The sequence below is a fragment of the Sorghum bicolor genome, chromosome 5 (genome assembly GCF_000003195.3).
Source record: "Sorghum bicolor cultivar BTx623 chromosome 5, Sorghum_bicolor_NCBIv3, whole genome shotgun sequence".
Lineage (NCBI taxonomy): Eukaryota > Viridiplantae > Streptophyta > Magnoliopsida > Poales > Poaceae > Sorghum > Sorghum bicolor.
Window position 1 is genome coordinate 62,541,252 of NC_012874.2, and position 143,787 is coordinate 62,685,038.

Below are 143,787 nucleotides of genomic sequence, written 5' to 3' on the forward strand. Positions count from 1 at the left end.
TTACCATGGCGAAAGCTATGTGTGCGACATGTCTCTTGGTTTGTGGTGTTCAGCTGTGGAGCTCGGAGGCGGTGGTCGACGGCAAGGTGAAGGTCAAGTAGAGACGTGCCGTGCCGATGGACCCGGAGCGGTGAAAGGCGGACGTGAGGCTTGGACCGACGGACCAGGAGGCCGGATGACCAGCTGCGGTGGCTGACATCTAGGACATCGACAAGTGCAAGCGTACATGGGAGTGACCGTGTTGACCAAGTCAAGACGGCGGACGCGAGTCGAGCGAGGCTCAGGAGGACTTGGCGGGCCGGTCGGTCGAAGACGGTGGTGACACGTATCGAGTGGCGGGAAAGCGTATGGAGTACGCTACTCGTGGCGGGTTTCACGGGCCTCAAAACCCGGGCGGAGGTTCCAAGGCGGAACGGACGACACGTGGCAGCATCGGTGAGATCGCTTCGAAGCGAGGCTACCGGTGAGGAGGCGCGGTGGCCGTCGGATTTAGGTCATGTCGAGTCGGACTAGAATGTCCCTGGGGCCTGCTAGTTCGCTCAAAAATATCTAGGGGCATCTGGGGAATATGTAATATGCCTGATAAATAAGCCGGGAGAGTGCCCCAACTCTTTCCAACCCTCTCCACCTACTGCTCTCTCTCTCCCGTAGTTTTCTCTCTAGGTTTAACTCTTTTCTTTTTTGAGTTCTAGAGATTCATGAACTGGTAAAATTTGTAGTATTTTTGTTGTGTTTTGGAATGGGAATGGAGGCCCAAATCCTCCTTTTGTCCTCTAGGATTCATAAATTAAGCCTGTGATTTTCGTTGTTGTCTGTGTCCTGTTTTTCGTCCTGAAGAAGCTTTTTCGTTCTTGGCTAAGATCTCGATTTTCCGGAGTTTGAGTTAATCTCAGGTAATGATTCTTTAGAGATGAGTTCGTGCCTAGGTAAATTTCATTTGTGCAAAGTTTAGGAGCGAGTCCTTTTGATTTGAGTTAGATTTTGTAACACCCCAGGTGTTTGTCACTTGCTAAGTACTAGATTTGAGCTCAAACATGACAAGTTCAATGGTAATAAAAAGGTCTAAGTCAATCTATGAAAGTAAACCCCAACTTGGACTTGGTGGATGCAACCTTGCTTGCATATATGCCTTTTTAAAAGGTATGCTTTGATGATGCTAATGGAACCTTTTTCATATGTCTTATATCCATCCCAATCTATGTTGGTCTCTGGAAAAGTTTGGTGAAGTTTGGAATCAAGAAGTCACATGAAATGATAAGTTATATCCTTGTTGGAATGACTCTATTAAGGAAATAGAATCATGGGTCACCAACCAAACCTTGCAAACTTGCTCATATGACTCTAGATGAATTATACAACAAAAGTTAAGAAGGATTCATGTTGAGCTTATGTCAAGAAAATGCTTCAATTGGCCTAAAACCCTATTTGGAGCTTTATGAGGTTACTGCTTTGACCCAAGTGAAAGATTGACTTCTGTTGTAGTTATGAGGTTTGACCCTAAATGAAAGTTGAACTTTTGCTTCTGTAGAAGAAACTTTATTCACGGGTCAAGAACAAAATCAGCCTGCAAATAGTTCAAACAGAGGCTCCAAGTTCGAATCAGCTGCTGCTTTTTAGCCCTGAGAAATAATTCTCCCTGGAAGTACAGCAGTGAGTTAGATCTTTCGTGACGTTTTATTATTCAAATTCATATGGTAACTCAATTAGGTTCCTTAATATGAGTTGGATTACTCTTCTTGATGAAAGCAATGGATCAAGTATCATTAAATTTGGAGTTCATTTGGATATCTAAAAGTAGCTCCCAAAATAGCAAAAAGTTATTTTTTCGCTAAATGGACATCGACCGGTTGACATGCCGCGTTCTCGTGTTTTTGTTAAGAAACTAAAGTTGGTCCAAGAATAAAAGTTGTGGATAATTGTTTGGAGAAGATCATTCAAAAAGTTGCATCAAGTTTGACATGGTTTGGACCATTAATTCTTGGTTTTGCTAATCACCGTCAATACGTTGACACTCGTGAATTGGCATCTAATTATCTTTTAATCTGTTGGTCTAATAACCTTGGTCTCTTAATCAAAGTTGTAGTACACGGCGGTATGAGCAAACCTTATTTTTGGCTCATCTTCAAATTCGGCCCGGAAAAAGCCCAAAATCGCCTCCCACCTTGGCTACTCCGACGCGCGCCACGTGCTCGGCGAAATGCGTCAAAGGGAAACGCGTGTCCTGGACGTGTCCACCATCCACAGCGCCCCCAGCTCCATTGATGAACCCCTGCTGCCCCTCTCGCGGTCTGTGAAGCCAGATAGCGCTCCCCACCCTTGGCGGGCCGGTCGGTCGAAGACGGTGGTGACACGTATCGAGTGGCGGGAAAGCGTATGGAGTACGCTACTCGTGGCGGGTTTCACGGGCCTCAAAACCCGGGCGGAGGTTCCAAGGCGGAACGGACGACACGTGGCAGCATCGGTGAGATCGCTTCGAAGCGAGGCTACCGGTGAGGAGGAGCGGTGGCCGTCGGATTTAGGTCATGTCGAGTTGGACTAGAATGTCCCTAGGGCTTGCTAGTTCGCTCAAAAATATCTAGGGGCATCTGGGGAATATGTAATATGCCTGATAAATAAGCCGGGAGAGTCCCCCAACTCTTTCTAACCCTCTCCACCTACTGCTCTCTCTCTCCCGTAGTTTTCTCTCTAGGTTTAACTCTTTTCTTTTTTGAGTTCTAGAGATTCATGAACTGGTAAAATTTGTAGTATTTTTGTTGTGTTTTGGAATGGGAATGGAGGCCCAAATCCTCCTTTTCTCCTCTGGGATTCATAAATTAAGCCTGTGATTTTCGTTGTTGTCTGTGTCCTGTTTTTCGTCCTGAAGAAGCTTTTTCGTTCTTAGCTAAGATCTCGATTTTCCGGAGTTTGAGTTAATCTCAGGTAATGATTCTTTAGAGATGAGTTCGTGCCTAGGTAAATTTCATTTGTGCAAAGTTTAGGAGCGAGTCCTTTTGATTTGAGTTGGATTTTGTAACACCCCAGGTGTTTGTCACTTGCTAAGTACTAGATTTGAGCTCAAACATGACAAGTTCAATGGTAATAAAAAGGTCTAAGTCAATCTATGAAAGTAAACCCCAACTTGGACTTGGTGGATGCAACCTTGCTTGCATATATGCCTTTTTAAAAGGTATGCTTTGATGATGCTAATGGAACCTTTTTCATATGTCTTATATCCATCCCAATCTATGTTGGTCTCTGGAAAAGTTTGGTGAAGTTTGGAATCAAGAAGTCACATGAAATGATAAGTTATATCCTTGTTGGAATGACTCTATTAAGGAAATAGAATCATGGGTCACCAACCAAACCTTGCAAACTTGCTCATATGACTCTAGATGAATTATACAACAAAAGTTAAGAAGGGTTCATGTTGAGCTTATGTCAAGAAAATGCTTCAATTGGCCTAAAACCCTATTTGGAGCTTTATGAGGTTACTGCTTTGACCCAAGTGAAAATTGACTTCTGTTATAGTTATGAGGTTTGACCCTAAATGAAAGTTGAACTTTTGCTTCTGTAGAAGAAACTTTATTCAAGGGTCAAGAACCAAATCAGCCTGCAAATAGTACAAACAGAGGCTCCAAGTTCGAATCAGCTGCTGCTTTTTAGCCCTGAGAAATAATTCTAAGTCCCTGGAAGTACAGCAGTGAGTTAGATCTTTCGTGACGTTTTATTATCCAAATTCATATGGTAACTCAATTAGGTTCCTTAATATGAGTTGGATTACTCTTCTTGATGAAAGCAATGGATCAAGTATTATTAAATTTGGAGTTCATTTGGATATCTAAAAGTAGCTCCCAAAATAGCAAAAAGTTATTTTATCGCTAAATGGACATCGACCGGTTGACATGCCGCGTTCTCGTGTTTTTGTTAAGAAACTAAAGTTGGTCCAAGAATAAAAGTTGTGGATAATTGTTTGGAGAAGATCATTCAAAAAGTTGCATCAAGTTTGACATGGTTTGGACCATTAATTCTTGGTTTTGCTAATCACCGTCAATACGTTGACACTCGTGAATTGGCATCTAATTATCTTTTAATCTGTTGGTCTAATAACCTTGGTCTCTTAATCAAAGTTGTAGTACACGGCGGTATGAGCAAACCTTATTTTTGGCCCATCTTCAAATTCGGCCCGGAAAAAGCCCAAAATCGCCTCCCACCTTGGCTACTCCGACGCGCGCCACATGCTCGGCGAAATGCGTCAAAGGGAAACGCGTGTCCTGGACGTGTCCACCATCCACAGCGCCCCCAGCTCCATTGATGAACCCCTGCTGCCCCTCTCGCGGTCTGTGAAGCCAGATAGCGCTCCCCACCCTTGGCGGGCCGGTCGGTCACCCTTCTGTTGTGGACGCCCAGCTCCCTCATCCGCTCCCTTGCGTCTCTCCTCGTTTAGTGCCGCTGTCCGCCATGGACAGGAAGCGTAGCTTCATGGCCAGGCCGTTCTGAGAGTGGTGTGGAGGATGCGGGCAAGCCTCCTGGTGCTTCCCCACCCCTCCATCGTCGCCGACGATGCCTCAGCCGGCCGGAGCAGAAACCTCCGGCGAGGGCGTGGTTGTCTGTTTTTTGGCGACTAGGGACCTCGGGTTAGAATAAGAAACAACTCAGGGTTCCAGATGCGAAGCCAAGACTCATATGAATAGCGTTACTGGTCTGTGGCGCGATTCTTGGAAAAGCTAGGGTTCCCGGTGCAAGATCTGTTTTCCTTTTCTTTTGTTTTTTTTTGCAGATTTTATAGATGAACTTTGGAAATGCATAGAAATTCGTAGAAAAGTCGTATAATAGCAATTGTGGACTTTTCGGAATCCATATGAAATTCTCTATGCAATAGATCTATAATCCAGCATGATTTAGTTTGAAGTTTTAGTCGTAAAAATAGATTTATGCAGTTCGGTTTTAATTGCTTGTTATATTTGTCTTTTTCATAACTGCTGTGTTATGGCTCAAAGAAATGTGGAAATATTGTGACATGCTTTCCATATGATAATTGATGTCTGGTAATTGTTTCATGAATTTAGGAATGTTATATTAAGAGTTATAAAAATAACAAATGCCATGTGTTCCTTTGCTCCTATTCTGAGTGGATCTTCATGTTTGTATTGTTTGGCTCAGTTAAGTTGCGAATCATGCCTTAATGAAAATATATAAGTTATATTACTTTTCATAAGCTTTCCAGAAAGGTAAATAGCACAATTTTTGGTTAAGCACATGTTTAGTTATAGTGGTTTAAATTACTGTTCCAGTTTCTGTCTAAACCCAGATAGGATTGCATTGTTTGTAATGTAAGACCTTGTTAGTGGTCGATTTAGCTCTAGATGTTTATAACAAAGTTGTTTACAATTTCGTAAGCTTTCTATAAAGTATACAATCATAAATTTTGGATATGTGAACCTCAAGTTATAGCTGTTTAATGTGGCACGACAGATTCTGTCCATGTTTTAGACAGAGATGTCTTTATGTGGTTAATTGACCTTGTTAACTGTGGATTCATATTTGTATGATAATAAGAAAGTTGTAGGTAACTTTATGAGATTTCCAAAGAGATAAGAATCATATTTGCTGGAGTTCTATAACTCCAGTTATGCTTCCTTGAATTGCCTATCAGTTTTAATTGTACTTCTACTGTTTGGCAGCATGAGCAGTTTTATTTATGCAATTAATTCTATGATATAAATTATGTTTGCTGTGAAACTTGTATATAGAAAAGATGTAGAAACTTCACTAGTTTATATTGTGGTAAAGTTTCATATCATTTGGCTAAGTGGTTTGTGAGTTACAGTAGTATGAATTTCATCCTTTAAAATGCTTGTTCTATGGAAATTCCTGGACCAGATTATATGGTCATGCATGTTTGACTTGGTTAACTTGTTAATCATGCTAATATGATTAAAGATGAATTGTAGATAATTTTATAATCTTTTCAGAATGTCCTATTTTATAGTTTTTGGAGTTGTGTAACTCCAGTTATGATTTATTTACTGAGTTGCTGCATATATGTCCAGAATTGCTGAAATACATGAATGTTTAATTGCTTTACTTGGTGTGTGCTAACTATGATACATGTCTTTAGCGGTGATTAAGTAATACACTTGTAAACTTGTGAAACTTGTGTCATGATTGATATGTTTGCTCTATATAATTGGTTGTGTGATGTTAGCTAAATAACTTTAGATGCCTGTGTCTTGCATACTTTTATGTGATGCATGTTGTGTTATTATTCTTTATATTCATGCATTTGCATCTTGCATCTCATCTAGGTGCGCTAGATGAATCACGTGAAGGTTTTGGTGTGGGACCAAACCCGAAGATGGTGTTGGGTGGACCCATCCCGAAGGTGGAAGGACTAAGCAAGTGTTGTGATCTTAGATGTCACCAAGACGGAGCAACTAACTGAACTGACTCAGTGATGATCCCAGGCAAGCCCCGGAGCATTATAAGTCTCCCACTACTTTTGAATGCAATTGAGAATATATGTTATATATGTATTGTTGCATTAAGTATAGGAGTTGGGTGAAACCCTTGCTGCATATAACACTCCTTGTCTAGCAAATATACCTATAACATTCAGGATCGAATCTAAATGCTTAGCTATGCTTAGACCGGTAGAAGCCAGGTGATGTCCCGTCACCTGAGCGAGATAGGTGGACACCTGAAAAGCTTGGCTATATATGCTATCATGGAAATAACCAAGTGATGAGGATGAATAATTGGAGACCGGCCGGGACGATGGTAGAGAAGTAACAAGACATGGAGGTCTTGGGTGCCTATCTATCCCCGCCTGTGTCGATTAAGGACCGATCGTTGACGGCACTCTTGTCATGTTGAACGCATGCCCCACACTTAGTTGTAAGGATAAGTCGTTTCGACCGCGAAGCCTAAGCACTATCCGGGCCGGGAATCGGCCCGATGTACGCGCTGTATTGGTGATGGTTGAGGAGAACGACGAGGGCGCGGCGCGCAACCTTGGTATACCTTGGATACCTCGGTCGCTGGAACGGTCCTCGGGTACGGGCGGTGCCTGTCGAACCCACGAATTGGTCCTGGATAGTGCAATACGGTGATCTGTAGCTCACTTGATCAGTGAGTGTGGTTTGTGTGGGGAATAAACTCGCCAGCTGGTCAGAAATCGATTCGAATCGCCATCGCTCCTGGATAGTGAGCACTTGACTTGAGCCCCGTCATCGTAGTAATATTTATGGAACACGTGGATGGTTATGGTATAATGATGATGTTGGAAATGCCACATCGAATATGGATACTACTATTGTATCTTAATCAAGTGATTGCTCTAGTACAGGTGCTAATATAGATGACAGGTAATGATTATTAACTTGAGCTAAATACCTGAAAAATTACTTACCTGTAACTTAAGCTTTTTATGCAAAGAGTATTGTCAAGCTAGCTCCACCAATAAAGCCTTGCATACTCCTTGGTGTCATATTATTTCTGGTTCATGACGGGTAAGTCTAGCTGAGTATCTTCTCGTACTCAGGGTTTATTCCCACTTGTTGCAGGTTGTGATGTATCATGCCTACTGCAAGAGTTGGATGACTCCTACCATAATAGAGGAGTAAGATCATGGGCATGATCCTTCTTAGTTACCTCTTCTATGTTGCTTTTGTTGGAATTGACCTGGATACTGGCATGTATTTGAAATGAGGGCAATATTAGTTTTAAATTACTTTGCTTCCGCAACTTTTCAACTCAACTTGTAATAACTATATTGAACTCCGATGTATGTCGAACTATTTGTGAAATGGATGTAACATGTGACTTGTTATGTTGAATCACTACGATCTTGGCTTGTAAGATGGTTGGTTTGAAATCCCTCGTGATTTCACGGACTACCGGGTTTATGAGAGTTCGATTATGTTAAAACAACTGCTTTGGCGGGAGTTTTTCATAGTTGATCTCTTGTAAATCGGGCGGTTCTGTTATAGATTTCATCGATTGTGTGGATGCTGCTGTTTTTGTTTATTCTTCTGTTTGTGCATCTGTTCTACTGCTCGTGATTTGGTAGACTCATGGGATCAGACAGCAACGCTACCAATGCCGAGCGCTCAACGCCGTGCGTGCTCGATTGAGCAGCGTTGCCTCAGTTCCAGGCAGTCCGTCTGCACGGGGAATAGGCCCGTCGGGGCCGGGGCTCGTCCGTGGCTCCAGGCTTGTGAGCACGAGCAGACCCGTGCTACTCCCAAGTTCTTGCAGGTGTTCTTGTTTTGATCAGGTTCGATCTCCTCTCTGCAGGCGTGAACAAACTTGTCCCAGCGCTTCTCTCTGTGTCTGCTTGATTCTTGTGCTCGAGTCTGTGACTCCGTCGATCTCCAGAAGCAGGCCAGGTGAGCGCTCATCTGTGCAGGGCATGATTTCAGCTTTGAGTTTAAGCGGTGAAGATCTCCAGTGCAAACCTTGGACTCTTTTTCCTATAGCTGTATGTCCTATCGGTGACTGCTTTTGAGTCTCCGTTTTTGATTGATCAAGGAATTTGCTCTTGCTTCCGTGAACTTCTTGTAGCTTCGTTAGTTTATTTTGGAGTATTAAATCTTACCCTTCTTGCTGAGAGTGGTTTTTACGATTGTGAATTTATTCTTATTTCTTTCTGTAAGTGGTATGAGCAGAGCACGTGAGCACCCAGTTGTGCAGATTCAAGAGCCTCAGGTTGACATGCTATCTCTCTGTATTCCTTGATGATCGTTTTTCAGGGGATTTTCTGGTTAACTTTTCAGGCTTTGATTTTCCGTTTTATGTGCAGCTTAGTCGTTTGAGCTCCGTTTTAAGTTCCGTCTGTAGCGTTAGCTTTCTATCGTTGTGAGGAATTTATCTAATTACTCATGTCACTAGTTGGCTTGAGTAATTTAATTTCGGGTACTTGTTTGTGTTTGGCGGTGATTTGGGACAGTGGGCAAAAATATTTCTGAAGAAAAATTGAGGCTCCCATTCATCCTCCCTCTGGTCGCCGCTTTCGGTCCTTCAATTGATATCAGAGCCGGTTAAGAATCATTCCACCTTAATCGGTCCGTGATCCACGAAGGCGACATGGAGCGTGGTTCCGGTAAACCACCGTTCTTCGATGGAACAAATTATACCTATTGGAAAATACGCATGTCTGCCCATCTCCAGGGGATTGATTGGCTACCATTAATGCTCTGATTGTGGGACCTAGAAGTCATCCTCTGCTAAGACAAAAATAGGTAGCTAGTTTTAGGTAATACTGCTGGAGTTGAGAGCAAAATCTAGGTAGTATTAAAATGGGTGACTACTCAAATAAACATTTAGGTAGTCTAATTTAGGTAGCACTGCTGAAGATGCTCTTAGAGCAAAAGTGCTATAGTAGCCAAACTAAAAAATTTTGGTAAACTAGGCCTTCCAGCCCCATAGTTGACAATCAGTCATCACTCTTCAGACCTCTTGTAGTTACGGCCCTGTTTAGTTCACCATCCAAAAAATTTTTATTCATCCCATCGAATCTTTAGATATATGCATGGAACATTAAACGTAAATAAAGAATAAACTAATTACACAGTTTGGTTGAAAATCGCGAGACGAATCTTTTAAGCCTAGTTAGTCCATGATTAGCCTTAAGTGCTACAGTAACTTACATGTGCTAATGACAGATTAATTATACTTAAATAGATTTGTCTGGTAGTTTCCACATGAGCTATGTAATTTGTTTTTATTAGTTTCTAAAAACCTCTCCCGACATTCTTCCGACATATTCGATGTGACATCCAAAAATTTTTCATCTTCAATCTAAACAAGGCCAAGCATTCAGAAGCATCGCTGGGACCCACAAGCAAAGCAATAAAAAAATAAATACACATGTTCTGGCATCCTACGCCTCCGAGAGACGGAAATAATCATTCATTTCTTTGAACACCGGCGCCTGTTCTTGCCTAGCTCTCTATTTTTTGATTGAAACTGGCATCGAACCTTCTCTCACCTATTTCGCATCACTCTTGGCTCACAGTGGAGGGCCTTATAATTTTGTCCATGTTCTAAAAAAACAAACTATGATATTGTCATTTGAAATTGCATCGAGAAATTCTTATTCCCTGAAATAAGTGACAGTCATTTACAAATCCATCGTCGATACAGTTTCGTAGATCTGTCTTTACAATTTTCAGTAGGAAAAGAAAAACACCTTTTCACTGATGTTGTGCACTAGAAAGAACTAGTACAATTTGAAGGGCCGATACACCAAAGCAAAAGGAAAAAAAATATTTGTTGTGGAATACAGGTAGGGGCCTAGGGCCATTCCGTATTTGAGTAGGACGGAACCAATGCAGACTCGGAGAGTAGCACCACCGGCGGCGACGACCCTGCGTTGTCGTCGACTCGTCGTCAACACCGAGCTGCACAACGGCTGCAATCATGGAACTGTGACAGGAATGCCGATCGAGTCGCTGACACGCAGACGCACATGTTGCATGTTGGGAGGCTGGACGGAGAGTAGTGAAGAATCATCGAATGTTTATGCTCACAAACTGGGCTGCATGTTAAATTAATTTAGTTGTGCTGGCAACCGGGGTCAACGTATTTCTTTTAGACCTTGTTTAGTTCTAATTTTTTTAAAAATAAATACTGTAGCGTTTTGTTTGTTTCTGACAAATATTATTTAATGATGGACTAACTAGCTAAGCTCAAAAGAAGAGAACTGCTCCGGTACTCCTCTATTAGAAAATTACACGTATCTTAAAGCAGCTACCGAATTAATTAATTATTATTTTCTCAATTCAGGGTATTATAACTTGGGTCCCATAAGGCCCAGCCCCCAAAACGAGCCCAGCCCAAAGCTGGCAAGGACGCAGCGCCGGCCTAGGCTGCTCCTGGTATCACCGGCCATCACCGCAGCCATCCATGGATGGCCCTCTTCACTGGTGCCGGGGGATGTGAAGGCAACCATACACTCAGATGTTGGGGGCCTCGCGTAGTGGATTCATGACGAAGAGGCAGCAGACTGCAGACCTCCTCATGCGAAATGAACGGCACTGAACAAATGGATTTAGAGGGGTGAGCATGTGCCGCTGCGGAAGTGCGATCGGCGAAGTCTGTTTCTTGCCGCTATGCGATGTCGATGGGTTTCAATTGGGTTTGGGCTGGGCGGAGGCAGGAACCAGGATCCAAAATAAATTAAGTAAGAAAATAATTAATCATTTAATTAGATGGGCTGCTTTAAGATGTGTGCAATTTTAGAAAATAGGAGTACCGGAGCATTTTTCTCAAAAGATTTGTCTCGCAAATTACAGGTAAACTGTATAATTAGTTATTAGTTTAATTTATATTTAATATTTCATACATGTACCGCGTAAGATTTGATGTGATAGAAAATCTTAAATTTTTTTGCAAAGTTTGTGGGAAGTAAACAAGGCCTTAGTCTTTTACTGAGGTCATGGCTGCTGAAAACAATAAAAGTACAAGGGACTCCTTTCCGAGTAAAGTCGTCAACCTCGACCAGACCACGTAGATTCTGTTAGATATTTAGGCAATTTCCATATCATTTTAATTCCATAAATCAATATTATGATGATGACATATGTAATATAATTAATCATAGAAATCATGATATTAAACATGTTTATAGGAATATAGAACATGTGATCCATGAACATGTAGAACATGTGATTATTAAAAATATAAAAGCATAATATATGAAATATAATAACAAGGCAAGACATATATCTTAAAATAGCAATAAACAAGAGATTGCATGTTAAACGATGAAATAGAACTACTGAAACATATGAGAAACAGTATATCAAACGACGTGACTCAACCAATAGTGAAACATAGATACAGCAGCATATGAAACGTTTTAACTTAACCAGCGAGACAAGGAGACATGAAATAGATCTTATACTAGAAACATATATAAGATAAAAACAGAAAAGACATGGTAGAACATATGAAACACAACCAGGATAGTATGCGCAACAAAATAAACACACTACTGCAACATGTATGAACAGAGAAGACGAAACACAACAGGAAGATGAACGGATCATACCCTCCCATGCGCTCCGATGATCCCGATCCTTGACCAACTTCCATGATGTAGAGGATGGAGACGATCTTTCCACCGGGAAGAAGAAATCCGCCCGAACCAGCTTGAGGAAAACGAACAGCGGCGGTGGATTGGGCAGTCGCGTAGACGCTTCCCAAAAACCTAATTGCCGTCCTCCCTGTGCAAGGATCACGAACGGCAAGGGCTTCGGAGGCACCTGCCCTCTCCCTTCTCCGTGCGCGCGGATCGAGGAGATGGAGAAGCCTACGTTGCTGCGGAATTGTGTCTCTGGATTGTAGTATGTGCTATATATAGGCAAAGCAAGAGGTGGGCAAGCCAAAAGGCAAGGAGCCTCATGGCTTGGAGGCCAAAAGCCTCACACGCATGCAAGATAGCCAAAAGCCCATGGTGCTCACGCCGCTCCCTTAGTGGAGATAATGACAATTCATTTTAATCAATCAGAATAATGGAAGTAACTCCCATATTCAATCACCATGATTAACAAAAATGAAAAGTCCCTCCATTCGCCACATTACGTCCACGGTGCGTGACACATACCTCAATCGTTCAGTCAAAAACTCGTACCGTATAAAACGGTTTACATACCATAGAGTTTATTGATTTATTGAATATATAAATGGGTCTAACCCATAATAAATCCAACAATCCCCACCAAACTCTAGGGTTTGTAACTATGTAGTTTCTGAATCACAATTCTTTGATATACCAGTGTTTCGATGGAGACTGTTAAGTTGAACATCCACCTAGAACAAGAGTTTCACCCAGTCACAACTGAGCAATGGACTAAGCCTTGAATTGACAGTTTTGTGCGAGATGAGATTCACTCAAGTCCTTTGCTGATACTAGGCTACATAAGGCATCCCCGCTGTTTGAAGCATATAAGTCACACTTCTGTGCCTTTCATGAGTATTTAGGGATTACCCAAGCCCCATAGACCGTGACTAGCAGTCTGACTCATATAGGTGTACTCCTCCATAGATGTTCTGTAGAACAACATCTCACCTTTGGAATACATTAAGGTAAAAACCAACCTACCTTACAGATAGGAAAGATGAGCATCAGAGATGAGTCAAGAAAGGGATCTTTCCTCTCAATCTACTCATAGCTTGTTTCACCACTCTACTTCACAGGATCTCCGATCACATAGAGCAGGTTACCACCATAGTAGATTTCACGTGGGTCTCATACCAATCTCTCTCGATGCACTTTCTATCACATTGCGTGATAGACCCTTGGTGAATTGATGTGCCAAATTATTCGACGTATGGACATAGTCCACCGTTATAACTCCGGAGGTTTTCAATTTTCTGATAGATTTTAATCTTCTCTTAACATGCCTTGTGGACTTCATGTTATTCCTTGAACTATTAACCTTTGTAATCACAGTCTGGTTATCACAGTTCATGGAGATAGCCGGTATCAGTTTTTCAACTACCGGTAAATCCAATAGGAAATCACGTAGCCACTCAGCCTCAGACCCAGCAGTGTCCAATGCAGTGAGTTCTGCTTCCATTGTTGACTTCGTTAAGATAGTCTGCTTGCAAGACTTCCTGGAAACAGCGCCACCTCCAAGCAGGAACACATATCCGCTCGTGGCATAAAGCTCATCAGCATCAGAGATCCAGTTGGCATCACAATAGCCTTCTAGCACTCTAGGTTGTCCGGTATAACGAATACCGTAGGTCATAGTACCTTTAAGATAACGCAATACTCTCTCAAGAGCACGCCAATGATCATCCCCTAGGTTTGATACAAACCGACTTAGCTTGCTCACAGCATAAGAGATGTCAGGCCTTGTTGCACTCGCAGGGTACATAAGTGAACCAATGATCTGGGTGTATGTCAATTGATCCCTTGCTATTCTCTTATTTTTCCTTAATAGCACACTAGGGTCATAAGGAGTAGGTGCAGGATCACGGTCACTAAACCCAAAGTGACTTAGAACCTTTTCCACATAGTGGGACTGTAACAAAGTTACCCCACCATCACCTTCCTTTATAAGCTTGATGTTAAGAATTACATCAGCTTCTCCCATATCTTTCATTTCAAAGTTGCTCGTCAACAATTTCTTTACTTCCTCAATCACATTGAGGTTTGATCCAAAGATCAAAATGTCATCAACATAAAGGCACAACATTACAGCCTCACCCCCACCATACCGATAATACACACAAGTATCAGCCTCATTTACAGCGACAGATGTCAAAGTATTGTCAAACTTTTCATGCCATTGCTTAGGTGCTTGTTTCAGGCCATATAATAATTTTAACAGCCTACACACCTTGTTCTCTTGACCATTTGCAATGAAGCCTTCTGGCTGATCCATATAGATCTTCTCTTCCAACTCTCCATTTAGGAAAGCTGTCTTTACATCCATGTGATGAATGATAAGACCGTAAGAGGCTGCCACTGCAATCATTGTGCGAATTGTAGTCAATCGAGCAACTGGTGAGTAGGTGTCAAAGAAATCTTCACCCTCTTTCTGGGTATATCCTTTGGCCACAAGCCTTGCCTTGTACCTCTCAATTGTACCATCAGGCCTATGCTTTTTCTTGAAGATCCATTTGCAACCTATAGGTTGACACCCATAAGGACGGTCAACGACCTCCCAAGTCCCATTAGACATAATAGAATCCATCTCATTCCTTACTGCTTCCTTCCACAAGTCAGCATCAGGAGAGGAATATGCCTCTTTAATGGTAGATGGTGTGTCTTCCACAAGGTACACTATAAAGTCATCACCAAAAGTTTTGGCAACTCTTTGCCTCTTACTCTTGCGTGTGACTATAGTGTCATCCTCCTTAGGGATGTGCACATGAGAATCCTCAGCATGATCTATAGGAATAGACAATTCATGCTCATGGGGAATTATAGTCTCATGACTTGTTTCACTAGGTGTATTCTTCATGGGAAACTCATTCTCAAAGAATGTTGCGTCTCTTGATTCCATGATAGTATCAACATACATATCAGGCACATCGGATTTTATAATTAAGAACTTATATCCAACACTATGGAAGGAATAGCCTAGGAAAATACAATCAACAGTTTTAGGCCCGAGTTTACGCTTCTTGTTGATTGGCACATTCACTTTAGCCAAGCAACCCCAAGAGCGCAAATAAGAGAGATTTAATCTCTTTTTCTCCCATTCCTCAAATGGAGTGATTTCTTTATCTTTCATAGGAACTTTGTTCAGGACATGACATGCAATCAGTAACGCCTCACCTATAGATGGCCATCGGGCCGTGCCGTGCCGTGCCTGCCCCAGGCCGCGTCGTGCCGTCGTGCCGGCCGGGCCGTGCCATCACCGTGCCTCGTGCCGAGGGTATGGCCCAAGGCACGGCCCGCGGGCCGTCGGGCCGACCCGAATGCACGGCGGGCCACCGGGCCAAGATCGTGTCAGGCCAGTAGTAGGCCCATATTTTCTTTTTTGTTTAGAATTAGTAGGCTACATTTCTTAACAGGCCAATCAGGATGGATGGATGGGCCAATAGACCTATATTTTCTCTTTTTAGAATTAAAAATCTATATTTTTTACTGGGCTATTAAACACCGGGTCGTCGGGCTGTGCCTGAGCCATGCCACGGGCCACGGTGGCGGCCCAGGCACGGCCCGGTGCCTCGGGCCGTGCCGTGCTCGGGCCGGGCCAAAATGTCGTGCCGCGGGCCGTGCCAACGGGCCACGGGCTGCATGGCCAACTATGGCCTCACCCCACCATTCGTTGGATAACCCCGCAGTGCTTAACATGGCATTCACCAACTCTGTTAAGGTACGGTTTTTCCATTCAGCAATCCCATTAGATTGTGGTGAGAAAGGTGGCGTCCTTTCATGAACAATACCATGTTCCACACAAAAATTATTGAAATCACTAGAGAAATATTCTCCACCTCGATCAGACCTTAAACGTTTAATTTTCCTTTCAAGTTGGTTCTCAACCTCAGCTTTGTAGGCCTTAAAATAATTAAACGCTTCATCTTTTGTTTTAAGAGATACACATAGCAAAAGCGCGTGGAGTCATCTATAAAAGTGAGAAGGTATCTTTTACCGCCTTTTGTCAAAATTCCATTCATCTCGCACAGATAAGAATAAACAAGTTCAAGAGGTGCCAAACTCCTCGCCTCAGCAGCCTTGTGAGGCTTGCGGGGTTGTTTTGATTCAACACATACATGGCACTTAGACTTTTTGACCAAGTTGAATTTAGAAATTAAATTCAGATTTGCTAAGCGCATAAGACAGCCATAACTTGCATGACAAAATCGTGAATGCCATAAATCCGACTCATCAGAAATATCAACAGAATTCACAAGTTTATTAGAAACATCATGCAATGATAAGCGGAACAAACCTCCGCAATCATATCCTTTACCCACAAACAAACCATGTCTCGACACAACACATTTATTTGATTCAAGAACAACTCTATAGCCATCTTGGCATAGCATAGATGCACTAACAAGATTTTTCTTGGTGGAGGGAACATGTTGTACGTTCTTCAATGGCACCGTCTTTCCCAAAGTAAACTTCAGAATGACTATACCAACACCAAGAACATGAGCACGCGACCCATTTCCCATCAACAAGGCGCCAGACCTCCCAACCTGGTAAGTGCCAAACAAAGAGACATCAACACATACATGGATATTTACACCACTGTCCATCCACCACTCAGGTGAATTACAAACTGAAAGAACAAATGGTAAAGAATTACCATACCCAGATGTTCCATCTCCAGTTTTAGTAGTAACCATGTTTACAACTTTCTTCTCCTGTTTGAACTTAAGATTAGGGCACTCACTTGCCCAATGATCCTCACTGCCACACACAAAGCAGCCACCTTTCTTGTTGTTGTTATTGTTGTTGTTGTTGTTGTTTTGTTTCTTGAACTGTGTGGTTGGAACGGGTTTAGGAGTGTTCTCCTTCTTTTTCTGGATCTTCTTCTTGTTCCACTTGTGAGATTTCTTCTGCACCACATTGGCAGATGAGGTCTCAACACCTTTTCCATTGTCCTTTGCTCTAGCCCTCTCCTCAACATCTAGAGTGCCAATGAGTTCCTCAACATTGAACTCTTGCCTCTTGTGTTTGAGAGAGGTGCCAAAGTCCTTCCAGGAAGGTGGCAACTTGGCGATAATACCGCCAGCCACAAACTTGTCGGGCAAAAGACAAGGAAATAGTTCAAGTTCCTTAGCTAGTGCGTGAATCTCATGAGCTTGTTCCACTACAGATCGGTTCTCAACCATCTTGTAGTCAAACAGCTGCTCCATGAGATATAGCTCGCTACCGGCATCAGTAACTCCAAACTTTCCCACAAATGCATCCCACAGCTCTTTCCCTGTAGGATGGATGATATAACTTTTCTGAAACTTAGGATCAAGTGCGCTAATCACTGCACCTCGAAAGAGGTTGTCATCAACCTTAAACTTTGCCTCATCCGTAGGAGGTAACTTAGCAGGTTTGCCCTCAGTGACATGATAACATGTCATTGCAGTTAGCCACAGTTCCATTTTAGCTTTCCAAAGCAAGAAGTTTTTCCTATCAAAAGGATCAGGCTTCAAAGCAGCAGCAAAACCTCTGACAGAAAAATACCTATTATATTTAGGTTTTTGGATTGTTAGATATTTAGGCAATTTCCATATCATTTTAATTCCATAAATCTACATTATGATGATGACATATGTAATATAATTAATCATAGAAATCATGATATTAAACATGTTCATAGGAATATAGAACATGTGATCCATAAACATGTAGAACATGTGATTATTAAAAATATAAAAGCATAATATATGAAATATAATAACAAGGCAAGACATATATCTTAAAATAGCAATAAACAAGAGACTGCATGTTAAACGATGAAATAGAACTATTGAAACATATGAGAAACAGTATATCAAACGACGTGACTCAACCAATAGTGAAACATAGAGACAGCAGCATATGAAACGTTTTAACTTAACCAGCGAGACAAGGAGACATGAAATAGATCTTATACTAGAAACATATATAAGATAAAAACAGAAAAGACATGGTAGAACATATGAAACACAACCAGGATAGTATGCGCAACAAAATAAATACACTACTGCAATATGTATGAACAGGAAGACGAAACACAGCAGGAAGATGAACGGATCATACCCTCCCATGCGCTCCGATGATCCCGATCCTTGACCAACTTCCATGATGTAGAGGATGAAGACGATCTTTCCACCGGGAAGAAGAAATCCGCCCGAACCAGCTTGAGGAAAACGAACAGCGGCGGTGGATTGGGCAGTCGCGTAGACGCTCCCCAAAAACCTAATTGTCGTCCTCCCTGTGCAAGGATCACGAACGGCAAGGGCTTCGGAGGCACCTGCCCTCTCCCTTCTCCGTGCGCGCGGATCGAGGAGATGGAGAAGCCTACGTTGCTGCGGAATTGTGTCTCTGGATTGTAGTATGTGCTATATATAGGCAAAGCAAGAGGTGGGCAAGCCAAAAGGCAAGGAGCCTCATGGCTTGGAGGCCAAAAGCCTCACACGCATGCAAGATAGCCAAAAGCCCATGGTGCTCACGCCACTCCCTTAGTGGAGATAATGACAATTCATTTTAATCAATTAGAATAATGGAAGTAACTCCTATATTCAATCACCATGATTAACAAAAATGAAAAATCCCTCCATTCGCCACATTACGTCCACGGTGCGTGACACATACCTCAATCGTTCAGTTAAAAACTCATACCGTATAAAACGGTTCACATACCATAGAGTTTATTGATTTATTGAATATATAAATGGGTCTAACCCATAATAAATCCAACAGAGTCATCCCTGGCCTGGAGTGCCGATTTGCAACAGGGACGATCGATTTGTTTTGAGAAGTTGAACCACATGCTTTTCCATCTCATCCTTTTGAAATGAAGTTTACCTATGAGGCTTTAACCTGAAACGTTGAGCACCAGTCAGGACTCAGGAGTGGAATGGAGTGAGTATGGGATTATTTGGTAGGGTGGTATCCCTGTTTGTTAAGTAAATAAATCAACAAACTGATCTACCAATAGTTGAATTTCCTTAGGTATATATGTTGGGTGCACTGAGGCAATGTACGTAGATCTGTAACATACTAGGTTTTTATGTAACATTCATGGAGAGATCAGGAATGCTACATACCTATTTATATTTTACCTTTACTGTAAAATATAAAACCTCTAATTTTTTTTATGATAACCATAACATCCATAGTAAAGTTAATGTTGTTGCTAATATGACATTGTCCTAATAAATCTATGTCAAACTAAAATATAACCTTAATAGATTTTTTTTCTCCGACAAAGCAAAAGAATATTTACTCATAAATATATCAAAACTTTTATATTCATACTATCTAATTATCTATGATGGTACAATTAAATATCAAGATTTGTGACTTCTTTTGATGAACTATAGACATCTATAATTCTAATATGTAATTAAAGTTAATAAGGACTTAGTTGTCAAACTTAAATAGGTGGCTATTGTCTACTTCAGTTGTGAGGTTAGAATATGAAGGACCGGAAACGGTGACCAAAGAGTGGTGAATAGGAGTCTCGAATTTCTTTCGAAATATTTGGCCACTATCCCAAAATTACCGCCAAGCACAGCTAAGTACCCAAACTAAATTACTCATATCAACTCATGACAAGAGTATCTAGATAAATTTCTCGGAAGGATAGAAACCCAAAGCAACAGACGGAAAATGAAACGGAGCTCAAACGCACAAACGATGGAAGTAAAATAAGCACGGAAAGTATAGCCAATCACAGGACGAAGAAGCTATTGGCTTCAGTTAGGCGTTGAATGGCATTGGGCTCTGCTCGTTGCCTGAAAGGAGACCTGGTGCACCAGAACGACACAGTTACAAGATAAGCAATCAGCCAGCCCCTCTAAAAACCAATGTAAAACAAACAAGTGCTAAAAGATCACTACGTACATGACCAGAATAAATTACAGAACCAAGCAAAGATTTGCTCCTGTAGATTGAGAGTGACTAATCACAAAATGATTACTCAGGTCATGCACTGATGCACGAGCTACTGAAATAGCAGCTTGCAGTGCACCAGGGTCAAAGAACCAAACAGGTTTATGCTAGATGAACAATCGGACAGCTATCTGCAGCAGCTGTAATCCATCCATCGCTTAGCAACAAAAACAAAGCAGACAGGAGGTGGAAGCTCAAGCTCTACAGGGCACCTGGTGTCTGAACGCCGCCCAACTGGTGGACGCAGGGATGCACTGAGCGCCAGCCACCAGACGGCCAAGGTCTGCACAGAACCGCTCTCAACACCACGGGTGCTCTCCTGTGGATCGACCAGTGCCTACAACACAGGACCTCAACACCCAAACAAAAAACAGACAGAGCCGCGAGCGCTCGAACAGAAAAGAGCGAACACGAAAATGATTGGATCTCTCTAGATTCAGAAGCTATTGAGCTCAAATTTTACATTGATGCAATTCAACATAGCACGAACCTATTCCCCAAAAAACATTGCCTGGGATGCTTCCAAACTTCGGGAAATCGAGATCGAACCCATGAATGAAAAAAAGGCAAAAACACAAGACGAGAGTGAAAGAAAAATCACAGGATTGAACGGTGAATCCCACACGACACCAGGAGGATTCGGGCCTCCATTCCCAACACAAAAAACAAAATTTGTGGACCTCTCAAGATGAGCTAAAGAGGAGGGGAAACCTACACAAAAAATAGAACGAGGGAAAGGTAGGAAATGACGGTGGAAGAGGTGAGGGAGATGGGAGATTGTAACATCTTGGGTTTTTACGTAAACCAAAAATATGAGATTTTTAAATTTTTTCATGTAATCATGTGAAAAGCATATAGTTTGTAGGTTAAACCTGAGTCTGACTGCTAACAAAACATGGCATTCATATAAAATTGTTTGTAGGAGTGTGCTAGAGTTCTTTAGCTGGTTTAGGGTTTTGTGTTGGAGTGCACAGATTCGTAGCAATCTTGTTCAACTCCCTCTTTAATTCATCTCAAATCTCCGTTGAGCCTATCTTAAAGGCGAAGCGGAATCCCTTCTCAACTTTCCTTTTGGAGTACTTCTCAAACCCCTTTGGATTCTTTCCGAACTCTTTTCGAACCTTTTCGATAGCATCTCAAATTCCATTCAAACTTCTCCCAAACTCCATTTGGAATTCTCGTTCGAGTCTTCCCTCTCCTTCTAAATCCATCCCAAGTCCCTTTTGAATCATTCTTGAGCTCCTTGAAATGGAATAGGAAGAACCCTAATTCTTCCACCTTTCATTCTCCTATATTTTCTCCACCAAATTTCTTTTGAATTCCTTTCTTCTTCTTGGCAAAATAGAAAATCTTCATCATTTTCTCCTCTTGGGCCCCAATCTCCTCCATTCTCTCCCCTTCCCATCGCCCTTTCTATCATGCTGGCCGCCGCAAGGCCTAGCTTGCCTTGTTGGCCAGGCCAGCTGGGAGCATTTGCAGCAGTACCACCCCACCGGTCTAGCATGGCCTGCTTGCCACCTGCGCGTAGGCACCCCAGCACGCCTTCCTCCGGCCCCACCTTTTGCGCACCAGGCCCAACTAGAGCCAGCGACCCACCTCCTCGCCACTCTTCATGCGGGCTAGTTCGCTCCCTTTAGCCTATCTCACGGCCCACCTGGGTGGCAGCATGTCGCGCCCCTGCCTGAGCCCTAGGGGAGCGCCCGCTTCCCAGGAGCCGTCGCCACCACTCGGTGGCAGACAACGAGCATCTGCGCCTCCATGCGATGCATGCCAAGCGTCCCCTCAGTACGGACGCCGAGGTTGGATGCCGTCCATCACATTGAGCACTAGGTGTCGCCCTTATAAAGGATGCAGAGTCACTACTCCTCTGCTCCATTCCCAACTGCCGCCGCTGCTATTCTCTCCCTTCCTCCCTTCTGCTTGCTCATGGAGATGGCCATGCCATAGGAGCCCCTCGCCAGCACTGTGGGGTGCACCAGCAGCCGCAGGGCACCTCCCTCTGCTCCACTCCGAGACGGCCGCATTGGAGCGCAGGCGCTCGAGTTGTCCTCACCGAGCTCTTCGCACCGACCACATTGAGCAGCTCCACGCCCGCGTCCCTGACCTCACCACCATGACCTCGGAGCCGCGTTTGCGTCCACCTCTCCTCGCCCCAGGCTCACCTCACAGGAGCGACCGCAGATACGCCTCCCTTCTATGTGACAACGCGGCCGCGCCACCACAACTGAGCCTTGCCGGTCACGCAAGGGGCCCAGCTGACCATGGTGGACTTCGACCACATCTGCTCCAAGCTCATTGACTCTGTCAGCGTGCCATGCCACGACAACCCCTCTGTTGACACCGTTTTTAGACACGTATCTTTGGAATATGCACCTGGAGTTAATAGGGTGGGGTGTAGATCGGCAGGAGGGGTAATGGTAATTAGTCTATAGGGGAGTTGCCGATGAAAGTTGGTGCCGATGGTAAAGTAACCGAATATGACCAAGTCCAGAAGAGGTGGTATGTTTGTGCCGATGACTACTTTTGCACCAACACCCTCGCACCACCAAGCCGTCGCCCATGAGACTGCAGCCAGGAGCGACGCACCCCCAACTCATGCAGCCCGACGCGCCCCAACTGCCAAGGTCAGGACGCCGAGCCGAGAAGCCCGCAAGCCGTCATCTTCCTCTTCGAGCGGTGCTGCACCCATACTCAACACCAGCAAGGTCGAACCTTTTGAATCCCTATTGATGTCATCGTGGCATCAACGGAAACCTTTACCATGCTATCATCTATCACTGCACATACTTGTTTACATGATCTCTCTACATGACCATCTATTTATTTATCATCGTTTACAATTGTCAATATATGATCTATTGATGTCCATCATTGCCTGTGTCGTGCCTTCGCATCGCTCTACCTATTTACTTCCTTGTGCTATGGATATGTGCTACCTCACCGGGCGTGTTGGAGTTGTGGTTGTCGTGTCGGTTTAACCCTTTAGCTCTTGTGTGTTGTTCGTTGTTGTTGTCTGTGGACTGTGCCTTCGAGCCGGTCGAGGGATCATAGCTTGTTCGACCATTTCGATCATGGGTTTATCCCGCCATGACCGTAGTGTCGAGTGTAGCTCGTCCCTTTGCGTTTAGTTGACTCTAGCGTACTACGATCATTAGCTCCTACCCTTGTCCCTAGGGTTTAGTCATTGCGGACTCAATATTCATAACGACGTGGTTCTTCCCTGCACCTTTTGAGTCCTCTGTGATCTAGCCTAGTGGGATGCAAATTAGGGGACAACCTTCATGGAATAGTCAGAAGCCAACTTGCTAGGGTGAAGCTTGTGGCCGTGAGTCAACTTGCCATGACCATCAGGCTTAACCCCTTTTTCTCACATGTTCGTCCAATCCATCTCGTATGATTATGCCACCAAGACCCGGGCATTTTCCTTAGTTCCCATGGTGACAACTGTATCGCGTGGAACCATATGAATGACCTTGTGTCGATTCAGAGGCACCTAGTCATGAAGCATTACGAGTGGTTCGGATCATGGGATCGTGCCCTTCTCCAACCTTCGTGCATTCCATGATGAGTCAGTCGGAAGAGTGCAGATTCCATTCTTCTTCTCTCTCATTCTCAATCCTCATCGATCTAGTAAGACGTTGGCCGATCTTCTTGTTCCCATTTTTTTTGTTCATGTCCATTGCCATGGCATGCGAATCGAAGTGCTGTGGGGCCAAAAATCCTAATTGTTGTTTGCATTCCTGTTTGTGTTGCTTGTTGTTCTCTTGAATCCTTCCTCATGATTCTTGTCGGCTACTGTGATGAATGGATCAAAGGGATGTGAATCACATGTCTTTTCCTGTCTTTTTGAGTTCTTCATGCTTAAGCCCTTGTATGCTTGTACCTATTTTGACCGTAGCATTTCTTTGGTTCTCATGGTGACAGATGCACCACTGAGAACCCTAGCGATGTCTTAGTGCATCTAGTGCACCTAGGTAGTGGTACCCTACAAGTGATTTAGGCACTCGTGTTGTGTGTCACTCCCTCTAATCCGTCTCTCACCATGGTGTGTGGATTGAAAAGAGTGGTCCAGTCCCCGTCTCTTTTCTCCCATTCCACCCCCTCTTAACTCTCGTCGATTATAATGGCGTATGGGTTGAGAGTGAGACCGGAACTTCTCGTGCTCGTCATCTTTTTTATTCCCGTTGATCTCCATCATGCTCGGATCGAAAGGTCTGGTGTTTGCTTAAGACGAGTTAGGGTCTATGCCATTTTTGTTAAAGCCATACAGGTCGACACGATGGCCCAAGAAGTACCGGCTAGGCTAAGTCTCCAGCTTGAACTTAGTAATTAACCACTCTTGTTTCTTTTAGCCCAAGGGTCGGACATCCACCGAGAGGGTTAAGTCGTTTTCCTTTCAGTCTTCTTTTAGTGTAGTTGTTCCTTAGTGTTTTGTCGCCTCTTTCTACAGTCTTTCTAGATCTAGTGGTTTGATTGTTTTCGCCTTGTTTGTTACTTATGAGGTAGTTGCTTCGGGGTTAGCATTGATCGGATCAGGACTCATTCAAGGAAGGACATGTGGATGAGAGGAGAACCTCAGTTAAGAATGACTACAAGTCCATTGAGGATCTCGGAAATGACATTCAATAGGTGCCACGTCCCACCCAACCTCATAGAATCCTATTAGACATGCTATAATGTAGATGCTAGTGCTTTACTTTTATGCAAATGAACTATGATAGGTTGCATGGTACATTTGTTTGTGAGCCATTACCTTGTTGCAACCTATATCCTTGCACACTCGCTGTTAGGTTAGATGCTTGCATACTACTTGCTACTGCTTCTACTACGCATTATATATGTGATGTGATGCATGGTGCAAGATTGGTTGTGAGTGGATATATCTTCCGCCCTCTCTCATGAACTAAAAAAATATAATTTAAAAAACAAAAAAGAAAAATTATCTTTCTCTCTCTTCCCAAGCATGGAAACACCATTCATGGAAACCACTACATATATATTTCTTGGATTCACTAGTTAGAGAAGAAAACATAGAAAAGGAGAGAGGAGAGACATCATCTAACCATCTTAAACAACCTCATTTGAGCAAATATAGTCCATACCTAGCTATTCTACTCTCTCTCTCTCATGGTGAAACCCTAGATCCAAAAAGTAGCTCAAATTGAGCAAGAGGCCACAAAAAGAGGCATTAGAGGCATCAACTAACCTTTCTTAGCCACCTCCTTCTAAAAAATGAAGATCAAAATCTCTTCCCTTTATTTTGGAAAAACTGGACCTCCAAGATGGGCTCCAATGGAAGGTGGCTGCGAGCTACAGTTCTATCCGAGGAGGAAGAAGGGGGTTGCGGGGGTATTTATAGAAAGAATAACATAGGCGGTTTGGTTAAGAAACCGCCTGTGTAAATCAATTAACACAGACAGTTCACATAACAAAACTACCTGTGTTAATGCTCCATTTACAGCCTGTGTAAATCACTTAACACAGGCGGTTCACATAACTGAACCGTCTGTGTAAATGGAGCATTAACACAGGCGGTTTTCTTACAACAACGACCGCATGTACAGATTAATTCTTGCCGTATAAATTTACAACATAGGCGCATTATAACTAAAACCGTCTGTACAAAGTTTTTACCTCCGCCGGCTTAGAGCATCTGTGTACTAGTGGTATACACATATACTCACAGGCCATGAGGCCGCAGCATATCCGATTGCGGAAACCTGCATATATATTATTGATCCTTCCTTGCATGTGATGGATGAATTATTGAGCCCATCAGTGGAGTGAGTAAGTCTTGACCAAAGAAGACTCGGCCAGGCCTTGCCTCACCTACCGTATGCCCTTATCTCCTTGCTTCCGTGGTTTCCCCTTTTCGGAGATCTCAGATCTGGGCTTGGCTGTCAATCGCTCGACGACCTCTGCTAAATGAGGTTTCGTGCTTGAATCTTGTATTGTTCTTGTGTATTTTGCCCAACAAATCCCCCCTACTGCTGTTTGATGGTGGTGCCTCAATTCTATTTCTATATGCAGGTCTCGCCGGCCGGCCGTATGAGGCAATCATGGAGGTAGTCACGGTGCCATGAGCCCATGATCACCATCCTCGCCATGGCCAAGCTGGGGAGTTTTAACCTGCCCAAGAGTGTGAGGGTTCAGTCGTCTTTCCTCACTCTCAATCCGTAGGTCTATGTCTATCCTCGCCGTCTCGTCATTACGACCCCTTTCGCTTTGCTGGACGAGTCCCGTGCGCGTGCAGGTAAAGGTTCTATCCTTCGATTTTCCAGGTCTTTTCGCAAATCTCACATTCTCACCGAGAGTGTGGCGGCTGCTGCCTCTCCGCCTGTAGCTTGCAACTTATTAGCAGGTGTTGCAACAGGAAGGTTCAATTTGAAACAACCGAGCTGGCGAGCGAGCATGGAAATCGCGACGGGAGCCATAAGCACACTCCTGCCCAAGCTGGGCGACCTCCTCAAAGAGGAGTACAAGCTCCAGAAGAGCGTCAGGGGTGAGATCATGTTTCTCGAAGCCGAGCTAGAGGCCATGCAGACTGTTCTTCTTAAGATCTCGTCGGCGCCCATGGACGAGCAGCCTGACGCGCAAGTCAACCTTTGGGTGAGGGAGGTCCGGGAGCTTTCCTACGACCTCGAAGACAACATCGACAGATTCCTTGTGCGCATCGACCATGCGCCAGAGCAGCTCCATGGCCTCAGGGGCTTCATCGACAGAAGCCTTAAGCTTCTGACCAAGGTCAATCTCCGCCGACAGATCGGAACCGATATCAGAGACATTAAAACGCGCATCAGGGAGGTGAGTGAGCGTCATGACAGATACAAGATTGATATCGTCACCGCAAAGGCTACTCGCCCAAGTGTTGACAGCCTTCGCCTATCAGCGCTGCACAAAAGGGCCTCAGAGCTCATTGGCACCGAAGAGAAGGTTATGGACGTAGTAAAAATGCTAAGGGAAGAAGATGACCTCTCAAATCAGCAACTGAAAATAGTTTCCATTGTTGGTTTGGGTGGATTAGGCAAAACAACTCTTGCGAACGAGGTGTATAAGAAGCTGAAAGCTCAGTTCGAGTGTGAAGCATTTGTTTCTGTATCTCTTGACCCGAGAATGGATCAGGTTTTCAAGAGCATGCTCCGTCAACTTGATAAGGACAAGTACAACAACATCAAGGGAGAAATGTGGGATGAAACTCAACTAATCAACGAGTTGAGATACCTCCTTAAAAATAAAAGGTATGATTGCTACTACACCTTTAGCTTTTTTTTTGAATGAGTACTACACCTTTAGCTTTGCTATTATTCTTTTATTGATTCCAGTTTGGTAGAAAGCCTACATGGTGTTTTTATTATCAGAAGAAAACATATAGTCCTAATTAGTCTCCAAGTATAGCTAAGGCCCCAGTAACTCACTGGACAAACTTTTGGTTCAATCACTCTGGACTACATTATTTATACCTCTTAAGAAGTTTTTACCTTTTATTTTGGGTTTATCTAGATAAACTGTTGACAGATTTATCCAGTCAAAATCTGTCAGATTTGGGCCAATCAAGACATGACAGCTCACCAAACAAAAACTGACAGACACTAAACAAAAAAAATCTGTCAAATCCAATATAACCAAAACAACAACCCATAACGGGTTTCCCAAACCCAAGATCCACTAACAGAATTAAGCAACCAAAACAGTGTTGCTTCACGACTCTGAACTCATAATACTGTTGCTTTCTGTCAGAAAACACATGTTTTACCCACCCCACAAAACATGACATAATTACAGATAAGTAGCTGACAAAATTCAGCATTACAGAACTCATATAGCTCATATAGCCCAAATCCAGCTAGCGACACCAGAGTTTACAACACGCAAATCAAACAAAGATCCAAAACCGGGTAATTTTCCTAAGGCCTTGAACCTGTAACATTTGCTGAGAATTAACAAACCAAGGCACGAGAATGATCACATAAAAACAACTGTACGACTTGTCATACGAAATGGACAGATCTACATGTGTATATGTGGGCAAGCCTTTGTCATACTGAGCATAATGGTTTCTTCCAAGTAGGAAGAACTACTACTAAACATATCGGTCCATACACACTTGAGAAACAACTACAGAACTACATGTGACAAGTTTAGAGGTGACTAAATAAAAGGGTTGCAGTCTGAAATTAAATGAGGGGAGTAAAGCTTGATCAAATAAAAATCTCTAGTAGCAAACAAGCTACTGAGAACTACTCTCTCCGTCTCTTTTTAATTGTCGTCGTTGATGTGCGTGCCAAAAGTTTGACTCGATTTATAAAAAATACGTGCAACATTTGTATCTCTAAATAATTTTGTTAAAAAACTAGATTCAAAGATCTTTCTAATGATACTAATTATGTATTATAAATATTAATATTTTTTAATATATAATTGTCGGCAGTTGTTTTTGGGAAGCGCAAGCGATAATTAAAAAGGGACGGAGGGAGTACAAATATAGCTCAAGCAACTAGTAGGATGGCAAAATATTAAACAAAGCCACTTAGTGTAGCATGAAAGATTGAAAGGGGCCACTAAACAAAATGAGATATCAGCGCAAATCACTGTTATTGCTGCTCACCCAACAAACTGAAACCGACTTGATCAGTACATGACGTTGAACAAGCAGAATAGGAGCAGCAGAAACACATCATGTGATTCTTGATATATACTCTAGAGAACACAAGGAAAAATTAAAACTTGAGTCCATTTCTATGGTACACTCTTTATTTAGTAGGAGGTAATATCTCAAATAAATCTAAGCCATAACATTTTTTAGATCTTTAATTAGTTAGTTGATTAATTAATCTAGAAATAGAAAGGAAAATATGTCAAATCCCCTCACGGGGACAGAAAAGCAAGCGGGCCACCCTTCCTTTCCTATAGGCACGCATCCTCCCTTTCCTAATTTTTCATGTCGTTAAAATTTTAATTGTAAAAACCTTTTTAAATAGTTTAACTATTGTTTTTTTAAAACATATCATATGCAACCCTGCTTCGTGTGCAACCTATGCAACCACCAATTAAGGCCACAGGATCTAGATAACGTCTGAGGTTTTGTTCACTTAAGGCCCTGTTTAGATTTGAAATTTTTTGACCAAAGTGCTAAAAATTTTTGTGGTCAGAATACGCGAAAAATTTTAGGTGTTTAGTTTGGCAAAAAAATTTCTAACACAATTTGGGTTGCATGCATTTGCAGTTGTCATTGGTGGGCTTCCATAGGAGTGCGTGCACAGTTGCAGCCTAAAATTTTTGCCCTAAAATTTTTTGGACCCGTTTAGTTCCCGGGCCCCAATTCTACAAATTTTTTTCTCTTTGAGCCAAAAAATTTCAAATCTAAACAGGCCCTAAACCCTCCTATTTGGATACACACGAGTTAGATTTAAACCCACAGGTGGAGGGGTTTAAGTGAAAAAAAACCTCAGATGTTGGATCTAGATCATGTGGCCTTAATTGGTGGTTGCATAAGTTGCACACGAAGCTGGGTTAGAGCATCTCTAACAACTTGGTATTTCAACATGCTATCCTACCAAATTTGCTAAAAGCATAAAAATCCTCCTCCAACAACTCCTTATCTCAACTTGCTAAATTTCCCAAGTTGCTATCCAGAGGTTTCTACTGCTGAGATTTGTCAAGTTGCTATCCCAAGTTGCTATCCCGAGCGCAACTTGTTGGAGACACATATTCTTTTACCAAGTGAGCGGGTCCCATCTGTCATCCTCTATTTTTACCAAGTGAGAATAGCAACTTATTGGAGACACATCCTTTTTTTCTTTTGCTAAACAAATTAGCAACTTGCTATAACTCAAGATTTGACAAATGAATTTTACCAAGTTGTTGGAGATGCTGTTACATATGATACGTTGCCTTGTTTTTTTTGCTTGCATCTAAATTTTTTTTCCCAAGTTTGGTTCTTTGAACATTTTCGAGCAACCAATGATTGCTTGGATTATATGTTAAATCATATATCCGAATGCAAATTTGATGTATTCATTTCTAACTAACGTACAATAACATCAACATCTATATTTACATTCAAATTGAAACTAAAATATGATATATCTACACGGGTTACTTATATAAAAGTAGTTTATACCAATTGGACACATTGGTAATTTATGTCAGATCTAAAGTTGCAAAGATTAAAAAGATGTATCATGTCCAATAGATCATGTATGCATTAATTAGATCAGGAAAGAATCTTTATTATATCTAAAAATTTTCTAATTTATCCTATTGTATAAAGAAAAATTATATAAGTATATATTCTAACATATTACCTCCTAGCCATTCGATTTAACTAAATGAATGGCTCACTATCATTTGGGTGTACCACAGCAAAACCCCTTTATTAATCTACAGAACTAATATAAGTTACGGTTCTACTTAGAAATATATATATTGTTCGACTGTGACTTGACAGGACTGAAGCAATTCTTTAATACTCCATTATGTATCCTCTAAGATAATAGTGCTGCCATCAGAGTAACTTATCTAGCTAACTAAATAAAATCTACTACAACTTTGTGAAAGTGATACTCTAACCGATTACTACAGCAGTGAAGTAATGTCAAAGGCAAGACGAACCAAATAACATTAACCAATGTCAATACTCATAAATATTAACTAGATCTGAAATTTTCCTTTCTGCTCAAGTCCCAAATCCCAGGTGGGTGACTTCATCTGGAGCAAGCAGCACTATGCACGAATGAGCACAGGTGAAAGGTCAAAAACAGAAACCAAAGCCGTGGATGGCCCGATAACACAGTTGGATCAAAAAAAAAATGTAACAGGGCCACTAGATCACCACAGGGCCACTGTTTGCGACCTTGGCCACGGCCTTGTGCTCCCTGCATCGTCAGTGCTCCTAGACAGCGACAACAACAACCGAACAAGATCTACAAAACGACAACTAATGCCTATCAAAACTCAACATAGAAAAATTAACATCAGGTGTGAAAAAATAAACTCAAATCAGCATAAACCGCTAACAAATTTGACAGCACAGCAGCCGCAGCTGCAGCCACAACAAATGCAACCGATCGATGCAGCAGCACACAACATAGAAACAGCCGATGCAACACCAGCAACCACAAATCGCAGCGCACCAGCAGCCACAGCCACAATCGAAGCAGCACAGCAGCTCCAAAAAGCAGGAAAAAAAAGGCAAGAGCAGCTCAAACAACAGAAATGCATATCTACTAAAACCAAAAAAAAAGGATAACATCAGCAAAAAGCCCACAAAAACAGATCACAGCCAGAAAATAGAATACCAAAAAAAAACCGACAAAAACACGCAGAAAGAGAGACACACACAAAGACACACCACTAGCGCTGCATTTGCTGCTACTGCTGATCAATCAACAGCAGCAACTAAAATACAACCCACCGAAAAAAAATAGCTTTGGGGCCCTCAAAAGAAAAGAAAAGTACCATACACACCAGTAACTGTCGACACTGCACCCACACCCACACACACACACACACACACAGAAAAACAAATACACACGCACACAGACCCAAAACACACACACACAATAAAAAAAACACGCAAACAGAGACACACTCAAACTCACCCAGAATGGCCTGCCACATTCAAAAAAAAAGAGAAACCTAAAGAAAGGCCCACAAATAGCCCAAAATAAATCCCAGAAAATAAAAACAATCACACCAAAGAAACAAACGCACGCCCACACACACACACACGAGAGAGAGAGAGAGAGAAATGTACATAAATGAGCGAACTGCTAAACTGAGAACTTGCTTACCGTACCAGGAAAGCCACAGCAATTTGCATTCCAGGGACAAACTCACACAGAGTGTCAAACAGTGTTCACGATTCATTGCCTGGGATGTGCATGCAACCATAGACTGAGTCAGATCCATGTGAAGACAGTGGAAAATAGTCACAATAAAAAATGCAAAAAGCTCCAGAATGTGGCTCATCTTGTCAGCTAGCCAACCCAGCCTTCTCAAAAAACAGCAACAGAATCACCACTGCCGAAGATGGTGCTGACACCCTTTGTGGTTGTAAGCTCAGCCAGCTTCATAGCGATCGCCTGAAGAAAACACCATTGTCTTGAAACAAATTACAGATAAAACATAAAGCAGGGATGACATTTAATTACCTTCTGCACGAGGAAGCCAGCAACAGCAGGCTTTAAATAATTGGTAACTCCTTCGGTTGAAGCATGAGCTCTGTGTGCCGTGCCGAAAGCATCATTGACGTAAAAGGTCAGCAACAAATACTAGCTTCTTAGCGAACTCCGGGTCGTTCTTCTCTTCCTCCTTGTATGATCTACATTCTTTAGGAGCATAACCCCGCTTCTGGCAAAGCAGTACACAAGCTATTTATACACATATTCTAGCCCTTAGAATAATTAAAAGAAAGCAGATACCAAAATAAGTTGATGTCAAATCTTAGCATACTTCAACTCCAAGGAGCTCAGACAAGCGTGGAACAAAAGAGGCTTCAAACTGTACTTTGGGATGACACCTTTTTGACAACCCCAGAAATGGCATCAAGAAATTACTACAGGTGATAGATCCAAACAGTATTATATTATCAAAATGCAGAACTTGCAAAAGCATAGAATAACTGCAAGAGACTAAGAGCAATAAATTAAAGATGGAATCAGGTGCCAAATCAAGAGGATCAGTCAATGTAGGGGAAGTTGTGTGTGCCAGAAAACAGGGAAAACAACCAATTCTATGTAAAGTCACACACTATTAATTAACATCATGCACCTTTCAGGCAAATGAGCCACACTCAAAAAAAATTGCACAGATCTTAACTAAATGCACATTCAGGCACTTAACATGCCTACTGAAAATGCATATATACAAAAACATTTGCAAGCCCATGCTGTAATGCTCTATAATTGTCACCCATAGATGGCTAAAAAAATTTGGATTACCTCTTAAACTACTACACTTGATAGCATAACTATGTGCAGAGTTGGTAACTGAATCAACCGAAATTGTCTTTTCTGCCAATTGAATCAGCTACATGGCATATATTGTTTGTTTGGTTATTTTCTCTAATACCTCCTAGTCCTTTTCTTTAAACTATATACTTGGCAACAAAATACACTTACAAAATCAGTATAATACCCAATTTTAAGGACAAAACCAGATATGCACCATATGTGAGTTTTAGAGATCAAATCTCACATATAGCTACAAATAAAGGGTATTATCAAAAGACAATGCATATATATATAACGTACTTAGCATAAAACAGATAACCTTTGATAGCAAACAGCGGATAGACAACTCCAAACTTAGGGTATTAACTTCACTCTACAGGATCCAACTGACTGGTTGATCACAAGCCTAAAACATCTCCTGAAGTGTGGGAAATAGAAAGAGTGAGCAAATATCGTACTCAACAAGTATAACCAGGGGTTCATGAGGCTCATTAGTTGACACTGGTTTGACTGCAATTAGCTTTTATATGTAGATAGCATATTTAATCATTGGATAGCAAATATCAAGGTAGCATAATTAATCCCATAGCCACATGATCAGTGTATACAAGAATTTAAGAATAACACATATAAACAACATAATAAACCATCATTTATCATCATTAATCATGTTCATCAGTGTCCATCTATTCTGTCAGTTTTCCGGGCTGCTCGTATCCGTGGGCACGGCTAGTATACCAGTTTTAAACACTCTGCAGAGGTTGTACATCTTTATCCATGAGTCATGATTTACCCTTTCGCCCGAGGCCCGTCGACCTCTTAACCCACTACCAAGGAAGGTCGGCAGGGATCACTATGAAGTCTTTCAAAGGTTCGTCTAACAAGTTAGGGCTGCTTGGTTTCATTAGTCAGTCCATGTGATTCACCCGCAGGAATCCACGGTCTGCTAACCGCTAACGAGCTAGAAAAATTACTCATACTTGACTAAAGCCAGAGCCATATAGCCCTCATGGTTGTAGAATTGTCCCAGCTTTTGCCAAGGGATAAGTCCTTATGGAGGGTCAAGATCAATCTAGCAAAAGCCAGAGTTCTTTCCACTCTTTATGTTCAAATTGCTAGAAAGCTTATTTTATTGTTTATTGTATATCCAAATATTCATGTTACAAGATCATGGATTAATAATCAAGCACTAGCAAAAACTACCCAAATGCATATCCCAATAGGTATCAAGGAATTCAGGATAACAATCATCTATGATTTTACTAAGGTCATCAAGGTGGACATATGCATATAATATATTGTATTAATTGTGTATAGGTAACAAGGATAGTCCCAAGTTATACTTGCCTTGATCCAATTGCTCTTGCTGATCTTGCTAACTCTGCTGGTCCTACTTGTTGCCAAAGCTCTGACCTTGATCACCAAAAAATGCTCTCCGTCTAAACTAGATCATCGAGCATCAATCATACAAATAATCGAAGACAACATACACCAAGCAAACAAGGCTACAATTAGAATAGTACACCAAACATATAAAAACAGCATCAAAAGTTTATAAAACAATTCGACGCGTCGCTACAATTTCACAGACGTAAAGATCATGAAAATCGGAGCTAAAACGGAGAAGATATGAATTTTCTAAGATTTTATATAGAAAAGTAATTAATTAATTAAGGTCACGAAACTAAAAAGTTTCAAATTGGTGAATTAAGTTTACTAGCATGTAGAACTCATTAATACGAATCCAATGCAATTTGAACGGGTCAAATCGGAGTTCAAAAGAATATTTTATGGCCTAAAGAAACTCAGTGGCAATTTAGTAAATACCAGAAAGCGTATTTTGAAGTAACCCGAGATAGATTACGTTTTCAAAACGACAAAATGTATTTCCTAACTACGTGAAGGACTACGGGTTTGATATATAAAAACGTCAGGGTCTCTTTAGCAAAATTCCAGGCCGAAAGGGTATCGGCCTCTATGGGCCATCAAATCTCGAATGGATGGTCAGGATTAAACAGAGGGGGCGAGAAGGGGACTGCCGGCGACGCACAGTAACACGGCGCGGCGGCGCCATTGACAGGAGCTCAGCTCCTCGCCGGCGTTCGGCGAGCAGGCGGTTTAGGGCATGATTTGAGGAACCAAAAGAGCTGGGAGCAAGAGGAGAGCACGGCGGACATAACCAAGGCATAAGCGGGATCGGGGAAGGCACAACGACGGCGGACAACCCGGAACGGCGGACGGAAGCACCCTTGCATGGTTCGGCGATTAGTAGGGCGACAAAGATGGGAAATAACCGAGGTTTGGAAGTGCAGGGAGGTTCACAACCTCCAACCGAAACGCGGCACACGATTTTCGGTGCCCGGGACGCAGCAGGGGGCAGAGGCCACAGCAGGGGCTCCTTTTTCTCCGACGAGATCCGAAACGAAGCAAGAACACGAACTTAGGGCTTCGCAAACATTGCGGATGGAAAAGGGAGTGCGCGGGGAGACCACAAAGCTTTATAGAGGCTTGATTTAGGAATCCCTGCACCAAATCCCGGAAGAATCGGACTCAAGCTCCGCTCGGTGATGGAGTCTGGGGCGAACACGCTGGAGAAGAAAGGAAAGGAGGGAGATAACACTGACGTGTGGGGCCAACCTGTCGGTGACTGGTGTCATGGGCCCGCTCGTCAGCCAGGGGAGAGAGGAACGTGCGCTGGGTCGAATGACCAAACCGGACCGAGCTGCTACTGGGCCGCGCGGGTGAGGGAGAAAAACCAGGGGCTGACTGGGCCGAGGCGAGGGGGGAGAGGGGGAGCCGGTTGGGCCACTGGGAAAGAAGAAAGGGGAAGGGTTTAGCTGGGCCTCACGGGCCTAAAGCAGAGGTGGGGAAAGTTTCTGTTTTCTTTCATTTTTCTTTTATTCCAAAAGCCATTTGAACTCATTTCAAAAATCCTTTTAAATTATTTTAAATTTTGAGTTCAAATACACTTAGCACAATAAATAAAATACAGGAGTATGAGTGCACAAAAATGTTGCTACACCCTATGATAAATTTTATTTTGATGAAGAATATTATTTTCTATGTTTCATGAGCACCAATGTTTTAAATAGCGGGCTATAGAAAATAGCATCTTCCTATCCTAGACGCTATTTGCGCTATAGCGAACGCTATAGCGGCGCTATAGCCCCGCTATAGCGGCTGCTGTACACAGCAGCGTGCTGTAGCTATCCACGCTGCGCGCTATTTATTTGGAAACAGGCAAATTATATAATAGACAACAACAAGTTCAAGCAACCATCATATTTCACAATCACAAATCACAAATCACTGGTGTTTCACAGTTTAAATGTTTAATACATAACTAACTCATAATCATAATGCATGACTGTATAGTGCATAACCACAAGTGCATAAGCACAGTACAACAAATAAGTGCATGACAACATGATCATAGATAAACAGCAATAGCGAGCAAATAGCGGTACTATGGCGCTATTTCAGTTTAGCGGCGCTATAGCGCGCTATAGCGCTGATAGCGTAAAAATGAGGTATAGCTTCGCGTCGACTTATTCTGGCCGCTATAGCGACACTATAGCGCAAAAATAGCGCGCTATTTAAAACATTGATGAGCACAAAAATTCATAATTAAATTATTTTAGCTCTATTTTCCAGAAAACAATTTTTAGAGTGTTACAATCAGCTAGATGCCAATTGAATCAGCTAGAACAAAATACACTTACAAAAACAACTATAGCAACGAACAAAAAAACAAATAAGCAACAAGGCACTTACAAATTGAATTGCTCCAGTCAGCGAAACAGCGCGTATGAGAAGGACGGGGTGCCTAATGACCTAAGTATAAGGGGGCCAGCGCATGAAAGCTCGCATGACCCGCAGCGCAGATGGTCCTTTGGCCGTCGCCACATGTGAAGTGGCGCCCATCGCCCGCGCGGCTGCCGCGGAGGAGATAAGGGGCGCCCACCGCCCACACGACCGCAGCAGATGAGGTTGGCGATGGCGGTAACAATGGCCTGTGAAAAGTCATGGCTGAAAGTATTGTTCACTAATTTCTTATGAGTACTGCTAAATGGCTGGTAGATTCGGCAGATAAGCTTAAGCGAATATGACCGTGCTCCACCCTCCACTGCCCCTTGTGAGCTGCGGTAGAGAAGATCCTCGGCGGCCCACCACCCGCACAACCACGGCGGAGGATGCCGTCTGCGGCCAGCAGTCCACCCCACCACCCCGCGGAGCCACGTCAGAGAGGGAGAGGCAATTTGGCAAAATGAAAGGAGGCGGCAAACGATAAGAAACAAATCGGTGAGCGCATTATCGGGTTTTGCTGCCAGTTTTAGAATCCGTTAGGGGAGTCTGCACCCAAAAACACCATAGCAATCCTGAAGCACATCTAACGGCCCATAATTTGACAGATTAAAAGACAAAAAAAACTGGTGACAGATAAATAGCAAAACTCTTTTTTTTTAGGTGCACGTCGAATTTTACATTAAATTCTGTTCCGTGAGAGCAATTTGACAATTTATGTTAGGAGATAACATTATGGTTTTTTATCTTAAGTTTGGTCGTATCTTCTGTCTCCAGGTTTCATTGAGTCATTAGATGTCTTGATCTCAATAAAAGTTATGGTGGAAAAAGTTATAAAGTTTAAGGCCAGTTTCATGACATAGTTATCAAGACTGTCATGTCAGTTTTTTGTTGCTCAATGCAACGAGTTTCATCTAGATGAAACTCAATAAAAATCTCTCTCCATAATTAACATGTCAAGTCATCAAATCTACTACATTGACTAGTTCATCATCAAACCTAACAAGTCATCAAATCAGCAACGAGTTTTTTATATTACTGATGTAAATAAAACACAATGAAACTCCCACTGAGATTAGTCTAAGGCTTCCTTTTAGTTGTACTATTTGCAACTATAGCGTGGAGCTATTTTGGCTCCTGAGGTGCCAAATGAACTACAAAAGGGTGAAGTAGGTGAAGCTACAATTTTTAGCTCCACTAGCTCCGGCTCTGCTGTGCTACAGTGATGCTACAGTTCAGCAGCGTGTGCCCTAAGTTCAGCTAGAGTTGGGAGCATCTGTACCAAAGGTGCCCTAAGTCAACTGAATGTTTCAAATCTCCTCTTAGATAATCATTAGTGTGTGCCCACGCTTCCAATAGATACCATTGTGCTCTTCTAGTCTATCCACCTTGTATCTCACTGTCTCTCAACCCACTGAGCTATCACTTATCGACTCATGCATCCACTTCTCTAATTCATTCTTTGCTTTTTGTAATCTCTTCTCCAAGTCACCCAACATGTTGGTGCTTGAATCCTTAAGACTTGCTTCCACCTCCTTCAGACCCTCTATGATTGGAGTGTTACAGGTACCCATTCTTCATATGTACCAAGGAAAACTGCATCCTCCACTCTAGGTTTGCCACCTCCCTATCCAATGCACCTTAGAGCTGATCCATGCATGTTCGAAGGCATGGCTTGCCTCCCTCCTTTTCATGATGGAATAGAATCTCGTTCAAGTGCCCTGCACATAGCCATGGCATGGGTTATGTGCTCTGGGAGTGGAGCATCTCCAACAGCTCCCAGGTCAAATATTTCATCTCTGATTGTGGCTCCCTATACACACCCATAAACCTCCATTTGCCTCTACCAGTCTCCAAGACCTCCATGTCAATAAGGTACTCTGATCTACTATGCAAAATCAAATTGACACCCCTTTGCCATAACACAGCATTTCCCCAGCCCCCTTCCTTCATTGTCCACCACACCTGCATTTGCCAAACCCATCTTCTTCTTCAGCACATCCAATCTTTTCTCATCAATTCTTGTTTCTGACATGAAAATAACATCCGTGACTTGGGACTATCACGACATTTCCCACCCACTAAAAGTTCAAAGTCAAGATCATCATTGATTCCTGCAGGACCAATCTATCGGCCCCACTAACTTGGTGATTTATTATATGCTCCCTCCTCTCTCCTTCCAACCTTCACCAACCTTTGGTCATCCACTACCATTCCCTCCATCTTTTCTTCTATCCTTTTCATCTTCCTAGGGAAATGGTACCCTCCTCCTTGCACATTCCCATCCTGTCACAATGTACCTACCTGAATGTAGACACTTGTCACTCTAAGAAAGATCCGCCACCAAGCCTATAATGAGAATGTGCTCATCATGTTCCACATGCATGACACTGTTCATGTGTAAGCTTGCCTCCTGTTGCAATGGCAAAGCCTTCACCATATCATTTGTAGCCTTTGCTACCTCCTGTTTGGAACCCAAGCCATCACCAGTGAATTCCCTGACATCTCTAGGCTTAGTGGGATACGAATAAAGCTTTCTTTCTAATCCCTGAGGTAGAGACAGATTTCACTATCTTCAGAGGCCTTGTGACCTCCTCATCTTAGCCATTATTCACTACCTTCTACCCCCATCTCATTCAACCTTCTACCAGCTATGACCATCACTACCTTTCCTCCTACCACTTCCCCAACTCCAAAGCTACTGCTACCCATCCCACTCGATTTATTCCTCCATGGAAGTTGCTACCTCTACCCCATTTGTCAGACTCTAAACTCCTCCCCAAACTTATTCTTCTCTGGTATGTACCATAAAGCTTTTGATAGAGTTAAGCTAGCACATGTATCTTACTTTTCTGCATTTATACTTTCTGCAGTAGGGGTTCCTTGGCCTTCAAGTTGATCATGAGAAGCCTTGGCAACCAAGTAGCCTAGAGCATCTTGCTTTATGCAAGAATAAAATAAGTAGTTGGTACAGGCCCTGGTCTATATAAGCAGCAACCACCCTATTGTAATGCTATGCTTTCCAACTTTTTGATTCAATCCAAGCGAACCATTGGTCAAGCTGACCTCTGGGATTTCTCTACCCTTTTTGCTTGTGATGTTTGGGCAACAATTGGTATCTAGAGCCTAGGGTTAGAAAAGCCCCTACCTATCCACTGCGTTCTCCATGGCTTCCAACTGTACTGAGAGAGTGTGTCTGGCTGCCGCAACCACTGAGAGCAAGAGCAACGGTTCACCGACAAGGTCGTCAATCTTGATAGCACTGAGGCTTGTCTCGCCTGTGCTGCTACAGCGGCAGCCGTGGCTCAGGCTACGATGGCTATGGTCGCCGCTCTATGTGCGGAGCTAAAGAAGGAGGCAGGATTGGCTGGACATTCACTCAGCCTAAAACACCACCATCACATGTCGCCATCCCTAGAGTGCTGTCATGAACGCCGCGGACACTCCCTGGTGGTGTAGGTCTACACGACAATAGCGACGCATGCCCATAGCTCACCCACTCCAACTACCACGAGTGGAGCCTGCTGATGAAGGTCAAGCTCTAGCACAAGGACTCTAGGAGGTGGTCCGCTACGGTGACATGCAGTATGAGGATGATTGGTGTACCTTGAAGGCTCTCTGTGCTGCCATCCCACCAGAGTTGGGCACTACCATTGCCAACAAGGCGACCTCCAAGCTGACCTAAGAGGCGATCACGACCAGGCACGTCAGCGGTGAGCGCGTTCAGCGTGCCACCCTGCAGTAGTTCCGAGGTGAGTGGGAAGCTCTTGCCTTTCACCCAGGGGAGCATGTGGAGGACTTTGCGCTATGCCTCACCAACCTTTTGGAGCAGATGGCATGCAACGATGACATTGATCTCGATGAGGAGTGCACCATGGAGAAGTTCCTCTAGTGCATGCCAAAGAAGTATGAGCAGATGGTGCTCTCCATTGAGACTTAGTTCTATTTCAGGCAGCTCTCGATCGAGGACATCACTGGGCATCTCTTGGCGGTCCAGGATAGCGAGCACGCATCAGAAGCAGAGTCGACTACTGGGAAGCTCCTCTACACCACCGAGCAATGGTGGGCCTTCAACAAGTAGAAGGAGGAGGAGGTGTCCAGGACGTCCAAGGAACAAGGTGATCAACGTCGATGTCCGCATGGCATCAATAAGAGCAAGGCCAAGGGCGACGATCATGGTTGTGTAGAAGATCATAGCGGTGGAGACAAGCCAAGGGCCACCGACGGCGATAGTTGGGCCAACTGCGATGACTACTGCCTCAATTGCAATCGCACTGGCCACTAGGCACATGATTGCCCCTATCCTCATCATGACCGGGAGCATGGTGGCACTGCGCACGTGGCAGAAGTAGAGGAGGACCATGCCTTGTTCCTCGTGCATGGGTTCTTGGACCTAGATCTAGAGGAGAGCCGTGGCAAGGTTCAAGCTTCCTCCTTTCATGCCAAGAACACCGAGTTCAATGTTGAGGAGCCACAGGCGCATGCCTTCCTCGACACTAACTCTGACGGCTGAAACAAGCTCGATGGTTGGTACCTAGACAGTGGCACCACCCATCACATGACTAGACATCGAAAGCTCTTCACCGACCTAGACACGACGGCTAGAGGCATGGTGAAGTTCGGTGATGAGTCAAAGGTGGAGATCTCAGGCATTGGCTCCATCATCTTTGAGGCAAAGAACAGCGAGCACCAGGTACTCCATGGTGTGTACTACAGCTTGGTGCTTCAAAACTTGATCATGAGTCTTGGACAACTCAACAAAGGAGGGTCTAAGGTGGAGATTGAAGATGATGTTCTTAGGATTTGGGACCAATGCAAGCGGCTTCTCATCAAGGTTCGTCATGGTGCCAATCACCTCTACACGTCCTCCACATCAACATGGCCAAGCTGCTCTGCCTCGCCGCTCGCAAAGAAGATGAAGCCTGGAGGTGGCACGAGTGGTACGACCACCTCCACTTTGATGATCTTCACCAACTATCCAAGGGTGGCATGGCACGCGGGCTGCCAGTGATCAACCATGTCAGCCAATTCTATGACACATGTGTCATCACCAAGCACCGCCGCACGCTGTTCCTGTCTGAGGCCAAGTATCATGCACAAGATCCACTGGAGCTCATCCATGGAGACCTATGTGGCCCCATCACATCAGCAACTCCCGGTGGCAGGTGCTACTTCCTACTGATGGTCGATGATGCCACATGGTACATGTGGGTGGTGTTGCTGACGACCAATGATGCCACTGCAGATGCCATCAAGCATCTCTAAGCTATGGTAGAGAAGAAGAGTGGGAAGAAGCTACAGACGTTGTGCACAAACAATGGGCTTGAGTTCACTGTCGCCAAGTTCACATCGAACAGCGTCGAGGAGGGCATCCAACACCATTAGAGCACTCCCTACTCGCCGCAACAAAATGGCATGTTGGAATGGAGAAACTAGATAGTCGTTGCCATGGAACAAGTGCTGCTGAAGCAAAGAAGACTCTTGGAACACTTCTGGGTGAAGGCTGTGGTGACTGCCATTCATCTCTTAAATAGGGCATCGACCAAGGCACTGTAGGGCATAACGCCATATGAATCTTGGCATGGCAAGACGCCGGAGGTAGGGCTCTTACACACATTCAGTTGTGTGGCCTTCACCAAGGATCTATCCTAGCTCAAGAAGCTCGACAACCATAGCTATCTCGATGTCTTCATCTGCTATGCTGACGATGCCAAGGCACACCGAGTCCTTGACCCGGTGACTCAGCGCATGTGCATTTTGTGTGATGTCATCTTTGAGGAGATCGTGGGTGGGATGGGGTCAAAGAAGGAGGGAGTTAATCTCTAGTGGATAAGGAGTTCATCGTCGAGCACTTCTAGGAAGATGGAGCAGAGGGGACATGCACTGCGATGTCCTCATCCTCTACGCCAAGCTCTCCTCCGACCATGCCACACTCGCTGACTCTAGCTCCAAGGGAGTAGCAGAGCACCAAGACAGAAGACAGTGTGGCTCTCGTGTCTCAGGTGACACCAATCCCAAGCACCGATGAGTCCACACCAGCAACTTTATCCTCCTCACCATCAGTCGAACATGCCACACCACTGGAGGGATGAGGATTGGCTTGACATGTTCTATGATGACGAGCCCCTCCACTACCGCATGGTGACGAGCATCATCGGTGACCAATCCCCTCTAGGCCTACCTCCACAACTCTACAACTAGCTCCACCTCATGCACACAGGCGAGCCAACCAGCTATGTGGAAGCCAATGGTGATCCAGCATGGGAGGCGGCCATAGATCAGGAGCTCCAGGAGGTGGAGAAGAATAGGACCTAGGAGCTTGTGCACCTACCCACTAGACACTGACCAATCTCGTTCAAATGGGTGTTCAAGCTCAAGAAGGACGAGAAGGGGTGGTAGACAAGCACAAGACAAGACTGGTGGCGAGAGGGTTCATCCAGCAAGAATGCATCAACTTCGAAGATGTCTTCGCACTAGTGGCAAGGATGGAATCCGTGCGTGTTCTCCTTGCACTAGCGGCGCAAGAAGGCTGGAAGGTGCACCACATAGACGTGAAGTCTACCTTCCTTAGTAGTGACCTCAAGGAGGAGGTTTACGTGTGCTAGCCACCAGGCTTTGCCATCGCTAGAGAAGAAAGGAAGGTGTACTGTTTGCACAAGGCCCTCTATGGGCTGAGACAAGCACCACATGCCTGGAAAGAAAAGCTGGACACCACGCTAAAGAAGATGGGCTTCTAGGAGGGTGTGCATGAGGCGGTGGTGTATCGACATGGCAATGGATGTTGTCTTGTTGCTCGGCGTCTACGTCGATGACCTTATCATCACCAGTGCAAAGTGGAAGGAGGTGGAAAGCTTCAAGGCCACCATGAAGGATCAGTTCGAGATGAGAGACCTTGGCCTTCTCTCCTTCTACCTTGGTGTCAAGGTGCATCAGGATGCCAAGGGCATCACCCTCCGGTAAGCTCACTATGCATAGCGCATCCTCAAGCTAGGGAAGATGGAGGACTGCAACCCAGTCGCCACACCCATTGAAGAGAAGCTGAAGCTCAGTCATGAGAGCATGGTAGAGGAGGTGGATCCTACACACTACTGGCAGCTCATTGGCAGCCTCTGGTACCTGGTGCACACTCGGCTGGACCTAGCATTCGTGGTCAGGTACTTGAGTTGATTTATGGAATGGCCCACTGAGGAGCATTAGCAAACCATCAAGCACAAGCTTCGCTATGTGGCCAGGACCCTAAACTACGGGCTCCACTGCAAAAAGGCTCCCGACATTGCATGCTTCATCGGCTACTGTGACAGCGACCTCACTGATGATGTCAACACAAGCAATAACATCGGTGGGAAAATGTTCTTCCTGCACAATTGCTTGGTTAGCTAGCAATCAATCAAGTAGAAGTGGTGGCCTTGTCAAGTTGTGAGGCAAAGTACATAGCCACCACAACTACTGCAGCCCAAGCTCTCTGGCTATCCAGGTTCCTCGAGGAGCTCCTAGGTAGGAAGGTGGAAGTGGTGGAACTAAGGGTGGATAACAAGTCTTCCCTCGCGCTGGCCAAGAACCCTGTCTTCCATGACAGAAGCAAGCACATCAGGACTAAGTTCCATTTCATTAGGGACTGTTTGGAAGAAGGGGGCATCTAGGCCAACTACATTCCCACCACAGATCATCTAGCCGACATCCTCACCAAGTCCCTAGGAAAGACCAAGTTCCAAGAGATGAGGGAGAGGATTGGCTTGAAGAAGGTCACCAAGTGCTAGGCTTAAGGGGGAGATTGATAGAGTTAAGCTAGCACATGTATCTTACTTTTATGCATTTCTACTTTCTGCATTAGGGGTTCCTTGGCCCTCAAGTTGATTATGTCCTTGGCAACTAAGTAGCCTAGAGCATCGTGCTTTATGCAAGAATATGCTAAGTAGTTGGTAGAGGCCCTACTCTATATAAGCAGCAGCCACCCTATTGTAATGCTATGCTTTGCAACTTTTTGATTCAATCCAAGCAACGCATTGGTCAAGCTGACCTCTGGGATTTCTCTACCCTTTTTTCTTGTGATGTTTGGGCAATAGCTTTACTAAATAGTATTGCACCCTTCTCTAGGATCACTTCACACATGTAGTATGTGTGGCCTATGAGACCATAGGTATAGCAAAAATTTGGGAGGTGCTCATATTATAAAGGGCACCACATCATATTCTCCCACTACTCATCACCATGGTCGATTGTAACCCCCTCATCAATGGCTTACGAATATCCAACTTTCACCTTAATTCACATGTACTAACCAATGGCCATATCATCAACATCTGCGTCCACCTCTAATAAATCCCATGTCATCTCCCTAATCACCACAAGCTGCTTTATTCATCAGCACTAGAGGCATCCTAGTGATCATTACCCATATCATCAATAGTTTTGGCACCATCAAACTCCACCATTATCACCAAAGGTGAATGTGAATTGATTCTCCATGGTCTGTCAAGAGCCCTTCTCTTCCCTAGACCCTATAGAAAGGTGAATGGGAATTGATTCTCTCCTAGATCTTTGTGCTCTACTCCCATAAGACACTAGATTTGCCAGAGCAAGAGTTCAAGAGCATGTGTCTAGACTATTTTTTTGCCAACACCTTCCCCACCACATATGGATCCCCCCATTTCCTAATCTCTTTTGCACTATTGATCGTAATACTCTTCTCCATCTCTAACTGGCTCATCTCCTACAATAGACCAATCACATTGTCTCCTATTGGATTGATGGCGCCTAGAGATGCAGCCGCCTCATCCTAGAACCCTAGTTTTTGTGGCGATGGACTACTAGCAGGCTAGAAAATCTTGGCTAGGCTCTTGATGGAGAAAACAATGTGGACACAAATGTGGGATGGGAACGGGAATCGAGATCAGACTCCAACAAAAAATCTTACTAGAAACAAGGTGGATGGAGAAAACCTAGTTCTCCCAAGAAACCCTTCTCAAGTCACGTTGTAGGCGCCAAGACTGCGTGGGTTTTGTAAGTTGTAACAAGTCTTTTTCTGCCATGTTGCTTTTGGATCTGAGTGAGAGAAGAGAAAGAAGACACAATCGGTCTGGGCAAGAAGTGGAGTAAAGAAAGGTAGAGGGGCCCATGTGCAGCGGCGGATCCAAAGGGGGACTAATAAGTAATTTAGCAGCATGTTAATTTGTTCCAGTGGGACCATTATTGTTGAGTAGCAGGAACACGACACAAAAATGATCTTTCATAGTCTAAACTCATTAAAAGCATTCCATTCATCACATGTTAGGCACGGTAACACATTACATTTTGTGATGCTATTTTCTGTCACTGGACTAGATATATATAGTGAATATTGACTATTGACCTAATACAATATGAATTAACAAAAATTATTTGTAGATATACATGCCTTATTTGATTCATCTTGAATAATGTTGTTGAAGAATAATCATATATAACTGGGCAGACTTTTTCTGTACTAAACTACTAATACATTGTTTTTTCTACGAAAGTACTGATACATTGTTGTCCCATGCTATTCTTGATAGGTACTTTATTGTTGTTGATGACATATGGAACAAATCTGTGTGGGCTAATATTTTGCGTGCTTTGAACAAATGTGGACGTGGGAGCAGAATAATCATAACCACTCGCATTCTTGATGTCGCCCAACAAGCAGACAGTGTTTATAAACTACAGGCTCTCTCAGCTGGTGACTCAAGAAAGTTATTCTTCCTCAGAATATTTGGTAATGAAAACAGATGTCTTCCAAAGGAATTGGATAAAGAATCTAAGAACATTTTAAGGAAATGTGGAGGTGTTCCTTTAGCTATAATCACGATCAGTAGTATGTTGGCCAGTAAGCAGGAAACAGAGAATACAAGTGAATATTGGGCCAAGGTGTGCGAATCTATGGGTTCTGGACTAGAAAATACAAGCTCAGATGTAATTGACATGAGAAGAATACTTTCGGTTAGTTATCATGACCTACCGCTACACCTTAGGACATGCTTGCTGTATCTAAGTTTGTATCCAGAGGATTATAAGATCATGACACATGATTTGGTATGGAAATGGATAGGTAAAGGTTTTGTTGTAATAAAACAAGGGATGAACATGTTTGAAGCAGGTGAGGATTATGTACATGAGTTAATTAACAGAAGTTTGATTCTGCCAACATTTGACAATAAAAGTAAGAAGGCAAGTAGTTTTCAAATACATGATATGGTACTTGATCTCATAACATTTTTGTCAAATGAGCAGCATTTCCTAACAAAATTAGGAGCTCAGGAGCCTGAGCATCTACCAAATAAGATCCGCCGACTATCTCTCCACACCAGCAGCCAAGATGATGGCAAAAGGTTGCGAAATAAGAACTGTTCTCATGTTAGGTCACTTAGTGTGTTTCGTGGAGCTTTCAATATACTTCAAGAGATTTCAAGATTTCCAGTCTTGCGTGAGTTGGACTTAATTGAGGCACAAGTGAGTAATCATCACTTTAAGGATATTTGCAACCTATTTCACCTTAGGTATTTGAGGCTACCATGTGAAGGTATTAATGAGATCCCAAAAGAGATCGGGAATCTAAAGTTCTTGCAGGTGCTAGACATTCATAAGACTAATATAATGGAGTTGCCGTCAACCTTTGCTCAGTTGCGGCAACTTGTCTACCTACGGTTTGGTGTGGTGATACCTGAAACAGATACGTTTGGATATATCAGTTTGAAGTCACCAATCATGCTGGATATACTGAGTGGACTGACTGAGTTGAGGCGTGTAAGTTTGGCTTTTACCCAGTGGGATGAAAGGTATGAGAAGCCCCTCCTTACTTGGTTGTCCAACATGGTTTCTCTAAAGTACCTACATATTGATGGAACAGTCAGTAGTATTGACATAGGTTCCCGATATGACGAGCTATCACCACCAGGGCCTCAACAGCTTCAGACAATAGACATACCTTGTGCCATATGCTCCATTCCAAGATGGATGTCCTCACTTTGTTCCCTCTCCGTCATGCGTATCTCCCTGCTAACACAGAGATTGGAGGACCTTCAGATCCTTGGGAACATACCACGACTTTCTCATCTTTCGATAACAGTGAAGGAAACTACAGAAAGCAGACAAAAAGCGTTATTAGTCATCAGCAATGTTTATCCATTCTTGTGCCTAACCAAGTTTGAAATCTACAATAACTACATGGTTGTGATGTTTGCGGAAGGAGCCATGCAACAGCTTCAAACCCTCAAGTTTTCTGTGCGGGAATCAATGGATCAGTTTGGCAACTCCGGCTTTGGCCTAGAGAATCTCTCTTCACTTGAGAATGTCGTTGTAGACATGGTTTTGTCACGTGCAAAGCCTGAGGAGGTGGAGGCTGCAAAGGCTGCAATTCAGAATGCAGTCGACAGAAATCCGAACAAGCCCGAACTGAAGTTCGAAAAGGTACTGTACAAACTTGGTCTAAAAGCTGTTGCCCAAATATGTTAATTACTTTTATTGTTTAATATCTTCCTAACCTAATGCCTCTATATAAATACTTCCTGTTCTTTATGTGGTTCTATCAGTTAATTGTCAATTATTCTATGTCCGTGTGTTTACCCCATTTCTAGTCATGATCCATTTCATCCAACATATTTACTTGGTTTCTGTGAGCTCGCGTTCCAGCCAACATTAGATGTTAAGTGTTTTAACTTTTGATGTTAATTTTACCAAAGTTGCTTTATACATTGCTTATTTAGATTCTCTCTTTTGATTTTATTAAGAATATGTAGTCTAGATCATATATAGCACTCTTAGTTGCTACAAAGGCATTAACATACATTCAGCTTGCACTACAGCACCTAACGTGTCAAATTTCCCTATAACATGTGTAGTTGAAAGGATCTGCTCTAGGGGGTGAATACCCTATACAAATTTCTCCTATAAACTACAACTCTTAGGTAAAGTGATTAGAATAAAAGAGACCCTGATAGCAACTAATTTGTCTAGCCTAATTCACCCCAATGCAAGTCTTACAAACAATTCTAGTAACAAGGTCACACCCCTACTAGAGCAATCGAACAATCAAGAAGCTAGCAACTAAATAAGTTGAGCTTAGCAAGAAAAAACAACTAATCTAGCTACACTACTCAACTAGAGAGCTACCACTACAACTAGAGCTACACAAGCAACAACTATACTAGCTTAAGTACAAGAATTTAAGGCACAAGTGTAGATGAGCAAACCAATAGGACAAGTGAGAAAAAGATTTATCCCCGAGGTTGATTGCTTGCCAGTAACCTACATCCTCATTGAGGCGAGTCTCTTTATGATTTCTTCACGTGATAAGCAAACTACTCTAGCTTGACCCTGAATGTGGGTGCCGTAAAAAGCTAGTCAACCAACACTCCATCTAGCCTTGAACATTAATTCCACTAAAGTTGCCCTTTGCGATCTCCCAAGGAGTGGGCACAAAACTCCTCACAATCAACTCCACTCGAGCCCCCGCACAATCCTCACATAGTGCTCAATGTCACCTCGCTGCTCCAAGCTGTCTAGGTGCAGCAATCATCAAGAATGACAAGAAATATGTAGCTCCAATGATGAACTAGTGCTATTAGATGCAAACTCTCTAAGAAATGCACTATATCTCTCCCAATCTCACTCTAAATTAAACTCTATGCAAAGAAGTGAGAGGGAAATGTTCTTGAACTCCTCTAGGGTATATGTGTATTTGTAAGAATGTTGAAGAGATGCCCAAAGGATGAGTGCACCCCATTTACAGGCCTCCAAAGAAAACTAGCCATTGGGGAGCTGCTGGTGCATGTTTTCAAGGTCATCGGAAACTCCGGTGACCACCAGAAATGCCACCACCAGTGACTTTTTGTGAAGATTAACGGTCCTCATTTGGTACATTTTGTGAAGATTAACGGTCCTCATTTGGTGGAGTAACTTGTAGAGATTTCTAGTGGCCTCCCTAAGGTAGGTTCCTCGACCCTTGGAATTTTCATCAGTCAATGTCATTTCTCTAGTGACTCTTCGGTAGTAAACACCATACTATTCTTGTGAGGTAAAAACCTCTCAGTTTTGACACCCGAGAGCACAGAGGCATCATAGAAAATACCGATGACCCCCTCCCCCCCCCCACCCCCCACACGCCCACACGTTCACCAACACCACTGGCGAAAATGCTCATATGTTTAAAACTCCCACACATAGGTCCTCAACCGCCTTTTATCTGGCACTGGCGTCAGCCTAGGTGGTGCAAATCCAAAGGAAGCCAACCAACAAACAATTTGTAACACTCAAGAAGAAAACCAGATAAACAACATTCTGGAGTATTGTGAGACTACACTCTAACAAGAATACATCAACAAAGAATACGGGAGCAACAAACTTCATCTAAGTTGAACAATTAAGTCTCCTACGATGACATAAGCAAGGCATCTTCAAACAAACCTTAGATGGTTATTACAACATACAAAATGACTCTACAACCAACTTGGATTACAACCATAAAAAGTTTATACCAAGATGAAAGTGTAAGAGAGGTGCTACGTGTATGCACGCCCATTCCATATGTGGAGCTAGGCCATATAAGCAGATTTTGGATGTGTGGTTTTACACAGTTAGCATTTGGCACCTTTTCTCTGGTGCTTCCCTAACAGAGGAACCAGATATTTCCCATGGGTGTAGAAAACATGCACCAATTCCTTCTCTAAAATGCTTTTCAAATAAACTAAATCTAAAAATGTGTTCTAACTTGAACATAACACCTTACAGAGTTAGGTTTTTAAAAATATTTTGAAAAGCATTTTCACTTGCTTCCTCACATTACTAGGTCCAATGCATATGCAAAGTTAGTTTAAACCTAATGGGACTATAGATAACCGTAGTCGCTTTAGAATTTCGCTCTTAATAGTATGGCTATCTATCATAAATCTAACCATGCGCTATTACATGCATCTTGGTCAGCGAAATAAAACCCTAAGCATATACCTTTATCTTCAGGCTTGATTTCATTTGCTCTTCTGTGTCGCTTCTCTTCATGTGTGAGCACTTGGTTTATGTATAGCGTATGCCTTTATGTGGTGAAACTCCATTTGTCATCAGGACCTGTTTCGTGTCTAATGAGTGATAATGATGTTGTGTCCACTGATTGCCTTGTTTATCTGTTTCTACAATATTCTCAGCGGGTTATAATGAGGATCAAGAGTGAACAAAAGACTAAAGCCTTTGGGGCCGTCGCGGGTATTTGTGGTAAGAAACACATCCTTTTTACGCGCGTTGCATTACAAAAATTTGCTAGTTTATTGCTTTTTTTTTACCCAATTTTGCCCTTCCATCCCTGTCTATGGCAAATATATACGCCAAAGAAAATTGAGATGTTATGTGTGCCACATTGATATATCCAGGTATTGATTCAATAAGCTTTGAGAGTCACCTGGGGATGCTCACGGTCGCCGGCATGGTGGAACCCACCACCATAATTAAGAAGCTGAAAAAATCTTCCATACAGGCGCAACCATGGGAAGTAAGGGCAGCGGCACCGATGGTCTCCATGGTTCATAGTAGTGTGGAGGAGGCGGCGGCGCCTAGCCAAAATAGCGCCTGGGGTCGAATCTGTTGCCTGCCTGCAGCTGCGTGTGCAAGATTTTCATCCAAACATGACCTGACTAATACGTCCAGGATAACAGAGACAGTGACAACCTCAGAGCCAGCGTCACAGTAAGGGCCCGTTCGGTTAAGCTGAAATCTGGCCAGGAATAATTCCAGTTGACAAAACCTATTCAAATTAGAATAAGAATTCCGCCTGAAATATTTTCAGGAAACCAATCCCCTTCAAACGAACGGGCCCTAAGTGCGCCCAAGTGGGTTGTTAAATTGGAGGCTGGGCCCAGTCCCAAATACGTGGGGGTCATTTCAAATCATATACCTCAGACCATATTGAACAACTTCATTATGTTGAGAAAATTTACAAATGGCACTATATTCATGTATTTTTTTTTCAAAGAAAGGACAGGGGACGACGAGCGCCGCCTATGGTTATCCCTGCGGCTGCCACTGCTAGCACAAGGCAGGTGTTGCCATGCATGCATGGCTGTCTCCTCTCGGCTCTCGCAGTTTGATGTTCTTAAATTGAACTACTGTATAAATTACTATGTGTGCGTGGTTATTTTGCTCTACTTAGCTTGTAATTTTGTTTGTGCTACACCAAAATTCTAGTTCCTTAATTTGTTGCCATTTCATGTAGAATTATGCGTTGCTTTGCTCGGTTCGCTATGACTAAGCGCTGTCCCTCTCATGCATGAGGCCGGCCCTACAGTGCTCGCGTAAGCATAATTAATTTCAGGGATCCTATGGATCACAGGATTTTTAAGGAATTTTGGAGGAATATTGTTGGTGATGGAAAGTTTCCTATCCTATGGTTTGGCTGGCATAAAGCACTACTACAATTTAATAGGATTTTCATAGAATTTCCTATCCTATGTGTTGATTTCCATAGGATTTGTAACATACACTCATGCCTCTCGGAGAAAATCCTATTCACAAAGTACGAGGAGTTGAATGCTGATGATAGTAACGAACTGTTCGTTAGAGCAATTCCAACAGTTTTGTAAATTTTATTTGGCAAATATTGTTATTTGCCAACTCCCAAAATGATATAGGGAGAGAACAAAAATGACATCTCCAAGTGTTTGACAATTTTGACTTGGCAAAAACAAAATTCTACTAGTTCTGAAGATCAACGAAGAAGCATCAGGTTGTCGGCTTGCTATAAAAGCACGCGCATGCAAAATACCAAGCCTATTCTAAATGCCAAGAAAGCAGGAGAATTTGCTAACTTGCTATAAATGTCAAACCCAATTGCTAAACTGTTGGATAGGAGATTTGGAGAGTTTTGGCAAAAAACAAGAATGTCAAACCTATTTGCAAAACTGTTGGAGTTGCTCTGAGCACTCACAATGCAAGACTCTATCACAGAGTCCAAGACAATTATTTACATATTATTTATGATATTTTGCTGATGTGGCAGCATATTTATTGAAAAAAAGAGGTAAAAAAAATAAGACTCCAAGTCTTATTTAGACTCTAAATCCACATTGTTCGAGGTAATAAATAACTTTAGACTCTATGATAGAGTCTGCATTGTGAATGCCTTATAGATCGTTCTACCCAACCTTAGAGAGAGAAAACACATGCAAAGCATGCATTAGGTGTATATATGTCCAACAGGCCGTGCCTGCCGCAGGTCGTCGCCGCTATGGGCCGTCGTGCCTAGCAGGCCGTGTCTATACGGGCTTTGTGCCTAGCCTTTAGCTCAAGGTACAGCCCGTGTGCCGGTTTTCGTGCCGTACCAGGCCGTCAAGCACGGCATTTTTCCCGTGTCATGCCGGCTCACGGCCCGTCAAACCGAAAACAGCTTATTTTTATCAACATTTTCACCAAATGCTAAAATATTTCATCATTTTCGCTAATTGCTCAACATTTTCACCGGTATAACAATTGACAATACATATATACTAGTCAGAACTACACAATAGGTCAGTTTCATTGGGCCGATACTGGGCCGACTGTTGGAATGGGCCATGCCCGAGCCACGTCGCGTGCCTGGGTGGCGGCCTAGGCACACCTTGGTCTGTCGGGCTGGTCCGAGTCATGCTCGGGCGGGGCCATGGGCTGTATGGCCATATATATTAGGTGTTATTTTTATTCAATCTTATATTCCTACAGAATGGATCTTTCATTTTCATGTGCTCCAACAAACAACCTTTCACTCAATATTTCAACGTTTTACAAGCATCTCCAACAGTTAGGCGTTTGTGTTTGGTATTCTTGTTTTTTGTCAAAAATCTTGAAAACACGTATCTAGTGCATCTTGGATTGGCATTTTGGGCAAATTACCATTTACCTAGTCAAGCCACGCATCTATGCGAGCTGGCGGAGCACTTGGCAAACGCGATCGCCGTGAATCCCGCGCTACTCCCTCGCTACTCCCGTGGCACCGTGACTCTTCGTGGCATAATGTTCCGCGAAATGGACTCTTCCAGCGCCATCTTTTATTTGTCCCGATCTGGAGTTCCCATGCCGCCGTTCTGTGTCTTGAGGACAAAAGTAGCTAAGGGGATCACCAAGGAGTCGAGGGGATCGCCAAAGATCGAGTCGGGGGGATTGCCGGTTTGTTCCATCTTCATCAAGGCAGCAGGTAGGGTTCAAGTACTTCATATGATCCACTCTGTTTTATAGGTTTCGATTGTGGCTGGCTAGGGTTCTATGGGTAGGGGATGTGTCCGTGCCTTTGTCATATATTTGATTAGTACTACGTATGTGTTCCTCCGCGCGCGAAGAAGAGGCGTGAAAGGAAGTTGCGACCGGACGGAGAAGCACGCGCTGAAAAAATTTCGCGACAAGTCAAGTTGGGTCCATAATTTGGTAAATACCAAGTCAATTTTGCAAAATTCTTGAAGCTGGCTTATTTTTCTCCTCCCCATTTCATTTTGGAAGTTGGCAAACTACAATAAATGGCAAAGAAAAAATGTCAAACTGTTGGAGATGCTCATATGCATCCCTATACTTTTCCTATGTTTTTTCTATTCCTATGCTTCTTAATTCCTGCATTCCAAAGGGCCCTCGCTCATTTTGCACTATTACGTTATATAAAATAAACAAAATGGAAACTGAGTGCAAAGGTTAATATTTTTTTTATACTAGGCCCACGTCTTATCTTATCTTATCTTATACTCTTAGGCCAGTCTTAATGGGGTTTCATTAGAGTTTCATGCACATACTGATGTGGCGCTATATTAATGAAGAGAGATGATAAGAGTTTCATGGGAGTAGAGAGAGTTTCATCCCCATGAAACTCCTATGCACTGTTTCCAAAATATTAATGTGTTGAAAACTGTGTCATGAAACTCTCATTGAGGATGGCCTTATAAAGCTAAACCCCACTAGAGAATTCTCTAACATGCAAGCTATCCACATCAACAATCCACTAGAACTTGCAATTATAGCCAACTAGCACACATAATTATGATAGTTATCTCTTCATCCACTAACATGCATTTAGTTGGCCAGCCAAACCATTCATCAAAATTAATTTAAGATAGTTTAATCTATTTAACTATAAGTATAAATAGTCTAATTTTTTTTAAATTATCTAGGATCCCCGCAGCAACGCGTGGGGTATTCTTTACTACTAAACATGAACTTTTAATACGTAAATCTTTTAAGATTTACCACGTGCAGGAGCACAATGCCACCAATTGATCCGTCAAATGTGACCCAGTTATCTGGTGCTGCATGTTTGGGCTCATTTAAGTTTAATCTCTTGCCCAACTAAACTTATTTGAGATTTGAGATCTACGATTAGTCGACTAAAACATACCCAAAGGGGCTACTTTGGCTAGCTTGAACTTGGTGAGACTATTGTTAAGGAGCTGACTAGAGGATATGAATAGTCATTTCTAAAACTTATAATCGCTATATCTAATAGAAACAAATGTGGAAATATTAAATTATTCGGTCTAACCTCCACTACACCCTTCTATGCTCACAAGCACCTTACAAAATGATCCTAATATATGTTTTACCTAAGGTGTAGAGCTAGTATGAGCATACCTAATAATTCTAGCTAGCGAGGTTACAAAAACCTATTCAACTAGACTACTAGGCACACTGAGAGCTCCTACACATACTAGTGATCACAAGCAAAAAGCAAGCTACACTAGTACTACAATAGCACTACTCAACTAGAGGGCTACACAAGCACAACTAGAGAGTTACAACAAAACTATGATACTGCCCCTTGGGCAAACAGTGCAAGCTATTGCTCCATTTCCTATCAAAGGGTAACCACCGGACTAATCCGGTGGCTAGTCCTAGCCTCTACTGAGTGATCTTGTGCACCTCTCAATGTACCGCATGGTCTGGTGCCCTCTGTAGGGTACCACTAGACTAATTTGGTGCCTATAGAGGCACCCCATTTAGCTTCATACTTTTTCAAATGCACTAAATCCCAAATGTTGTCCAACATTACAACAACTCATTTGGCCCTAAGTTAGCATTTTCAAATATGCTTTGGAGGATTTGCACTTGCATCTCATCATGTCACTAGGTCTAATGCATATATGCAAAGTCATTTCACAACTAGGGGCACTTAGACAATTGTTATGCACTAAAGATTCCCTATTTATTAGTATGGTTATCTATCCTAAACCTAACCACATACTCAATCGCATCTCAGTCAGAGAAAACAAAATCTAGCATATACATTTGCCTTTGGGTTTGTTCCCACCTCATCCCCATCTCCAAGTGTATGAGTATGCATCATTTTGAATGATCACCCTTCATAAATTGTTATGCATTAAATTTTCAAATAAAGACACAGTTTTGCATGACAAGATGAACTCAAATGAAAAAGTTGTCAACTACAAAGTTTCATAACTTTTCGATATCTACAAAGTTTATTTAGGGAGGTTTTTCCATCCGAGGTTGTTTAAAAAATCAAATTTTCAAATTTTCAAATAAATATGTAATTTTGCATTAGAAGATGAACTCAAATGAAAATATTGCCAACTACAAAATTTTATCACTTCTCAAGATCTACAAAGTTTATTTTGGTTATTTGGTCATTGTTTTATTCAACATGGTGATTCTAACATTTTTCACAAAACTTATATATCTCTCTTCTAGTTTCATAAACTATAAAAGAGAGATGTAAAATTTGTGAATAGATTTATTTTCACTTTGTCAAATGAAGAAATGAGAAAAAATAAAGGTTGTAGATCTTTAGAAGTTATACAACTTTGTAGTTGAAAACTTTTTAATTTGAATTCGTTTAGGGCTTCAAAATTCGATTTAAAATTTTCTTTGTCGAGTGTTTTTTTTTACACTCGGCAAAGAAGGTCTTTACTAAGTATAAAAAAACACTTGGCAAAGAGGCTTCTTTGTCGAGAGTTTTTTTTTTGTCGAGTGTTTTTTGGGCAAAGAGCCGAATTCTGGTAGTGATAGAAATGAAAATTACTACTATACAAAAATGATAGACCTTTGCCATGACACTGACGAGACGGCAGACCACTTGATATGACTTAGTGTCTCTATGCTAAACGAGTTCTAGAAAATATTATTACTCTTTGGGCCGCCTATCCACACCTTTTACCTCATCTTTGGACTAACAATAATGAGACATTTCACGAGCGGTGGACGACCCTCGGCTTGAATATTGGAGAGTGTAAAGGTGTGTTTGGTTCTAAAATGGTCTGATGGGCTTTCTAGCATTTGATGTAGGAGTACTTACTAAGGCGGCCTATCATAGCCTCTTTGGGCCCAGGAAGCAGCATCCCCTCCTCTACAGTCCTGACAAGTGCATTGGGCCAGCTGACCTCACGTACCTCCCTGCCTAGTTGTGGACTACAGCCTGGCAGGCTGGCACTGGCTTTGGCTGCTCCATATCGTGACAAGATGGTCAAAGAATATTCATGTAAATGATAGAGAAAACCGAACCGACTGCTCTTAATTCACAATTTCACACTTAGGAGTCTTGTTTAGTTCACCCCAAAAGTCAAAAAAAATTCAAGATTCTCCATCACATCGAAACTTGCAGCACATGCATGAAGCACTAAATATAAACAAAAATAAAAACTAATTGTACAGTTTACCTGTAAATCGTAAGATGAATCTTTTGAGTCTAGTTAATCTATGATTGAACAATAATTATCAAATAAAAATAAAAGTACTACAATACAAAAAACCAAAAAAAATTCAGAACTAAACAAGACCTCATCGAGAATCCCCAATTTCATGCTGCACGCACACAGATTTGATTTTAGCATTAGTGTATTGCAGGTAGCATAGCTTAGCTTGTTGAAAAGATTTGAATAATACTAGGCTAATGGAGACACCTCCAAGCTGAACATTTGTCATGAAAGGGACAGGAAGGGTGGCGGCGTTGACCCAGTCCACAGCACGCCTCCGTTGTGTGCTCTACCCAAATTGCGTACTATGTGCCACTCTACTCAAGAAAACAAAGTATAAATACTTTAAGGATTAAACCAGACATTTTTTCCCGAACCAAATTAAATCAAACTAGTTATACATTAGGAGCTAATTATTATTATTACACTCTAGACATTATGCTTTTTGACTCACACTTGTTATATATCTTAGACGCTAATTATAATATTACCCTATGTGTTTCACCCATATTTTTTGACCTACCTCACATGATGTGGTGTATAAAACATTATTCGTTCCAACAACAACAGTGCTAATGCTCGGATACACCCGCATCCGAGCACCCACGCTTGAACCCCTTTTCTGCACATGCACTCCACATACCACCCAACCCCACGTGGCGGCGTGCCACATCCGCGTCCGGACGCCCGCGCTTGTACCTCTTTCCTGCGCCTGTACTCCATGTACCGCCCAACCCTACGTGGTGCCTACCCCCCACCTGACCCCACGCGACATCTGCAGTAGTTTTTTAGGGAAGTTGTGGAAGAAAACACCATGGATGATGGACGGACGGCGACTGTCAACGGCGGAGCACAACAGAGTAGGGGAGGTTTCTCATCTCATTTCCTTATCCGGCCGTCGGCGCAGCGGAAGCGAGGGACGTGGGCACCATAATAAAAACCAGGACATGCTATTGGGCTGGTCAAGAGGCCCAGGAAGAGGCATTTAGACGAACATACGCTCTACACACGTCATTATCGTCATGACAAATAAACACATGAACATGTAAGGGGCTATTGTGATCTTACCCTTGTTTTGAAGTCCAATTATAATTTTACTCTCGTTTTTATCACCGTTGCGATTTTACCCTTACTTTGTAAAAACAAAGCTTTAGTTTACCCCTACTCTGTGAACAACGGGTAATGGTGTTAAATGGGTTTGGTAAGGACAAGTTTGCCCTTGCGAAAATGCTCCTACTTTTCTGAGTACATTGTGATTTTACCCCTACTTTTAACTCTATTAGTTTTTTGTGCAATAAAATAAATAAAAAACAAAAAATCTTCACAGGAAGACCAAAAGATAATAATAACCCTTCCCTATTCTCTCCTCTATTGATTCCTTTCTCCTGTTCTACGACCGAAACCCTTCATCCCTCGCGTACTCTTGTACTCCTATTCTACGACCAAAACCCTAGCATGTTGAGCCTAGTAGGCAACAAGAGCGGCTGGGCAGCTCCTAGCGCCGTGCGGCTAGGCCCCTCAAGAGGCCACCCCCTCAGTCCCTTGTGGTTAGGGACATGAGCGTCACGACGCCCCGTGCGGTGCGAGCGGCTATCGAAGGTTGTCGTCGTGGGTCCAGCGTGTGGCTCGCCTGATGGTGCGGCTGAGGGTGCGCGGGACGAATGCGTGGGACGACTAGCTGCGTGGGTAGGTAGGCGGGCGACCATGGAGTCAGAGGGTGGCAGGTCTAGAGCCAAGGAGTTGGTGTCCATGTACATTTTTTCAAGTTCCGAGTGTGTATTGGTCAATTGTGGAACAAATTAACCTTGGGATTTTAGGCAATTACGCTAATTTGGTTTCATTTGCTCTAATTTGTAGGCAAAATCATATGAATTGGAAACATGAAGAATCTGGTTGTTAGGGTTCTGTCATTTTTTTAGTTTACGTGATGGGGGACCAAAATCCTAGCAACAGGGTAGAACCTTGCCTACTCAAGTTGTTGACATGCATAGCTTCAACCTGCTACACTTTCTTTTGATGTGATATTATCTATCTATATTTGCATGCTGCGTGAAATAATATGTAACAAGTTGTCCAGTGTTGCTGCTGATTTTTTTCAAAAAAAACAGGGGTAAAATCACAATGTACTCAAAAAAGTAGGGGCATTTTCACAAGGACAAAGTTGTCCTTACTAAGCCCATTTAACATCGTTACTCGTTGTTTACGGAATAAGGGTAAACTGGAGCTTTGTTTTCATAAAGCAAGGGTAAAATCGCAACAGTGACAAAAACGAGAGTAAAATCACAATTAGATTTCAAAATGAGGATAAGAACGCAATAGCCCCAACATGTAAATATAACCATAGGTACATCTACAAGTGTGGTATATACATATGGAGCTATGCACTATAGTAGTAGTATAACAAGACACCTCAGTATGTGTATCACGCACGTTGCCAGTTTTTCCACTTTTGTACACATACACGGCCACAAAGACACCACTTTCTACGTGTAGCAGGCACAAATACATACTCATGTTGTGGTGTGCCTGTGCCCAAGAAAGAGGCTCCTCCCTTTTCCCTCTCCACCTCGCCATGCTCCTCGCCTCCTCTGCAGCTCTACAAATTCGGCGTCGCTACTCGCTTCTTCCCTCCCCTCCCCACCTCAAACATCCCGAGCCATGGCGCAGACACGCGTGCCAACGTCTATCCTCCTAGCGGCACTCTCCATGCCTGCATCCTCCACCTACCGCCGAGTCCCCTACGCCTCCCCACCTCAATGGTGATGGCCCAGAAGTCATCAAGTCCACCCACCCCAACACACAAAGCGGTCATCCCCAACATTCCCACAAGTGGAAACCAACATGCAGCAAGCGATGTTGATGATGATATAGAAAAGCGCTGCATTTGTGCATCACGTGAGCTAGGAAAGGGACGCACACTCCCATTGATAGCTTAGTCCTCCGACTGCCCTAGCTTCCCGTGCTCCGTGACATCCTGAACAAAAAGCAACAGCAAGGACTGCATTGGGATGGTGGTGGGAGGAGTTGGTCTTTGTGCTGTCAAGAGAGCGGCGACACGGGCCTACCTCGGCACCATTGGAGTGAAACGGGGAGTCGACGACGGTGTGTTGTTCCTTGCGTGCGCCAGCAGGCTCCATCTATGGCGGGCAGCCCTCCCTCTCTGTTGATTCCCTACAAAATTGGGATCTAGAGGCGGTGGTGGGGTTTTGGCTCGCAGTGCCACAGGCCACGTGTGAGGGCAGCGTGGGCACGACAGCGCACGGTGGTTAGGGTTTACGGGCATGTGATTGGTGGATGATCGGTGATTGGGGAAATGGGAATTCGGGTGGGGATTTCTGTGGGATTGGCATGTGGTTAGTGGAAGGAGGAGGAGGACGATGTTTTGAGCTTTTGTTTTCTTAGAAAAAAATGAAAAAAAAACAATGCGGGAGATGGAAATCAAACCGGGTAGAGGGTTCGAACTGTAGGGCGCGGGCGTGGGGGCTGGGTGCACACTTAGAGTTGGGAGGGATGGGAAGTACCATATACACAATCCTGTGTGTCAGATCTAAGTGAGTAAGGAGAGAGGACTCAAAATCAATCTGGATGGTTCATTTATATAGCGTTGTTTTTATGGGGTGAGTGGAGGGGATCATCTCAATGAGGGAGGTTTTTGTGTAGACTTAGCACATAAAAAATGGTGATTTTAGTAGGGTATATGAGTGGGTGATACAATAATCATGCACTAAGAGGGCAAGTTATTCCTTCTATTCACATCCTATTTTTGAAAAAACACCTTTTTCATACGAACTTAGATGGAAATGAAAATTACTACTATAGAAAATGGTAGACCTTTGCCAATTGCCATGACACTCACTACTACAGGATTTATTTTGGGCGACGTTTTCCTTTTCAGAATGGAGGCGGGCGCACTTTGTGCCTACCTCCATTGTTCCTGCCATGACCAGGCCACCTGTAGGCCTGCGTCGGTTAATTATTAATGGAGGCGGTCACCTTAACAGGACTGCCACTGTTAATGCATATTAATAGCTCTTATGTTGTCCACCTCGATTGAAACATTAATGGAGGCAGTCGCATTATAGTAAATACCTCCATTAATATGTGATTAGCAGAGGCGGTCAAGTTTGCATTGCTCGCCTCCATTGTTCCTGTGGCTATAAACGTACAGCCAGCGACCCTTTCTTTCTCTTGGCGACACATCTTCCAAATTTTGGGTTTTGAAATCCAATCCAAAACCCTAAAATTTGAGCAAAAACTAGGGGAGAAGTTTTGCTTTTGATTTGTTCAAGAAGGACACCACAAAAGGTTGACACACATTCTCCAAACTGTATTCCTCTATCTTCTTCATCATTTAGGCTCTCTAGATATAGATAGATCCATGGAGAGAGAAAATAGTGGTTTTTTATCTCTAGATCTATTATCTTGTTTGTAATACTTCTTTTTTGTTGGGCAATAAGGTTTGCAGGTATAGATAGGTCTGAATGGATGTACCAGATGAAGCGAATGAAATCACAGTACATGATTCATGTGAGGAAGTTTATTGCAACCACAAAAGCTCATTGTTAGAGTCTAGATCGGATGACAACCATATGTCCATGTTCTTGTTGTAAGAACATGAAGCCCACGCAGACAGTGAGGTGCAATTTTGCTTGATTAGGTATGGTTTTCTTAAGGATTACATGGTTTGGACTTATCATGGAGAAAAAGAAAAGGATGTGACTTTGGGTGATGCATCCGGAGGCAACTTGACAACATCAACCGCAGAGCATGTAAGATGACAACCTGCCTCCTCATCGACTACACCAGCAGCCAACGATGACAATGTTCGTGATTATATCACGATAGAAGACTTACTCCAAGATATGCCTGCTAACGATGATGGTGGTGGGGATGGTGATGAGGATGCTGCTATGAAGGACCCTGAGGGTGTAGAGCTTATGGCAGAAATAGCTAACTGCCTTAATGAAGATGACATTCTGTTTGGTAACTCGAGGTGGCTGGAGAATTTCAGAGAGATAAAGCAGGTTGCAATTGACCCTCTCTATAAGGGTTGTGCAAAGCATTGGACGGTGCTACGTTTTGACCTATAGATGCTGATATTGAAGGCTCGGCATGACTGGTCTGACACTAGCTTCAATGACCTCATGAGTGTCCTTGCTGACACATACCTAGATGAAAACAAGGTTCCTGCCAATACCTATCAGGTGAAGAAGCTAATCCAACCAGTGGAGATGAAAGTTAGGAAGTTTGACGTCTGCCCTAACCACTATATCTTTTAAAACATTAGTGGAGGTGGGTAGTTATAAAGGCCTGCATCTATTAATCATATTAATGGAGACGGTCACTATATAGTGCCTGCCTCTATTAACCATATTAATGGAGGCGGTCGCTATATAGTGCCCACCTCCATTAATACGATTAATAGAGGCGGGTAGAGTAACCGCCTCGGTTATCCATCAATTAACTAAGGCCTTTCATTGGAGTTGGTTGGTTGTGCACGTCTCCATTAACCAAATACAACCGCCTCCATTAAAGTTCCTGTACTAGTGACTGACGAGACCGCACACCACTTGATATGACTGAGTGTCCCTAAGCTAAACGAGTTTTAGAAAATATTACTGTTTGGGTCGCCTATTCCACAACTTATACCACATGAGTGGTGGACAACACTATGGTTAACTATGGGAGACTGTAACAAAAGCCCATGATCCTCATTCTACTATATGGCATCCTAACACAAGGTAACATCGGTGATGTCAATTAGCGTGGAGATAGAAGTGGGTGCAAAAATATGGGGCCTAGCCGGATGGAAACACATAGTGTCCTTATACAATAGAGAGTAGCGTTGTATTTACTTTTGAATTCTTTCTTTTTCTTAGCCCTTTTTAGGGTGCAGTTTTTGCTCTATTCACTATAAAGAGAAATTGGCACAACTAGTGTTGGTTTGTTTAAAAAAGATAGAGCTAGTAAGCCAGATGAGACATATAATGTTGTATAGCTCATCACTTTTCATTTGAAGTTATCTGAAGCCCAGATGAGACATAATGTACCCATGTTGTAATCATATATTATTTAGGCACAAAAATAACTAAAAAAGGTTGAACTATAAAATTACTTCATTATTCTAAACTCGTCGATGGGCTTTCGAGAACATGATGATGTGCTTGCTAAGGTAGCCTATCATAGCCTCTTTAGGCCCAGGAAGCAGCATTGCCTCCTGTACAATCTTGACAAATGCATTAAATCGGCCCAGCCGACCTGACATACCTCTCTGCCTAGTGGCAATGTGACAGTGGCTTTTGTTGCTCCATCTCATTACAAGATGGACAAAAGAATATTCATGCACATAAATGGATACCAAAACTATTTGGCAATGACTTTGTTACCAACGACCGAGTTATAACCCACCTCTCTCTCTCTCTCTCTCTCTGGCGATCGGCGGCCTCCTCCTCAGCACCCGGTGGGAACCTCCTCCCCGCCTCCAACCCACCTCCTCCCCATGCCTGCCTAGATCAGACGGTAATGCTAGTGAGGTAGGCCTCTTTCTCCTCCTCCTCCTAGATCTATAGATCTACTGCTTAGGGTTCCCCAACTCTGGTGGCTTACAAGCAAAGGTTTTGGGAGGTAGGTCGACCAAGCGGTGGGGATGTCATCGGTGGGCGGTTTAGGGGCCCTGGCGGCGGTAGAGGCGACCAGGCTAGGTTAGGGTGGGGACGGCACCATGGCCAAAGGTGGTGGTGGCGGCGGCCATGGCGGTGGTTGCGGAGAAGGGTGAGGGGAAGAAGGTGGTGTCGTAGGTGAGCTAGGGCTTCACAGAGGTCCATGGCCATGGCGATGGCTGCGGGGACAGGGGGGCGAAGATGGCGCCGTGAGCAACCTAGGCATTCGCTAGAGCTCTACGGCCATGGCAGTGGCAGCAGCCACAAAGCTCCACTGAAACCCTAGCTCGCCGCGGCGCGGCGATGGACAGGAGGGAGGGGGTCCATGAGGAAGAAGATGTTGTGATATTTTTTTGACTAAGAAGTTGTTGTGCTGTGCTGTGCATGCGTTTAAGAAGCTGTTGTGATGTGTTGTCCATGGACACTGTAGCACTTTCGTTTGTATTTGATAAATATTGTCCAATCATAGACTAACTAGGCTCAAAAGATTCGTCTCGCAAATTATAGGTAAATTGTGCAATTAGTTATTTATTTTATCTATATTTAATACTCTATGCATGTGCCGTAAGATTTGATGTGACGGGGAATATGAAAAATTTTACAAAATATTTTGGGAACTAAACAAGGCATCGATGTGACACCCAAAAACTTCTCACCCACAATCAATGCCTTGTTTAGATGCAAAATATTTTTAGATTTTGACAATGTAACACTTTCATTTGTATTTTACAAATATTGTTCAATCATGGACTAACTAAGCTTAAAAGATTCGTGTCATGATTTACAGATAAATTGTGTAATTGGTTATTTTTTAATCTATATTTAATGCTCTATATATATGCCACAAGATTGAGCATTAAATATAGATTAAAAAATAACCAATTTTTTAATATATGTTTAATGTCAATCTTGTGGCATATATATAGAGCATTAATATGCCACAAGATTTGATGTGACAGTCAGTTTTCTATGTGTCCGACTCGTTTAGTTGTGCATTAGGACTTTGTGTCTTGAACTTTCCTTGAACAAGCTGAAGACGGCCATGGCTGGACTCTCAAACATCTCCTTCGACCCCGGGCTCAAGTTTGGCAACCAGATCTTTCAGCGCTTTGGCTGCTCGGTGAGTCCAACCCCCTCCCAGTTGTCGTCTTCATTCAAGCTGGTTGCAAGTTTCGGCCGTTCTGCCATTCGCCTCAATGAAGATTTAGTTGGTCTCTTACTGCAATCCTGCCTAGGTGGACACAGTAATGATTTTCATGTCAAACATTTATCGGGTTGGATGTTTAGCTTTCAAGTTTCCTACAAAATTTGGTTTCTTGATCAAAAGCCTAGGTTCTTTTTCTTGCCAATTGTTTGCTATCCTCTTCTTCCTCTAGGGGAACGGTGGTCCAAATTGGCTTAGAGAATTTCACCTTTGGATTGATGAACAAAATGCCGAATGGACCACCGTCTCCCGCAAATCGAGCAATTCTCATATTGCTCCCAAAGGCCGGAAAAGCTATGCTGACAATGTCAAATCAACCCCGCCATCTAGAAGATCAGTATTCAAACGTCTTCAATACCCGGACAATTACGCTGACGCGTTCTTGGATAAGAATCATAGCAATCCTTTCTCTAATTCTAAAACGGTTCATTTTCGCCAGAGTTCAAATTCAAATCCAATCTCATCGGCTCAACCCCGCCATTCTCGCCCCCCTTCAGTTTGGAGGCCCAAATCTCACGCTGATTCTAAGGCGCCTCAAGCGCCTCTAGAAAAACAGACCCCGGCTCTTTCGGATCCCAACAAAATAGTCTATGGATCGCTGAACCGCTGCCCACGCTGCCTGGGCCTAGGCCATGACCGGTTTTTGTGCAAAGGAGATCTCCGTTGCGAGGTTTGCTTCGAGTATGGACACTCGCGTATATCTTGTTTCTCCAAATCCAAATCCCAAAAGTTTCGGCCTGTTACTGTTAAGGAAGTTGAAGGGGCGCGAGTAAAGGCTATATATATGCCCTCCTCGAGTCTCACGGGTGCCTCTACCCAGATCTTCGCCTCAACACCCCCCCTAACAACACAAGCTACTGTTCCCGAACTCACCTCGAGCTCTCCGATGGCGAACTTTGCCGCAGATCCCAGGCCCTTCATCCCTAAGGGCTTTGTGCTGGATGAGGTCCAGGCGTCCCCGCTCCTGCGCCATGAAGTCTACATCACTGGGTGCTACAACAAGTCTAACGAGGACCTGGCGATCGCGAAGCTCACCCCCCCCCCCCCCCGCCCCCCGTGCACAAGGCTGATTTTCGTCTGCTTGCCAGAGAGCTGAAGACCTTCTTCCACGACGTCCATCAGGTCTTCGGTACAAATATCTCTCCCTGCCCTATCGGTGACGCTTTTATCAAGTTCAGCAATCCTTTTGAGCGTGATAGGTTTCTGGGTCCAAACTTTGTGTTTGGTAACTACATTCTGCACTTCATCCGGCATGACGAGGCAGAGAACGCCAGGGCCTTTGCCATTGATCGTGAAGCCATGATCCTATTCCTGGCCTACCCAGAGGACCTGAGGCACACTCAGCATGTTGCAAAAGCAGTTTCGCAGTTTGACATCCTGATTGGTTGGGACGACACCCAGCCAGGATGTGTCACAGCCAAAGTCTATCTCAACGATGACGCCAAGATCCCTTCTTCCATCAAGTTGATCACTGGCCTCCACCCCAATGGGAAATCTTGGACTTCACCTTGCTATATCTTAAAGAGAAGCAATGTCACCCTACTGCCAGATGAGGAAGGTTTTGTGATGATTGGTCCTCTTCACCCCTTCCCTACCCCGGCTCCTCGCTAGGAAGGACCGGTCCCGCCTGCCTACCCAAGCGCCAGTCCTGTTCAGTCTGCGGCTGGCGGCTCAAACTCGCCCAATAACAAAGAAGCTACTAGACCGGGAATGATGCAGGGTCTTGAAGCCAAGGATGGAGATGCTAAAAACACTTCAAGTGCTTTTGTTTTTTAGGACAGGTACCAACCAATCCCTCCAGGGTTCACCAGAGACAGCCCTAAGGTTAAATCCATTGTGGTGGCAGCAAACAGAGATAACTCCCCTCGTGGTCCTACGGTAAAGCTGAATATGAATTTTGACATCAATAAGGTACTTGGCTTCATCTCCAAATCCCCTGCTCCTAGTGCTTTTATCTTCCTGAATCATTTGGATATTAACCCTGATCTTCCCATCCCGCCTTATTTTTGCGACTTCCTAACTCTGGCCTGGTTGGCCTTCCTCATCCCTGATCAGGACATGGACAAGGCCCCCTCTAGAGCTGAGCTAAAGGAGATCACTGAGGAGGAGGTGATGGAAATCTTTGGAAATCAGTTCGTCTAGAAAAAGAGAAAGCTCTCCAAGACCAAGCAGCAAGTACATGATCGCCACCTCAGCCGCAGCAGGCGGAGCGCCATCAAGCAAGACGGATTCAAGAAAGACGTGCTCCACCCACTGCCCCTGGCTATGATCCCGGCTTCGCCGAAAGCGCCAACTCCCGAACCTGCACCCTACCTGCCAATGGAAGTAGCACATGGGATTGCCACTGGCTTCCTTCAGATCCATCCTAGCGATGCGTCTGCGGCCATCCTTAAGAAGGACGTCGATGGAATTTGAAGACCCTGGTCCATGGTTGTTGCACTCTAGGCAAAGAGTGCTTATTTTGCTTAAGTTTAGTAGCTTGCTCTCTAGCATCAAACTCTTGTGTTTCTCCCAGCTTGCACGCTGGCTATCTCTAGTCGTTCACTTTGTTACTTGTTTGTCTCTGGGACACAGACTCTTTGTGTTGGTTGTCAACGTTTATGAGAAGTTTGGTTTGTGGTACCCCGTCAGAATTCTTAATCACTTCAAGCTATTTGAAAGGTTTTCAGAGACCATTACCCCCAATCCTTTTACTGTCTACATAATGGCTCTGTACGAGAATCTCTTTGGCTGCAAGCCCTCAGAGGTTTCCCTGACTCCCTTGGGGGGTCAGGCTGCTTCTTTATTTTTTCCACGGTCATCGATGAATAATTCTAGACAGTTTAACGTCCTGGTGTGGAACATAAGAGGACTAAACTCCCAGGCCAAATGGGATGCAATCAGAACCAAGATAGATGAAAGCTCCTGCCAAATCCTCTGCCTGCAAGAAACCAAAAGAGAATCCTTCAATAATCTCTATCTTAAGAAATTCTGTCCAAAACACTTGAACTGTTTTGCCTTCTCACCTTCAATTGGTGCACCAGGAGGAATCATCACCATCTGGAATGGTAAATTTTTTGATGGATCAGTAGTGCACTCGAATGGTTACTGTGTCACAATCAAATTCTTAAACAAAATGGACAACTCAGTCTTCCACCTCACAAATGTTTATGGACCCTCTCAGTCAGATGCAAAGATGGCCTTCATAACATGGCTACTAAATGTAGACACAGATCAGCTAGACGACTGGATCCTTGCAGGGGACTTCAACCTATACAGGTCAACAGATAACAGAAAGAAACCAGGTGGAGATACCAATGAAATGCAACTTTTTAATGACCTCATATCTGCTCTGGACCTGGTTGAACTTCCTTTCAATGGCAGAACTTTCACCTGGAGCAACATGCAGGCTGACCCTCTACTTATCAAACTAGATTGGGTCTTCTGCTCCCCCAGCTGGAGCTGGGCTCACCCCTCAACTAAGATACAGCCCCTGGATAGGCCCATCTCAGATCATATCCCCTTTGTCATCACCTTTGGCAGCACCATTCCCAAATCCAACATCTTCAGATTTGAAATTACTGGACTGAACATCCAGACTTTCTGAGATTAGTAGAGCTTCACTGGAATACAACCCCCTACTTTGCAAATGCTGCCAAAACCCTCAATGCTAAATTCAAACAAGTCAGGATTGGACTTAAGAAATGGAGGAAAAACATGCAAAATTTCAACAGATTATTGCACAACAGTGAATGGGTCTTACTATTACTCGATGGCCTTGAGGAGCAAAGACCTCTCTGTGATGTGGAAAATTCCCTGAGAAACCTCGTTAAAAGACACATTGCCAAGCTGCTAGAAACCAAAAGGACATACTGGAAACAAAGAAACAATATCAGATAGGTTAAGCTAGGAGATGAGAACAGCAAAGTCTTTCAAGCTATGGCCTCTATCTCCCACAGGAAGAACAGCATTGCTAGCCTGACAATTCCAAGGGGGACATCCAAGTGACCAATCATGAGCAAAAGGCAGGATTAATCTGGAATAACTTCAAGAACAGAATGGGTGTCTCTGAATTCTCCAACCTCACCTATGATTTAAACAACCTTTTGGACAGACATGATCTCAGCCAAATTGAAGGGAACTTTGAAGACTCTGAATTTGAGGCTGTCATCAAAAGCATCCTAGCTGATCATGCCCCAGGTCCTGATGGCTTCAATGGCAAATTCATAAGACACTGTTGGCCTATTATCAAAATGACTTTATGAATTTATTTAGGGACTTCCTCAACAACAACATTGATCTCACCAGTATCAATAGCTCTTACATTGCTCTTATTCCCAAGAAAGACCACCCAGAGTCAATGGATGATTATAGGCCTATCTCACTACTCAATTGCTCAGTGAAATGCATCACAAAGCTCCTATCCATCAGGTTGCAATCAGTAATCACAAAATTAATCCACCCCAACCAATATGGCTTCATCAAAGGTAGAAGCATTCAAGACTGCTTAGCCTGGGCCTTTCAATTCCTTCACCTTTGTCATCACTCTAAGAAAGAAGTGGTAATACTAAAGCTGGATTTTGAGAAAGCTTTTGACAAAATTGAACATCAGACTATCCTAGAAGTGATGAAACACAAAGGTTTCAATATCCCTTGGATGAACTGGATCAAGTCAATCCTAAACTCTGACAACTCATCAGTACTCTTGAATGGGATTCCTGGGAAACCTTTCCACTGCAAGAGAGGTGTAAGACAAGGAGACCCCCTCTCCCCTCTCCTCTTTGTGCTTGCAGCTGATCTGCTCCAGAGTATTATCAACAAAGCATGGCATGATGGCATTTTGAACCACCCTCTCTCAAATGAATTTGAAGAATTTGTTCCTATTGTGCAATATGCAGATGACACTCTTCTCATTCTACCAGCTGATGCCAAACAGCTTTTCATTCTAAAGGGACTGCTTAGAAGCTTCTCTGACTCAACAGGACTCAATGTGCATTTTAATAAAAGCTGCCTCCTACCCATTAACGTCTCGGAAGCCAAGTTGTCCCACTTAGCAGCTACCTTTGGTTGTAAGACTGAAAGCATGCCTTTTACTTATCTCGGACTACCTCTTGGAACCACAAGACCCACAATACAAGACTTCACACCACTTCTTTCTAGAATGGAAAGAAGACTCTCGGGCTTCAGCAGTTTCCTCTCATACCATGGGAAAGTACTCCTGGTCAACTCAGTCTTATCTGCCCTCCCCACCTATTTCATGTGCATCCTTTCCATTCCACTTCAAGTACTTGAACAGATTGATAGATTCAGAAAACACTACATCTGGAGCAAAGGAGATATCAATAGAAAGGGCACTTGCCTGGTGGCCTAGAAAGAGATGTGCAGAACCAAAGAGGAAGGTGGGCTAAACATCATCAACCTGGAAAATCAAAACAACGCCCTCCTCGTGAAATTTTTGGACAAATTTTACAACCATGCCTCAATCCCTTGGGTTCATCTGACCTGGTCAAAGCTTTATCACAATGAAAACATTCCACCACATTCAAAAAAACCCTGCGACTCCTTCTGGTGGAAAGATGTCCTTAAGCTCTTTCCAAAGTTCAGAGACTTTGCCAGATGTAATCCTGGTAAAGGAAACACCACAACTCTTTGGTCTGATAACTGGTCAGGGCAGCTGCTAGAAGAGGTGTTTCCACAATTACACTCCTTTTGCAGAAAGAAACATTGGTCACTCAAGCATTTTGTAGAAAAGGACCCAGAAGTCACTCTCTTTCTACCTCTTTCGGAGCAAGCTGTCGAACAGCTGTATGAACTAGATGTACTCCTAACATCGAGTTTGGAGAGCCAGGAAACTCCTGATTCCTGGGAATACACTTGGGGAAACATTTTCCTTCCAAAAAAGGCCTATAACCACCTCCAAGGACAGGTCAATGCCCCACCGATCTTCAAATGGATTTGGAAAGGAGGAAAGCTTGGAAAACACAAATTCTTTACTTGGTTGCTGGTTAGAGACCGCCTGTGCACCAGAAACCTCCTTAAAAGGAAAAGGATGCACCTGGACAGCTATGCTTGTGCTCTCTGCACTCACTCCCCAGAAGAGACATGCTTACATCTGTTCTTTACTTGTACCTTTAGCCAAACCTGCTGGAACCTCTTGCAAATAGACTGGGACCTTGATCTCCCTCCTCAAGAAATGCTGATAAAAGCCAGAGTGAATTTTGGAAGCCACATCTTTAGAGAAATTTTCATCACAACATCCTGGACGATTTGGAAAGTCAGAAATGGTGTCATTTTTGACAATAAAGCAGCCTCCCTTACTGAATGGAAAATCTTATTGAAGGAAGAACTAGGTTTGGTTTGTTTAAAAGCCAAACGGAGGACTGCTGACCCCCTAAAACTTTGGTGCGAGAATAGGCTTTAAGCCTTGTTTAGTTCCGAAAAGTGAAAAGATTTCGGTACTGTAGCACTTTCGTTTGTTTGTGACAAATATTATCCAATCATGGACTAACTAGGATCAAAAGATTTGTCTCGTGATTTACAACTAAATTGTGTAATTAGTTTTTGTTTTCGTCTATATTTAATGTTTTATGCATATACCACAAGATTCGATGTGACGAGAAATCTTGAAAATTTTTTGGTTTTCATGGTGAACTAAACGAGGCCTTAGCTTCTCTTGTTCCGTGATTTTTTGCTTTTGGCCTTGATGGCTTGTGTATTCTTATTCTTTGTCCATATATCAATAAAAGAAAAAAATAGGTAGGAGACTTCTCTGCCGATTGCGTCAAAAAGATTTGATGTGACGAAAATCTTGTAAACTTTTGCAAAACAAGCCGATATTTCGTTATCCGGCCGAAGCAACGGAAGGGACGGACGCGGGCACTGTAATAAAGAACGGGACACGCTACTGGGCTGGACGGCAGGCCGAGGAAGGTCCCGACACCCTGCACATGGCATTACTGTTCCGACAACAAATAAACACATGAAAATGTACAGTACATTTAACCATACGTACATCTTCATGTGTATATTTCCTAAAAAAAAAATCTACATGTGTTTATATACATACATATAAATACGGAGCTAGTTCTACTCAGTAGCACTATAGTATAATACTCCCTTCATCCCAAATTGTAAATCGTTTGACTTTTTTTACCCTAAGTTTGACCACTCGTCTTATTCAAAAAATTTATGCAAATATAGTCAAATTTAAGTCATTCTTGAAAAACTTTTATTAATAAACCAATACACAACAAAAAAAAGTGATATTTTGAATAAAACTTTGAATAAGATAAGTGGTCAAATTTGATATTAAAAAAGTCAAACGACTTACAATTTGGAATAGATTGAATAGTATACAAAGACACCTCAGTATGCATCACGCACGTTATTTTTTCCACTCTTGTACAAATGCACCACTTTCTACGTGTAGCAGCCTAGCGTAAATATGTTTTATAAATTTTAAGACAATTTAAAGAAAACACTAAAATAACACATATACTTGTAAATTATTTCAATTATAAAGTTTCTTCTTAAATTATAATTTTTTTAAAAAATCTTGCCAAATTAAAATGTACTTATTATATAAAATATATTATTCTTTAATATAAATTTTACAAGTCAGGATACTCGTGCTGAGGTGTGCGTGGGCCCAAGAAAGAGGCCCTTCTCCCTCTCCACCTCGCCGTGCTCCTCCTCCGCGGCTCCGCCCCTTCGTTCGCCGTCGCTACTCGCTTCTTCCCTCCCCTTCCCCACCTCAAACATCCCGAGCCGCGGCGCAGACACCCGCGCCGACGTCTATCCTCCCAGCAGCGGCACTCCCCATGCCCTGTATCCTCCTCCGCCTGCCGCCGAGTCCCCCACCCCCACGCCACCGCGGCCGCGCCGAGCCGTCCATGCCCGCCCGGGCTTCTTCTTGATTTTCGTCCCGTGCACGCGCGCGCGCGCGCCTCCGGCTCGCTCCTCCCGATTCCTTGCCATGCCGCCGATGCGCGGGCGCGGGGCCAAGCGGCGCCGGATGGCGGCGGCGGAGAAGAAGGCGGCCGCGGCCGCAATGGCAGCCGCCGCCGTGGGTGCCCCGCTCGGAGACTGGTGGGACGCCTTCTGCAGGCGGATGTCAGGTGCGTCTCTCCCTTCCCCGTCCGCCTCGGCTCTGGCTGTCTGCCGTTGGCGCTGGCCGGTGGCCGTGCGTCTGTCTCCCTTAGGATTTGTTGCGGATTGCGCGATTGGTAGACTGTGTCGCGTCAGGGAGGAATTACGCCGGTAATCGTGCGGGTTTGTCCATCGTGGTTGGGAGGAGTAGGCGTGATTAGTGTGGTGGTAATGCTGGAGTTGGAGCAATGCCACTGGCCGGATTGAGAAGTGAGACTGTCTGTCGTCGTGTTCGGTTTTAGGTGTGAACAGTGAACATTCCTGTTTTAGGTGTGATTCCATTCTCGAATTGAGGTTTGAAAGAACTGAGCACTGAGAATTCTTTGTCTCTGCTCTGATTATTCAGCTGGCAGGACCGAAAAAGTTCAGTTTTGATTTTGATGGTCTGAATTGCCAAGTGCAGCTGAATGTGGTCTTCGGTCCGGTTTGACTATGACATTGGTCTTCATTAGTCCATAGGACTGATAGCTATGGCCTACAGATTTGATAGCTATTTTATTGCTTTATAAGCACTACTGCCTTTTTGATTGAGTTTGCCATGTGATTCGTTAGTCCATAGGACTGATACCAACCATTCTATTTTTGCACATGCACGGTACATTGGACTTCATTTATTTCTGTTTCAATTAATTTCTCAGAAGTTGAAGTACTTCTCAAATCCTAATTTGCTGAAGCAGAAACATAGCATGATGGAAGTTGTACTTAAAGGGTACAGATGCTCTTTCTGAGAATCTTTGAGGAAGGGAGATGACCCCCCTAATTAAGCACGATCAACCCCAAACTTATTCTGAACTATTATTCATAAGCTAACCTTGTTTGTCCCGATTTCACCGAGCATAACTTCAAACAAGTACTTAAAAGAAACATCTTTTTGTTTTAATTTATAGATGTCACATATTACTGTTTCCTTTTGGTGCTTGACTACTCCACATCAAACTTACTTAGCAGTTACGACTTGTAGGGTTGGTTATGCCTAATTTGTTGATTATTATGACTTTCTTAATTGGTGCACTGTGGCATGTTCATAAAAGATCATAGGTTACCATACCATTCATGGAAATTATGTAGATTGAGTTTGATCTGTACCAGCCAAATACTTTGCTGTCAAGTTTTTTGTCTGTGATTACTGTGGTCTCTGTTTAACTCATTGCATGAAAGCTCTGGATTACCACTAACCAGTTATCAAAGTTATAAATTTATAACTAGTATTATGTTTCCTTCTTATAGGAACCTTATCTTGTATCGAGGATGCACAGAGATTTGAGTCTGTATTCAAAATGCCAAGAAGAGCCTTTGACTATGTCTGCAACCTGGTGAAAGATGAAATGATGGTGAGGTCCAGCAGCTATACCTTTCTTGATGGCACAATGCTGTGTTTAGAAGATCGAGTGGCCATTGCTCTGCGGAGGCTGAACTCTGGTGGGTCACTGGCGACTGTAGGATCCTCAGTTGGAGTGAACCACTCAACCGTGTCACTGATTACTTGGCGATTCATTGAGGCTATGGAGGAGCGAGCGAGCCACCACTTGCGCTGGCCAGACTCCGGTGAAATGGAGAAGATCAAGTCCAAGTTTGAGAAGATCCATGGTCTGACAAACTGCTGTGGTGTTGTGGATACAACACACATCACAATGTGTCTTTCATCAGCTGAACCGAACTGCAAGGTCTGGCTTGATCAGGAGAAGAATTACAGCATGGTACTGCAAGCTGTTGTTGATCTGGATACGAGGTTCACAGACATAGTGACTGGGTGGCCTGGTAGCATGAAAGAGTCGAGCATTCTGCACAGCTCTGGCCTTTTCAAGCTCTGCGGGGAAGGTGAGCGGCTGAATGGCAGCAAGGTGAAGGTATCAGATGGATCAGAGATTGGGGAATACTTGATCGGTGACTCAGGCTACCCCCTTCTTCCCTGGCTGCTCACACCATACCAAGAGAAGGACCTCACAGAGTCCAGTGCTGAGTTCAACAGTAGGCACTCAGCGGCGAGAGCAGTCGCTCCAAGGACACTGGCCAAGTTCAAGGACACATGGAAGTTCCTGCAGGGGGAGATGTGGCGTCCGGACAAGCACAAGCTGCCCCGGATAATCCATGTCTGCTGCTTGCTGCACAACATAATCATAGACCTTCAGGAAACAACCATGGATGAGGCACGGGCATGGCCGAAGTCGAACGACCATGACGCTAATTATAGGCAGCAGGTGTGCCAGTTAGCCGATGAGAATGGAATCAAGGTGAGGGACAAACTGTCCGAACACCTGATCAGCAGGTGACCAAGAGGTGGAAAGCTTAGGAATGATCGAGAAGAGTGCTATTTTCAGATCAGCAGGTGACCAAGAGGTGGAAAGCTTAGGAATGATCGAGAAGAGTGCTATTTTCATCTGTTTCAGGCAGCTCTAAATCCTTTTTATGTTCAGTTTTGTAGAGCGGTAAATGAGGCAGGCAAGGGCATCGGATCATACTACTCTAACTCTCTTAAAAGCTGTTGCAAACTTGTCAAATCAATCTGGCTCCTTTGGTTTATCATGTTTTTGCCTCGGTGGTCCTGAAAACTCCATTTGGGGCCATTTGGATACTTTCATTTTGAAGAAATTAGAATCTACTTAATAGATTAGGCTATTTGGCCTGGAATTTGGCGTTCCACAACTTTCTAAAGTTTACGTATAAGGCCTTGTTTAGTTCCGAAAAAATTTCGGATTTCGCTACTGTAGCACTTTCGTTTTTATTTGACAAATATTGTCCAATCATGAACTAACTAGGATCAAAAGATTCGTCTCGTGATTTACAGACAAACTGTGTAATTAGTTTTTGTTTTCGTCTATATTTAATGCTTCATGCATGTGCCGCAAAATTCGATGTGACGGGGAATCTTGAAAACTTTTTGGATTTACTAAACAAGGCCTAAGTCTATCTCAAATTTATTGGGTAAGAGATGAAAGTTGATTCTATAAATCACCATATTATGTTTCTAACTTTGCAAATTATAACATGCTCGAAATACAACACATAAGTATCCCTCTTGTATGAACATAATAATATACAACCATTTAGCTTAAATAACACATGTATAAATTATGATCATTAAAATTCCAAGGATCCAAACAGGTCTATTGTTTTTTATAAGGGAGAACTAGGTGTATAGCCCTAGAAAAAAACTTGTCTTAGGTACGTGGCCTTCTTCTTTTCTTTAAATTTGTCTCTATGACCACAAATAAAAATTTATTTAGTTCTATGACCTTCCGTCAGTTTTGGACAGCTAATGGTGTTAAGTCAGGGGTACAAAGACCGTTTTACCCCTATTGAAAAAAATAAAAAAACCAGAGCTTTATTTGTTTATTGTATATTTTGAGTATATATACATAATCATATATATATTTCTGGTACATAAGCACACATATATATTCTCATATAACCACATGTATATTTCCAGTACATAACCATATATATTCACATAAAAAATAGAGTTTTTTTGCAAGGGGTAAAATGATCTTTTTACCCCTTACCTAACACGAGCAACTCCAGCAGTAGCTCCCAAAACAGGGTCTCTACTTTTCATTTTGGTGCTCTCCCTACTTTTGGGTGCCCAAAATTTTTACTTCCACTCCAACAGTACCACCTAAATGAAGGCCTCCAAATCCAAATTGGTAGAAAATGATATGTGAGACCCACTCATCATTGGGTCAAACATTTCGCTACCGCGTGGCCGCAGGAAGAGGAGGCTCGACGCTCGCGGCGACCATGGCTGGGGCTGCTCCCGCTCATTGAGGGGCCACTCTCACCGAAAGGGATGGCGGCGAGGCCCAACGGTGGAGGTCAGAGGTGGAGGGAGGGAGCGCAGTAGTGGAGATCAGCGCTGGAGGGAGGTAGGCGAAGGTGTGAGGAGGTAATGGTCACACCACACAGGATGGGGGTTGGGCTGTTGGGCCAACAGGAATGCGGTTTATAGAAAAGATTTGGGTGCCCACCCCAAATTGGGGGCTCTGCTGGAGTGATGTTTTTAGTTTAGGCATCCATATTTAGTTATGGGGGCTCAAGTAGGGACCTTGTTGGAGTTGCTCTTAGCCGCTCAAAACTGACAAAAAGCCATAGAGATAAATAAATTTTGTTTTGAGGCTAAAGAGCTAATTCGAAAAAAGGCCATATATCTAAAAAAGTCCAGGGCTATACACCTAATTCTCCCTTTTTATAATTCCCTGATGAGTGTATATAAGGTACAGGCGATTCACATTTGCCGCACTTAAGAAAACCCAATGAAGTAGGATTAATTTGTATTTCTGCTAATAATGACTCAATGGAGATTTGTAGCCCATAAATCACCAGAAATTCCTCTCGAGTCTCGACGTACTCCTACATAATAAAAAGGCAAAGGGGCCGAGGGCACAAGTTGTTTTCTACTACCTGATTCACTTCACGTGGGCAGTAGCCCGCTTCGTTTGTGGGGGCCTCGGCCCTCGTGGGGATGCATCGCCAGGCTAGCCCAGCCCAGCCCAGCCGAGACCAGGCCTGCTTGGCCCAAAGCCCAGTATATATATAGGCCTTGTTTACTTGCAAAAAAAATTACAAAATGTAAATAGTAACACTTTCGTGTATATTTAACAAATATTATCCAATAGACTAACTAGACTCAAAAGATTTATCTCTCAGTCTGGAGTGTCTGACTCAAGAAAATAAGTGCAGCGCATGTTCTCGCGAAAAAATATCTGCTATTTAATTGTTAGTACTAGTCAGGAAAGAATTCTTTCGATCTCATTAATTTGTTTATAGAGGCTGCTACTCCCCTTCTCCCTCCTCCTCGCAGACGGCCGCACTCTGCTCTCCCGCCTCACCGTGACGTGCTACGACTTGGCCGAAGCTCAGCGTGCCCGCAGTGACCTCCTGTAGCTGCCATGTCCTCCTTCTCCCCTAGCTCCGCCAGCGTGACGCCCCCGCCTTGACTTGGTCCGATTGCCTCAACTGCCCTCTAGCTATCCTCACTGCTTGGCCGATCTTCCTCCCTCTAAACCTTCTGTTCTAAAAGCTCATCGGAGTTGAGAAGATGAGAGGGAGAAAAATAAGAGAAGCTTATCCGAACCCTAACTCGTACACAACGACGAAGCCAGCAGTGGGGCTAGGGGGGCTCCAGCCCCCCTACCGCTGCTGGCCCAATGGAATCTCTAGTGTCTTTCTTCTAATTTTAGACACAAATTCATAAGATAGGGTGGGCTGAAAACTTTATTTTTTAATATATTTTGTGAATTTCATTATTAATGTATATTTACGAGGGGTAATAGTAGAGCTAAGTCGATATAGAACTTTTGCTCAGCCCCCCTAAAATTTTTTTCTAGCTTTGTCCCTACTCGTACATCGAGAAGGAGGAGCACCAGCACTAGTACACATATATATATCGGAAATACTATAGACCGGGTGAGATCTTGCCGTGTTGCAATTGTTTTTTTATGTTGCAATTGTTCTTTGTGGATGTTGCAACAGATAATTTCAAAAATGTTGCAATAGGATTTTTTTTGAGTTGTTGTAACAAATATTTTTGCGATTTGCAGTGCCACTACTTGAGATGTTGCAGTGCATTTTTTCGAAGGTTGCAACATAATTTTTGGTGTTGCATTACACATTTTTTGATGTTATCGTATATGTTTTTTATGTTGCAGTGCATGTTTTCAATGTTGCTTTACACATTTTTTGTTTTTTACAGTAAATATTTTGCGTTGTTGCAACAATTTCTTTTTATTATTGCAGTGCATATTTTTTAGTGTTACACTACATATTTTTTGATGTTGCAGTACATTTTTTTTGTTTTGTTGCAGTAGATTGCAGTAAAAATTTTTCTATGTTGCAAAGCATGTTTATCAGTGTTGTAGTCGGGGAAGGGGGTGCGTTTAAGGAAGGGGGGTAGAAGCATGCTGGGGAGTAGAGCTGTCGTCAGGGACACGTCGGTGTGGGGATGCTCCTACGGGAGGTGCGAGAGGCGAACAGATGGGGATGAAGATGTAGATGGAGAGTGGGATGAGGTGCGGGGGTGCAAGCATGTGCGGGGAAGGCGTCGATGGAAGCAAACAGGGACAGGAGTGTGTTGGGAAGTGGAAAAGAGTGGTTCCAATCTCTATTTTTGTTCTGTACAGACCGGTGGACGCGGTTCCGTGGAGAGGAGACAAAGCGCGGTACTAAAGTCCGGCGTCTGGACGCTAGCGCCCCGGATCGGACGTCCGGGCGCTAGCAGTTCCGTATATATATACCTCGTCTTCGTCCGTTGCCTGTACGTATTCGTATCGTATATACATGCTGCTGGCCTGCTTCTCCAGACGTACTTTATAATCTGTATGTATTCGTCAGCTATGAATTAATTACAGAAACACATAAATCTAAAGCTACAACAAAATTTTATACTAAAACATATCATATCATAGATCTACTTGCATGGAGTAAAAATTTTTTTATAACTTCTGTGATTTATTTTTTTCAAAATTCTGTCAAATTAAATAAAAAGAAAAAGACAAAACCGCATTTAAAAACCACCTATAACTAGGCCAGAGAGATAAAATGAATGGTTTTAAAAGTTTAGGGAGGTGGTTTATCCGGTTTTTAAGGAGAAAAACTAAATTTTGAAGATAGTTTTGGGAGATAAAATGGACTTTTTTCAAAATAAAAAAAAGGAAAAAGTCACAACACTAGCTAGTACCTGCCATCCTCCTCTCTCAAAAAAAAACTGCCTGTCATCCGTTATTTTCATCATAATATATCAATCTACTTGCTATCTCCAACAGTCCAGTACTCCAGTAGGGTAGGCGTTTTTCGGCTGTGCTTAGCTATTTATCAATCAAACGAGTTACATGTATAATATCTCACTATCATTATTTAGGCCACTATCATTATTTAGGCCCCATTTGGCACGGCTCCACTTCACCAGTGAAGTTGTTTTTTGAAGCTTTAGCTCCACAGTGTTCAAAAATGTAATTTTCTTCATGTCAATGGAGAGGCAAACCTGTTCACCATGGATGGTTCAAAATATATAATTTTGTCTTAGTTAGCACACATACGATTATTGCTAGGTCTTCTTTTGCATACGTCCAATTAGTGTTTGGTCTTTTTGGAACCTGGTGCCACAGAAGTGCTGATATTTTTACCTTAGTCTTGTCCTTATTTGCTGGCGAGTTCAGTTCTAGCCCCAATGTCTGCACAATTTGTGCCAAGGTGTTGGTTTAAACATGCTGATTTTTTTTCCAAAATGGTACAATTCCTCTGGAAATTGTGAATAGTTACAGATGAGACTAGCCCAGAAACGTTGATGAAACAGACAACTATGTCAAGACCATCCAGATAACTAGAATTGACAGAACAAAAACATTCATAGACAAAATGGTACAATGTCACTGCTTAAGCCTTATATTTCCGGATAGCCAAGAGATGGTAGATCTGTCAACCTCCCAATTTTTCTCGTCCTTACTTGAAAAGGAAATCTGTACAGGAATAGCACAATAAGTTTTGCAGGAAGGAAAAAAAACACTCCATTACTTGAGAATGAAACTTAAAATGCCAAAGATAATTCAGCAAATAGGAAATGCAGCTTGCAGTTCAATCTGATTGTCCTAACTCCCAAGTTATGATATGCTATACTGATAAGAAGCTGAGCAAAAATGCTCAAGTCAAATAGTTTTCCAAATTATGATCTCAACTTTTCTACACACGCATAAGCCATGACAAGAATGCACCTGACTCACAAGAACCCCTACATTAACATCACATCAGAGTTTGATGTTTACAAACCATCAGTTACAGGTTTTCACTGGCTAGCCAACAAGTGAGGAAAAGGCAGACAAGTAAACTGAACAATGAGATGGCAATATTAGTGAACTTAGGTGCAAATCAGAGTAGTTACCATGACGATAATATGGCAATATGCTATCCAGCACTTATGGGCATCAGCCCTGTGAGCATACATGTGGCAAGATGGCAGAAGCAGCGAAGCTGGAGCCTAATGTCAGCGAAGTGGGAGCCTAATGTAACTACTAATTTAACTATTAGGGGAAGAAAGTCATAAGGAGATGAGATCTCTTTGTTAAGAAAGATGCTATTAGCTGCTAAGATTCTCTTTGATATGAAAGAAAATTTGTTATTTTACTGGCCAAGTGCCCAAGTGACAACTTCGAAAGAAGAAATAAGCAATAGTTTCTCTCTCCTCCCCTGCTCTTGTGGGGCACTCGAAGGTCAATGGCGCCTCTGTGTTACATGGGTCCAGGGACACCTCGAGGTGGCCTAAGAGTCTTTAACCCAAGCCTGAACCAACCTCAGCATTTGGTTACATTTGGTATCATGGCCTTGTGCCACAATTCAGCATGGATTTGTTGCCCACCTCACTAGCTATCTGAATGATCAATCCCCAATTCTGAGATCAACAGTGTAACCTGCAGCTGAATATTTACCATGAGACAGACGTCATAAGGCCACCTCTATGTATCTGTCCACCCATCATTACCTATCCTATCTCCTCTCCGACAGACGACAGATCTCCTCCATTTAGATCACTACCATTTACCACCCCTCATCTCTGTCTTTATGTCCAGGACTCAGCTCCTCGTTCTTCCCAATCATCCTTAGCTCCACTGAAGAATGCACAGCGAGGAATGAGGCAACTGCAGTAGTGTAGACGAGTTCAGGGCTCCATTCTCTGTCCAACACCAGAGATCTGCGCAGGTGTCGACAGAGGATACCTCCATCCACGCTGCTGCCTGCAGGTGGCGGTTGGGATCACAGAAGAATGGAAAGCGCAAAGGATCAGCTTGGGGCGCAACAGGGAGGGAGGTTGTCATGGGCATAAAGAGGGGCGCCGTAGGGCGCAAGTGTCCTAGTTGGGCCTTAAGCCCATTAGTGTTAATTAGTGTCTCTCTTAGTTATTTGTCTATAGGAATAGTACCATATTGTCTAGGCACAAGAGGTGTTAGTCCTATGTACCTTTTATATTCAGCCCATGGGGCACAATGGAAAGCAAGCAATGAATTATGAAGAAACAATTCTAGTCTCCCTCAATCTCTCAAGCTCTTGGCAAAGCATAAGGCCTAGTTATCCTAAAGCTCTTGGCAAAGCATAAGGCCTAGTTATCTATCCTAAAATACCCTCGTTCATAACATCTGGTATCTAGAGTCCAGCGATCCTCTTCATCCAAAAAAAAAACATCGATTCAGATCCCGATCCCCACCACCATCCGCCGCCGCCGCCGCCGCCACAACTCCAACACCGGCAGCCGCCACCACAACCACCAGGCCGCCGTCCGCCTCCCCCTGCACCAACGACCTCGAAGCTTCCCTGGCGATCATCACAGCCGCCATGAGGGCCAACGCCGCCGCCATCAAGGCCCTGTCCGCTGAGTGCTCGGCGTCCAGCAACAGCTCGGCTGCTGGGAAACACCACAACAATCGTCCGCCGCGGTTCCAGAAGCTGGGTTTTCCGCGTTACGACGGTAATTCCGACCCCCTCATCTTCATCAACAGTTGCGACACATACTTTCGTCGAGAGCGCATCATGGTGGAAGAAAAGGTATGGATGGCTTCCCGTCATCTGGACGATGGCGCTCGTACGTGGTTCCTCCAAGTCCAGGAGGAGGGCACCCCGACATGGCGTCGCTTCACCGAGCTCCTGCAGCGGCGCTTCAAACCAACTCCGCGCCCCAATCCGCTCCACCGGTTGTCCCTTGGTGTCGACAACTGCCTACGCAGCCTTGCAGAGATGACCGCACAGCTGGATCGCCTCCGGGTGCGTCTCGAGAAGGAGGACCGTGAACGCCGGGCAGCTGTACGCCTCCAGGCAGCAGCACGGGGACTCCTGGCACGTCGCCGAGCGCAGGCTCTTCGTGCCACAAAAGCAACGAAGGAGGAAGCAACGGTGCGCCTCCAGGCAGCAGTGCGAGGAATGCTTGTCCGTCGTATGGTGCGGCAGATACGCATGCTCCTCAGCTCGACGTTGTCGTACGTGTTCATCCACTCGGACTCGCCGATACGGCCTGCGGCTCCAATTGCAGTGGGTGTCCAAGTATGGGCATTTCCAGTGCAGCGACCTCGCATCAACATCCAGCATCAGGCATCAAAGGCTATCTCATTCATCCTTGTGCCTGCCGTGGTGCTAGACACTTTCAGCATAAGATCCAGCTGCTTCACACTCCACCCTTCAGCCTACATGAAGCCAGCAGAGGCGCTCTTTCCATGGGATCCAGGTGGATATCCTTATATTTTAGTCTTCAATAAAAGGGGAAGCCAAGATGTAAAAGGCTTAACCCTATTTCGCTTCAGCTCTCCAGCTCGAGGACGAGCTGGGTCTCCAAGGGTGGGGGAGATGTCATGGGCATAAAGAGGGGCGCCGTAGGGCGCAAGTGTCCTAGTTGGGCCTTAAGCCCATTAGTGTTAATTAGTGTCTCTCTTAGTTATTTGTCTATAGGAATAGTACCATATTGTCTAGGCACAAGAGGTGTTAGTCCTATGTACCTTTTATATTCAGCCCATGGGGCACAATGGAAAGCAAGCAATGAATTATGAAGAAACAATTCTAGTCTCCCTCAATCTCTCAAGCTCTTGGCAAAGCATAAGGCCTAGTTATCCTAAAGCTCTTGGCAAAGCATAAGGCCTAGTTATCTATCCTAAAATACCCTCGTTCATAACAGAGGTGCTGCTGTTGTGGTGCAGTTGAGTTCAGGGAGGGGGGGACATCATCAAGAAGACGGTTTGATCACCATGTGGTAATTGTTTCTGCTATAGTAGAAACACCTGAAGCAAAGTGCAAGTAACAGAGCCCTACAGACTAAGAATCACAGTCTCTTCAACAGACAAGATGGTAGGGTGCGAGGCCACAAGCCGAGGTGAGCACCATACACACACTAGTTGGGAAAAAGGATGCCTCAAGCAGCCGTAAGTTCTTTAACCCAACCACACCCATTACTTTCGGTACCTTGGCCTTGTGCCATAAATGTTACCATGGAAACAAAAAAGAGGCTCTAGAAACCTAAATAACATATAGAGGATTTTGTTAGGACTATTTGCATAAACACAGCACAGATACTTTAGTGCCGCATGCTTGTGCCACAAAAATAATATTGCAGCATATCAAACAACACATAAATGACTTTTGCAAAAAGTATAGTGTGCAACGGCAGAAGGAAGGGAAATCAAACAAAACAAATCATATGATAAACCTAAGCAATTTCCTGAATAAGGAAAACTAATAAAAGTCATGGCAAAAACTAGTACATAAGTTATGCAGGATCCTCAAGAACAAAGAGAATATTCAGAAACTAAGCTTATAGTGTAAGGATACCATACTACTAGCTACGCAACTACAAATATTTGAGAAGGTGACGAATGAATGCATAATCCACAAATAATGTATGCTGAATGGCATTGCTTTTTTTTCCTAATCAAATGCATGATGTTAGTTTCAACAAACAAGAACCAAACTGGTGTATTGTTAACAAGGGAATGAATGCTTGTTTTGTTGTGCAGATATGCAGGAAATTTACAAAAATCACACAGAGCATCAAGAATGTCACCAATTAGAGAACGCTCATCTACCACTTCGCATTTGGACATACAACAGAAGCATACATAGATTATTTAGTGTGGCATTCATAGTGCTATAAGAATGGAAGTGCTAGATACCACATCATCACATAAACAATGGCTACTTAGCAAAATAGGCAATGGTAGAAAGAAGGAAAATCAAATAAAATGATTAAAAACATTAGTACAGCTTTCGAACCCTGTAAAAATAAAGGCAAGCACAAAATGCAACAAATCATAAGCAATTTCCTACAGTAAGAAAATTAAAAGGAAATTGTGGAAGACAATGGGACATAAGTATATGTAAACTCCTCAAGTACAAAGAGAGCATTCAGAAACTAAGATTTGGTGTAAGTATACCAAACTACTATTTATGCAGCTACAAGTATTTGAGAAACCACAAACACTACCATTATACTATTTCCAAAGGAATGGATTTGATGCCTAACCAAGTACATGCACTTGGTTTCTACAGACAAAAATAAGATTGATATTTTAACAAGGGAATGTAACATCTCACAGATCTAGTGTGAGACACTCATATATGAAGGTAGCACTCAAAGCATTGGAAGCTTAGAATAATGTAAAAATCACATGGAATAATACAGTTATGAACTTATAATATTTGTGTTTATGTTGACAATTAATTAAAATATTAAGAGCTACCAGAAGATAATGTGATACTGTTTAGGCAGAGCAATTTAATTTCAGCCCCTCTCTGTATATCTCTTAGCTCTCTGCACAATGATAGCCAAAATAAAGGATTCAAATACGCCACCCTCACTGTTAAGTTAATTGAATGCTTGCCAAGAAAGTAAGGAGCTGTGCTTATTTTTATTTGCACACATGAAGAAAAATTTAAATAAATTATAGAGAGCACCATGTATTTTGCTAGTTCACTTACGTATGCCAAATGTACCCAGAAACTTCAAAACCTTGTAAACTTTATTGTTAACTACTTCACATTGGACTCGGATTTCCTTCAGGTGTTTTGATATAGTAGCTGATCTCTCCATTTGATTGTATCTTCCTATCATTTCCAGTTTATGTTGAGGTGCCTGAGATAAACCACAATATTCTATCAGTATCAACCAATAACGTACAACTAGTTAAACAAAGCAGTAGTTAATTATTCAGAATATATACCTTAGTAAAAAGATGAAGGGTGAGCTTCTCCAAAACCGGTGAATGTTTGAGAATGCAATTTAACACATAAAAGTCAGGATCCACACACCATTCATTTAGCAGTAGTGTCCTCAAGTTGTTAAAAGTTGGGCACCATTCCAAATCCCTGAAAAAATGAGCCTGGACAAAATGCAGACAGGAAAAAAAATCGACTATTATTCAGTGTGAAAACAGACCCAGCTTCAGTTTTTAAGAATATATGGAACTTGATATAGATACTGCAACAGAAATAAAAACAATCAGGTTAATCAGACAGCATAACATTGAAAAAAAAATCGGACAGCATAAGCAGACAAAATAGCAATGGAAAAAATAATAATCAAAGAGCGCAACAATGGAAATAGTAATAAACTAATAATCAAAGAACATAATAAAGGTGTTAAGTGCAAAAACGAGTGTACCCCTTTGTAGTCAGACATCAACGTCAAATTCTCAGCTTCCGACAATCCTTGCAGAAGAACACACTTGTTGTATTCGTATCCGAACTGTACCTTGTCGTGGATACAAGTGTAACAATCCTGATCATCACAACCCATGAAAGGATCTCTCAAAAAAGCCTCCTTTAATGATGGCATGCTATCCAGAATAGGAGGCGAGCCGGAATGCTTATCTAGCCTAAGTGAAACAAGGCTTGGCGTGCAAATAAGAGTGTCTGATTCCATATAAAAATCAAAATCACAGTTATTGCTGAAGCTCAGGTATTTCAGGGATTTTGAAGAGATCTGCTGCACCCCATGAAATGTAGACCCATCGAACTCTAGATGTTCCAGATTCGGACAATTCGAGAAGTCGCAGAGATCGTCGGTCCACCCTAGACCGACGAATGCTAGCGTTGTCAAGTGCTGAGAGACAAGGGGCAGGTGCAAACAGAAATAAGGGTCCCGGATTTTGAGCCTGAGTGTCCGGACTTCACAGTCTAGAATATGGCGGATCCAGAGATTCAGACCGAGTCTATCTTTACGCAACCAGTGGGTACAAAGGCTGGCACTGTTCCGTAACCTGAGCTCGCATGTGTGGAGAGAAGAATGGCGTTTGCGGAGGAGCAGCAGATGGATGACGAACTCTCGGAACTTCTTCACGGACTGCAATTCATTCCCATAGCCGAACCAGATGCGCAGACCTGTGGCGGACTTCCAGAGATGTCGCCAGCGGCGGGCGAGCACGCACGTCCGCACGGCGTCCTCCGCAGGCAGGAACGAGAGGAGGTGATGGAGGGCGTCGTCCGGGAGCGCGCTGATGCGATCGCCGCCAGCATCCGGCGACGCCGCACCGTCCACTTTTCCCCTTTTCCTCGGAGGCATTCCTGTGAACAAATGGGGGGGGGGGGGGGGGGGGGGGGATCGCTGCGGGGCAAGAAGGTGGTGAGAAGGAGCGGAACGCTTATAGCGATTAATAAATTGGGAAGGCAGGAAGAAGCAGGAGCGGACCTGCCGGAGGTCGGCGGTGCGGTCGCGCCGGAGCTCGCAGGCAGTGGTGGTCCCGGGCTAACTTCTCACCAGCTGGGTGCTGCTTGCTAGGCCGCCGCACAGTTGCAGAGTGGAGTCTGCAGTGGCCGAGTAGGGGAATGGTGGGGCGTCGGGCCAGGGGCGTCCGGAGGCCGGCAGACCGCGGCGGGCGGGGCACCGGCCGGAGTCGCGAGTCGCGAGTCGGAGTCAGGGAGGCGGGGCCAGAGAGGGCGGAGGCAGAGAGCATGGGCGGATTTAGGGGTAATCCCTATATTACTGGAATACCCAACTATTTTGATATATTTTTATGTAAATATTTATATATATAAATGTATAATGCTATAATATATATTATTTTTTATTTTTGAGCTCAAAACATGTAAAAAACTGCCATTTCAATTAGAAATCTATATTAAATTTTGGTTTAAAGTTGCTGACTTATAGTACAATTAGCTATATTTTAAGTCTATAAATTCAATTTTACGAAAGTAGGAATACCTGAGTTTCAAATCTTGGCTCCGCCACTAGCAGAGAGCCGAGTCGGGCTGCTGGATTCCTACGGCTAGGGCTAGGTTCAATGTTTCCTGGCCGTATTGCTGTCGGGGTGGAAGGCGGTTTTTTTTCTTTTCTTAGGCCTTGTTTAGTTTCGAAAAAATTTGGAAAATCGATACTGTAGCATTTTTGTTTGTATTTGATAAATATTGTCTAATTATAGACTAACTAGGCTCAAAAGGTTCGTCTCGTCAATTTCGACCAAACTATGCAATTAGTTTTTATTTTCGTTTATATTTAATACTACATGCATGCGTCTAAAGATTTGATGTGACAGGAAATGTGAAAAATTTTGCAAAATTTTTAGGGAACTAAACAAGGCCTTAGAGGAAGTTTAACATTACAGCACACTTGGTCTTTTTCTAACTCAAACCTGCTTCTCCTCTCTCTCATTCCTCCTCTCTTCCACCTCAGTATTTAGCCCGCTTACAACCACTATAATACGCATATACCCTCAGTCTTCCACCCATTAGATTCGTTTTGAGAAGTGTGTAAACACGCATCTCAAAGCAGTTTCGCATTGAGATGTGCATTTATATATTTATCAAAGCAAATTCAATGGGTGGAAGAGTAGGGTCACATACCCTCGAGGGCAAGACCTATAGCCTTCATATTTAATACTAAGAATAAGTACTCCCTCCGTCCCTGAAAGCTGCAATTTCTAGAGTTGTCCTAAATCAAACTTTTACAACTTTGACCAAATTTATAGAAAAAATACTAAGATTTATAGTACCAAATTAATACCATTAAATTTATTATAGAATATATTTTCGTAAGATACTTATTTTATGTCATAGATATTGATACTCTTTTCTATAAAGTTGGTCAAAGTTAGAAAAGTTTGACTCGCACGGATTCTAGGAGTTGAAGCTTTCGGGGACGGAGGGAGTACCTCTCATCTCTACTTATCTCTACAACTAAAAATTATGGAGAGAACCCATCTACCACATCTATGGTGAAGCCACAACTCCCCTTTTTACTATGTCATGATAGGCTATCCCATCAACTCAGGCCCCACTCACCCATGCATGCAAAATTGTTTTAGCGAAATAAAAAAGTCATAACTCTTAAACCGAAGATCTAAATTAAATTTCGATTGCATCATTAAATTTCTTATAACAAATCCTTTTAAATAAGATCACACATGGATATATTTAGATAAAAATTTATTAATGAATATTTATCTCTACAACTAAAAATTATGGAGAGAAGCCGTCCACAACTCCCATTCCTTTGGTGGTCTTTTTTACTGCGCGATGACACGCTATTCCATCAACCTAGGCCCCACTCACCTATGCAAGCAAAATAATTTTAGCGAATTAAAAAAGTCATAACTCATAAACCAAAGATATAAATTAAATTGCGATTGCACCATTAAATTTCTTATAACAAATCCTTCAAAACAAGATCACACATGGATATATTTAGATAAAATTTTATTTATGAATATTTATCTTATAAAGATAAAGTATTTTCTTTTATTAAGTAGGGACAATATTCTATGTTCAACAGACAATGTTCTGTCTTTGTAAAAAATATTATCGATTTAGAAGAATAGTATTTTGGTTTTAGGTTTATGAAACTGATATTACAATATACATAAGAAATACATAAATACATGACATAGATAAAAAATAGTAATAAAATCTAGAGTAAAAAGCATAAGAAAAAAATAAAATACAAAATGGAGACAAATTTCAAATAATGTGAAAGGTTACTTTTCAAATATCGTAAATATATTTATAGAACATTAACATCACTAAATACATCATAGAACATCATTAAATATAGAGTAAAATACACCGCCGGCCCTTTAACTTGTCAGCCTGTGCCACTTTGGTCCATGAACTTGCAAACCCGAAAAAGTGACCCCTAAACTTGTCCGCCTGTGCCACTTTGGTCCATGAACTTGCAAACGCAAAACAGTGGTCCCTGAACTTGTCGCCACTTTGGTCCATAAACGTGTAAAGGCTCTTTCAGCGCGTCAACAAATATTTATTTATTTCATAACTAATTATTAATGAAATGCTAAATTTATGAAATGTTTTGTGTAGCCTCTTCATGTGTACTGTGCCTAGGAAAAAATATGAAACCTAGAAAACGAATAATTTTTGCTAGTTTTAAAATTATCTCTTTTAATTAATAAATGCAACGAATTGATATATTATTTGATATATTTGATGCTACGAATAAAAATATATCAATTTCGTAAATTAAAAAAGAAGTGCTGACATTATCACTGACGTCAGCACCATAAACGGTGCCATGCATGGCCTACCAGAGGCGGCCACGTGGCAGAACAGTGCCATGCAGCCGGTGTTATTTTCATATTTGCATGTTCATAGACCAAAGTGGCACACGTCGACAAGTTCAGGGGGCACTTTTTCGCGTTTGCAAGTTCATGGACCAAAGTGGCACATGCTGACAAGTTTAGGGGCATCTTTTTCGCGTTTGCAAGTTCATGGACCAAAGTGGCACAGGGTGACAAGTTAAAGGGCCGCCGGTGTATTTTACTCTTAAATATATTATAGAACATCATATCTATTATAGATTACATGTATACTAAGTGAACACCATAGGAAACATCATAGAACATCACATGTATACTACGTAAACATGACATAACACAACATAATACACTAAATATATACTACATAAATATCGCATATATATAGAAAATAAAAATAAAAAATAAAATTACTAAGAAGAAAAATATAAAAACAAACATGATTAACAAATGATAAAAAGTGCATAGAGCAAATAAAATAAATAAATAATTTAAATAAGGATAAAAATAAGATTAAAAGGAATTAAAATATAAAATAAGAACGAAGAAACATAGAAAACCTAAAAAGAAAAAAGAAAAACAAATAGAAACAAGGAAGAACAATAAAACTAAAACCAAAAGAAAAAAAAAATAAAAGGTAAAATTAAAACAAGAAAAGAATAAGGAAAGGACTGGAAATAAAATAAAATCGAAAAACAAAAACTGAAAAAATAAAAAGGGAAGAATATAGACAGAAAAATAAAATAATAATAAAGAAACATAGAGTAGGTGGATTTTAAAATCCGTAACAACGTACGAGCATTAACCTAGTGAAAAGTAATTTATAGCATTGTTGAGAGCAGTACAGAAGTGAAAACTTTATTTGGTAGGGAATTAGGGATGCCTTTTGTAATTAAAACAGATCCTGCATCTCTCAAATACTTACTTGTACAAAGACTCCACCATTTACTGGTATGTTGAAAAGCTTAAATAAAGTCTCCTTTTGATCTACCTTACTTACTGTTGATCTTATTGGGGTTTTAATCATGTCATCTGATAGTCCTTGGGTATTGAGTCGGATAGTTGGGAAAGAGTAAAGGCTTGAAATGTGGGAGCAAGATTGAGAAGTTACCAGTCGGGGTGGGCTAATGGGCTGCTGAAGGGTCGAGATGGCGGACTAGAGGGGGGTGAATAGTCCTTTCTAAAAAATATTACGCCGGCTAACCGAAACAAATACGGAATTAAAACTATCGGTCTAGCCAAGACTACACCCCTCTATCTAAGGTCTCTAGCACCTTGTAAAAGATCCTAAACAAGCAAACAAGGTGTTACCTTAGCAAGAGCTCACTTAACCAATTCTAGAAGCAAGGTCACACAAACCTATGCCACTAGTACTTTGCAAACCGGAGAGCTCCTACACAACTAGTAAGCAAAAGCACAAAGCTCCTAAGCTCACTAGCAATGCTCAATAACAAGGCAACCAATGCCAAATTAGAGAGCGCAAAATTACTTAGCTACACAAACTAAGCAATGTGACTAACAAGGTTACACAAACCAAATTAGTCACGCAAGGAAACTACTTCTAGCTACACAAGCAAGAAGGCAACTAGAAAGCCACACAAGCTAACTATTTACAAGAGCAACTACACAAGCACAAGTATATGAAAGTAAAAACAATCTTGTGTTAGGGACTTGCAAACCAACGGGAAGAATAAATGTTGACACGATGATTTTCTCCCGAGGTTCACTTGGTTGCCACCAAGCTACGTCCCCGTTGTGTCGACCAACACTTGGTGGTTCGGCGGCTAAGAGGTGTTACACGAACCTCGTCACCACTAGGACACCGCAAGAACCTACCCACAAGTGAGGTAGCTCAATGACACGCACGATCCAATAGAGTTGCTCTTCGCGATCCCCGCGGGGTGAGCACCGTACCCCTCACAATCTCTTTTCCGGAGCATCGCACAATCTCCTTGCGTGCTTCGACGGAGTCACAAGCCACCAAGCCGTCTAGGAGGTGGCAACCTCCAAGAGTAACAAGCACCACCGGCTTGCAACACGAACACCTAGTGCCACTCGATGCAATCTCTCAATGCAACGCACTAGAATCGCTCACTCACACAATCGGATGATCACTATCAAGCATATGTGAGTTAGAGGCTTCACTAGCACTCCCCAAGCATGGACACTAAGTCCCAAGGGTGCCCGGCTACAGCCAAGGCCGGCCACCACTTCTATTTATAGCCCCAAGGGCTAAACTAGCCGTTGCCCCTTCACTGGGCAAAACACGTGGGCACCGGACGCTCACAGAGAGCCACCGGACGCTCCACACCTAGCGTCCGGTGCTCACCTGACCGCCACGTGTCACTAGCCGTTTGAACTCGACCGTTGCCGCCAACGGCTACTGCGCACGCGTGCCTGCACAGCACCACCGGACGCTCTACTGCGTCACACCGGACGCGTCCGGTGCTCACCGGACTCGTGCGCAGAGAGCTCCGCAAAGTCGCACGGTCACCGGACGGAAGCCACCAGACGCACTCTGAGCGTCCGGTGATCACCGGACTCACGCGCAGAGAGTGTCGCCAAACCGCCCGCACACCGAACGCTGAGCACCGGACTCACTCCGGTGCGTCCGGTGCACTCTGCTATACCCGACAGCACACCGGACGCTAAAGGCCAGCGTCCGGTGCGCAGAGCGTCTGGTGAGTGTTTCCTACTGAGAAACACTCCCGCGACTTCTCCAAAATTCCCACCGGCGCAATAGAAAATATGCACATCATTTTCTCAAAAGCGTCGAATCCCGCCGAGCTTGCGAGGCGGGAGGGAGAGAGGAACCCACACACCTCTCAACCCTAGGAACTCCACCTCCTTTGTAAAGTGTGCTAACACCACAAAGTGTGTACCAACAAGTGCACGTGTGTTAGTATTTTCACAAACATTTTCTCAAAGTAGTTAGCCTCTCAACTTGCCACGCCACTCGATCCTAACACATATGCAAAGTTAGATCGCTCAAGTGGCACTAGATGACCGATATGCAAACTAGTTTGCCCCTCTTGATAGTACGGCCATCTATCCTAAATCCGGTCATAAACTTCTCTACACACCTATGACCGGTGAAATGGAAATGCCCTAGGTTATACCTTTGCCTTGCGCATTTCATTTCATCTCCTCCAATATTGATGCAACACATGCACCAACCAATCACCAAATGATATGATCCACTTCATATCATCACGTGACCGTATTGGTTCATCGATCTTGACCTCACTTGCTCTTCACCGTTGCCTTGGTCCATCGGCGCCAAGTCTTGCTCAAGCTTCACCGTCACACGCGGTCCCTTGCTTCAAAGCCTCCGACTTGCCTTTCACTCTTGCAACTGGTCCATCAAGCCAAGCCTCATCTTGATCTTCTCCACCTTGGTCACATGACTCCATGTCATGTCTCATATGCAATGAGCTCCTCCATCATGATATCATCACCTGTGGACTAATCTCCTGTGTATCTCACATAAACACTATTAGTCCACCTAAGTTGTCATTCAATTACCAAAACCAAACAAGGACCTTTCAGCTGCCAAGCCTTAGAAAAAACTTGACATATGACCTTCTTTTTTTGAAATTTGGCTATATGGTCTTAAAATAAAATTTATTTAGCTCTGTAGCCTTCTGACAGTTTGGGCCAGCTAACGGCTAAGCCAGGGATTAACAGACCATTTTACCCTTGCTAAAAAATAAAAACAGAGTTTTATTTGTTTATTGTATATTTTTTTTTGCCATAGGTAAAACAGTCTTTTTACCGTGACTTAACATCTTTAGTTGTCCAAAACTGACAGAAGGTCATAGAGCTAAATAAATTTTGTTTTGAGGCCATAGAGCCAAATTCAGAAAAAAGAAGATCATATACCTAAGACAATTTTTTTCAAGACCATATATCTAATTCTCCCCTTTTTTATTATTGCGTTCTTTATGAAATAATTTTCCACAGGTACTTTGGCCACACAGACCTTTTATTTGTTTGTTGGGCTATACCTATTCACTCGTGAGTGTGGGAGACCGGAACACTTTCCGTTCCTTAGTCTAAAAAATATACTCTCTCTAAGTTGCTAAAAGAAATTATTTTTAGACAACGACACGATCTCCAAAATATAAACTTTACTTTTTATTTTTATAAAAATATTTATTGAAAAATGATATGTGTATATTTTTTTTATACAAAAACAAATTTTCAAGACAAATCTATTTTTTGGTTTTCATATTTCCAAACTCAATAATTTAGAAGTTATTTATAATTTATATTTTCAATATTTAACCTTATACAAAACGACTTCAATTTCTAATATAGAGGGAGTAATTATTTTCAACCTCTTCTTCGCTCAAGAGTCAAGACAAACGTCTTTGCTCCTTGCGCGTTTTCTCAATCTGTTTATAGGAGTTTAAAAAAACTGTTTTTAGGGGAATCTAATTTTTCAAATGCCAATCGGACATTGTTCTCTAAGCAATCACGCCATTGATGTGTGAGCGTGTTGCATCTGTTGTGCTGGTATTTTTTTTACCCAAGTCTAGTCTTTGCTCATGGAGTTCCCCTCTAGCCCGTGTCCTTGCCATGACAGTTCCTTTTCCCCTGTCCAACAATCTGCAGCAGGGGGTGAATGCTGAACCCATGATGCGGAGGCTTAAGCCCAGACAGTGCTAATGATTTTGCGAAGGTTTTTTGCTGCAAGTTAAGCGATTTTCCTATTAAGTATCTAGGTGTGCCGCTACATTTCACCAAGTTAAGAAGAGAGGATTTACAGCCGGTGATTGATAAGATAATTAAAAGAATTGCGGGATGGAGAGGCAGGTTGCTGTCTTATGCTGGCAGATTAACATTGTTAAGAGCTTGCCTTGCGAGCATCCCTATTTACCTCCTTTCCATCATAAAATTTCCTAGGTGGGCCATTGATATGATTAATTCTCGGATGAGTCACTTCCTGTGGAATAATACGGAAGATAGACATAAATACCATCTGACAAACTAGCAATTGGTTGCTCAGAGAAAAGACTTTGGAGGTCTAGGAATTCCTGAGTTGAGAAGTTTAAACTTGTCTCTTTTGTGTGCTTGGATTTTTAGATACCATTTGAATGACAGTGCCATTTGGGTTCAGATTTTAGATTCTAAGTATAAAACCAAGAATCCTAATATCTTCTGTTGTTCAGAAGTTGGGGCATCCCCTTTTTGGAAAGGGGTGCTCTGGGCTGCACAGGCTGCCCATATGGGCGTCAAATGGATTGTGGGCAATGGAAAGAAAGTTAGGTTTTGGGAGGACATTTGGATAGGTAATACTAGTCTAGCTATTTTGTTTTGGCCACTTTATGTTATCAATGAACAACAGGGTAAAACTGTTAGTGAGGTGTGGGATGGTGTCGACTTGAAGTTGACTTTTAGGAGGACAGTCTCTGAAAGTGTCATGGATCTTTGGTGGGATTTATTAGCTATGATGGATGATTTCTCCTTCTCTGAAGAAGAGGATTATATTTTATGGAGTCATACTTCTTCTGGTAAATATGAAGTACAATCCTTGTATGCTATGATGTCTTTTAGAGGTGTAGTCCCAATGTATGTTAGCTCTATCTGGAAATTGAGTGTGCCTCCAAGGGTGCAATTCTTTCTATGGCTTGTTTCTAACAACAAAGTTTTGACTAGGGATAATCTAGCCAAAAGACGGGAAGTAAGTGATCCTTTGAATCTGAGAGAGAGTCTGTTACTCATTTATTCTTTGATTGTTGTGTGGCCAGTTTAGTTTGGTCTATAATATCAGATTTGTTGGGTCTGAATATTGGAGAGAACTTTGAATCTGTGGCTCGTTTATGGCTAGCCAATAAAAATCATAAACTGACTAATGTGTTATCCTCGGCTGTGATTTGGTCAATTTGGAAATTAAGGAATGAGCTGTGTTTTCAGGGTGTGCCATGGACTGGGATGAAAAGTGTGTTGATGAGGGTTGTCAGAATGATAAGAAGATGGGTGCCGATGTTAAAGCAGGAGCTTGGAAGAAGAGTGGAAGAACTGTCAAGTCTTTTGTCAAGTCTTTTGGAGAAAGAAGCCTTACTACCACCGCAGATCGAGTGGAGTACTCAGAGGGGATCGTCATCAGAGTTGGATCAATTGGATGCGCTGCACTTGGTCCTCATCGATGTGAGTTTGGAGCACCGAAATGATTTCAGATCGAGTGGAGTACTCAGAGGGGATCGTCATCAGAGTTGGATCAATTGGTTGCGCACTTGGTCCTCAGGATGTGAGTTTGGAGCACCGAAATAATTTTCTGTGTTCTAAGGGTGTGAAAGTTAACTCGGTTTTGCCTTAAGGTTTTCATGTATTGGCGGACGCGCCAGAACGCTGAACTCATAGACTATTTGTGCTTTTGAAATACAAAGCAGGGGAAACCTTCTTTCTAAAAATAACCCATGATGCCGAGTTGTTGGTTCAAACATGCCGAGTTGTTCAAAAGTAGTTCCCCCAGAAATTCTGAATCGTCATTCAAATGAAACTAGCCCAAAACTGTTGATGAAACAGAGAACTCATATCCGTGACCAGCTGTTACCTCTTAGGTAAGGGAAGTAAAACAGTAAGAACAGTCAATCGATCGGAGAACCGAGTAAATTTAGGCAGGCCAAAGCAAAAGGTGAAACAGCGATAAAATGACATGATTAACCAGTTTCATGACTATCATCGTGTTCACATAAAGTTATATTGACGAATGGCTCAATCCTAATCCATCCGGATAACTGGAATTGACAGGACAAAAACACGCATAGACAAAACAAGGTACTATGTCACCAGAAGCTTAAGCCTTGCATTTCCGGATAGCCAAGACATGACAGATCTCTCAGCCTCCCAGTTTTTCTCTTCCTTATTACTTGAAAAGGAAATCTGTACACGAAAAGGCACAATAAGTTGCAGAAATAAAAAAAATACTTCATGACTTGAGAATGAAATTTAAAATGCCAAATCATAATTCAGCAAGTAGGAAATGCAGCATAATTCAGCAAGTATTGAAAATGCAAAAACATAATTCAGCAAGTATTGGTTCGCGATACAAATATGCAGCAAAGCAACAGTTCAAGTCAAATAGTTTTCCAAGCTATGATATCTGATTATTTTTTTCTTCTTTGCACTCATAAGCCATGACATGAATGCATCTGGCTGATAAGAACCCCTACATTATTGTCTCATGGCATACGAGTTTGAAGTTTAGGATAAACCATCAGTGAGCAAAAGGCAGAAAAGTAAACTGAACAATGAGATGACAATATTAGGATGATGAGAATTTGCTAGCCAGCATGGCATGGCTTGAAGGTTTTATGGGCATCAGCCCCTGTGAGCATACATGTGGCAAGATGGCAGAAGCAGCGCAGATGGAGCCTAATTTAACTATTAGGGGAAGAAAATCATAAGTAGATGAGATCTTTGTTAAGAAAGGTTCTATTAGCTGGTAAGATTCTCTTTGTCACAAAAATAAATGTTATTTAATTGGCCAAGGTATAACTACAGAAGTGTTCGAGTTATAACTACAAAAGCAAGAAATAAACATGAGTCTTTCTCCGCCCCCGCTCTTGTGGGGCTCTTGAACGTCATTCGCGCCACTGTGTTATTTGGGTCCAGGGACGCCTCGAACTGATCTAAGGGTCTTTACCCCAAGTCCCAATGAACCCCATTTAGTATCATGTTATTGTGCCACAATTCAGCACAATTCATGGCCCACCTCACTAGATATCTGAATTATCCATCCCAAATTCCAAGCTACATGCTAACGGTGTCAGGTCAGCGTCACCTGCAGCTGAAAATATGAGTATTTAACATGAGACTGACGTGATAGGACCACCAGTGTATCTGTCCTCCCATCCTTAGCTATCCTCTCTCCTCTCTGACAACTGCAGCTCTATGCCATGGAGATCACTAACCTCCACCACCCCTCATTTCTATGTCCAGGACTCAGCTCCTGGTTCTTCCTCACTATCCTCAGTTCCACTGAAGAATGCACAGAAAGGAGGAATGAGGCACTGCAGCAGCGCATACAAGTTCAGGCATCATACACACTACATGGGAACAGGAATGCCTCAAGTAGTCTTAAGTTTCTTTACTCCAACCATGCCCATTACATTTGGTTCTATGGCCTTGTGCCATAATTTCTGACATGGAAACAAAAAAGAAAAGGCTCTAGAAAGCTAAACAGATATATAGAGGATCTTGTTTGGATGATTTGCACAAACAAAACACAGATGATTTAGTGCCCCATGCATAGTGCCACGAGAATATATAGTATTGCAACATATCATACAAAACATCAACGGCTATCTGCAGACATGTATAATGTGCAACAGCAGAAGGAAACTCGAACGGAAAAAGCATACTCTATGCGACAGGAGGGGGGAGGGAGGTAGGGAGAGAGAGAGAGGGAGAGGGACAGAGGGAGGGAGAGGGAGCCGCAATAACCTAATTCCTAAATAACACATCATATAAAAAATAATGGCTACTCTTAGCAAAATGCGCAATGGTAGAAAGAAGGAAAATCTAATAAAATGACTGCAAACATGAGGAGTACAGCTTTCCAACCCTGTAAACTCCCCCAAGAACATTTGGTGTAAGGATACCATATTACTATTTATGCAGCTACATGTAATTGAGATTTGAGAAGACTACAAATAATATCATCATATGTGAAAAGGCATAGCTTTGATTCCTAATCAAGTACATGCACTTGGTTCCTACAAACAAGAAACAGATTGATATTTTAACAAGGCAAAGTTACATGAAGGTTGCTCAAGGCTTTGGAGGCATAGAATATTATAAAAATCTCATGGAATAATCCCGTAGTGATATTTATGTTTATGCTCAGAGCTCATTGAAATATTAAGATCTGACAAAAGATAATGTATACTGTTTTTAAAGAGCATTTAATTTCAGCACCTCTCTGTATATCTCTTAGCTCTCTGGAAAAGATTGCCAAAAAAAGGATTCAAACATGTCACTCTCATTGTTAAGTTAATTGATCGCTTTCCAAGAAAGTTAGGAGCTTATTCAATGCATGGTTTAATTTGCACACATGAAGGAAAGTTTAAATAAATTGTAGAGAGCACCAAGTGTTTTGCTTGTTCGCTTACGTATGCCAAAAGTACCCAGAAACTTCAAAACTTTGTGAACTTGCTCGTTAACCACATCACATTTGACTTCAATTTCCTTCAGGTGTTTCAATATAGTAGCTGGTCTCTCCATTTGATTGTACCTGCCTATCATTTCCACTTTATGTTGAGGTCCCTGTGATAAACCACAATAATTCATCAGTGTCAACCAATAACATATAACTAGTTCAACAAAGCATTAGTTACATAAAATGTATATACCTTAGTAAAAAGATGAAGGTTGAGCCTCTCCAGAACCGGTGAATGCTTGAGAATGAGATTTAGCCCATAGAAGTCAGGATCCTTGCACCACCATTCATTCAGCAAAAGAGTCCTCAAGTTGTTAAAAGTTGGGCACCACTCCAAATCCCTGTGGAAAACAACCTGGACAAAATGCAGACAGAAAAACAAAATCGACTATTATTCAGTGTGAAAACAGACACGGCTTTAGTTTTTATGAATATCTAGAACTTGATATAAATACCACTGCAGAAATAAAATCAGTCAGACCAATCAGACAACATAAGAATGGGAAAATAATAATCTGACAACATAACAATTGGTAAAATAATAATCAGACAAAAAAAAGAAATAATAATAATCGAACAACATAATAAAGGTGTTAACGGACAAAGTGTAAGCATACCCCATTGTAGTCACACATCAATGTCAAATTCTGAGCTTCCGACAATCCTTGCAGAAGAAAACATTTGTTCTTATAGTCTGATTTGTCAGGTGTGACATCATTAACATCATCAGCACAAGAGAAACAATCCACATTTTCACAATCCAAATTATGATCTCTGGCAAATGCCTCTTTTAATGATGGCATGCTACCCAAAACTGGAACCGAGGCGAAATGGCCATCTAGCCTAAGTGAAACAAGGTTTGGGGTACAAATAAGAGTGTGCGATCCCATATAACTAAAAAAGCAATTGCTGACGCTCAGGCACTTCAGCGATTTTGACGAGATCTGGGGGGCCTGATAAATGTAAGACTCAGCAATCTCTAGATGTTCCAGGTTCGGACAGTAGGAGAAGTTGCAGCGACTACTTAACACCACACTGATGAGTGCTAGCGTTTTCAAGTGCTGAGTGACAGGCCTGTCTAACTGAAACGCGAAAAACGAGTCATGGATTTCGAGCCTGAGCCTCCGAACTTCACGCTGCTCTACAACATGTCGGATCCAAAGATTCAGATTGATCCCCTCGTCAATCGACCAGCTGTTCACATACCGGGACCGTAACCTGAGCTCGCATGTGTGGAGACAGGAGTCGCGCTTGCGGAGGAGAAGCAGATGGTGGACGAAGTGTAGGAGACTGTCCACGGACGGCGGTGCATCCCCATGGCTGCTGAACCCGATGCGCAGGCCAGTGGCGGACTTCCAGAGATGCTGCCAGCGCCGGGCGAGCACGCATGTCCGCACGGCGTCCTCCGCGGGCAGGAACGAGAGGACGTGATGGAGGGTGTCGTCCGGGAGCGCGCTGATACGATCGACGCCAGCATCCGGCGCCGCCGCCGCCGCTGCCGCCGCACCGTCCGCCTTTCCCTTTTTCCTCGTAGGCATTTCCTGCCAACAAACGCGGGGATCCCTGCGGGCTGCGGCGCAAGAAAATGGTGAGAAGGAGCCCAAGTGTTAAGAGACGGGGACGAAGGCAGGAAGAAGCAGGAGCGGACCTGCTGAAGGTCGCCGGTGCGGTCGCGCCGGCGCTCGCAGTGGCAGCACAGGAGTCGCCGCCACCACTCTGAAGGGCGTTGGAGAGTCGAGTCGTGCGGATCAGCAGCACTTGCCCATTTGCATGCTCTCTCAGCCTGCCGGCCCATTTATTTATTAATGGGCCATTTGCGCTTCCCGATGATCACCGGATTAGGCCTTTTTAGATCTAAAAAGTTTTTAATTTTGACACGGTAACACTTCCGTTTTTATTTAACAAACATTATGTAATTATGAAATAACTAAAGTTAAAAGATTCGTCTCACGATTTACATATAAATTATATAATTAGTTTTTGTTTTTATCTACATTTAATATTCTATATATGTGCTGCAAAATTCGACGTGATGAGAAATCTTAAAAAAAATCGTTTTTTGTTGAACTAAACAAAGCATAAGGACCCGTTCGGTCCATCACAGCAAAAGCACTAGAAATTTCACAGGAATGCAACGCATCCCCATTTTTAAGCTTTTGTTTAGTTTAGGCTTAAAAACTTTTCGTCCTATCACATTGAATATTTAAACACACGTATGAAATATTAAATATAGATAAAAAAATAACTAATTATACAATTTGCATGTATTTTATGAGACGAATCTTTTAAAACTAATTAATCCATGATTGAACACTAATTACTATAGTTACAAAATGCTATGGTATTAAAAAAAATTTTCTTCTTGCGAACTAAAATAGGTCTAAGTCCGTTTGAAAGTGAGGACTAGAAAAAAGAGGAACGGTAAAAATATAGAAAATCTTAGGAGGAGTTTATAGCGAGTAGAATGCATGTGTCATCCAGGTTCTTAAACTCCTAACATGCACATTAAAATTCTTAAACTTGGCACACGGTACGTCACAGGTCCAAATGAGTAACATGATGGTTTACGGTGGCACCAGCAACTTGGCAGAGTGTGTCATTTAGATCTCTAAACTTTTAAAATACACATATGCATACATGAACTAGGCCCCATGCTATGTTCGAGGTCCGGTATTCATATATTATCTTAGCGTTAATATGGATATTTGTATTCATATTCGTATTTGATTTTAATCTAGATATTAAATAGATGTATCTGTATACGATTTCTATAATTTTTCTCTATCTGATTCCACATTTCTATTATAAGAATGTGAAATGGCCGACATTATTGTATCCGCGAATAACCCAAAAAGTGCCATGTAAATCATCTAAAAACTTAATTATATCTATGGCTAATTAGTAATGTAAATAATATCAAACTTTAATATAACAAAAAATATGCATAATTGAAACTATTTAAAACTTCTCACTATGACTAAAAACATTATAATATTATTACTAACGATATATAAAGGTTAGTTTTAATATGGCTAACCATATTAATTTGTGTACTTTAATTATTAATATACTGGTGAAATTATTTTATATATTTTAAACTATTTATTGATAAATATTACTTATAGTTTATTGATTTTGATTTATTTGGTTATTGAAATGATTATTATATATGCTATTTTTGATACATTTTAAACTAAGTATGTGGATGTGTATTTTGAAAGTTTATAGATCTATGTCACACTCTGCTAAGTTTAGGGTTTGGTCTCGTATCGTTGGTACCAGCGTGGACTGCCACATCAGCAACCAAGTCTAGTGGATCTGTTTGGACCTTTGACGTACCATGTGTCAGGTTTAAGGACCTAGATGGGTATTTTTAGGAGTTTGGGGACCTAGATAATACCCTTTTTTGTCAAGTGTTCAGAGGCTGTTGGTGCATTTTACTCGAGTTTCTTCTCCTTTAATGTTGTGACACAGCAACATATTTATTGAATTGGCAAGGTGCATAGGAGAAGAGAGTTTCATCGGAATAAAACCCGTCCTTCATAGTTGCCAACACGAACCAAACTCAATGAAACTTAGTTACAACGATTCCTTTCAGCCGAATCTGCCAGTCATTCAGTAGTATTTTTGTCTCACAACAAATCAGTATCGAACAGTGGATATCATATCATATCATATCATATCATATCATATCATATCATATCATATCATATCATATCATATCATATCATATCATATACTCTTATAAAGTTAAATCCTACTAGATGAATTATCTTTTCATGCAAGATATCTACATCATTCCCCACTAAGTGACCCACTAAATATTCTACCTCTTCATGCAAGGTGTTCATATCATTCTCCACTAAGTCTATGTCATTCCATATCAATTATAAAAAATAATCATATCATCTATATCATGTGAGATACTTTAAATCTTTAATCTATTAACATACAAATCATGTACATACACAATTTGTTTTATCACCAATTTCTATATAATGTAACAAAAATTAGTTTTTCTTCTATTAGCTTAGCAATTTTTTTATTAAATCTAATACAATAAAATACATGCAAGTCAAATTCATATGTATGTATACATACATAATATACTGGATATCATATAGTCATGTTATATATATAATGATTTATTTTTAAGAAAACCCCACAACAACGCGTGGAGAATTCACCTAGTTTAATGAAAAGATGACGGCGAAGCATTTTTAATCCATCAAAAGAAATCAACAACGAATGAATCGTTCCATTTCCTGAGTTAAAATTACCGATGAAGTGGTATACTCTCTCTCTTTCTATATATATATAAAATAATTAATTTCTAGAATCTATGTCAGTTAAATTATTTTTAAGTTTGACTAACTTTATAAAAAAGAATAATGTAACACCCTAAATTTTGCTTTTTTGGAAATAGATGAAAAACAATTTAATTTGTTATTTTTGTGCTCCTAAAATATAGTAAAATAGATATTTTAATTAAACTAAAACTCATCATAGGATGTAGAAACATTTGTGATGCATTCATGCCACTGAGATATGAATTATTTTGGTTGAGTGGTTTGATCGAAATCAAAAATTTGAACTGATTCAAAACTAATTTAAAACGGGTTTGAAAATAGAATTCACCATGGTATAAAAAGAAAGGAAAAACTCCATCCTTCTATATTTGGCCCCCCTGGCGTGCTTGTCCATCCAGTTCACGCAGCCCAGCTGCCCGCCCCGCACGCGAGCCGCGTCTCCTTTCTCGAGCCGTGATGGAAGTGGACTTGGAGCTGCCCGCGCCATTGCTCTTCATTATATAAGCCGACTATCCCAGGTGCTGCACCTTTCTAACCCTAGCTATACCTGGGCAACGGCCGGCCCGGCACGTTGCCTAACGGGCCGAGGGGGCCCGTCGTGCCCTGCGGGCCGTGCCTTACCGGCCTGCGGGCCTGACCTCCGGCCCAGGCACGGGCCCGTGGGCCATTTTGCGTACCGGGCGGGCCCGTCAGGCCGGGCCAGCCCATAGCCCGTTGAACAATAACATATCAATAAACACAGATTTAAAAGCATATTTCAAACACATTCATCAATTCATCACTTCATCAGTATAAAGAACACATTCAAATACATATGACAGATGTAGAGAATAGATTTAGATATTAAAATGAGTTATTTTATACAATGTTGTTATTTGACGGACCGGGCCGTGCCGGCCCGCGGGCCTGAAGTGCGGCCCAAGCACGGCCTGCAGCCCCGTGCCGTGCCAGCCCGAGCCCAATGACTTTCGGGCCGGGCCGGGCCAAAATGCCGGGCTTCGGGCCGTGCTCACGGGCTCGGGCTGCATGCCCAGGTATAACCCTAGCGCACCCGCCGCCTTGCTGCAAGCTCGCAAGCGTCGCTGTGTTTTCCATCGGTTCTCTAGCTACTTAGTTGTGGTTCAATTCGAAGCCACCTGCCATGCTTCAAAAACCAGCAAAAGAAGCCTCAGGTACTATTCCTGCCCTCCCCTTTTCGGTCTCTGTATGTCTCACATCGTCGCCGTAATCTGCAGGAAGGTTAAGTTGCCGTCTGTTCTGACCAGCCCTACTCCTCCACCAAACCTATCCTGTCCATCTGAGACTTCCAATTGCGTTCGCAGTAAGTCACGCTCCATCCGTGTGCCTCTGTTATCGAGACCCTAGACCACAGTTGAGACGAGCATGCAGTTTCCTACACTCCATCCGTTTAGCTAGCTTGATGAGGTCATGTTGATGTCACCATGACGTCAAGCAAGTATTATTGCTGTTTTCCTTTAGAAAAATAAATCCAAAAATACAAAGAAAATACACTAGTTTGTTTAGGCCATATCTTCTCTGTTTTAACTCCGTTTTATCCCATTCAAGTTACATTAGATTCATAACGACGAAAAGTACGCGTTAGTAACAATGTTTCTCAATGTCACATGTTTATGTTTTATTAAATTATTAATTGCTAAATTGATTAATGTTTATATAATCGGATTTATGATAAAAAGCCATATAACTCAGTAATTTAAATATAAAATACTAATGTGATAGTTTGTTCTTTTGACGATGGGCCAGTGCCGATGTAGTCGATTGATAACGTTAGCATTGATATTTTTCATGACACGTATTTATTAAATAAAATATTATATTTTTTAATATAAATATATCAAGTTTTATAATTAAAATCAATTTAGTGGTTTCACACCGAATCTTTTATAAATACATTTAATTTGATAGTGTCAACTAAAATATGTTTTCATTAATTGTAAATGTGAAAATCCAAAAACTTTTTGGGTCTAAACAAAGCCTAACTCATGCATTTTGACATGGAAATAATGAAATAAAACCGCTCATTAGGAATCCAAGTCTACAAAGTCTTGGAAACAATAAAACTAAATCCACCATTGCTTTATTTATTATAACTAACACTAGTACACAGATGCTCTAAGCCGTCGGGGGCAAAAACTTTGCACAGGAGGTTTTAGTTATAATGCGCCTATGTTGTAAATTTGTACGGCAAGAATTAAAAACCGCATGTGTAAATAGGTTTGTACAAGCAGTTTTTGTATGAACCGCCTGTGTAAATGTTTCATTGACACAGGCGGTTCAATTATGTAAACCGTCTGTGTTAATTGATTTACACAGGCGGCTCCTTAAGCAAACCGTCTGTGCTATTCTTTCTATAAATACCCTCGCAGCCCCCTTCTTCCTCCTCGGGCAGAACTGTAGCTCGCAGCCACCTTCCATTGGAGCCCATCTTGGAGGTCCAGTTTTTTTAAAATACAAGGGAGGAGGTTTTGATCTTCATTTCTTAGAAGGAGGTGGCTAAGAAAGTTTAGTTGATGCCTCTAATGCCTCTTTTTGTGCTCTCTTGCTCAATTTGAGCTACTTTTTGGATCTAGGGTTTCCCCATGAGAGAGAGTAGAATAGCTAGGTATGGACTATATTTGCTCAAATGAGGTTGCTTAAGATGGTTAGATGATGTCTCTCCTCTCTCTTTTTCTATGTTTTCTTCTCTAATTAGTGAATCCAAGAAATATATATGTAGTGGTTTCCATGAATGGTGTTTCCATGCTTAGAAAGAGGGAGAAAGATAAGTTTTCTTTTTAGTTTTTTAAATTATATTGTTTAGGATGTTATTTTTTATATAAATTTGATTTAATTATGCAATATGCATTTTTCATGTACGAGGTTGCTTAAGATGATGCCCCTCCTCTCACCATTTCCATGTTTCCTTCTCAAATTTATTTTAGTGAATCAAGGTATATATTTAGTTGATTCCATCAATGGTGTTTTTCTACCTTGTCAATTTGATTTAGTTGTTAGGTGTTATTTTTTGAATTATTACTTACGATTTTGTCTTTATTTTTAATGTTAGCTCCGAGGTCTACAAATTAGATAGATATACAAGTGGAAGATTTTCATCTTCACAGGTTGTTGTTTGAAATGTTAGATGATAATGTAACCTTATGTATAAAGTAACAGTATATATATAAATCAATTGCATGTTGCAATAGTTGACATGATCTCTAGGCTTTAGTAGTTTCAATATTATGTGTGTGCATATATATATATATATATATATATATATATATATATATATATATATATATATATATATATATATATATATATATATATATATATATATATATATATATATATATATATATATATATATATATATATATATATATATATATATATATATATATGTGTGTGTGTGCATATATATATATATATATATATATATATATATATATGTTGTATGTACATATTAAAATATAAAATGAAAAATAGGATCTGGTGGGAAAATTTAGAAATTGATGGGATATTTAAAAATTTTAACACAGGCGGTTATGTAATGATAACCGCCTATAGAAAATACATTTCTACAGGCGGGTGGCATAACTGAACCGCGGTTCTAGGTTACCCGCCTGTGGAAACTCTTGATTTCCACAGGCACCCAGCGCAGACGGTTCTCCAATCCGCTTGTGGAAAGGGGTTGGGAACCGCATGTATAGTGGTTCTATGTATATACATGACACAATAAGAATAAAATTTTTACTTAAGAATACAATAACTAGCCCACCGTAAAAACTTCACCACAATTGGACCGTAGAACTTGCAACTATGAATTATTCCAATTAATTATAAAAAAACATAGATCTAAAGCTACAATAAAAACTTTGTACTAAGCATATCATATTATATATTCACTGTGTAGATCTACTCATTTGGAGTCGAATAAAATTTATGTTTTTTGTATAATTTTCTAAAGATTCAGCAAAAATAAATAAAAAAGAAAAAAACAAAATCACCGTCCAAAACTGTTTGGGTGGTTATTTGACCGGTTTTAGAAAGTTCAAGAAGTAGAAGATCTGATTTTATAGTTTGGGAGGAGGGGGTGTAAAGTAGTCCACCCTCAATAATTAGAGGGGTTACATAAACTTTTTCTAATTTTAATTTATAGAAGGTTCTATCAGCTGATGCCATTGTTATGGGCATTGTTTGCGGAGTGTTAAAGAGAGCTGGATGCCATAGTCGCAGCCTCGCAGGCATTGTTTTAGCAAGCGAACATATCATATATATATATATATATATATATATATATATACAATTCTGACATCTGGAAGCATAAACAAGTCTAGAGAAAACATTGTATGAAAGAAAAAATGACAACATCACATATCCTAGTTGGATTCGCATTGTTTAGAATTAGCTTGTACGTATAGGATCAGTGCTGGAGATTCGTCGATATCCAAACAAGTGACGCATCAGGTTTGGTAGCTTTGGCTCCAATGGCGCTGCAGCTGTAGCCGTAGTTTCAGTTACATGTGGAGCTGCGCTCGTGCCCGGCTTGCAACATCTCCTAATCCTGCGTAGTTCTTCCGCCACTTCCTGCATTGTCGGCCTCCTGGCCATCTCGTCTGCATTCAAAATAGTACACCTCAGTGCCAACCTCCCCATCTCTTCAAGAGCAGCAATATCTTGTTCAGCTGTTATATCCTTATCAAACATTGCCTTCCCACTGTTATCCTTTTGGTAAGCCTCGGTAAATTCGACAATAAGCTCATCAAAACTAACACTGTTTTCCCTACTAACGAGTGCCAATAAAACACCGCCAAACCTGAATACATCGCTTTCCAGATTCATCAATACAGTCTTATAACGAGATGGGTCACTGTAAAGCACCTTTTCAAGAAGAACGCTATTAATTACACTCTGACCAGCATTACTTCCACTGTCCATGATAAGCTTAGAAGACCCTGAAAATTCTGTGAGCTTTGGTACAAAGTTATTATGGAGAAGTACAGTGGATGCTGAAACACTACCATGTCCAATTATACCAGTTTCTGATGAATGTAGGTATTGTAATGCTTCTGCAGTCTTAATTGCAATCCTCAGACGTAGATCTAGTGGGAGATATTCTTGGCTACCCAGAATGTCCAGTAAACTACCTTTATCAGCATACTCATATATAAAAGCTAGAGTTTCGGCTTCCAAGCAACAACCCAAAAGCTTGATAATATTATTCTTGTTGGCAATTTGAGAAAGGACAATCCCTCCGTTGATGAATGCCTCTTGAGAGTCTGTGTCATGAAATTTCCGGACCGCCACCACCGTGTTGTCCTCAAGTGTTCCTTTATAAAACTTAGCTGACATACCTCCACTGAGCATATGTGAGTAATTATCTGTGATTTCCTTTAACTCCGCCTTTGTGAAATTTCTTACATTGCTGAATTCTGATACAATCTTAGCATTGCTAGCATTTCTTTTGAAAAAGCTACCACTCTTCTTAAGCTGTGGTTTCTCTTGCTTGTCTTTTGTGTGCCATGAATGGTATGTTGACAAAATGGATTGCGAAGAAGCTTCTTGTCTGCACTTCAGATCTCTTTTAAGCACCCGAAGACGTTTTTCCACATGATTCATTTCAGGGCGATTTTTAATGTCAAGTCTCAGGCACGCCATTGCTAGATCCACAATTTCTTCAAGAATCTTAATAGTATTCTTGTTTGCTATTGATGGATCAAATAGTTTCCTCAACCCTTCCCCCTTTGCACATTCAAAAATTCCAATGAGATTCATATCACCTTGTTTTACTCTTTTCCGAGTTACTAATTCCAGGAGAACTATTCCAAAGCTATAAACATCATTCCTCGGAGTAAGTCGTCCTGTATGCATCAATACAGGATCCATGTAATCTATACTTCCTATTACCTTGCTAGCATATTGAGTGATTCCACCCAAAAGAAGCCTTGACAACCCAAAATCAGATACTTTGGCTGTAAAATTGTCATCTAGAAGTATGTTGGCCGGCTTAATATCACCATGACAAATAAGGCTATCAATTGATAAATGCATAGAGTGCATATAGCTCAATGCATCCGCACACCCTATAGCAATACCCAATCTTATATCCAAGGGAATTGCAGCACTGCTACTGTGCAGTATGTCGTCGAGGTTTCCCTTAGGTACATACTCAGTTACCAATGTTAGAGTACTTTTACCCACACAACAGCCTATGAACTTCACCACATTCTTGTGGCTCATTTGACTATGGATGCTTACTTCTTCCATAAACTCTTTCCTCAAATTTTCACGGATATATCTCTTCACTGCAACTACATAGTAGTGATCATCAAGGACCCCTTTATAGACTTCTCCAAATCCTCCCATCCCGATAAGTGTGCCATAGTTGTTAGTAATTGCTTCAATCTCATCTTCGGTGAAACTCATCCTAGTCATGAACTGAATGTTTGAATCCATGCCAACAAAACACAGATCCTATAGTCCAAAATGTCAGTATAGACCCTGCAAGAAAACAACTTATTAAATATCTCAGTATGGCATTGTGTAACAGTAAGAAAACATGTTTTTGTAAAGCACACTTGAAGGACATGATTTTGAATGGAGGGAGTAAGAAAATCTCAGTATGGCATTGTAACAGTAAGAAACACATGTCTATAGGATTTTCGGGCTATAGAATAATAGTCCCTCCATTCAAAATTATTAGACGTTCTAGCTTTTTTAGATACATAATATATATCTATTAAACCAGAACGTGTAATAATTTTGAATGGAGGGAGTACTAATTCATCAACATATGGTTTTCTCTACTAGCCAAAATATAAGAGGACATAGTATATTAGAAGTTTGTCTGTTTAGTACTCACAAATAATCAAAGTTACTTATTATTGCACACTCCCTTTGTTTGCTTGTCATTTCTTTAATGTTATATATCCATACAGGTACTATGTACTCCCTACGGTTACAGAAACAAGTCATTTATTTACGACAATACTCCTTCCATACCAAAATAGTAATAAGAATATTTTATGCATGGAAAAGTAAAAATTTTCAAACTTTGACCAATAATTTGTCAAATTATGTACAACCATAAGACATAAAACTTGCATAGGTTTGTATCCGAAATACCCATGAGATGCTATTGTTTTTAGAAATGACAACATAACTGTAAGAGAAACTAAAAGTCAAAATAGGCGTGCCATCTGTATGGTCATGTAAGATTCAGGTGTAGATTTGTACTGGAAAATAATAGCAAAACTCACCAATTCTGAGGATTTTAGGAGCACATTATACAAGTTATAAAAAAAGCTATTTGTGATCAGAGATATGCATCAAATACTTTACAAAAGTTAAATATGTCAATTATTTATCCAATTTTGATGAACTTATATCTACTGCACTTTTTAAATCTCTGTCCATTTCTATAGTTTTTCTCTCTATATAGCACTTCATATGTCTTGAACTTGCATGTACACCTTAGCTTAAGTATGGTGATTCTAGTTGCAAACTATAACTTATGATATTCTGAATTGGGACAAAACAAGATCGAATATAATAACATGTTCTCACTACAACACGTACTTTAATTAAAGACATTTTTGTTAAAGGCATCTTTCTTAAATTGCCTTAATTTCTTTTTATCTAAAGGCATTTTTATGAAATGGCCTTTAAAACTATTTTTTTAAAGGCTAAAATAAAAAAAACGCCTTTAATTATCTGAGCATTAGAGGCATATTTCAAAAATGCCTTTAATTATATGAGCATTGGAGGCGTTTTTCAAAATGTCTTATATAGTCTTTGGTACAACCATACAAGCATGTAGATTGACTTTCATTTAGGCCTGCTACTCGGTCACAGAGAGACACGGGCTTAGAGCAAGTATTATGGTGGGCTGTAAGCTGGCTAAATGCTGATGTGGAGAAGAGAAGGGAGGAGAGAGAGGAGAAGCAGGCTGTAAGCTTACAGCCAGCTTAGACACAAAAACCAAGAAACTTTGTGAGAGAGATAAGTGGGCCATGTATTAATAGTGAATAGCTAAAGGCTGTAAGTTACCTTACAGCCAGCAAATGGACTGTATTATTAAACTTGCTCTTATCACACGCACCGATTGGGCCTTATCCTGTACCCACGAGAGAGAGAAGGCATCCTGTACACCCGTATCCAATCGTTCCCCAAAATTGCGACGCAGCTCGCGACGGTCCTCTCGTCTCCGCCATCGTGGGCTATACTTTTCTCTCATGCCGTCTTATTACAGGAAGGGAATGAGAGGCTTTTCTACAAGCTGCTTATTGACAATGTGGAGGAGTTACTTCCTATCGTCTACACACCAACTGTAGGCGAAGCCTGCCAAAAGTATGGATCCATTTTTAGTCGTCCTCAGGGTCTTTATATCAGTTTGAAGGAGAAGTAAGTTTTTCTTTATGGATTTTTTTTGTCTTCAGAATGCCATTGCCTGTTCAGGTTCATATGGTGTTTTATTTGGTCGTGCAGGGGAAAGATCCTTGAGGTGCTGAAGAACTGGCCAGAGAGGAGCATTCAAGTTATTGTTGTTACTGATGGTGAATGGATTTTGGGGCATGGAGATCTCGGATGCCAGGTATGGTAGCATCTTGTTCTAGGTGTATTGAGCATTGATGACAAGCAATCTCCCAGGCTTTATGCTGATTGAGATAGCATCTATTTAGGGAATGGGGATTCCTGCCAAACTTTCCCTTTACACTGCCCTGGGAGGAGTTCGTCCATCTGCTGTAAGCTTTTCATATCTACCTTTGTGCTGTTATTCAGACTGCTTTTTTCTTGATACATAAATGATATCAATAATGTTGTAGTGCTTGCCAATCACATTGGATGTTGGTACAAATAATGAGGAGCTGCTTAATGACGAATTTTACATTGGCTTGAGACAAAGAAGAGCCACGGGCCAGGTTGGTGTAACAGGACATCAACATGTTCTTGTTTTCCTATCTTGTTCTAGTTCAAACTGAAGTCCTTAATTAGTCACTTTTGTACTACTCAGGAGTACACTGATTTTCTGCAAGAATTTATGAGTGCTGTGAAACAAAACTAAGGGGAAAAAGTGCTCATTCAGGTAAGGCACATACTCCATACATTATCAGAGCTAAGTTTGGAATAGAAATTTATGCAGCTGGCAAATGAGTAATCCCAGACTTGCACTTCTATATCTGAGACACTATTACATCTTTACCTGACTATTGTTTATCATGCAGTTTGAGGATTTTGCCAACCATAATGCTTTTGATCTCCTTGCAAGATATGGCACCACTCACCTTGTATTCAATGATGATATTCAGGTAGTATTATTTGATGCCTTATAACTTGTTTGCCAAGTGACTTACTGTGCCATATTTACAAAATAAGATTAAATACAAGTTGGCTTATTAAAAAGTGATTTCTTAAATTTGTAATGTTTATATATTGCAGGAACAGCTTCTGTGGTTCTTGCTGGGCTTATTGCAGCCCAAACACTACTTGGTGGTTCATTGGCAGATCACACTTACCTTTTCCTGGGTGTTGGAGAGGTCATTTTTTCTGTGACTCTTTTATAGGCATTTAATTTCAAGCTAGTCTTTGTATGTTGATTTCTACGGTATTGGTATATAATAAAATACCAGATGTAATGTACTGATCTAACCCTCTTTATTCCAAGCGTGTCATGCTATATATTTGATAAGGTAAACAACAACATTCCTGTTTACCTTTTTTTCCTTATTAGAAACGTAAACCTATGTCTAGTAATTCTTGTCCAAATCTTGTGTATATACCTTCACTCATTGGGACATGTTTGGTTTCAAGCAGGAGCAATTGACAAGTGAGGACAACAGACATGTATATAGCTGGATGTGGGCATGTCATTTTCAAGCAGGAGTAACATAATTTGGTTCCTGAACATTGATGGCCAGTAGTGTGGCAACATAGTATATTTAGATGGATTTATACTTACATATGTATATATATAGCTGTGATGTGGACACTCTTATAAAAGGAGAAAGAAACTTGCATCAGGAATGGGGACCTAGACATCAGGACTTGGAACATCATTTGAATTGACTATTTTTCAACCTTATTGATTGTGTTTGGTTACAAATATAACTGTGTATAGCCTGAAAGGTTAAATGTTTGGATCATGTTGTTAACGTTTATTTTCATTGGTTAATTTCTCAATGGATGTTGCTGTTTTGATTACTAGCAAATTTCTACATATGATTTGGTTTTGGAGGCATTTTTAATAATGCCTCTATCAGTGTTTGAAGGCTTATACAGAATGCCTTTAAAAATTATTATAGGCAGCTACAAAATGCCTTTATATGTTGATATTGGAAGGCGTTTTGAAAAAAATGCCTCAAAAGACTTTTTAAGTCCAGTTTATAGCAGGCATTTTTAAGTATGCCTAAAAAAATTTTTTTAAAGGCATTTTTAAACGCCTTCTATAAACAGCCATGATGTAGTCTTCTGGGACAGAGGTAGTGTCAGTATCGCTCCTTCAGAGGTTGCCAACCAGGAGCAACACGGACTGGTGGTACCTCGAGTAGGCTCGTGACACAGAAGGCCAAATACGTGTCCCTGGGGCGCCAGAATGGATTCGAGTGCTTGCAGACCCTATTTGGGCTCAGCCCGTGTACCTTGCGCTTCATGTAGGAGAAGAATAAACAAACAACCAAAAATTTTGTATACCAAGGCCTTGTTTAGTTCTTAAAGGGAAAAATTTTACGACACTATAGCACTTTCATTTGTTTGTGGTAATTATTGTCCAATTATGGACTAATTAGGTTCAAAAAATTTGTCTCGTAAATTCCGACCAAACTGTGCAATTAATTTTTATTTTTATTTATATTTAATACTCCATACATGCATCTAAAGATTTAATGTAACGGAGAATTTTAAAAAAAATTAGGTTTTAGGATGGAAGTAAATAAGGCCCAGGCTGTGAAAGGGCCCAATGGTTAGAAGAGCCTTAGTATAGCACCTTATGTTTCGACTCTTTGTGGGAGCAAATATTATTTCAGGATTTAATGGTGAATTTGCCGATCCAGTCTTCAAAGGTGCTCCTACCTTTCTTTCCGTTTCTAACTAAAAAAAACTTTGTACCAATCCTAAATCTTATTATGAAGCATCCAAACAGCTACATTGTATTGCTGTATGGGTTTGTCGTATTGGTTCACGAGGAATACTAAAGCAACAAACACATAGATGTTCCAGTGTCAAGATTACTGCCTTGTGTTCCTCCATTATTAGTGGAACTAGAAGATCCAGATCCCAAAATTCTTCATATGCCGTCATGCATGTTTTCCGATAAAATTATTCTCAAGAAACTCTCCCAAGCAATTTGGTTTTGTAGCTATCATATCATATCATATCACAACCATTCTCAAGAAACTCTTTCCCAAGCAATTTGGTTTTCTAGCTATCATATCACAACAAGAAATAAAAGCAAGACACCACAGGAATGTGCGATGATGCATGGAGACCAGGGAGAGCGTGCACACCTGACACTTCAGTGATGAACGCCGGCAGAGAGTTCGCGACCGACGAAGCTTGCCGCCGTCAACGCCGCCCCAGACATGTATCCGTACGTCGACGGCCGGCGAGCAGCTAAGCTTTCCCAAGGCTCTCCAGAACACGTAAAAAACACCCATCTCTTTTATCATTATCAAGAAGCTAGCGCCTTTGCAAGTTGCAACTGCAGGGAGTTGTTGTCACGGTACCAGTTGACTTCGCGCGCCAATGACGACAAGTGTTTGTTGATCAAAGTATATACTTATACACAGAATTAGTTCGTGGGTCACCTTATGAGGATTGTTTATATTTATTTAGTGCAGCGCGATGCTCGGAAAACCAAGGCCATGGTGACGGACTGACCATGCAGTATTATTATATATTCCAGCCGCGTTTGTTGCTGGAACTGGTATATATATATAATAAGCCTAAACGCGGTGTACAGAAAATCCATGCATCCACCGTCCCAAACCGCTAGCCAGTAGGAGCATATGTCATCTTCCTTAGAGAAGAAGCCTCCGGCCATGTCTTTTTTCTAATAATGGAACTATTTTACTTGTCATATTCAGTTCGAGACTGAGGTTAGTTGCACCTAAAATCTAAAACCTTTTCAAGATTTTCCATCATATTGAATCTTGCGGCACATGTATAAAGCATTAAATATAGATTAAAAATAACTAATTACATAGTTTGTCTGTAAATCATGAGACCATTTGAGCCTAGTTAATCTATGATTGGACACTAATTACCAAATACAAACGAAAGTGATACAGTAGTCAAATGCAAAAAGTTTTTGGATCTAAACAAGGCCTGAATAAGTGGTAGATACATGACGTGAGAGACGAGGGTGCAGGGGATCGAGAGATTTCACAATTTGGGATAGGACCCGTGGGACTTAAAGCGTTTTAACATCTAATCTCCCTACACCTTAAAAAGACCATAACTCATCTACCCAATGACATTAAGTCTTGATCTTTGCTCATAAATCCGTGTCTAATACAAATCATCCTCCACTTGGAGCTCATGTGCTACATCCTATCCGGTTCCAATATGAAGACCAAATCCACATGCCCGTGTCCAATATGAAGTCCTTGGAACTCATGCGTTGAGTACTGAGGTTATTAGGTTTTTATTATTTTCTGCAAATCGATCGCCATAGATGGGGATAAAGATTCATAGCTCCAATGCAACACATAGGCATATCTTGTTCAGGTAAAAAACTAAATAGGTCAGCCATGCGTCGCTTTCTCATTAGGGCAATTTGGGAAGCACAGATTTGCGCCACCGCCAAGCCCTTCCTCATGCCTCCTCTACCCGGCCACCGCCAGAGCTCAATGGAAGAGGTTTGTCATAGGGCAAGGATGACGGTGGTTGGGTTTTCTTCTTCCCTCCCTCTCTCCAATGGGACTCCTGTGCGGGCTACGAGATCTACATGGGGGCAACAACCAATGTGCGGGCTACGAGATCTACATGCGGGCAGCAACCGATGGTACAAATTCAGCACCTAAACTTTTTCGTCACTGCAGAGGGAGAACTGGAGCAGGCTCACGCCCCCATCTGACCCCTCTGCTCCGACGATCTCGACATAGTTGTTGAGACCCTCAAGGAGCTGCAGTTGCACACCCCGGTGGCCCACGCCCTTGGGAGCGACCAGCTCCTTGCCTTCGACTACGAGAGCCTAGAGTACCAGCTTGATGCCTACTTGGGACCCTGATTGTCCCAGGAGGACTTGCGGTGCCTCGCTTTCTCGTTCAACAACATCATGTTGCAGCTTTGCCAGAGGAGAACCATTCTCTTCAGTAAGCCTTACTAGGAACGCCCCGACAATATTTCTGTTTGGAAAAAGTCTACGTAACCTCCCAAACTATCAAGGGTGGACTACTTCACCTTCCGAACTATAAAACCGGATATTCTACCCCCTGAACTTTCAAAACCGGTCAAATAACCCCCTAGAGTGGTTTTGGATGGTGGTTTTGTCTTTTCTTTTTTATTTATTTTCCGCTAAATCTTTGAAAAATCATAATAAATCATAGAAAAATCATAAAATGAAAATTTCAATTTTGTTGGACTTCTGATGAGTAGATCTACACAGTGAATATATAATATGGTATACTTTAGTATAAAGTTTTTGTTGTAGCTTTAAATCTATATTTTTCTGTAATTAAATCGAATAATTGATATATGCAGTTCCTATGATCCAATTATGGTGAAATTTTTATGGTGGACTCATTATTGTATGCTTGAATTATGGTAGAAGTTTCATACCCAGTGGATCACGTATAACTTAGTTATCAATTTATTTAGCTTTATTCTTGTTAAATCTATGTTCTGTTTATAACTAAGTTATACGTGATCCAATGAGTATCAAATTTTTACCACAGTTCAAGCATACAATAATGAGCCCACCATAAAACTTTTACCACAATTGGACCACAGGAACTGCATATATGAATTATTCAAATTAATTACAGAAAAACATAGATTTAAAGCTACAGCAAAAATTTTGTACTAAAGTATATCATATTATATATTCACTGTGTAGATCAACTCATCAGGAGTCCAACAAAATTAAAATTTTCATTTTATGATTTATTACGATTTTTCAAAGATTTAGCAAGAATAAATAAAAAAGAAAAAGACAAAACCACCCTTCAAAACCACTCGAGGGGGTTATTTGACCGGTTTTATAGTTCGGGGGTAAAGTAGTCCACCCTAGATAGTTTGGGGGTTATGTAGACTTTTTCCATTTCTATTTGGACTGCGCAACGCTGTGGGATCATCGATCACCTTGCGGCGCGACACATGTGTCGGTATTTCTTAATGTTTACAAAGAGAATCCGCAAACGTACGGAATTATCGTTATCGCTTTCACCAGATGGTATTCAAGGTATCGTATTTTCACGGGAAACAGAGGTATTTTTTCTAGTTAATTCATCCAAGGACAACACAAGGGGTAGAGTTGGAAAGGGTAGAGACGGACTCCTATGGATTTTGGATCAATGAGAAGATAAACTTTACTTGTATTTGCTTACTTCGGGCACCAACATATACTTGGTCTGCCAAGTACTTTCGTCTATAGCTCTACGCCATATCCGAACATGAGAGATTACGAAGGACGAATAGGGTTGTCACCACCTGCCACCTACCCCTCAACCGTGGGATACGAGGCATAGCCTAAACACCACATCTACGCTAGCGAATACTACTCTAGCGTCAACTAGGAACATCTATCTTTACCAGGAGTCCTCTACTAGAGCATCCGCCATAGGGACGGACGACAAACCCACAAACAAGTAAAAGTATAGCTTAACTATTCAAAGACTTGGAACTATAAGAATCACGTGGTGACTGTTGACATCTTCTTCCTCCTCAGATTGTCTATTTTTCGGTGGACGTTCGAGGAACTACACTACATACATCTTTCTACACCGACTGTGGTCCACGACTTCGAGCAACTTACCATGAGTTGGAATAGAGCCACCGATACCTTGAATGCCTCCTCAAATACATCTCTATTCTCCAATTGGTTAAATTTAATCTCATTTCCGTGTGATTAGTATATGGTTCATGAACATTTTTGCTGCTAATCTGAGTAGTAGTAAAATCACACATGTGCACATATTTGTCATCACAAATTTGCTACTATTTTTCTAGATTAACTTTAACATGAAAATGCCTAAATTCCTAATGGATCTTTGTCAACAAATAGTTCAAATTATCTCTCAAAAAACAAATAGTTCATTTTTTTTTCTAAAATATACTTTTATTTATATTTTATTAAAATTTTTGAATTAGAATCTAGCCTACCAGCCAAATAATTTTACCAAGTGATTCGATTCATCACTGAAAATATTTCTTGAGAGAATTTGGATCTAAAACGTCTTTATGGAAATCTAGACCCTTGCCAAACACATACTAAATTTTTGCTACAACCAAAGTCACGTTAGGTCATGGTCGAATCTTAGCTAAAGTAGTAATGTTCTAAGAGCAACTCCATCCCAACATGTAAATTGAGCCCCTATTTTATTTCATTTGCATGCTGGGCTGCATAGAATAGGGGCCCAAAATCACTCCTACTCCAGCCCAACTACCTATCCACTGTCGTTCCTCAGAAAAAAAATCTCTCGTTCTTCACCGACGGCCGCAAGCGACGCGCGCGCTCCGTCCTGGGCGCCGGCGCCGACGCAGCGTTCTCGGGCCCGCCGGACACGCCGCCGCGCCGTTCGCTCGTCGCCGTGCCGTTCCTTTGGGAGGAGGCGCCCGGGAAGCCCAAGGAGGCGTCGCCAACGCTGGCCCCGTTCCCCAAGGCGACCACTCCGGCTCCAGCTCCGGCTCCGGCTGCTGCCAACGGTGGCCCCGTTCGCCAAGGCGACACTGGCGGTGAGCACGACAGCAGCGGCCACGCGCGTCCGCTGCCGCTCAAGCTGCCCCCGCGGCTGCAGCTGGTGTCAGCGTCGTTCGCCAAGACCGTGTCCCCCAAGCCCAAGGAGGCGCCGCTGTGGCCTGGGGTGCCGCGCCGCCGCCGGAAGACTGGATTTGGCTAATCTAAATTCTCTATTCAAGTTGATGAACTCTGGTAGACAATCAAAGAAACACCGAGAATAGCGGATCGGGGTCTTTGTCCCTGTCTGAATTGGTCCTTTTCCCTGCAAGAACCTGATGGCTGGAGATTTCCCTGTGCTGAATTACTTCTATGATATCTCTGTTCCTCAGTGTTGAATTGCTATTATGATATCTGTTCTGTTCATCGTAGTGTTGGATTACTGCTATGAAATAAAACAGCAAAAGCTAGTTGGAAGTTTCGCTTTCACCTGATGGCTGTAACTTGAACCTGAATCTGCTGGCTATCTGGACCAATGTGTATACACCTGATTGCAAACTTGAGTGCTTCCTTGCTTTGGTGTGGCGATGATCATATCAAGTCACCTGATTGCAAACTTGAGTACTGTTAAATGAATTTCACTTAAATGTGCTTCTTTGGATCTAGGCATATTCTCCTGATGATGACTGCATTTGCTTTCAGTTGCATGTGGTTATCTTTGCTCGGTAGTTGTTTGTATTTATTTTCTTGTTTACATTAGGGGGTAGTGTAGGTGGGTGCTTAACACTGCCAATGCCGGTCCCAAGCCCGGATAAAAGTGGAGGGGGCACGGTTGAATGGTTAACAGTGGAGTCTCTAAATTATGTAATATTAATTTAACTATGCCAGCTTCTGTTGTGTATAAGGAAACTTCTCTCTTCTTATATGCAAGCAGAAATTCCCTTTTATCAGCTCTTATGGTAGTAATAGTCTAATAGATTATGGTTGGTCTCTAATGCAAAATGTATCATCTGTACAAGTGGCTTATTTGGCATCAATCTTCTTTTCCAGCAACAGTGACAGAGAATAAAATGACTAAAAGGATTGTCCTGATTTGGAAGTATATCCAGAAGCATATCCAAACACTGCTTGACTATCTCGGCCCTATATATTTGCAATGGCAACATACAGTTCAAAGATGAAATGTGCAAGGTCATGAAAATTGGACTGCTCTGTGTATCGGCCCTATATATCTGATCTTGAGAAGTTCATTCCAGGTAGCAGTTAGCTGGGTCTGAAACACAGCATGGTGATTGCTAAAGCTTGTAACTGTAGTAGCCTTTTACTCTGAATGAGAAAGTGCTGGCTGCTGTCAATTTATCTCTGGCATTTTTTTATGTTCATGACTTTCCAGGTAGCAGCTAGCTAGGTCTGAAACACAGCATGGTGATTGCTAAAGCTTGTAACTGTAGTAGCCTTTTGCTCTGAATGAGAGTGCTGGCTGCTGTCAATTTGTCTCTGACATTTTTTTATGTTCATCACTTGCTAGTCCCATCATGGGTGGGGTTCACTTTCATTCTTTTGTGCCTATTTCTGACCCAATATTTTCCACCTGGTTCTGGTAAGATACTTTGGAACATCTGAATTTCTGGACTAGAGAAGCTGCAACTGTACAAAATTTTCAGGCAAGAAATTTCACTTACAAGTCCTTTGTGTTGCGAGTTCAAGTGTAGGGCGCCCCACTGAAAGCCCTAGTTTGGTTTTGGATAATTGATGAAACCCTAGTACTAACCTCCATAATAAGTGTGTGTAGACTTAATGAGGTTAGTATATGCCAAGTGATGGAGCAAGTGATGATCATGGTGATGATGGTGATGACCACAAGATGATCAAGTGCTCAACTTGGAAAAGAAGAAAGAGAAAAACAAAACTCTATGGAGATCAAGGTGAAGGTATTGCTTAGGGTTTTGGTTTTGGTGATCAAGACGCCATAGAGGGTGTGATCACATTTAGGATAGATAGCCGTACTATAAAGAGGGGAATTCTTTGGCTAAGCGGTTATCAAGTGCCACTAGGTGTCATTGTTCATGTGCATGCATTTAGAACCTAGTGAGCTAACTTAACTCCTTCGAAGAAAATGATTGTGAAAATGCTAACACACGTGCACTTGTTGGTACACACGTTGTGGTGTTGGCACACTTTGAGAAGGAGGTGGAGTTTGAAGAGTAGAGAGAGGATGGGTTCCTCAAGCTCGGGGATTCGGCGCTTTTCGAGAAAATGAAGTGCATTTTTTCTATTGCGCCGGTGGGAAATTTAGAGAAGTCGCGGGAGTGTTTCTCACCGAGAAACACTCACCGGACGCTGGCTCAGAGGCACCGGACGCTGTGTCTGAGCGTCCGGTGTGCAGGCTGCCTGGCCCAGCTAGGGTAAGGCACCGGACGATAGGCACCGGACGCTGGCCTGTGCGTCCGGTGGTCCGTGTCCGGTGTGAGGTCCGTTTTGCAGACCTCTCTGGGTGTGAGTCCGGTGAGCACCGGACGCTCAAGGTGCGTCCGGTGGCTTGCGTCCGGTGACCGTGCGAGTTTGCGGAGCTCTCTGCGCATGGGTCCGGTGTGCACCGGACGCGTCCGGTGGTAACTTGCTCCGCGTCCGGTGCACTGCAGGTTACCGTTAGACTCTGACACGCGGCTGACGTTGGAGCACCGGACGCAGGTGTTGAGCGTCCGGTGCCCCTTTAAGAGCGTCCGGTGACCCCGAGTTAGACCCAGTGAGAGAGCCAACGGCTCTATTTATTTGAGGGGCTATAAATACGTGTTTGGCCGGCTTGGGGCTCACTCTCTTGGCATTCTTGACTACTTGACATCCTTGTGAGCCTAAGCAAACACCTCCCACTCATCTCCTTCATAGATTATACATCTTTGTGAGATTGGAAGTGATTCCAAGTGCATTTGCTTGAGTGATTGCATCTAGTGGCACTAGGGGATCGTTCTAGCTGCGGTTTTCTTGTTACTCTTGGTGGTTGCCGCCACCTAGACGGCTTGGAGCAGCGGAGGAGCTTTGGCACGAGTTGGTGATTGTTCGTGGCCATCTCCCGATGATTGTGAGGGGTCTTGTACCTTCCCCGGTGGAGAGCGAAAGGTAACTCTAGTGGATTGCTCGTGTCATTGAGCTACCTCACTTGTGGGTAGGTTCTTGTGGTGTCCTAGTGAGGACGAGGTTCGTGCTACACCTCTTAGCCACCGAACCACCAAGTGTTGGTCGACACAACGGGGACGTAGCGTGCCGGCAAGCACGTGAACCTCAGGAGAAAAATCGGTGTCTCAATTGTGTTTGATTGGCATTCTCCCGGTGCTTGATTGTTTATATTGGTGATTGGTTCATCCCCTACACGGCGGTATAAATATCTCATCTTATCTTTACTTACCGCAAACTAGTGTAATTAGTTTAGTTGCTTACTTTGACTTGTGTAGCTTAGTTCTCTAGTGTAACTTGTAGAGACTTAGTTCTTGTGTGCATAGAGATCTTAGCAACTAGAATTGTTGGGTAGGTGGCTTGCAAACACCCCTTTAGAGCTAGAGCAAAAAGCTTCGCTTTGTTATTTACTAACCTTTTGCTCTAGTGAGTTTGTAGAATTTTTAAATAGGCTATTCACCCCCCCTCTAGCCATATTAGGACCTTTCACCCACCATAAATGATCTCAGACAAGATCACAAGAACATACCTACAGTATGGCAAATCTCCATAATAGGGATGTCATCTTGGATTCTTCACAGGTTTAACAATAAAACTAGGAGAGGCATACAACACTTCTTAGAAATCTGCCTTACAGATTTCACAGATTTAACAATAAAGCTAGGGTCTGTTGAAAAACAAATAGAAACAATAAAACTCAGCTCTGACTACAACCAACAAACAAAGAGGAACACTGCCATGCTAATCAGAGGCAACAGATCCCTGATCCAAATAATTCATTCCAGTCCCAGCACATCATTCTCAGTTAAACATGGAGTAATTGTAGGATGAAAGAACCAAATTAATTGTAGGATGCAAGATACATACATCATTCTCAGTTTGACTAAGATAAAGTACTATGAGAAATATAGATAAATACAGAGGCAGACATAATTTAACATAAGTGACTCCACTCTCACCAAACCTACACTGCACTCTCATCACTAGCCGTCTCGCCTACACTAGCACTCATTGCCTTCACAATGTTTGCTCTCTTTGCCTTCACGTATGCCCTTTGATCATCATCCATTGTTGTGACATCACAAAACATAATTTTTTGCTCCTGCTCCCACTGCAGCCACTCCTCCTCCATCTTAAGCTTGCGCTGCTCAAGCATCATATCCTTCTCCCACCTTTCTTTCTTCATCATATGTTCCTCGGTCTTCATTACCAATAAATTTTGCATCATATCCTTGTAGTCGTCATCTCCTTCATTCTTTTTCAGCTTCTCTTTGGATTGCTTTCTACCCGGAGGTCGGGCTTTCTTGGCAGAAGGGATTGAAGAGGTCTCTTGGCCTTGGGCGCTTGACTCATCGTTCTCTTGTTCAATTCCTACCGAAAGGTTGAGCTCTCTGGACTTGGCCGGCTTCTTGTTGGCTTCAAGTGTTGATTCGAACTTCTGAGTGTGCCTCAACGTGAGCCAACACTGTTCGAATTGACAATTTTTGCCATTCGCTTTTCTGGCATACCTTGCGTGGGCTTCCAGCAGCTGCAACAAATATCAAGTGCATGATTAGATATATAGGAAGGACAAGATATGGGATGAACCAAGTGCAAGATCACTTACATGCTCTTGGTATGGAATGCCGCTTGGATGACAACGCTCGACCTCCTCGTAGTAGCCTTGGAATTTCATACACTCCTTTAATATGATCCCAAAGCGATGCTCGAGTGAATTGGGAGTCCTATCGGACTCAAAGTTCCTGTTCATGTGAAAATCATTTGCGATCCTCTCCCAATAAGTTTTTCCTGGCTGCTGATTCCCTATGATAGGGTCATTGCTGATATGAATCCAAGATTTGCAAAGTTGGATATCTTCAAGATTAGTGTAGTTGCTGCCTCGCTTTGATTTGCAGCCAGTACTTGGAGTGGCATCCTCCCGCACTTCTTGCTGCCTCGACAATTCTAAATCATCATCCACTTCCTGTGTCAAAATGTTTGTGAAATATCCACTTCCTGGTGCACTTGAAGCCCTTGGTTGCTGCAAATAAATATACAAAAATATGAGTAATCAACAGCCAGATAGGTCCAACAGATATGTCAATTTCCAAAAGACAATGTAAACATGCATCCACTCAAGTGTAAAGCATGATATAAAATCAGAAAAGAATCAACAGTCTGACTTGCAAACTGCACTGCAAGTCTGCTACTGCAAGGTAGAGAAGAAATACACCTAACCTAACACTGCAAGTCTGCTACTTGCAAACTGCACTGCAAGTCTGATTAGTTGCCTTATGTGCTTCAGGTATTACTGACATTACTGTAGTTGGTAAGTTCTCAATCTGAAATGTTGCCTTATGTGCTTCAGGTATTTCACATTTATTCTTCCTTAGAGATTAGAACTATTGTATGGTAGTATTCTAATTTCTAAATATGTTAATTGCAGTTATTGACGACAAACCAAAGGAGTCTGTCCCAGATCATGATACTCAAATGTCAAGCATTAGATGGCATCTCTCAGAAGGTTTTGTGGTGCCATTTGACTCATCACACTCACCTCTTGTGCTGTTTCTTACTGCAATGTGGATATCCATTGCTTCTGTGCAGGCGGATTTTCGGAGTTTAAATTGATGGAGCGTCTTGGGGAAGGGCAGAAACCAACAGCTATCATCGGGGAAGTCGCTGATGAGTGGAACTTGGACTTGGTTGTGCTAAGCATGGAGGCAATACACTCAAAGCATGTCGATGGGAATTTGCTTGCTGAATTCATCCCTTGTCCTGTTCTACTGCTCCCGCTCTGACATGGACATGGAGCTGATCTGCATGTCATGTTTTTTGAGCCAAATGGTTTGTTTTTCTTTGAAGATGTAATTCCCGCAAATTCCCTGGATATGAAGGGTTGATCAATTATTGTGAGGACAAACATTGATCAATTAGCTCAACTCACCGTGTAATCAGGCGTCCAATGGTTGGGGCTAAAGTCGTCGCCGGCGACCTGGTAGACTTCTGCTGGTGATGTTGTGATTCTGCCGGCGTCCCAGGTGGCGGCGTGAGGCTCTGTGAAGCTCAACGCGCGAGGACGTGTAGGTGGGGCGTTGGGGAGCCGACGAGGTAAGCCGCCGCTCGGAAAAGGCATCCTGCCACCACTGCGGCCACCGCTAGGAGAAGGCATCCTGCTGCCGCTATCGTCGCTGCCGGGGGAAGGAAGTTCTTGGCGACGAGGTAGGTTGGCATCGAGAGAAGACAATGTGGCAGGACAGGAATGCGGCGCGACGAACGGACGACGTCGCATGGTAGACACCGTCGGACGGGGAGGCAGCCCGCCTCCGGAGAATCCTCCTGATGACGCGCTACCGTCCATAGGCGACACCGGAGAATCCTCCTGAAAATATCTGTGCATATTATAGAACAAAGAAGTCTCACTCTCACATATATGAACATAATTTACAGTTTGAGAGACAGGAAACACAAGATAATTCTAAGACAGGAAACACAAGATAATTCTAAAACTAACTACTGATAAAGTTTGCAGGCCAGAAAGAATCAATTGGTACATACTCCTGGAATTATGCATATCACAGTCTCAAAATTAAACAAAAAGGATCCTACAGATAACTGCTGCTATTTGAAGGAGCATGGAACTGACCCGATCGGCGAAAAGATTCTTCTTGTTGCTGCTCCTGAAGAGAGCAAGTTGGAACTCCTCATATTCAATGGTACGCAGTTCTAGATATTCAGAATCACATGGTGGCAGGCAAAAGTGTTTGACGCAGGCAGTTGGCAGTACCTTGTGAATTAGGCCATCTTTGATTATGGAATAGCTTATCTTCTTGTAGAGCTCATAGAGGGCCTCCACTTCATTGACAGAAACTGCAACAAGTATGAAGAGGCGAACAAACAAAAATTAGAACAACCAAGAATTAGAATAAGGTGCACTGGAGTCTGGTTCTTGTTGTCCTCACCTGACTGGCGAGGGGAGGTGCGCGGCCAGGGGAGGTGCACGGCAGGGCGGTGCTAGGGCGGCCAGGGGAGTCTGCGCGCGAGATCGGAGATGGAGCCGGGAGGACGACGCAGGGACACGAGCTTGCGCTAGGGTTGGCCGGCGGTGCTAGGGTTCGCCGGCGGCGTGAGGGCTCGCATGGAGGGGAGAAGGCGGTGGAAGGGCGGCGCGGTGGCCGTGGTGGCGTCGGGGGCGCGGTGGCGCGGTGGCGTCGGGGGCGTCGGGGGCGCGCGGTGGCGTCGGGAGCGTCGGGGGCGCGCGCTGGCGTCGGGGGCGTCGGGGAGGGGAGAGGATAGGAAGCTCCGGTTGCTGGGGCCTCCAACTAGAATTTGGGAGCTCTCCTAAAATGAGAGCCCAAGTAGAAGGCCCACTGGAGTTCTCAAACTCCTAAAATTTAGGATGGAGGCGGAGGCCCATTGGAGTTGCTCTAAGTAGTAATGTCTGAGTTCCGACTGCTACCAGACCATTGGCCCTGATCCGAGTGCAAGCCATGTCTCGCTTATTTACTGTGAGAGTAAAATACTAATGGCTGGCAGATTCAGAACATAGCTAATATAGATCTTGATTCGTGGATCTAATGCAACAATTAAGATGATGTAAATGGACTACCAATTATATTAACTAGTCCATCAACCCGTGTGCTCCGCACAGACTAATTTTGAGATACTTAATCAATAGAAAATCCTGTTTAAGTAGTTCAGTTGAGTATGTAAGGTCTTGTTTAGATCCAAAAACTTTTTGGATTTTGACACTGTAGCAATTTCGTTTTTATTTGACAAACATTATCCAATTATGGAGCAACTAGGCTTAAAAGATTCGTCTCGTGATTTACAGATAAACTGTACAATTAGTTATCTTTTTTATCTATATTTAATGTTCTATGCATATGCCGCAAGATTTGATGTGATGTTAAAGTTTTGGGTGTATCTAAACAAGGTCTAACTAACTGTACAGTGATGCTTGGAAAATCTGTTGTAATGTAGGCCACCAGCAGTCCATCACTGACTGCAGATGGATTTGCATCAAAGGACGTATAACACTGTAACTGATTCATGAAACAACTGTGAATCCTTCTCCAATAAGAAACTTGCTCATCTATTCTCTCTCCAGAAAAAATGCTTCCCACGCTAACAAACAAACAAAGGCCTTGTTTAGATGCACCCAAAAATCCAAAACTTTACAAAATTCTCTATCACATCGAATCTTGCGGCAATTGCATTGAACATTAAATATAGATAAAAAAGATAATTAATGCACAGTTTACCTGTAAATCACGATACAAATCTTTTAAATCTAGTTACTCCATAATTGAACAATGTTTGTCTAATAAAAACAAAAGTGCTACAGTATCAAAATCCAAAAAGTTTTTGGATCTAAACAAGGCCTAAAAGAATGGCACAACATTGTGGCTTAAATCTCTCCGTTAAATAGAGAACAGGGGCACTTAGGAATTTAGAAATCTGTAGGTATTAAATCGAACAATTTTCAATGAACCGAGGCAGTGATATGATAGTCTTGGTAGTTTTGATACTACCAGATGCGTGCGAAAGACAATGCTAAGGAAGGGTTAAAAAAAAGACATACTTATAAACATGTTAAAGGAAACGGCGCTACCAAAACTGAACATGAACATAATTACATAAAGTACCTACATCTGTTAGCAGAAACAAATTCAGATAGACAAAAAAAAACAAATTCAGATTACATCATGTGCTAGACAAAATGAGGAGCAGATTACATCATATTGCAAGTTCTGATGCAATAATTGCAAATCAAATTGCCGCGCATGCAAGATTGCTGATAACGATACAATACAACACATCATTCACAGTATGTACACGATTGCTTATGGTCAATCTCTAATATCTTAATCAAGTGGCCTGTTAGATTTAGTGCCTTCAGCTCTGGCGATATGAGATGTAGAAACAGTTTTAGATACCAGTGTAGTTCGCTCTGAAGAGCACTTCTTCCAAGATCTGGTAATTATTCGAAGGTGTTCTGCCACTTCTTTCATTGTTGGTCTCTGATCTATTTCCTCGCAAATACACTTCAGCGATAGCCTCCCAATCTCTTCAAGAAGAAAAATATCTTCACTATGAGCTGCAATATCATCATCAAAAAATGCCCTTCCACTGCCATCTGTCAGGCAAGCTGTGCGGAATTGTGAAATGAGGTCATCATGATCGGCGTAAAATACAAAGTTCTTCCTACTAATAAGCGTCAAGAGAAGGACACCAAACTGGTACACATCGGTTCTCACTTTTAGTGACACACAGTGATCGTGAATTGGGTCATTGTAGAACCCGCTTGATGGAAGCTGATGACTAGTAATTGCATCGCTGGCAATAATGTTACTCTCCTTGATAAACTTCCTTGCCCATGAAAAGCCAGTGAGCTTTGGCATGAAATTATCATCTAGAAGTATCTTGGATGGTACAACATAACCGTGTCTGATAATACCAGCTCCTGAGGAATGGAGGTATTCTAATGCTTCTGCAATTTTTACTGCAATCTTCGTACGTAAATCTAGTGGAAAGTGTTCATGCCCGTCCAGAACATCAGATAGACTACCTTTAGCAGCATACTCATACACGAAAGCCGGGCAATCAGAGCAATATCCCAAAAGTTTGATGATGTTCCTATGGAATATTTGAGACAGGATCATCCCACCATTGATAAACGCTTCTTCAAAGCCCTCTAGTACTTCAGAAAATATTCTCACTGCTACCACTGCATTGTCCTCAAGTGTTCCTTTGTAAACTTGACCTGAAGTACCTCCGCTGAGTCGATACGAGTAATTATGTGTGACTTCTTTTAGCTCCTCCTGTGTGAAAATTCTCACATTGCTGGGTTCTGACTGAATCTTAGAATTGCTAAGGTTCCTCCTGAAAGAGCCCAAACTCTTCCTAATCTGCATCTTAGAATTATAGGTGGGCATGATCATCTCTTGCTTGTTGTTTTTGCGCCATGAATGGTGTGATGCCAAAATTGATTCTGAATAATTTTCATGTCTGTCCTTTAATTCTTTTCTAAATATCCGAAGGCGTTTGACCACATCAATCATCTGAGGACGCCTATAAATGCTCAGTGATAGGCATTCAGTTGCCAATTTCTTCATTTCTTTAAGAATCTTCATGTTGTTCTCATTTGCTATTGCAGAATCAAATATTTCTCTAAACCCTTTACCATTTGCAGAGCCTTTGTTGACATATCCGATCAGGTTAATGTCACCTTTTCTTACCCTTTTTCTAGCTATTAGTTCACAGAGAACTAATCCAAAGCTATAAACATCACTCCTTGGAGTAAGACATCCCTCTTGAAGATATATAGGATCCATGTACTCTATACTTCCTTTTACAGTCGTAGTGTACCGAGTGATGCCACCAACCAGAAGCCTTGAAACTCCAAAATCCGTTAATTTTGCTGTCAAATTGTCATCTAGAAGTATGTTGGCAGGTTTAACATCACCATGACAGACAAGGTTTCCAAATGATAAATGCATTGAATGCATGTAGCTTAATGCCTCTGCACATCCAATAGCAATACCCAATCTTACATCTAAAGGGATCAAAATTTCACTGTGGTGGAGTATGTCATTGAGATTTCCTTTGGACATATACTCCATTACAATCATGAGAGTATGTTCCTCAATGCAATAGCCTATGAGCTTCACCACATTCTTGTGGCTAATTTTACTATGGATACGTACTTCTTCCATAAACACTTCTCTCAAATCTTCATTGATATATTTCTTCACTGCTACAGGCTCATTGTCATCGTCAAGGATTCCCATATAAACTTCTCCAAAGCCACCTTTTCCGATAAGAGTGCTAAAGTTTCTAGTAATTCTTTCAATCTCAACTTCTGTAAAAATCTTAATGTTGCCATTGATGTCAGCTTCATGCTTTATCTTATCATGGCACTGTGTGAGATTTCCAGTCATAATCTTATTTACTGCAAGTTGTGGTGTATACCAAAGCACATTTGCCGCAATGCTTAGCACCTGTGATTGACAAAAAAAATTATATAAATAAAAACTGAAATTATCAGTAACATTAGTAAGACTTTTTTTGAAATATGTTGTTAGGCAGGATAAAATTAATTTACTCAGATCTTCTGTAAATAGCACATTTAATTTGTTTAACAGTTGTTTTTGGCACTTTATTATCTCTATGGGTCATCTTTTTTAACAATTCATCTGGTGAACAAGAAAGATTGTCTAGCCTACTGATCCGAGAATAGAAGCTCAAGACTAAAGGAATTAGTCATCGGCTGTGGAATCAGTTGTTCTAAACTTATTTTTATAGAAAAAATAGCAAATCTCACAAAACCGGGTATGTAGAACAAAATTATTACACAAAGCCACATGTTTGTATTCTTCTGCAGCAAAAATAAAACATTGTCATGGACATTTATAGTAACACAGAGCCACATATTTTAGCACCCTCCATCGGAGCAAGTTTACAAACTAGCATCGAGGTGGCTTAGAACTGAACTGCCACATTGGAAGGAGGACAAATATCATGTTGGAGTAGAGTGCACAGATTCAGTCAATACAGTGTGAATGAAGCATCTGAACACAAAAATATTTAGCACACACATCATGAAGGAAAAAAAAAGGTTGATGGAGATGCTTACGAGTACAACAGGGATGTCGGTATCCATGGTTGTACCTGCTGTGCTGAAGCATGCAACTAGGAGGAGAGGATAAGGATGGATGTTGGACTATCATTGTTCAAACACTATGGCTCAATCCAATCAATTCCCCATGTTAAGATACAGATTTGCTCATTTGCATAACCCCCAAAATAATTGGGAAAAAAACGTCAAGTGAACAGCACAAGCTCACAGAAATATGCCTAACTATAGGTCAGATAATCCAAGACAAACTCTTTCTAAATTCACCCAAAACAAAGACCAAAAATACCTTTTATTGGCCTATTCAAGTTCACATGTCCAGAGTTCACTGCAAGTTCACACAGCAAGCTGCAGACGTTGGTCTTCAGTAGGGATGAAAACGGTACGGATATTTTCCGACCGTATTCGAGACCGAATTCGTTTAGAGGGGTCCAGATCTGTCCGTATCCGAGTCCGAATATCCAACATCCGATACCGTATCCGTATCCGAATACTTAAATCGTATATTTATGATGTCGACATCCAATCATATCTTATCCGACATGATTGACATTATCCGTATTCGAATCCGAATCCGACCAGAAATATGAAAACAAATATGATATCAGTGATATCCGTCCGTATCCGATCCGTTTTCATCCCTAGTCTTCAGCACCATGGAGCTGCCCTCCCCCCCCCCCCCCCCCCTCTTTCTATGTGAGAAAGACAAAGAAAGCATCCAGTAGGTTTCCATCCTTTCGATGTGCGATGGCAGCAGCCTCAGGCCATTTCAGTGTCCCTGTGTGTACCCGCTTGGAATCATGCCTTTGTGCTAGTATGAACACATCCATGTGGCTTAATTTGTGCAAAAGAGTACTACCAACACAAGTGTTCTGCCTCACATATCGCCATATACATGGTGTTCTACGAATTTGCTCAAAACAAAACATAACCCATGTATATCATTATCACCCCAGTCCAGTAACCAGTAATCCAGAAAGGTAACTTCATGCAGACCAATTATTCACAGCAACACTACCTACAGAAAGCCATGTGCCAACCCGAAACAAATTGAAGGATTTCTCGCACATAGATCTCCTCTAAACTCAGGAGTCATGGAAATAAAACAACCGGTACTGGAGGTAAACATACCGTGCACACCTCGGTGTCAGGCTTCCCCCTCCTCAACGCCGGCAACGGCCGCAAGGAACTTCTCCAGCCGGGCGACGGCGAGCTGCTTTCTTTTCTCCCCTCGATCTCAATAGAGCTTCACCAGCCAGTGCTGCAATGACTATTCCTGTCCCTGCCTGGAGCGAAAGGAACCTTCATAGGTAAGTGAGGGAGATTACTTATACAGGCTTGAAATGCGAGAGCTGACCATGACTTTAGGCAGATCGAGGCTGTGGTGGAGCCGTGGAGTGCGACGGGGAGCGAACCCACGTGGCAGAATCAGTCCTTTCGCTTCGAGAATGTGCCCAGAAGCAGCTGATTGGTTGATTTGTCCGCCTTTGGAATGAGTCAACTAGCCAAGCGATTTTTTTTTTTTTTCAAGAAGAGGAATTTTCGCGGATGCAGCAGCGATGCCATGCCTGGAGATCAGCCGCAGCGCGCAGGACGCTAGTCAAAGTGTCGGCAGCAGATTCAGATTGCGACTGCACGGCGGGCTGCTGGCATCAAACTAGCAAAGGACATCAGGAAAAAAAGAAACCTAACAGCGGACAAATGATTGTACTACTACACACGGGGATTCGGTCAAGAGCACATGGAGGAATGGAACAGATTCCAGAGTTTTTCAGAAGGCTTTTCCCTGAAGCCTGAAATCTTGCACTGTACTAGTAGAATGCAAGAACTGAAACGTCGTTTCTCCAGTCACTAGACGAAAGGGAACGGAGGGAGGGAGAGAGGCAGGCAGGAGTAAACTAGGTACCCGTGGTTGCTTCCGCAATCGAGGCCGGAGGCGAAGGCGGCGCCGGCTGGTGGGGCCGCGGGCGGACAGCCATGGAGGCGGCGGCAGCCGCCGCGGGGCGCGGTCGCCTTCGCCTCGCTGCTCCGGCGGACTCTGGTGAACGGATGGGCCGCAGGACGAGCGACGGTGGAAAGCGAGAAAGGGTGGGCCGGGCTTCTGAGGTCGTCACTTGGCGCTGGCCCAGCCCGGAATAATTTGACCTATCGGCCCGTTCTCTCTTTTTTTCCTTTATTTAGCTATAAAAATATAGTATGGATACTATAGAGAACTAGCAAAAAGTTTGCCTGTTTTTAATACTATAGACCAAACTACCAATAATGTGGTGAGCTATTTTTTATTTAATTTTTTTGCTTTTACCGGTCTAAAATGAGTAGAGAAGTAATTGGGTGGACTTAGGATAGATAGCCGACTATCAAGAGGGAAAATTACGGTTATCTCTCAGTTCAAGTGCTTCTAGGTTTACATCTTGAGCATATGCATTAGGATCTAGTAAGTGCTAACTTAACTTCTTTGAAAAAAATATTTATGAAATGCTAACACATATGCACAATGATGGTATACGCTTGGTGGTATTAGCATATTTAGGAAGGAGGTAGAGCTTGAGGGGTAGAGAGGGGATTTGGGTTTCTCTTTCCCTCCGGTGGGATTTGGTGCTTTTGAGAAAATAAGAGCAACTCCAACAGCTTTGCTATTCTTATTATGAAGGCTTTTTAGAACTTGTATAGTAGAAAAATAGGTTCCAACAGATGTGCTATTTGGTTTTGTAAAATAGAAAGTTTGTTATTCCTTGATTTTCGTTGGCCATATATAGCCAACCACTGACACTAGCTATCTGATAGCAAGGCTGTTGTGGACCTCTTCTTTTTTAAGAAGTTGTCTATTTTACAAAATGGCTAAATATTAGAATTTGACTACTAATTTTAGCCAAGCTCTTGGAGATGCTCTAAATTGCATATATTTCTATTGCGCCGGAGGCCGAGTTGAAGAGGTGGCAAAGTCGTGCGAATGTTTTACTCGTTGGACGCTGGGTCAAACAGTATTGGACGCTGAGCCCGCGTCCGACGCGTTCAGCGCGGTAAAACGCAAATAGGAGTGTGCGTCGGAGTGTCCGAACAAGCCATCATAGATATATCACCTAATGAATGAATCGTCATAAATAATAGAATTCTATGATGGTTTTTTAGAATGTCACCAGTAAACCATCATGTAAAGATTTATTTCTTGTAGTCGTCTGATACCACACTATCGGACGCGTCCAGTGCAAGCTCGGATTTTTTCAAACCTCTCTAAGTAGCGTTTGTGTGAAGTGGCGCGTTCGACGCCTAGCGTCCGACGTTTCCGACACGTGCTCCAGTAGTTCTTAAGAGACCATTGGCGATCAACGTGTCTCGGGTCATATTCAAAGAGAGACACATGGCAGTGATCTAACATGCACAGCAGGTGAGCGTCGAACGTTGAACCATGTCCGACGATGAGGCGTCGGAGCGTTCGACGCCCCTAACTTAGCACCTAACGGCTAGGTGTTGAGTGAAACATTATAAATAGAAGGTGGCCAGTTTTGGGGAGCTCTCTCTTGCACTTGTGAATACTTGAGGCATACTTTGAGCTAGAGAACATCCCCTCCACTCATTTTCTTTCTTGATTGTTCATCCTAGTGAGATTGAGTGAGATTTAAATGTATTGCATTGAGAGTTGCATCTAGTGGTACTTGATCCTTGAGTTGGCTGCGGATTTTTTTGTTACTTTTAGGTGTTTCCTAACACCTTAGATGGCTTAGAGCAACAGAGGTGTTGAGCTCATCATTGGAGATTGTTTCGAGGCTCACCAAGTGATTTGTGAGGGGTTCTTGAGCCTTCCCAACGGGAGATCGCAATTGACTACTTTAGTGGATTGCTCGTAGCTTGGAGGATCCCCATCTTATGAATGGATGTGCGACACCCACTGAGGGTTTGGCTTCAAATTGCCAATTAGCTTATGATCCATCAGGTGGGTGTATCACCATAATAAGGACTAGCTTACCGGGAATCAAGTGAATCTCAGTAAAAAAATTTTGTGTTATCTCTTGCCGAGGATTCCATATTGTATGCTATTGTGATTGATTCGTGGATATATCTCTACTCTTCAATGTCGGTATAAGAATCATCACTCACTCCTTTACTTATTTACTTACCTTGTTAGTTGTTTAGCTTATGTAGCATTGTTTTCTTATTTAGGAGTAGAGCTTAGTGTTACCTTCTCTTGTTGGTGTGGTTTATTGTTATGTCTTGTACTAGATTTGTTTATTAGGTGGCTTGCTTAGCTTAATTGTGCAAGTGCTAGAATTGTTTCGTCATTTGTTTTACTAACAAACTTGTTTAGTTGAGTTTGTAGTTTGTAGAAAATTTAAATAAACTATTCACCTCCCTCTAGCCATTTGGACCTTACACCTAGACCCCACCGCGGCGACATCCTTTTTTCCCTCTTGCTGCTATCACATGGCCATGGCCTCCTCTGTTCTAACCCTGCCCAGGCGCCTCCTTTTTAGTTGGCCCACTTCAGCGGTGTCGCCTCCGCCTTGCCATTATCTCTCTCGTCCTTACCACCAGCCCAGCCTACCTTCCCTGCCCTCCTTACTAAGCTCGCCAGAGATAAAGCCCCTTAAAACCCGAAACTCTGTCGAGCTCGTCTCTGATGATGACGGCAGTGCTCATGGGTTGCGGGGGCGCATTGAGTGTGGGTTTGGGGGGGGGGGACGCTCTGCTTGACCCATCCCTTGATAGGTTTTGTGTTTCTTGACTATATCGTCCTCTGCCTTCTCTTTTCTTTTATTTTCACTCCTACCCATGGCTGCAGTGAGCCCAAATCAAGCCCGTTTTAGTTTTGTCTCGGTGAGCTCAGCTCGATTTTTAGATAAAATTAATATCCAAAGCCTTTGGTGCAGCCCCCTGAGGCCTTTGATATTCAAATCTTATTAGTTATTCAGTAGATATAAATGAAACTCTCATAAAATTTCTCGGTTTCGCTTAAAGTTACTAATATGATTTATTAGTCATAGTATAATATTTTTCTCTCATAACAAATAAACATGAACCAATTTATAGGGGGTTTTGGGTTAGAGGTGTTAAAGTTTAACAGATACCGTAGTATTTTTATTTTATTGGTAATTAGTGTCCAATCATAGATTAATTAGGCTTAAAATATCCGTCTCGTAAAATATTTTCTAGTTGTGTTTTTAGTTTTGTAAATAGTCTATATTTAATACTTCATGCATATGCCTAAACATTAGATGTGACAGATAGTAAAATTTACCGCCGTCAAGTCCTCAACCAAAGAGGCCCACCTGCTGGTGAAACTATGAGTGTGTTTGGTTCGTGTCCTCTACAAGCCTGGCTAGTAAAACTAAGCCAGACTAGCCCAAGCCTGCCTTTAACAAGCCGGGATAGACTTGTTTGGTTGCATGTATCAACTAAGCCTGGCCAACAACTAGAGGTGTTTGGTTGCCTGATTTGCACTACATACAATTACCTCTTCTCTATTCTGGTGAGTTCACCCCCTCTTAGACATTTCATCGACCATCTGGTCTCCTCTACTGCGACGGAGCTGGAGCTAAGCCTTGCTCGTCGGCGCGCACCTCGGCCGCCATGTGACCCGCCCTGGAGCTTCGCGACTGCCTCGACCGCCAAGCGACCCGCCCAGGAGCTTCGCGTGCTCCTCTGGACCACCAAGCGACCCACCACTGAGCCCACGCGCTCACCCGCTCGGCGGCCCACCGCTCAACAATGGCTAGACCGGCGCCCGCGGAGACGGCCGTCGCGGCCCCGACATCCACTACGGGAACACCTCTCGACGCGGCGCTGAAAGGTCCTTGTTTGGTTTTGGTAATTGAGTGACAACTTAGGTGGACTAATAGTGTTTATGCGAGATACACAGGAGATTAGTCCACAGGTGATGATGTGATGATGGAGGAGCTCATTGCACATGAGACATGACACGGAGTCATGTGACCAAGGTGGAGAAGATCAAGATGAGGCTTGGCTTGATGGACCGGTTGCAAGAGTGAAGGGCAAGTCGGAGGCTTTGAAGCGAGGGACCGCGTGTGACGGTGAAGCTTGAGCAAGACTTGGCGCCGATGGACCAAGGCAACGGTGAAGAGCAAGTGAGGTCAAGATCGATGAACCAATACGGTCACGTGATGATATGAAGTGGATCATATCATTTAGTGATTGGTTGGTGCATGTGTTGCATCAACATTGGAGGAGATGGAATGGAAAGTGTAAGGCAAAGGTATAACCTAGGGCATTTCCATTTCACCGGTCATAAGGTGTGTAGAGAAGTTTATGACTGGATTTAGGATAGATGGTCGTACTATCAAGAGGGGCAAACTTGTTTGCATATCGGTCATCTAGTGCCACTTGAGCGATCTAACTTTGCATACGTGTTAGGATCGAGTGGCGTGGCAAGTTGAGAGGCTAACTCCGTTGGGAAAATGTTTGTGAAAATGCTAACACACATGCACTTGTTGGTACACACGTTGTGGTGTTGGCACACTTTGCAAAGGAGGTGGATTTCCTAGGGTTGAGAGGAGTGTGGGTTCCTCTCTCCCTCCCGCCGAGCTTGCGAGGTGGGATTCGACGCTTTTGAGAAAATTAAGTGTATATTTTCTATTGCGCCGGTGGGAATTTTGGAGAAGTTGCGGGAGTGTTTTTCGCTGAGAAACACTCACCGGACGCTGGTGTTGGCAGCACCGGACGCTGGTCCAGAGCGTCCGGTGTGGTGTCTGTGACTCAGGTGTGCAGAGCGCACCGGACGCTAGCACCGGACGTTGGGCGGTTACTGTTCGAGCGTCCGGTGGTGTGTGACGTCAGTGAGTGCGCGCGAGGAGTGTCTGACCAGTGAGCACCGAACGCTCAGGGTGCGTCCGGTGGCTTGCGTCCGGTGACCCTGAGAGTTTGCGGAGCTCTCTGCGCATGAGTCCGGTGTGCACCGGACGCGTCCGGTGTGAACCAGAGGAGCGTCCGGTGGTGCTGTGCAGACGCACGTGCGCAATAGCCGTTGGCGGCAACGGTCGAGTTCAAACGGCTACTGACACGTGGCTAACGCCTGAGCACCGGACGCTAGGGGTTGAGCGTCCGGTGGCTCCCTGTGAGCGTCCGGTGCCCACGTGTTTTGCCAAGTGAAGGGGCAACGGCTAGTTTAGCCCTTGGGGCTATAAATAGTAGTGGTGGCCGGCCTTGGCTGGTGCTGAGCACCCTTGGGACTTAGTGTCCATGCTTGGGGAGTGCTAGTGAAGCCTCTAACTCACATGTGCTTGATAGTGTCCATCCGATTGTGTGAGTGAGCGATTCTAGTGCATTTCTTTGAGAGATTGCATCGAGTGGCACTAGGTGTTCGTGTTGCAAGCCGGTGGTGCTTGTTACTCTTGGAGGTTGCCACCTCTTAGATGGCTTGGTGGCTTGTGACTCCGTCGAAGCACGCAAGAAGTTTGTGCGGTGCTCCGGAGAAGTGATTGTGAGGGGTACGGTGCTCACCCCGCGGGGATCGCGAAGAGCAACTCTATTGGATCGTGCGTGTCATTGAGCTACCTCACTTGTGGGTAGGTTCTTGCGGTGTCCTAGTGGGGACGAGGTTCGTGTAACACCTCTTAGCCGCCGAACCACCAAGTGTTGGTCGACACAACGGGGACGTAGCTTGGTGGCAACCAAGTGAACCTCGGGAGAAAATCATCGTGTCAACTTTGTTCTTCCCGTTGGTTTGCAGGTCCCTAACACAAGCTTGTATTTACATTCTCTTGTTTGTGCTTGTGTAGTTGCTCTTGTAATTAGTTAGCTTGTGTAGCTTGCTAGTTAGCTTCTTGCTTGTGTAGCTAGAAGTAGTTCCTCTTGCGTGACTAATTTGGTTTGTGTAACCTTGATAGTCACATTGCTTAGTTTGTGTAGCTAAGTTTTTTTTTGCGCTCTCTAATTTGGCATTGGTTCCCTTGTTATTGAGCATTGCTAGTGAGCTTAGGAGCTTTGTGCTTTTGCTTACTAGTTGTGTAGGAGCTCCCCGGTTTGCAAAGTACTAGTGGCATAGGTTTGTGTGACCATGCTTCTAGAATTGGTTAGGTGAGCTCTCGCTGAGGTAGCACCTTGCTTGCTTGTTTATGATCTTTTACAAGGTGCTAGAGAACTTAGATAGAGGGGTGTAGTCTTGGCTAGACCGATAGTTTTAATTCCGCATTTATTTCGGTTAGCCGACGCGATAAGTTTTAGAAAGGACTATTCACCCCCCCTCTAGTCCGCCATCTCGACCCTTCAGGCGCCTCCGCTGGCCCCGGCCCCGAGCGAGCACCTCCGGATCCGAGCTGGGCTCCAGCACGAAGTCATCGAGAACGGTGTACGAGGAGGTCGAAGTGGTAGCCCAGGCTGTCGGACGCATCGTCGCCGCCACGCTCGCGCCAGCACTCTAGGCGCGCCAGGGCTCCCAGGCGCCATCGCCGGCGGGGCGGAGGATGAGCCACGTGCCCGCGTGGCTGCCGCGGCGGCTCGAACGCGCGTCCGCAGTGGCAGCGGCCCTCGCACGCGCCCCCACCCGCCCGCTACTGAGCTTCGTGAGCGCGTGAGGAGGAGGGTAGCGGAAGCAGAGCACCAGGAGGAGGGCCCAGATGCGGCGGCGGCGGCGGTGAGGTGGAGGAGGATGCAGACGAGGATGTCGCGGGGAGGACCGGCTCAGCGCGCTCCTCTGGCGGCGGCCGAATCGGAGCTTCGCGTGCTCCTCTGGCGGAGCTCTGCTTCACGTGCTCCTCTGGCGGGTCGCGTGGCTCCAGGGCGGGTCGCGTGGTCCTCTCCTCTGGCGGCGGCTGAATCGGCATCGCCGGAGGAGAGCCTTGCGCGCTTGGCGGCGCTCGCCGGAGGAGACCCCCCCCCCCCCTCCGCCACGGCGGAGGAGCAAGTGTGAAGAGCAGGTGCGGAGAACCACCGTGAGGTGAATCGAACGGGACAGAGGGGCCAGAGCCCGGCTCAGTGGGAAGCTCGATTTGGGCTTTCAAAGCTGGCCAGCCTATCCCAGTACGGCTAGCCAACTCTGGCCATACCCCAAACCCTATTCAGCGAACTAAACACTCAATTTCTAGCCCAACTAAGCCATGGCGACATGTAGAATGCAACCAAACACACCCTATCAGCCAAACACTGAGCAGCAGGTAGGCGTATCCTGCGAGCCTGCGACCCACCTGCTGGCTACCTACATTCATGGGTCGATCACTCGATCGGCTTCCTGTATTTAAGGCCCGCTCTACCTGTTCTTCGTTTCAACTCTTCTCCCCTCAACTCCAAACCAACGCCTCCCATAAATCCAACCACTCGAGGTCACTCTCTGCTGGCCTCTCTGCCTCTGCCCAACAAGATAGAGAGCCGCCGGCCTGCAGGTTGCATCCGGCCATGGCGGCGCCATCATCATCATCGCCACAACCACCACGGCGAACCGCCCTACTACCAGTCCTGCTGCTGGTGGTGGTGTCTCTCCTCCTCCTCTCCGTCGTCGCTGGCCACGCCGCCGCAGCGAGAGTAGTGGTGGCGGCTGAAGCGAGCTCGAGAAGCCAAGAGCAGCGGTACAGAGATGTTGTGGTGAGTTAAGCCTACCATTACCAGCCTAGCTAGCTTTTATGTTTCGCGCAGGAACGACGGTCGTGGCGTCAAGAAGTCGATGAGGAGTGCAATATTGTGTTGACACATTTAACCAATACAGGTGTCCGAGGAGAAGGAGCCGAGCTTCGCGGGGGGCGACGACGAGCGATGTGGCGGCGGCGCCGCCACCGGAGGGGGAGAAGAAGAAGCAGGAGAGGAGGACGAGGAGGAGTGCCTGATGAGGAGGACGCTGGTGGCGCACACCGACTACATCTACACCCAGGGAGGAGGCCACAACTAGCAACTAGCCAGCATCAGTAGGTACAGACAGCTCGCCGTACCAGGTTGTAGTGTGCTCGATCCGTGCATATTGCGCGGCTCTGTGTTGTCTTCGTTATTGATCGATCGAGTGAATATATATATATATATATATATATATATATATATGCATCATACATGTATATGTAAGCTGCGGCTTTTCTTCGAATTGGTTCCAGTTTGATTATTGGTGTTGTCGATCGACTCGATGATCTGATGTAGTACGAGCTTCGCAGTTGGTGAACGAACGAACTTGATTGCATGCTGCTTCGTTGTTAATGTCCTGTCTAGTTGTCTGGGGCAGGGACAGGAGGCCCTATACTCCTGCTGACTCTTGACCCTTATTCTTGAGTAGGAATACGGCAAGGAATTTTATCAAATCTTAGACATATATGAAGTATTAAATATAGATGAAAAAAAACTAATTATACACAGTTTGGTTATAAATCGTGAGACGAATCTTTTAAGTTTAATTAGTCTATAATTAGCTATAATTGCTACAATAACCAACATATTTAATTAAGCTTAATAAATTCGTCTCGTAGTTTTTAGACGAGCTATGTAATTTAATACGTCAAATATATGGTGACATATTTAATATGATACTTAAAATTTTTCTTTTTCCGAACTAAACAAGCCTTGCATTGTAGGCCGCTAGCCGCTTGGCCTTCTAGTACAACACACATGGGAATGTTTGGTCCCACTCCCAGTGGCTGCATGATTATTGCTCTCGACTCTCGAGATCTCACGCACGCACGGCCCCGATCGAGTCCATAGCTCCATCCACTACTGTTTTACTACCTTGGACGATAGTATGAGATACTACGCGTCTATGAAATTGACTGGCCATTCCATTCATCTCATTCTCGCCTGAACTCAATTAGGTCTTGTTTAGTTTATCTCAATCCAAAAAAAATTAAAATTTTTCGTCACATCGAATCTTACGGCATATGCATAGAACATTAAATATAGATAAAGAAAATAATTAATTGTACAGTTTATCTACAATTCGCGAGACGAATCTTTTGAGCCTAGTTAGTCCATGGTTGAACAATAATTGCTAAATACATACGAAAGTGTTACAGTATCAAAATACAAAAACTTTTTGAATATAAGGTCCTGTTTGGTTTGGGTTGGTAAAGTTTAACTCCCGTCACATCAAATGTTTGGACACACGCATGAAGTACTAAACATAGACTATTTACAAAACTAAAAACACAATTAGAGAGTAATTTACGAGACGAATATTTTGAGCCTAATTAGTCTATGATTAAACAGTAATTGCCAAATAAAACGAAAGAGCTATAACCTGTTAAACTTTAACACCTTCAACAAACACCTCCTAAACCAAACCTAAGTTTAGGCGCACGGTTAGGAAGATGATTCATTGAGTCTCGCCCCAAGTTTATTGTCAGGGTCACTTCCCTGAACATAGAGACAAGTCGTCGAACAAGCACACAGCCAATTCCAGTTTTGATACGAAATTGTGTAGTGTATCTTTTTCGAAAGAACGAAATGGTCTATGCATGTATTAATGAGTGATACCGATAGTTCATAAGTATGTCAACATGTTGTTGTTAACTAGCCTTTAAAACTGGAATCAAACATTCCCAAATTGAAGTGTCCAGAATCAATGGTAACACAACCATGCATGGAAGATCGTATCGAAGAACCATCAATCAATCTAGCAATCCTCCCGGATCAACGTCATACAGATATCCTCTCAGCATCAATAATCTGATGCCACAAACAAAAGCTGCCATTAAAATTTGCGACAAGAAACAGCAGCAGTACAATCCTGTGACTCTTGTATGTCCCATGTGCCATGTTCATGGTACGAGTTGACTTGTGACCTCATCAGTGTGGACAACGAGGTAGACCCCAGAGCCCACAGACCTGACGTCTATGCCTCACCTAATTCATTTTTATTTTATTTCAATTCATTTTGCTTCCGATACCACCAATCCAAACTTGTTAAGGCTTTGTTTAGTTTCCAAAATTTTTCAAGCTTTATCACATCTAATCTTTCAACGCATGTATAGGACATTAAATATAGATAAAAATAATAACTAATTACACAGTTTATCTATAATTTAGAGAGACGAATTTTTTAAACCTAATTAGCTCACAATTAGACAATAATTGTCAAATAAAAATAAAAATGTTATAGCAGCTAAAACCAAAAATTTTCGCGAACTAAGGCCTAGGCTACCAGCTTCGTTAAGCTAATGGTTTCGCTACCGATCAAGCGCGAAACCATTAGCTACCAGATCGATCAAGCGTGCGCGTCTAATTCAGCATCCAGCTTCGTTACACCTGCCAATAATAATGGTTTCGCTGCCACAAGATATTTATTTTTGGTTGTAAATTAAAACTAGGAAAGGGATGCTT

At 42.7% G+C, this 143,787-nt stretch overlaps 9 protein-coding genes and 1 pseudogene across 14 annotated transcripts; 5 read left to right on the plus strand and 5 right to left on the minus strand.

Annotated features, from left to right (window-relative positions):
- Positions 25,816-52,017, plus strand: LOC8059348 (putative disease resistance RPP13-like protein 3). Of its 2 annotated transcripts, none has more exons than XM_002449647.2 (6): positions 25,816-25,977; positions 26,078-26,300; positions 26,391-27,285; positions 46,338-48,228; positions 50,958-51,024; positions 51,180-52,017. In XM_002449647.2, exons 3-6 carry the CDS (start codon positions 26,459-26,461, stop codon positions 51,494-51,496), a joined length of 3,102 nt encoding a protein of 1,033 aa, XP_002449692.2. In that variant the 5' UTR covers positions 25,816-25,977; positions 26,078-26,300; positions 26,391-26,458; the 3' UTR covers positions 51,497-52,017. The 2 variants fall into 2 exon arrangements, with proteins under 2 accessions (XP_002449692.2, XP_021317192.1); XM_021461517.1 differs by having other exon boundaries at positions 26,421-27,285.
- On the plus strand, positions 72,950-75,971 carry LOC8059350 (protein ALP1-like). Its single transcript, XM_002449649.2, has 2 exons — positions 72,950-73,420; positions 74,679-75,971. The coding sequence occupies exons 1-2, from the start codon at positions 73,279-73,281 to the stop codon at positions 75,719-75,721; spliced, it is 1,185 nt and encodes a 394-aa protein (XP_002449694.2). The 5' UTR covers positions 72,950-73,278; the 3' UTR covers positions 75,722-75,971.
- On the minus strand, positions 80,637-87,850 carry LOC8060401 (F-box/FBD/LRR-repeat protein At5g22700). 2 transcript variants are annotated; one of them, XM_021461776.1, is made up of 5 exons: positions 87,595-87,850; positions 86,569-87,510; positions 86,129-86,287; positions 85,887-86,040; positions 80,655-80,899 (listed from the first exon to the last, which is right to left on the minus strand). In XM_021461776.1, the coding sequence occupies exons 2-5, from the start codon at positions 87,466-87,468 to the stop codon at positions 80,883-80,885; spliced, it is 1,230 nt and encodes a 409-aa protein (XP_021317451.1). In that variant the 5' UTR covers positions 87,469-87,510; positions 87,595-87,850; the 3' UTR covers positions 80,655-80,882. The 2 variants fall into 2 exon arrangements, with proteins under 2 accessions (XP_021317450.1, XP_021317451.1); XM_021461775.1 differs by having other exon boundaries at positions 80,637-80,899; positions 86,569-87,850.
- LOC8058618 (F-box/FBD/LRR-repeat protein At5g22660) lies at positions 96,971-101,389 on the minus strand. The gene is made up of 5 exons (XM_002450918.2): positions 101,266-101,389; positions 100,235-101,187; positions 99,811-99,972; positions 99,571-99,724; positions 96,971-97,339 (listed from the first exon to the last, which is right to left on the minus strand). Exons 2-5 carry the CDS (start codon positions 101,153-101,155, stop codon positions 97,323-97,325), a joined length of 1,254 nt encoding a protein of 417 aa, XP_002450963.2. The 5' UTR covers positions 101,156-101,187; positions 101,266-101,389; the 3' UTR covers positions 96,971-97,322.
- LOC8058619 (probable serine/threonine-protein kinase PBL6) lies at positions 108,247-115,656 on the minus strand. The gene is made up of 2 exons (XM_002450919.2): positions 115,432-115,656; positions 108,247-110,431 (listed from the first exon to the last, which is right to left on the minus strand). The coding sequence occupies exon 2, from the start codon at positions 110,384-110,386 to the stop codon at positions 108,335-108,337; it is 2,052 nt and encodes a 683-aa protein (XP_002450964.1). The 5' UTR covers positions 110,387-110,431; positions 115,432-115,656; the 3' UTR covers positions 108,247-108,334.
- LOC8058620 lies at positions 112,023-114,081 on the plus strand (annotated as a pseudogene).
- LOC8061720 lies at positions 123,765-124,950 on the minus strand. The gene is made up of 2 exons (XM_002450920.2): positions 124,540-124,950; positions 123,765-124,461 (listed from the first exon to the last, which is right to left on the minus strand). Exons 1-2 carry the CDS (start codon positions 124,681-124,683, stop codon positions 123,898-123,900), a joined length of 708 nt encoding a protein of 235 aa, XP_002450965.2. The 5' UTR covers positions 124,684-124,950; the 3' UTR covers positions 123,765-123,897.
- Positions 125,038-125,730, plus strand: LOC8058621. Its single transcript, XM_002449652.2, has 4 exons — positions 125,038-125,053; positions 125,218-125,241; positions 125,359-125,436; positions 125,520-125,730. The coding sequence occupies exons 1-4, from the start codon at positions 125,038-125,040 to the stop codon at positions 125,711-125,713; spliced, it is 312 nt and encodes a 103-aa protein (XP_002449697.2). The 3' UTR covers positions 125,714-125,730.
- Positions 128,494-133,587, minus strand: LOC8061721 (serine/threonine-protein kinase PBL13). Of its 4 annotated transcripts, XM_021461524.1 has the most exons (4): positions 133,457-133,587; positions 132,908-133,207; positions 132,682-132,836; positions 128,494-130,915 (listed from the first exon to the last, which is right to left on the minus strand). In XM_021461524.1, exon 4 carries the CDS (start codon positions 130,853-130,855, stop codon positions 128,780-128,782), a length of 2,076 nt encoding a protein of 691 aa, XP_021317199.1. In that variant the 5' UTR covers positions 130,856-130,915; positions 132,682-132,836; positions 132,908-133,207; positions 133,457-133,587; the 3' UTR covers positions 128,494-128,779. The 4 variants fall into 4 exon arrangements, with proteins under 4 accessions (XP_021317199.1, XP_021317201.1, XP_021317200.1 ...); XM_021461526.1 differs by having other exon boundaries at positions 132,691-132,836; positions 132,908-133,579; XM_021461525.1 differs by having other exon boundaries at positions 132,682-132,832; positions 132,908-133,578.
- Positions 140,719-141,658, plus strand: LOC8058622 (phytosulfokines 4). The gene is made up of 2 exons (XM_002449653.2): positions 140,719-141,078; positions 141,200-141,658. The coding sequence occupies exons 1-2, from the start codon at positions 140,893-140,895 to the stop codon at positions 141,377-141,379; spliced, it is 366 nt and encodes a 121-aa protein (XP_002449698.1). The 5' UTR covers positions 140,719-140,892; the 3' UTR covers positions 141,380-141,658.

What these genes read in the sequence shown, in the direction of transcription:
- LOC8061721 (XM_021461524.1), bottom strand. Translation starts at nt 130,855, where the DNA reads ATGACTGGAAATCTCACACAGTGCCATGATAAGATAAAGCATGAAGCT.
- LOC8060401 (XM_021461775.1), bottom strand. Translation starts at nt 87,468, where the DNA reads ATGCCTCCGAGGAAAAGGGGAAAAGTGGACGGTGCGGCGTCGCCGGAT. An exon ending in TGATGTCTGACTACAAAGGG is followed by an intron (nt 86,288 to 86,568) that starts GTACACTCGTTT and finishes CATTTTGTCCAG; the next exon opens with GCTCATTTTTTCAGGGATTT. An exon ending in CCCTTCATCTTTTTACTAAG is followed by an intron (nt 86,041 to 86,128) that starts GTATATATTCTG and finishes GGTTTATCTCAG; the next exon opens with GCACCTCAACATAAACTGGA.
- LOC8061720 (XM_002450920.2), bottom strand. Translation starts at nt 124,683, where the DNA reads ATGAACAGGAACTTTGAGTCCGATAGGACTCCCAATTCACTCGAGCAT. An exon ending in GCATTCCATACCAAGAGCAT is followed by an intron (nt 124,462 to 124,539) that starts GTAAGTGATCTT and finishes TATTTGTTGCAG; the next exon opens with CTGCTGGAAGCCCACGCAAG.
- LOC8059348 (XM_002449647.2), top strand. Translation starts at nt 26,459, where the DNA reads ATGGAAATCGCGACGGGAGCCATAAGCACACTCCTGCCCAAGCTGGGC. An exon ending in TACCTCCTTAAAAATAAAAG is followed by an intron (nt 27,286 to 46,337) that starts GTATGATTGCTA and finishes TATTCTTGATAG; the next exon opens with GTACTTTATTGTTGTTGATG. An exon ending in CCGAACTGAAGTTCGAAAAG is followed by an intron (nt 48,229 to 50,957) that starts GTACTGTACAAA and finishes CAATATTCTCAG; the next exon opens with CGGGTTATAATGAGGATCAA.
- LOC8058619 (XM_002450919.2), bottom strand. Translation starts at nt 110,386, where the DNA reads ATGGATTCAAACATTCAGTTCATGACTAGGATGAGTTTCACCGAAGAT.
- LOC8058622 (XM_002449653.2), top strand. Translation starts at nt 140,893, where the DNA reads ATGGCGGCGCCATCATCATCATCGCCACAACCACCACGGCGAACCGCC. An exon ending in AGCGGTACAGAGATGTTGTG is followed by an intron (nt 141,079 to 141,199) that starts GTGAGTTAAGCC and finishes TAACCAATACAG; the next exon opens with GTGTCCGAGGAGAAGGAGCC.
- LOC8058618 (XM_002450918.2), bottom strand. Translation starts at nt 101,155, where the DNA reads ATGCCTACGAGGAAAAAGGGAAAGGCGGACGGTGCGGCGGCAGCGGCG. An exon ending in TGATGTGTGACTACAATGGG is followed by an intron (nt 99,973 to 100,234) that starts GTATGCTTACAC and finishes CATTTTGTCCAG; the next exon opens with GTTGTTTTCCACAGGGATTT. An exon ending in ACCTTCATCTTTTTACTAAG is followed by an intron (nt 99,725 to 99,810) that starts GTATATACATTT and finishes GGTTTATCACAG; the next exon opens with GGACCTCAACATAAAGTGGA.
- LOC8059350 (XM_002449649.2), top strand. Translation starts at nt 73,279, where the DNA reads ATGCCGCCGATGCGCGGGCGCGGGGCCAAGCGGCGCCGGATGGCGGCG. An exon ending in CTTCTGCAGGCGGATGTCAG is followed by an intron (nt 73,421 to 74,678) that starts GTGCGTCTCTCC and finishes TCCTTCTTATAG; the next exon opens with GAACCTTATCTTGTATCGAG.
- LOC8058621 (XM_002449652.2), top strand. An exon ending in TACTGACATTACTGTAGTTG is followed by an intron (nt 125,242 to 125,358) that starts GTAAGTTCTCAA and finishes TGTTAATTGCAG; the next exon opens with TTATTGACGACAAACCAAAG. An exon ending in TAGATGGCATCTCTCAGAAG is followed by an intron (nt 125,437 to 125,519) that starts GTTTTGTGGTGC and finishes GCTTCTGTGCAG; the next exon opens with GCGGATTTTCGGAGTTTAAA.